The sequence below is a fragment of the Eublepharis macularius genome, chromosome 1 (genome assembly GCF_028583425.1).
Source record: "Eublepharis macularius isolate TG4126 chromosome 1, MPM_Emac_v1.0, whole genome shotgun sequence".
NCBI classification, from domain to species: domain Eukaryota; kingdom Metazoa; phylum Chordata; class Lepidosauria; order Squamata; family Eublepharidae; genus Eublepharis; species Eublepharis macularius.
The window spans coordinates 128460862-128605040 of record NC_072790.1 but is presented as its reverse complement, the minus strand read 5'-3'; the positions used below and the strand labels follow the sequence as shown (position 1 = coordinate 128605040).

General features: G+C 41.9%; 1 protein-coding gene and 1 pseudogene across 2 annotated transcripts; both read right to left on the bottom strand.

The window, feature by feature from the left end:
- Positions 1 to 43102: 43102 nt before the first annotated feature.
- On the bottom strand, positions 43103 to 119754 carry PPP1R14C (protein phosphatase 1 regulatory inhibitor subunit 14C). Of its 2 annotated transcripts, XM_054986009.1 has the most exons (4): positions 119390 to 119754; positions 50867 to 50950; positions 50185 to 50217; positions 43103 to 44321 (listed from the first exon to the last, which is right to left on the bottom strand). In XM_054986009.1, exons 1-4 carry the CDS (start codon positions 119675 to 119677, stop codon positions 44247 to 44249), a joined length of 480 nt encoding a protein of 159 aa, XP_054841984.1. In that variant the 5' UTR covers positions 119678 to 119754; the 3' UTR covers positions 43103 to 44246. The 2 variants fall into 2 exon arrangements, with proteins under 2 accessions (XP_054841984.1, XP_054841991.1); XM_054986016.1 differs by lacking the exon at positions 50185 to 50217.
- Positions 86010 to 86154, bottom strand: LOC129345830 (U2 spliceosomal RNA; annotated as a pseudogene).
- Positions 119755 to 144179: the final 24425 nt, after the last annotated feature.

Here is a 144179-nt window from a genome sequence, read left to right as displayed (position 1 = left end):
ATAACAATCCAAGGACACCGGTCTTCTACATCTTGCCTAAAATTCATAAAGGAGGTAATCCCCCGCCGGGTCGTCTGATTATTTCTGGCAGTAATTCTGTTTTGGAACCGTTTTCCATTTTCCTTGATTCTTTCTTACAGCCATTGGTAGTACAGACTAGTAGTTATCTCAAGGACACGATGACACTAATAAATCTGGTTGAATCATTGTCTGTCCCAGATGAAGCCTACTTGATGTCTCTAGATGTCAAATCTCTGTACACCTCAATACCACACGAGGGAGCTAGAGCCACAGTGGAAAGAGCGTTACTCAATAGGGAATCCCAGGTGCCATCAACCATGTTCTTATTGAACGTATTAGACATTGTATTAGAACACAATTATTTCAAGTTTGCAGAACAATATTACTATCAAACAAAAGGGGTAGCGATGGGGTGTGCGGCTGCACCAAGCATCGCTAACCTCTACATGGCGGATATGGAGGCCAAGTGGATTTTCAATAATAGCAACCCCTACTTAGAACAGATAGTAATATTCAGACGCTACATAGATGACGTCATCGTCATTCTACGAACAGCTGATGTTGCTGAAGCCTTTGAGACCTGGATAAATACTTTGGATCCCAATATAGAGTTCTCCTGGGTGGGAAGCAATACATGTATTAACTTCTTGGATGTTAACATTTACAAACGTAGTGCCAATTCCCTAGGGGTGCGACCCTACAAGAAAGCCACAGACCGCAATTCCTACTTGCACTTCACGTCATTCCACTCAGGGCATTTAAAGAGAAATATCCCTTTGGGTCAGTTTCTCAGGTGTAAAAGGAATTCCACCAGCCAAAGGGACTTCTGGCTAAGTAGTGGGGAGTTGTGTGCAGCCTTCTCGTCGAGAGGCTATCCCCAAGATTTGATTGCATCGGCGAGAACTGTAGCCCTCGGTAAACCGCGAGCAGCATTATTACAGCCCAGAGAACGGGCTGGAGATCGCACGCTCAAATGGGCGCTGGATTTTACCAGCCTTGCGACTCCAATAATGAAGATAGTCAGATCACATTGGCACCTACTTAGTAATATTCCAGGTTGCCAAGACCCACCGAAAGTGGGACTGTGGCGGACGCGATCACTTAAGGACTATCTGACCCATTCGGAGTTTAAAATAGACGTGAATAGAAGAACTATGCCGCAAGGTCATTTCCCTTGTGGGGAATGTAACGTTTGTGGGCTAATGGATAAAGTAGAGAACTTAGGCATTCGAGCTATGAGAACACTGGCTTTTTCTACATGCAAAACCAGCAACGTAGTGTATGTAATACAGTGCCCGTGCCAAAAATATTATATGGGAAGTACCAAACGACAACTTAGAGTGAGAATTCAGGAACACCTTTCGAGGCTCAGGAATAAGATCCAAGAAGCCCCCCTAGTCTCCCACTTTACCACAATACATCGTGGTGTAGATGATCTGAGGATATCAGTATTGGAAGTGATTCAGTATTCTCCAAATCGAGACCACTCTAGAAAATTGCTACAAATGGAAAGCAAATGGATTTTCCGATTGGGCTCTTTAAGCCCACAGGGACTCAATAATGAAATGGATTTGTCCTGCTTTATTGGTTAATTACGAATGGCTGGAGTAGTTTCTGTGATCATGTGCCTCAAACAGATTTGTATTTGTTGAAGGGGTTTTGGCTTGCCTGTAACTGTATCTGTATCTGGACCATTACTGATTGCATGGCTGTATAAGCGCAGGTGGCTTCGAGAGTGAGTACTTGCATTGGTATTTGTAAATTATGTAGCTGTTGAATTATAGAATGGGGTAATTAATGTATGTACTCCTTTAGTTCACCAGACGACTGCCCAGGAGGAAGAAATACGAAACGGGTACTGGATAAAGTTGCTCCGCAGCATCCCGTCGGCAATTATGCCCATTGGCTTTATTATTCCCTATATGGGATTGGACTGGTGACTACTCTAGATTCTTACCTGGCTGCGCTATCATGCAAATTTATGTATTAACTCATGTGAGCTTTGAAAACTCTTATATTTAGATAGGCACCGATACAGTGTATATATAATGTACAGTGTGTATTGTATTACAATGGTTATATGAATTTCTTATTGTATTGTTATTTATTGCACTTGAGCACTTTGCACTTTTGAACAATATAAATTGACTTTGTATATATTCCTCTCCCAGTTGTGTTTTTTGTGCTTGCTCATGCAGGCCACAGCCAGGTCTGTCATGGCCTGTGTGGGTGTCCATGGCCAAGGGTGGTGGCAGGAAATCCATTGCCAGAGTTGCAGCTGGCAACCAGATGATGAGTGCCCCTCGAGCAAGAAAGTGCTCCTTGTCTGCATCTGGATGTTCCACTGCTGTGTGGTTGCTTGGAGCTCTGATCCTGTGAATGAGACAGTCATGGGGTTGCAAGCCTGCCATCTCAGGGAACATACTAGAGCAAGTAACCAATCACCCTGCCCCGCAACTATGCTCTCGCCTCTGGCCAAAGGGGGCCTGGCTGAGGGTGTTTGAACGGAGCCTTGACATGGGCTGCTGTAAGTCTTTCCAACACAGCTGTGTTAAGTGTGGCACCCTAGATGATTGCCTCTGTTGCAGGCATGGGCCATGCTGGCTCACAGGCATAGGCTGTGCACCCTGGTCTGCCTCAACCATAGAGGCCAGCATTGGAGGGTAGCAGGTGGGGGAAAGGGAAGGCTGGTGTGAATGAGTGAGCCAGGGTAACTATTTCCCCAGCTTCTTACCTGTCAATGTGCCCTCGCCCCTGCCGAAGCCAGACTCAAGAGATGTGTAACCTGCAAAGGAACTTGGGTGGTAATTATCAGTCAGACATTCTGAACATGGCTCTACTCCCACATGTGAGTGCAAGATCTGCTCCGAATTTAACTAGGTTTCACCTGCTCACTCTTGTCCTGCCACTGAGACACCCTCTCCCATCCCACGTCTAAGTCCTCACAGCAGGGGGCTCTTAGGCAGAGCTTCCAGCCACCTCTTCACTTACCTGGGTTCATTGTCGCCCTGGCTAGAAGTTATGTAGGTGCCTGGGAAGCTGATTGGGCATGGTGGAGGGCGCTCAGCCGCCATGGGGGCATGAGTGGATTGGTCCTCATGGTAGTCAGCATCCGGTGCTTTGCCAGGCCACTTGGGTGGGGCCGGACATGGTTGGGGGATCGATATTTCCCACACAATGAGTGCCTATGGGCTACACCATCATTTTTTGTGGTGTAATTTTCCGCCACTGCTAGGGGCATTCCCGTGCACAGAATGGCTTAGGGAGCTGACTAACTTGCCCCCCCCCAGCCTGCCCCCCAGCCTGCCTGTGCAGGGACTTACACCCACACCCAGTTGCAATGACTGAGCACTGGCAGGGATGTGGGCAGAGCAGTGCCTAGCTGCTGCACCATCATAGAGGGGGTTACGTTGGCATAAGCCTGGGATATGCCAGAGTAACTCCTAGTTAGTTTCCAGGGCACTTTTGCCCCCCACCCTCACAATTGCACTTAAAATGCTTTTTCCAGCATCAAATACAGGCTTCATGCCTGCCTCATTCTGATGACCAAAACATCTTATCTTCTTAAGTGCCTTGATGTTTTCCAGGACTTCACTGTTTAGTCCTCTTGATATTTCACAGCACTGAAAAGTGTACATTATCAGACTATGCTTGCCTAGGAAAACAGTGCATCAGGATGGGGAAAGTAAACACAGAGTTAAACAACAAGCTTATCCTCTGCTGGAATATGGCCATTGTTTATAGTGGACTACAGTTAGACAAGTGCAGAGAAATAAAGACTGTGAAATCATTTTAACTCATGGTTGTTGTGGGTTTTCCGGGCTGTATTGCCATGGTCTTGGCATTGTAGTTCCTGACGTTTCGCCAGCAGCTGTGGCTGGCATCTTCAGAGGTGTAGCACCAAAAGACGGAGATCTCTCAGTGTCACAGTGTGGAAAAGATGTTGGCAGGTCATTTATATCTACTCAGGAGGGGTGGGGTTGAGCTGAGTCATCCTGTAAGAGTTTCCCAGGGCATGGAATGCTAATGGCGGGAGGCTTCACTGTATCCTGAGGAGGTTCTTTTGCATATGGATTGGTGCTTGATGTGCTAATCTTCTCTGCAGGGCTATTGTCGGGTGTAGAGTGTTTTGTTAGCCTGGTGTTTTTCAGAACTGGAAACCATGCTCTGTTCATTCTTAAGGTTTCTTCTTTCCTGTTGAAGTTTTGCTTATGCTTGTGAATTTCAATGGCTTCCCTGTGCAGTCTGACAAAGTAGTTGGAAGTGTTGTCCAGTATTTTGGTGTCCTGGAATAAGATACTGTGCCCTGTTTGAGTTAGGCTATGTTCAGCCACTGCTGATTTTTCAGGTTGTCCAAGTCTGCAGTGTCTTTCATGTTCTTTTCTTCTTGTCTGGATGCTACGCTTTGTGGTCCCAATGTACACTTGTCCACAGCTGCAGGGTATACGGTATACTCCTGCAGAGGTGAGGGGGTCTCTACTGTCTTTTGCTGATCGTAGCATCTGTTTTATTTTTGGGTGGGTCTGAATACTGCTTGAAGGTTATGTTTTTTCATAAGCATTTTAACTCACTTGTTCATGTTAGTATTTTCCATGCAACCATACTCCCTTCATTTTTTCCCATAATAAAATTTAACACATCTCCCAAAATAATATAAAGAAGTACTAGTTCACTTGAAATAAATGTCACAAGGCTTAACCAGTTTTGCAGATATGAATAAAAGGCAAGAAAACGAACTTTTCCAACTCTATCATATTTTATCACCTATAAACACTGATCATACAATGGAGGCGTGCCACTCCTCACCCCCCAATCTGCTATAAACTATTTCTCAACTAACAAGGCTTTATCACTTGGCAAAGGGTGGGGGGTATTAGTATTTATTTATATACTTCATTTATAGCTCACATTTCTCACTGATACTCAAGGCAGATTACAAAATATAAAAACAATGCAATCAAGATGTATTGTCGAAAGCTTTCACGGCCGGAGAACGATGGTTGTTGTGGGTTTTCCGGGCTGTATTGCCGTGGTCTTGGCATTGTAGTTCCTGACGTTTCGCCAGCAGCTGTGGCTGGCATCTTCAGAGGTGTAGCACCAAAAGACAGAGATCTCTCAGTGACACTGAGAGATCTCTGCTGGCGAAACGTCAGGAACTACAATGCCAAGACCACGGCAATACAGCCCGGAAAACCTACAACAACCAATGCAATCAAGCATCATAAAATATTCAGTAAACCATGCAATAAGATTAGGATTATCAAATTAGAAAACACTGCAAGCAAAAATACTATAAGATAGTATAAGAATAGTATACTATAAGATATAAGGTATTATAGTATCATAAGCAATGGAGATAATTGATTACAAAAGACAGTGTAGTAAGAATAGGGTTACCAGCCTCCAAGTGCAGCCTGGAGACCTCTTGGAATTACAACTGATCTCTAGACTACAGAGATCACTTCCTCTGGAGAAAATGGTTACTATGGAGAGCAGACTCCATGGCATTATACCCAGCTGAGGTTCCTCCCCCATCCAAGTCCCACCCTCCCCAGGCTCCACCCCCAAATCTCAAGGAATTCTCCAACCAGGAGTTGGCAAGTCTAAGTAAGAGAAAGATCATAATACAATAAAGAGTGCAATAGCACACAATCTTATTCTCTTTATAAGTATTTATGAATATTATCATTCACATTTCAATCCTGTAAAGATTATCTGCACTGGTAAATGGCACAAGATCAAGCAATGAACTTCATGGGTGGATTTGAAACCAGCTCTTCACCTGTTCACAGTATAATCTGCACGGCATTCAACTCTGTGTCCACATTTCCTCTTTCCTTCCAAGCTAATTTGTTGGAGGGTTTTGCACGATAAGATTTAATTTTTGGACAATGCCCAATGATATGCTTCAAAAAGTCTTCCTGCTCATATCTCCCAAAAGCAATCTCCATTATTCACCAGCTTCACTGACCAGAGTCTGGAAGGTGAATTATTGGTTCTGTAAAGAAAGTTATATAAAATATACCTCAGTTAAAATTACCAGCTACTTCAGAACTTCTGGCACAGCCAAACATATCTTTCTAATCATTCTGTGTACTCATCTGGCCACAACTTTTCAATGTTACTTTATTAGTACCTCATAAGTTTTGAATACATCTTTCCTGTAATTCTTTTCCACTTGAAATGACTGCTGTCTACATCATATAAAGTTGATTCCAGGTCATGTTTCTCCCCAGAAAGCCTTATGTAACATCTCTATACAATGCAAAATTTCTTTCGATCAAAAGAATTGGTTGTACAGAAACACTAAATTCTGGATACATGTATCCACTGGAAGCAGAGGAATATATACGTTTTAAATGCAGATTTCCTTTCCAATAGCCTTGAAGATAAAAAGCATTGTGACCAACAACTAAAGATCTTTTTAGAAAAGCTTTGCATAATAGACATGATGAATGGAGGTACTTAATATAGTTTGGGTTTTGATACGAACCACTAGCCTTATATATGTAAAACTTTTAAGTACAGTTAGATTCAAACCACAAAGAGGTGATAGTGGGTTTAAAGCATGCCTTTTGCTTCATGGAAATTATTTTTGCCATGCAGCCAAACAGCAGTTACTGCAGGCTTGCTGACACTGTATCAATGAGCAGGTTCGAAGGATCCATATTCTACATATGACTGCAAGCACAGGTGCAACTTCAGACCACTCCGGGTTCCTAGAGCCAATTTCAGGCACACGGGTCTGTCCCACCATCACTGAAGTTGAGATAGTGTTCCCCTTCCCACCAGTTCAGTTTGACCACTTCAGAAATGGATAGATTTAATTCTTCCATGTATTTATTTATTTAAAACATTCCTATGCTGCCTTTTTACCTAACTCCAACCAAGGTGGTAAAGATTTCAAACATTAAAACAGAGCATAAATTACAAATATTTAGAACATTTAAATAAAATAGATACGCTCACACACTTTCTGCCCAAGGTCAATGCTTTTGGGAAACAGGCTTTTTTCCTGCTTCCCCACAGCATTGTGGTGGTGCATTTATGCACCTCCGTAAGTTTCCCTGTCTTTTATCTTTCTCAAAACTGATTTGCTTTGAAGTTTTGGAAACTATTGCACCAAAACCTGAATGGCGCGTGAGTGGATAAGTTTGCATATTCTGTCCCACATGGCAGCCATTTTCCCTGCCCCTGCCCCCATGGCAGACATTCCTCCTTCCCACTACAGGGTTAATTGTTTAAAAAAACAGTGCTGGAATATTGTTATAACAATATACTGAATTCTCAGATTTCATTTTTTAAAAAGTAAGTCTATAGCCCCTTCCCTTGAGGAGATATATGGAAAAAGATATGTCTTCTCAAGAGACGGGGCTAGAGACTGGGAAGAGGCTAGGAATTAAGAGAATCTGCTACACCTATAGCTACAACAGTACACCAATATATCAATATTCTTGTGCCTTTTCTAAGGGATTGGGGCAGTAAAACTGTGGGATAACCTGCCATGTGGAAGCCCCTTTGCTGCTGTGCTTAATTTGCAGCTGTACTGGCAACGGGGAAACCACAAAATCCCATCCCTATGGGGAAGACACCTGTATCAATTTTCACTTTTATGAAGAACAGCATGTTCTCAGTATGTGCGCCATCTGCTTCCATCAGAGCTCCCATTTCATACATGAATAGAGCTGACTAGCCCAAATCCTTGGTAGTATCAGTCTCTGTTCTTGTGACTGTTCCTTTTCTAGCACTCATCGACACTTTCTCTACATCAAAATACACTTGGTTTCATGTTGTGAAATTAATTACAGGAAACCAAAACTCCATGTCAGTTTCTTCAGACTGTAACCATTTATTTTCTGGAGCTGCAAGTCATTATCTGTGGACATTTTGGAATACTCCAAAAAGATGCACCATACTCTAAATGTTTCAAGGAAACACAGGTCTGCCACCAGACATGTGAAGTTTCCTCCTCTGTACCTTTTAGTTGTCCCATGATCAAAACTGCATTATCCTGTGTGTTTCTCCACTGCTTCCAGCAGAAGCCAATGATAGGAAAAGACACGGGGAGGGAAACAAATGGAGCAATGATGGCGGTGGGAAGTGCCTTGACACTAGGCTGCCATTTTTGGCACAGTCCCATTTTTCTTGTATTATTTTTTAGTTCCAAACACTGAACTCATTTAAAGAGCAGAACCACCATAGCTGCAAGTCTCATTATAGGATTGTAAGCAGCTGCAAAATGCTTCCACACACAAAGACTGCCACTGCCATTTCCAACCACTGTTCACTACCACAGAGAAGTGTATTCAATAGCATGACCACAGAACAGCGCACTGCAGTGACAGCACACTAAATCCATATTAGACCTCTTCCTTATTGTGAAACAAACCAGTCAAGGAGTCTTGCTCTGACTGTGGATTTTCTAGTGCAAAGGCAAACCCTTATCTAATAAGATCAAGGTGGGTAGCTGTGTAGCAGTAGAAGGGCAAGAGTCCAGTAGCACCTATAAGACTAACAAAAGTTGAGGTAGAATGTGAGCTTTCATGAGTCACAGCCCACTTCTTCAGATCAGCTAGAAACATCTATCTAATACTTGGCAATTTACAGGAATGGGATTATTAAATAAAGGAGCAGCAGAAAGAGTAATGTTTGAGTACCACAGTACCAGGATTTTTGTAACTCAGGGTGATGGCCATTCAAGGGGGAAACTTCAGGTTCAAATCCAATGGAGATTGAGGAAGGGTTTTTTTAAAAGTTACCAGCTTGTGACTTGTCACAGACCCACATAAACCTGAATGGAGATGTTAAAACAGCGAGGTTGTTTGTGCAGACTTTGCCTTGCATTACAATTGGGACTGTCTGCAGCAAGAACAATTCCAGCTGTCAACATGCTTGCTAACATATGCCTGCTAATAGTTTCTTCTCTTTTTTAAACATATAGCCTCTAGCTTCTCTCATCATCATAGCAGAGCTTCTACTGCTAATAAGGAAGACTTGGCCAAAAATGATAGTTACATGCCCCTAATTTTCTGTTTCCTAGCCTCTGTCTGTGGGTAGGTAGATCTCTTTTGCTATGGTGAAACATCAGACACAGCCACCTCTGTGCTTAGCAAAGAACTAAACCACATTTTCAGTGCAAAACTGAGATTGATTCTGTCTATAGCAAACACTTGGCTCCACCACTGGATCAAAAGCTGCAACTGGCTGCTTCTGAAAGCTGAGCCACAAAAATGCAAAACTGTCATAAATAAAAAATAGTACACTGATTTGGGATTGAATCTTATCAAACTCAATGGGCTATATTTCAGAGTAGACCTGTTTAGGATTGTTTCCTTAGTATTGCAGTTCCTTTTTTAAAAAAATCATCCTCAGCTACATATTACTGAGGCTTTACAAATCAGAGATTGTGAGCATAATCCTATGCAGAGTTGTGTGTTATGTGCTGTCAAGTTGCCTCCGACCTATGGCAACCCTATGAATGGAAGACCTTCAAAACATCCTATCATTAACAGACTTGCTCAGATCTTGCAAACTGGAGGACGGTTCTTTTACTGAGTCAAGCCATCTCATCTTAGGTCTTCCTCTTTTTCTACTGCCTTCTACTTTTCTTTGCATTATTGACTTTTCCAGAGAATCTTGTCTTCTCATAATATGACCAAAGTACGATAGCTTCAGTTTTTTCACTGCAATCTATAAAACACAGGTACTCCTTTCTAAGTCCAATGAAATTAGTAACACACTTAGGCTGGAGCAGGGCCGGCACATCCATTGAGGCAGGTCTGGCAACTGCCTCAAGCGCTGAGGCACCAGAGGGGGCGCCAGGGGCGGGCGCAGCGGAGCTGGCAGTGGCAGTGCTGGTGGCTGAGTGGGGGGGGGATTGGAAGCTGCCTGCACACCACCCCGGTCGCCTGCCGTGCCTGGCCCACAGTTGCTGCAGCCTCCTAGGCCTCCTGCTCCACGCTGCCGCCATCGCCAACACATGCTCCTGGCTGGGCGCAGCAGCCATGGGCCAGGCGCAGCAGGAATCTGGGGTGGCATGCGGAGCAACAGAGCGGGAGGGCTGGGAGGACGCATGCGCCCATCCCCAGCCATCCATTGTGCCTGGTTGGGAGCGCACGCCAGCAGCGGCACTGCATGGCAGTCTGAACAGGCAGCCTCCCAGCCCTCCCACCCAGCGTCGCAGTCAGTACACAGGTGCAGGCCAGGTGCAGCAGGCATGCCGGGGCAGCATGGGGCAACCAAGTGGGAGGGCTGGGAGGCCACCCGCGTGCTGTCCCAGCCACCCGCCGTGCCAATCGGGCCAGCTGGCAGTGGCATGCTGTGTGATGATGTCACACACAGTGACATCATCACTGCATGCACGTGTGGGGGCAGCAACAGACCTGAAGCCCTTGGGCACCAGAAACCCTGGTGCTGGCCCTGGTAGGAAGTCTCAACAATAGGGCATCCTTATGAGAGTATTCATAGATCATCTACTAAATGGTAGGGAGGGAAGAGATGTGAAATGCACCATCCTAACAGTAAGGAAGTCCCTGGTTAAGGCCCACTCACACAGTGTATGGGCCCCATTTAGTTCACCTAATACCCTCTCTTGCTAGGCTCACCATGACAGTTTTGCTCATCCGAGCAGAGCCTTCTGTGGTTACCACCTGACAAATAGGCAAGATCAACAACTGTACATACACACATTCTCTGTTGTGGTTGTGGCCCCCACCTTGAGGAATGGCCTATCTGAGAAGATCAGGAAGGCTCACATACTTCTGACATTCTGCAAACTGTGTAAAACAGAATTGTTCAATAGGACATTTTAATAAAGGAAACGGCAATATTATAACAAAATGGGACACAAAGGTGCTTTTATAAAGGGGAAAGGATTGTGAACTATAGTATGTATTATCGGTTTCCTTGTATTAACTATTCTCACTGCATTGTTTTTATACTTATATAACACTGTTTTCTGCATTGCTTAACATATCATTTCTAATACTTTATGCTTTGTTTCAGATTGCTGTAATACTGCTGCTATTATATTGTTTATCAGAAGTCATCTCCTATTGATTGCATTTCCTTACACTGCGTGTTCCACTTTGAGTCATGCACGTTGAATAATTCACTTTCAATCCATTTTCAAGGCACTTAAGTGGTTGCTAGCAGGTGGATTTTTCAAATTTTACTAAGTAAAATCCAGTTCCAAAGTTCATTGAATATGAATTGAATGGCCCAGGGTCTCTCCATGACTGAGTAAGGAGGGGAACCTCCAGTTCTCTTGGATCCCACTTTCCTAGGGATTGAAAGCAATGAGGAATCAAAAATTAATGCAATGCCCAATTCTGAAAAAGGGAAGCTGTGTGTGAAAGTGATAAATAGCAAATAATGGTGACTTGCAAAAAGACAGCAGTTCTTTAAATTAGGAAGCCTTTGAAGCAGCTGATGTTTTCCGAAAGAAAATACCATTCAGTTATGAAACTCATTATCTCAGATTGCTGTCTAGAGAAAAACCTGGACATTTGCAAATGAAAATAAATTAATATGCAACACAAGATTATTTTTATCTAATAAAATTAACTAATCAATAAATTTAACTAATTAGTAATACAAAGCAGTTTGCTTCATTACTTCCCAAGTGCAGAAGATAGAATGGATTTTCAAGAGGACTACCAGTGTGAGTTAAAGATGATCTCTTAATGAGGTTCAGCTTGGTTATTGGTGGTGCTTTTGTTACCACAGGGACTTGCCACTGGTGGTGAGATAATAGGTGAACTGTGGTTCTGAAATATCACCACTAGGAGAATGTGTTGTGTGCCCAATAATTCTTCCCCAGGGAGTGTCATTGAGGAATGCCCTGCACTTCACTGTAAACTTTTATTTCCAGATACTTCAAAGGTTATGAATTACACACTTTAATAGATGGGATGGTGCTGGGATTCTTAATTTTAGGAGATAATAAAAAGTACGTATGTACTGGGGGCATCATAAGAATTCTGATTAAAATAAGACAAACATTCACCACATATTCTGTACTGGGTAAGGAAAGCCTAAAAAACGCACCCCAGAAAACACATTTCCACATATTCAACATGCTAGTGGTCACAGAAAACCCAAACAACAGACAAGGGCTGCAGTCATGATAATGGGGCAGAATTCTGGCTGCACTTTCTTAGTTATAATCTAAGCAGAAGGATCAAAGACATATGTACATAATTTTTTTTGGTATCAACCTGGAGATTCAAAAAATGTGCTGGAAGTATCGGACTTCCTGAGGCTACAGCCCTGCTCTATGGTAAATAAGGTTGCCATGTCCCCCTGGCCTCCCAGCAGGAAGTGGAGGCCCTGGCATCTACTTACTTTGTTGTCTGTCACACACGCAAATCGCGTGCATGCTCCTGGGCTGGCACGATGACATCACTTCCGGGAAGTGATGTCATTGTGCAGGCTGTGGCCTCCTGGGAACGCTCCCACACTCCATGGGGGGCCGAATTGGGCCTAATTTGAGCCTAATTTGAGCCAATCTGGGCTGATTTGGGCCCAAATTGACTTGGATTAGGCTCGAAATTGGGTCCAAATTGGCCTGGATCAGGCCCAAATCAGCCTGGAACAGGCCACTGCAAAGCATGGAAATGCTCCCACGCTCTTCAGTGGCCGGATCTAGCCCAATTTGGGCCCAAACTGGCCCATTTTGGGCCTGAATCTGCCCAGATCAGGCCCGAATCAGCCTAGAATGGGCTGCTGCGGAGCCTGAGAGTGATCCTGCGCTCCACAGTGGCCCAATTTGGGCCCAATCCAGGCCAAATCAGGCCTGGATTGGGCCCACAGGAACATGCCGTGCTCCCCAGGAGCATGCCCGTGCCTCCCCTGCAAGCCAGGTAACTGATGGCGAGGGTGGAGTGTGGGAGCAGGGGATCCCCCCACCCCCAGTGGGGAACTGGCAACCCTAATGGTAAAGGAAACAAATTACATTCATAGGAAAAAATATACTACTCAAATGGTGCAGTTTTATCACACTATCTGTTGCTGCATTTCCTAGAGCTGTAGAATAATATCTTTTATTGGACTCTTCTTAGACCAGCCCCCACCCCCACCCCAATCCAGAAAAAGAAGGGTCTGTGCTGCTATTGTACAAACATATTTTGTAGAAACCACTATTAAAAGCTGGCAGATACAATGTGGTACAAAAATACTTAAGCAAAGAGTGCAGAATACCAACTTAAAGATATTTTTAGATATAAGTAATGATCTTGCCATAGAAGTAGCTGTCATCTTACCAGAAAAATTATAGCTGCATGAATACAGTAAGACAAGCAGAAGATATATGGGGAAAGAATAAAAGGAAGCCCTTTTTGAATCAGAAAGTAATGTCGAGAGGACAGAAAGTCACAGGAGGTGCATTTGGAATTCATGGAGTCACCTGGGAAAGGATATTAAGGAGGCTCTTTAAAGGGTCTTATCAACATTTTTCTGAGAAATTAAACTACTGCATAATTTAGTTAGCATAAATTTTTCAATTTGATATACTGCAGAAAGCAGGCAAATATATATACTAGTCAGGAAGTGCTCAGCTGAGACAAGTCAAAGCTGAGACAAGTCAAAGAATGCATGCTACAGGAATTGAAATTAAGCTATAGAAACTTTTTCTGCAACCCATTCCACATAACATATGGATAATCAGTCCAATTCCATTGAATTGATGATGACTGATTATACATATCTGTATAATCAGTCATTATCAATTCAATGGAATAGTAGAAGTAATCATCCTAGATGTGCCAAGTTCAGGAATGCTGGATCATGAAACACAGACATGAGCCTATGATCAGGAAAAGATTTAATCACAGCTACATTTTGTTATCAGAAATGAGATCTGGATGGTTGAGCTTGCAAAAAACAGGTGAGTTTATGCTGATGTTGGATTAACTTTCCTATACATCCAAATCTCGTTATTTTCTGATCAAATCACTAAACCCTTGTTCAGCCAAACACTGGGACAATTAAATGAGCTGTTCTCTCCTAGGCTCTTGCTTTATGATGCATGCTAGAATCATCTCTGGATTTCTTAGTGACCTGCAAATCAGGTACTCTCATCCCACTCTACTGGCTCCAACAGGCTGCTCATCAAACCTAATGCTTTGTCCTGCATTGACACAGCTCTGGTTTGGGCTTCAACACTGTCCCCATTTGGGACAATGGGGTGGTCAGGAAATGACTTTGTGCCCGGCATCCATGTGATTTACCTGGTTTGTGTCCAGTTACAAAGAATGGCTACTGTGACTTATTTCCACACAGGGGGTTAAACCCTCTGAACTCTTAGGGGAGAAACAGAATACAATAGGGAAAATAAAACACCATACTAACAGTGCCAGCCTAAGTGGAGTTACACTTCTAAGTCTGTTGAAATCAACAGGATTACAAGGTGTAACTCCACTTAGGCTGATGATGTTATTGTATTCATAATGTAACACTGTGGACCCAAATCAGGGCAAATATATTTAATTATAGCCAGCCACTTTTTCTAGGTATGAAAAACTGTTACGTGCTTTGAAGCAGACTTAAGATGCTCTTCCAAATCTATTTATATCTGATGAAGGAAGCTTGACTCTTAAAGCTTATGCCCTGGTAAATTCTGTCGGTATTTAAGGTGCTACTGGACTCAAATATTGTTCTTCTACTGTTGACCAAGATGGCTCTTCACCTGAAACTATTTTCTAAACCAAAGGCCTTTCTGTTTGCCCTTAGTTACCCACTAGGGGGCAGAATAAGACACTGCAGCCATACGTGTTAATAAAGCACCATTGAGTAGAGCAACATATAAATTTAATCATATTAACAATTATAGAACAATAAAATTAAGAGAAAGGATAGTGAAAACTATGCAGTGGAGCAATTTCCTTTTAAAACACAAAATGCATATATTGATGGAATTCTTTGTTCACTTGGCCTGTCCCTAAATTCCCAGATGATAACCGGGCAAGTTGCCGTTTATATAACATGTATTACAAAGCCACTTCATCGCTCTAGTCTTTATTTTGAACTACTGCAGTACTTCTGAACTAGCGCTTACAACAAACAAACACAGAAAGCAACGTTTCCTCTACCCTGTGAACACATTCCATTAAGAGGCTCAGTTGCAAACAGTAATGCAGATGAATGTAACTAACCCAGGCATCTTTTTAGCCAAATTCAGGGGTTCAGTGAGTTTGGTCCATTTTCAGACATTGTGGTTGGCAAGAGAGGTTGGAGACAGATCCATGCTGGAAAGGAGCTGAGAAGTTCCTGTGCCTGAGAGCACACAGGGGACTGGAGGTCTCCGAGTCACATGACCTAATGTACACTTAACCTGGTTCCCCCAGATTAAGAACAGAACCACGGGGTTGTACAGGGAAGAGGAGGTTCATTCACTCTGTAAGTACAATATTATGGGATCCTTGTTCTGGAGTTTCAACACTGTGATCCTTAGGAAAAAGGATACTGAACTAGGTGGGTCTTTGACCTGATTCAGCCGGTCTCTTCCTCTTCTCTTACATTATTCCTCTGCAAATCTCTAGAAGGTTTGTTTTTTCATGTTGCCAGAATGAACAAAAGATGTTCATGATGCATGAGATAAATTGTATTTTAAAGGGTAAATGACTGAACTCTGTAAGTTGCAGGAATCATGGTTTAATACAAATAAATGCACAGAAATTACAAGAACGTCAAAATTTCACTAGTCTGCCCATTCCAATATACACGTCAGATGTTTGTTATAGATTGAAGGCTTGAAAAACCTGGAAGGCCCAACCCATTTTGATTTTGCAAAACCTGTGGTGCTTATATGAACACCATGCTGCCCACCAGAACTCTCCCTGATGTTAGCAGAGCTTTTCAGAAAGTGGGCAGGGTCATTGTAAGGCAGAGCTTGTTTTCAGCTGCCCTAATTCAAAGGAAAGAGTTTTCTACAGCTGCAATAGCAGCCGCTGGAGGACAACATATGGTTCCATTCCCTCTTCAGGCTTTAGTTTTTTTTATTCTCCCTACTTCCTTTCTTTCTCCCTCCCTTCCTCCAGCATTTCTTCTTATCTTTTTATTACTCTTCTGCAATTCTTTTCGAAATTTAAGAGGGAGGTACTGTGTTTGGCTCTACTTCCTGTGGCAGCCATTTTAGGGGACAGCCAGCAGCTCCTCTCAGAATTCCAAAGAGAATGTTGACTGTTTCTGTATGAAACAGAAATAGGCATGTTATTATGTCATGTCTGGGAAACAAGCGTAAATTAAAAACTTAAAAACAGTCAGATGAGAGGCTCATCTCATAGAAACATAGAAACACAGAGCCAGAGGTCATCTAGTGCACTCTCCTGCACAATGCAGGAAAATCACAGCTACCTCTCCCTCCCCCCCCTCCCCAGCAATTACTGCTGTATGCTCAGAGGAAGGCAAAAAACCTCCAAGATCCCCAGCCATCTGACCCAGAGGCAAATTCCATCTTGACACCAATGTAGAGATCGGCATTACCCTGGGCATATAAGAAGTGGCCATGCCCTCCCTCTCCTTATTCATATCAATTCAGATGTTATAGATTTTATGACCTGTGACATTTTTAAACCTGTTCTTTATATCTCTTTTGATTCTGTTTTGTCATGTACTGAGAATTTAAAAAAGAAATAGGAAAAGTGCAGATTGAGGCCGTTTCTGCATGACCTTATTGCTGTGGCTCTCCCTCTGAACTGTGTTGGCTTTTCCCGATGCTTGCACGCATGATTGTTAGCAAGCCATTTGTATTGCAATTTTTTTGCTGCCTCTTTTACCCATTTACTGGAAACTTATTTGCTCTAATATTGTTTTTTGTTGTGGCTTCGTGCCACATTTCTTTGCATTGTTGGTAGTGTGTAACATTTGCAGCTTTTAAAAGTAACCAGCCACTTCCCTCCCTCTGCTCCGCCCACTCCTTTTTTTCCTCAATGGGAGTCGTAGCATTTTTTTTAGTTCACTAGCAAGAAAATGTACTCTCATCATATAGTTTCTGTCACAAAAATTCTTTTTATTAGTTTATAGCGTTATTGTGTTATAAAAACACTACATATACATCAGATTGCTATCGCAGTGGTTTGGGCCGATATGCAGGACACTGTTTGCCAACTGGATGCCAATCCACTTATGTCCTTTTTCTTCTTTTTTTTAATAATAAATTTATTACACATTAACTTAAAACATAACCATATAAAAACCAAAATATAACAATTCCTAAGGAGTTCCATGCATCTAGAAATTCAATAGTTCTTGACAATGAATGTTAGAAGAAACAATTTCTTTTTCCTGCAAAAATTGCACAATAGGAAACCATATTGCTTGGAAATTTTTTCGATAGGCTTCCAAATTCTGAATGCCTGTAGAGCAATCCAGTTTACCCAATATAAAATGGTTCCAGATGGAATCGTACCAATTTTGTAGTGAGGGCCCTTTCTTACTTCCCCATTTCTTGGCAATCTCTGTCCTAGCAATTGCTAACAAAGTTGTTATTGTAACCAGTTTGTTTTTATCTACTTGTTTTAACAAATCTATTTCTAGAAAAATATTTTCTGGATTTCTTGGAATCTGTTGGCCCACTATACTTTCTATTTGCAATAATACTTTATTCCAGAACCTTTTAATGGTGGGGCAAAGCCAAAAACAATGTAAAAAGTCTCCTGTCTGTCTACAACCTTTCCAACCTTTTCATTTTTTAAAAAATTTAGCAATTCTCATTGGAGTTAAATAGCTTCTATGTAATATCTTAAATGAGTTAAGGTGAATTGTTAAAATTTTAGAATTAAAACTTGGAGCCTTCCATGTTTTTTCAAACGCTTCTTTAGAAATTCTACCTTCACAATCTGCAATCCAAGCTCTTTCAGCTGTTATAATAGGTTTATTACATGTTGATAATAGTACTTTATAGATCTTAGAAAGGAGACCTTTATGGCCTTTATTACTTTGCTTAAATAGTGCTTCTAGAGCAGTTAAAGGCATTGCCCAATTTCGCATTATACCTAGGGTTTCTAGACTATGTCTAATCTGATAATAATTGAACCAAGATATACTTTCTTGAATCGCAGCCTCTATATCTGCTTTGGAAAGGATTTGACCATTCGAAATATAATCCACCAATCTAACAAAGCCTTTAAGGTACGATGGTTGTTGGGGGTTTTCCGGGCTGTATTGCCGTGGTCTTGGCATTGTAGTTCCTGACGTTTCGCCAGCAGCTGTGGCTGGCATCTTCAGAGAACCGCCTCAGGATACAGTGAAGCCTCCCGCCATTAGCATTCCACACCCTGGGAAACTCTTACAGAATGACTCAGCTCAACCCCACCCCTCCTGAGTAGATACAAATGACCTACATCTTTTCCACACTGTGACACTGAGAGATCTCTGACTTTTGGTGCTACACCTCTGAAGATGCCAGCCACAGCTGCTGGCGAAACGTCAGGAACTACAATGCCAAGACCACGGCAATACAGCCCGGAAAACCCCCAACAACCATCGTTCTCCGGCCGTGAAAGCCTTCGACAATACACCTTTAAGGTACCATTGTCTAAAAGGAGAATTCCCTTGAGCAGGAGGGAACCAAGATTGATTAGTATAAGAGGCATATCTGGAGGTTAAGGGAAGAAGTTCACTTCTATATTTATCCCAAATTTTCAAAGATATCCTTAAAAATTTATTTTTTTGGACTAGGGGCGTTCTATTCATTGGTAAATTCCAAAAAATTTCTAGAATTGTACGTTTGTCACAAAATGCCTCATCAATATGTTGCCAGCTTGTTTGTTCATCTGGATTGAGCATAATTACTCTAAGCAGTGCCGTTAATATGGCAGCTTCATAATAAAGTTGCAAATTTGGAAAATTTAGGCCGCCTTTAGAGTTAGAAATCACACTGAATTTAATTCTCGGGGGGTTGTAAGACCAAAAAAATTCTGTCATTGAAGATTGCCATTTAGATATAGATTTTTTAGGAATAGGTATAGGTAAAGCCCGAAATAAAAACAAATATTTAGGTAATATAAAACTCTTAATTATTTGCAATCTATCAGTTTGTGAAATGCCCTGTTTATGCAACTTTTTCAGTTGTCTTTTAGTTTCCTTATGTATCGTTTCAAAATTAACAGAAATTAAATCATTAAGATCTAATCTTGCTGGAATTTGAACCCCGAGATATTTCCATTTGGTATCCTTCCAAGAAAAAGGAATCTGGGGACCTAGTTGATCTTTCGTTTCTCTACAGATGTTAATAGGTCCTAGGAATGACTTGCTAAAATTAATCTTCAGATGAGAAAGAAACTGAAATTGAGTGAAAATATCCATTAAAGTTGGAATAGAGTTCTCTAAATCTGATATATATAGTATTAAATCATCTGCATATAGACTAATTTTTATTCTCTACCCCTCTTATTCTAATACCGTCAACCTTTTTGTGATTCCTAATTAAAATGGCTAATGGTTCAATCACTAAAGCAAAAAGAAAGGGGGACAGAGGGCAGCCTTGCCTTGTTCCTTTCGTTAAGGGGAAAAGGTCACTCAAAAAATTATTAATCTGTAGTTTTGAGGTTGGAGATGCATATAAGACACTGACCGAATTCCTAAACCTTGGGCCAAAATCCATAACCTCTAGAACAGTGTGAAGAAATGGGAATTCAACAATATCAAAAGCTTTTTCCAGGTCAATTGATATAAGTGCGATTCCTGTGCCTGGGATTGGGAAAAAGCTATAACACCCTGTCTACTGTTACGTGTTGCTTTTGACCTTGATGATAGTATGGTAATACAGGTTCATAGAGTTTGCTCAACCCAGTTTCTTAGTATCTTCCCACCTCAGTCCTTACCATCCTATGTAAGATATTTAACAGTTTTTCATTAAGTTCAGACATTTGCCCTAGCTCGATCGAATACTAACCCTTCTGAAGTACTGAATGGCAGGTTTTATCATATTCCATACTCAAATAGCCTTTGTTCTTGTGGTCAGGGAAAAATTGACACTTTGTCTCATAAAATATTGGAATGTTCTCTTTTTACTGTTTTTAAAAATCACTGGATTTTACCTTTGTTGGTTGCTAAATTTCTGTCTGGCATATTTTCCTTTAGAAATTAATTTATTACTCTATTAGTCATTGCTCAAGATCATATGATCATAGGAGAAAGGTTTGAGGTTTGGATGTGTGTTTGTCTTATTTCCCCAGAATAAGTTTTATTTACAACATAGAATACTGGAGTCAATTACTGTAAAACTCATAGATATATTATAACCATTCCCTGTTTAACAATTATTTGTCAGAAAAAGTTTTAACAGCCAGCAATATCTCTGCTGCCTCTCCCTCTGCTGCCACTCCCTCAGTAACTGCCTTCCAATGGGCTCCAACTGTCACTTGCCCTGCATTATGCCAACTCTCATTGGTTGTTTCTGAGGAGAGGTGGAGTGGGAACCAGTCCTGCCCATCATACCTCCATATTAAAGAAAACTCTCAATTGTCCCACATATTGTAATTAACTTGCTGGAAATCAAGACACATTCAGTTTGTTGTCCTGTTTTCAGCAGGCCACATGTCTTCAATGTTGAAAACAGGTTACATTGTATCAGAAAGAAAGTAAATATTTCTAGTTTTCAGTTGGAAATTCTCAGTGGTATGTGTAACTCCTTGGGACTGTGGCCTTGGCAATATTCACATTTTCTAATACGTGCTCTATTAACATTTTTCTGAACAGGCACAGTAAGAATCTCAAGAGTGAGGGATTACTGCAATAAAGGCAAGATTTGGGATATTTCAAATTAGGATGGGGTGCCTATAGCAGGAAAGACAAACTAAATCAAATACATTTACAATATCAAAAGTGACTAAAAACAGAATTCTGCAATTGCCTGGGAAAAGGAGTGAAAAGGTTCTTTTCTCATTTCCCCATTTAAAAAAGAATATTTGTATTAGACTTTTCCATTATAGTTCAAGACAGCTCACAGTCAAAACATTAACAATGAAATGCTGTTAAAAATACAGAAAAATTAAAACCTCAAAGAAAAAATAAATCGGCAGATCCAATAGCAGGAAACAATATCAAAGTCAGAAAATAGCATCAAAACAAATCAATAAAGACCCATCAAATGAACCATAAGTATCTTTTCCTGACATAAACACGCTGAAACAGGCTGCATAAAAATCAATGATTTTTTTTAAAAAAAATTAAAAATGGATTTTTTAAAAGTTAAATTGGATTTTTAAAAATTAAATTGGATTTTTAAAATAATTTTTTTGAGGAAAAATCTATCTAAAGATAGTTTTCTATTTAAGATACATTATAGTCCAAAGGTTATCATCATGAAATAAAGATTAGTTTTTAATTATGTAGCACGAGGCTGTATATTCATTCAATGTTTAAATTTTTTGGTAAACGAATTCCATTAATCCATTCACAATGTCATGCTCTTCTGTAAGATTATTGAGCAATCTTTCTATCTAGAAGATATCACAGATGCTTGGTTTTACAGTTCTCAAAACTGAATTTGTGTCTGCAGAGATCACGTCTCTTCTTCACAACAAATAAGCATATATAGTTGAGAAAAATACTTTAATCCCATTGTTCCTTTGCAAATCTTTGTACACAGAACCAACCCCCTTATCTCTTAAATGCTAAGTTTAAAAAAATTCAATGAATGGTTGAGAGTAGAATAGATCTGTACATGAAGCTAAGTGTGGGATTGAATCTTTATGTAGAAAACCATGATTTAAATCTAGTCTTACCGACTAGTGATTTAAATCATGATTTAAATCGATTTGAGATACCACAAAAGAAACATCACCCTTTCCCCAGTTGTCATCCCACCTCAGCTCTGTTGATAGAAGCTCCTACAGCTGGGCCTCAGGAAAAGGAAAAAGAAGAAATTTTAACCTGATCCCACCCACCTCCCACTGATGCAGAACCCCATACTTGCTTCCTGAGGCATTCCTTACTCTCTGAGGGGATTTTCAGAGCAAACAGAAGGGAGGTTTGGGAAGGGGAGGCAGGGAAATATCTTCTCTCTCAGTCTCAGCTCCTTCCCTGAACTTTTCTACTAGATCCAATTCATTGTCTTGATCTGAAAATTATGATGTCCCTACATATCAGGGTCCGATGGCTAGATTAGCAATATGGGAGGAAATGGCAGGAGCTTGCTTCCACTATCCAGGAAGAAATGTTTCTGGGTAGATAGGAAACGAAAAACTATTTTTGTACAACCCTGTAAAATAGACTTTGATGATCCAAAACCATGCAAGGCAGCCCACTGATCCCAAGAAAAACACATGATGAAATAATGCGACTTTGTAATGTTGCAGCTGCACCTAGATTTAAAAAAATGAATGGACATTTGCCTTGTATTCAAAGAAAGAAGCAAAAATTATTTAAAACAGATGGAAATAGCTGCAGAGCTCTGGGTCTAGAAATCCAAGAAGTTTTCCAGTTCCAGGATATTTAGCATCATTACAGTGGCATTTAGCCCTCATTGTGCCGAACACTGGAATATGTTCTAAATAGTTGGTTTTCCATGCTGTTCAGGCATTGCTTTCTTGTATCTGCAAGCCTTTTAAAGAGACCAAACACTGGTACCAGGAGGCAGTTTTCAAGTGGATCAGGTAATAAACTGAAGTTTAATCATGACAAGATGGAAGTACTGCTAGTGAGCAGAAAGTATGATCCTTGACTGCAGTTGCCACCTGTTCTGGATTGGGAGCAGTAACAGCTGCAAATAACTGTTCCACTTGAAGGAACAGGTCAGTAGTTTGGGGATGCTCTTGGACCCAGGTCTATTGCTGGATAAGCAGGTGGCTGCTGTAGCCAGGAGTGCCTTTTTCTAGTTTCATTTGGTTAGCCAGCTGAGACCTTTCCTGAACAGAGAAGATCTAGCCACTTTTGGTGCATGCCACAGTTGCATCTAGATTAGATTACTGCAATGCACTCTATGTGGGGCTGCCCTTGAAAAATATTCAGAAAGTTTGATTAGTGAGGAATGCTGCATCCAGGATGATGACTTGGGTGGGTCATAGGGACCATAACACTGCAGTCTTGACCCATCTAAACTCCCTGTCACAAACCCTCCCTGTCACAAACCCTGGTCCAGGCCTTTCACTTTATAGAGTATATTTGTTATTATACCATACAAGCCCCTAAAATTGGAGGGCCATGAACCATCTCATCACCTATATTCTCCCTTTTTACCAAAAGGTCAACCCTCAATGGTAGGAGTGTAAGGGCTTTGCCTATTTTCACCCTTCTTTTTACACACAAGTTTCCTTAATTTTTAACCAAAGATCACAGAGACACCAATCAGGACCCCTCTTCCTCAGATCCCACTGAGTTTGCCATGGGTTATATGGGTTGATGAGAACACCAGAGTCAAGGGTAATGAACACAATTTTATTTAATAGGTTAGCCAGACATTTAATGCCTTCCCACTCTATATGATAGATGACATAAGATAGCAGAGCTGGGAGGTGCTCTGCACTTAGTGGTTACAAAGCACTTGTTTTAAGAGTCTGCGAATTAGAAACTATAACCAGATGAGCCTTAATATTTGACTTTTTAAAAATAGGAATAGCACCTAAACCCTGCATGTCTCTCAACAATTGAACTCCCTGCCTGTTCCAGGATACCTCCTATCCCTTCTCCCTCCAAAACCCTTTTTCAGTTGATTGTTGGCTGTTAAATTGCCTCAGGTTTACGCCCACTCCAACATTCCATTTAGCCTTACAAATCTGATTGGTCAGAACAGAACAGAACAGAACAGAGGGGAAAAAGAGGGTGTAATCTTCTCTCTATCACACTCCCAATCTGTTTCAAGGCCCAATTCAAGATGTTGGTGTTCCTCTTTAAAGCCCTATATGATTTAGGACCAGCATACCTGAAGGACTGCCTACTTCCTTATAAGCTTACCTGACCACTATGGTCACCTTTCAAGGCCCTGCTTCAGGTGGCCATGCCGTCTGAAATTAGGCAAGTGGCAACCCAGGAGAGGGTCATCTTAGTCATGGCACCAATACTTGTCTGTCCCCTTCTGTTGCCATCTTCCAGCAGTTGGAGTTTCCTCAATCATCCCTCCTTCTTGCCCTATGTCTTAATTGTTGTTTTTACGTTTCTGTATGTGTATTTTAGCTTAAGTCTTAATACAATGTGCTTTTGTTTTAGCTTTAATGGTATTTAAGACATGCTTTTATTATGTATGTTTTTAATCTGTTAGCTGCCTTGGAGGCCTTGATGAGGACAGAGAGGCAGGGTGTAAGTAAACAAATAAACTACCTGAGGACCCCCACAGCACTGCTATTTCCCATTGCCTCCAGGTTCATATTAGTGCCCCACTCAGGACTGCAAGGGTGCATGGAGAAGGATTCTTGGTAGCTTTTACCCAGTTAAGAAATTCTTGCCCCTTCATGACTTGCTCAAGCTCAAGCTTAAGCATCTTCTGGAGGTGTTTATTTTAAATTGTTTTATATAAATAGATACATTGGGGACACAGTTGACTGCTCCTAGCTTTTTGAGGTGGAGTCAGGACAGAAAGTCTATCAATTAAAAGAAATACCATGTAGGATCCATAATAACAAACCAAAGCAAGCTAAACAAAAACACCGCAGATTTCTAACTGAGGAAGAAAGTGTTGTGTGATCACACTGTAAAAAGGTGATAGTGGGAGGAATTTTCACAGACCAACATTGCTTAATGCATGTAGGTGTGAGTAAGCAAGACGGGAACAACAGTGATCTATTAAATACGCTCAGCATCTTAAAATAGAAACAGCAGGATTAGCACAGTAGCTTGTTATTCCGGTTTAGCTCAGTAACTTGAGCTCTTCTACTGATGCAGAAAATGTAAAGCATCTCCTGCATCGGTAAGATTCGCCTTACATGTTCAGCACCCACAGTCAAAAATAACCCAGGCCATTTCTTTACATATGATCAAAGTTTGGATTCCTTTTGTTTTATATTGGGAACAAATGGGTTTCATTCAGGCCATTTCTTAGAATTTTGCAGCAGTGTCAAAAGAGGCGAGTATGTGGAAAGGAATCTTAGAAGGTTCTTTGGTGTTTTTTGAATTCGTATGTGGTTGAATGAAGGGTATTCCATTCAGCCCGCTGTTATGCAGCTTGCTTGTTTTTCAGAAAATGCCCAAGAAAACAATGCCGTTCAAAGCCATGATGACTAATAACTAATTAGCTGTTTGCCTTTCAAAATGTGAATAAGTTGTCCTCAGGCTGCAGAAAAGTATAAGGGTACCAATACTGGGAAAGAGGGAGGGAGCTGGAGAAGGTAGAAACTCAAAACAGGCTCTAAACAGCAGGATTTTGTTTGGAAAACTAGGCATGTAGTTGCATTTTACTTCCATAAATACTGAGAACATAGAAGTTGGGCTAACTCAGAAATAAAGTACTTAATTCCAAGGAATGCAAAAGTTCAAAAAAGAATGGAGAAAGCCAGAATAAAAAAGATATGACATTCTTTCAAGACTTAAAAAGGGGTTAGAAGTACCCATTTCCTATCAAACATCTAGATGCAGTGACAGGCAATCAACTGCATGATTCCAGGGAGGGACTGTGGTTCAATGCAGAACATCAGCTTTGTATGAAGCATATTCTCTGGCATCTTCCGTTGAAAAGGATCAGGTAGCAAGTAATGTGAAAGATCACCATCTGAGACCCTAAAGAGCCACGACCAGTCAAACTAAAGCGCAAGTTATAACCCAAATAAGTTCCTATAGTCTATTAGCCATGACAGCTACATAACACTTCAATGAAGGCAGTAGCTCTCTGAGGACAGGATTGGGGAAGGGCTCTCGCCTTCACGGACTGTTTGGGCTTCCAGGAGGCACTGGGTTGGCCATTGGGGGAAAGAGGATGCTGGACCAGGTGAGCTAATGGTCTGATTCAGCATTTTTCTTTGTATACTTTCATATGATATCTATTGCTAGCCTAGTTTGATGAAGTATCATCAAATGAGGACATTGTGTACAAGAGTCAGAGGATAAGAAGAAACAAGAAAGTGTTTGACAGGTGTGTGAAGCAGCAGAGGGCTGAAGGAATAGGGTGGATAGATTTTGAGATTGGCAGGTAAGAGGAGAGCTAACAGATTTAGGAGGTGGGGATGATTCACAGTGAGAAATATTGCCTTAGGAGTGGTATAACTTTGTCTGGTTACACAGTTCCCCACTCTTCCTAGTTCCCAGTAGGAAATATTATTTGATTCATTCACAATATGTGACTTCAAATTGCATAGATCCTGTATTTGCACATATAATTCATGTCAGATAATGAGATGAGTTATACTGCTCATCTAAAGGGTCACACAACCATAGTCTGACTAGTTCAAAGCAGGTAAATGAAGTCCTGCACACTAGGCTTTCCAGCCGCTCCCACACATCTAAGGAAGAAGATTCAAACAAGACTGTCAATCAGTAAGATAAAACAGCCTGGTCAAATTTTGGGAACAATTGACAGAATTGTATGCAAAAGCCTGAGTTCTGGTTGCCAGAATTTTGCTAAACAGGAGTCAGAAGAAGCATCATTTTCCATTTGTACAAATACTTCAACTGTGTATTCTATACAGTTCCCTAGCTCACCATTGTATATTGCTCCTCTCAACAAGAAACTGAAATTGAAATTATATACTGCCTTTGTAGTTCTTCTTGCTCCCCAAAACACAGTAGCCCTGTTTACAGGTTAACAGTAAACACATGTATATGTGTATATTCTGTTTGTAGTGGTGAGTGGGTGTTCACTTTGCAATTGAAACCAGGGACCAGTTCCTGGATAAATTTGGGGGTTGTATCACATGTCCAGCTGTACATAGGTTGAGTGTAATATGAGAATTACTCAACACACATATTTTAAAACAATCACATGTACATTATACATGGGTTGTATGTGCATTTACTGTAACTTGTGGACAGGGCTACAGAGAGACGCTGCTGAGCCTATACAGACAGGGGGGATCAGTAGCAGACTAACATGCAGGGCTGCAGAGAGATAATCTATAGTGAGGCTGAGGCACAAAACTGAATCTCTCCTCTTGCATCCCTCTAAATGGTGACAGCAGATAATATTACATATTTAAATATGAGGAACTTCAACCTATTAAGTTCATTCATTTGGTATGTAGTATTTAATGATCATAAACAAATGGGCTCCTAATTGACTCTCTGAGCCATTACCCTGGAGGTCAAAGACTGGATGGGTGCAACCTATCCACTATCAGGCACAGCCCATACAATCAATACACTGAGGGCCCTCAGCCTTATAGAACCCTGGGGCACCAACCCTTCTCAGCAACCTGATAGTAACAATTCTAAGATTTGCCTTCATGCACAGTTACCTTCATCCTGCTATAGAACACAAGCACAAGCTCAGCACACCATATCTGCTAGCACTACTTGTTGGTACGTTTTTTTAAAAGCCTGATAAATAAGATCAAATATAGTTTACTGGCATCAAAAAAAAATCTGGAAAGTTAGGAGAGAGGCATGGCACTTGTTTGGATATCTGAATGAAAATATTCTTTTAAGAATGAATCATTAACTTGCCTTCTAACCAGAACCCATAGGCATCCAATATCTAGCACGTTTCAATTTTTGGTCATCTTTGTACTCTTGCTCTCTCCTCATTATTAAAACCCTTTTCTTTATCACACATAGAAGGCTCAAGTGTTCAGAAGGTGGCATTTTGTGTTTCCCTGGGCTTTCTCTTCCTTCATTTAGGCCTTCAGGCATGTTCTCCTATCCATATTCCACTGTGCTATTGCCTCTCACCTATTTATACTCCTGTTACCACTGTTTGTCACCCTAAAATTCTCAGAATTTTGATTCAAAACATGAACTTTGATAAAGCTGGCACAAAATCAGACTATTTGCATGTCAGTCATTGACTGGCATAGTTTGACTATTACAGTCAGTTATATTGATTTAACTTTGGATTTTTAATGCATAGATTGTCAACAACCTGCTTATAAGATGCGGCTTTTTTATTTTCAATACATCTGAAATACGTACTAAACACACATTCTGCTGGCAGTGAAAATTGAGGCCAGAGATTCAAAAGGCATTGATTCCAGAGAAGTAGCCATGCTATAATTTGTTGCAGCAAAAAAATAAAAAAGAGACTACCAAGTGAGAGCTGTTCCTCAATGGAACCAGGCAGTTACCTAAAGAGTGGCAAGCTCTCCCTCACTGGTGGATGGACACTAGGAAATACTTCTTTACGCAACAAGTAATTAACTTGTAAAATTAACTGCCAGAGGACATAGTGACGGTCAGGAGCATAGATGGCTTTAAAAAGGGAGATAGACAGGTTCATAGAGGATAGGTCTACCGGTGGCTGCTATTCACTACTAGAGGGAACCTCCATATTCAGAGGTAACAAATGTTTGAATACCAGTGCTAGGAGGCAGCTTCAAAAGAAGGCCTGGGCCTCTATGGTCTGTTTGTTGGCCCTCCGGGGCAGCTGATTGGCTGCTCTGCTGGACTAGATGGACCATCATATGAGCCAGCAGGACTGCTCTTATGTTCTTAGGAGAGCTTCAAACAGATACTGGACAATCAACTTTTGGGAATGCTCTAGTTCTGAATTTCCTTCATTGATCTGGAGTTGGACAAGAAGGCCTATACAGTCCCTTCCAGCTCTAAGAGCCCTCATGTTTTTATTCTAGCATAAATCAAGAGTGAATGTAATATAAATCTCTTAACAAAAATGTGTCTTGTGGTGGTGGGTCTCAAAGCAGAATATGAAAGGCACAACTTCAGCCACTTTCTTACTGGACCACACTTACTTTCATGCTTGGCATAAGCTTTCCTTTACTAGCGTGATTCTTTTACTATTGATGGTTTGGAGGAGCAAGGGGGAAGTGGACGTGATTTATATCACAAAGGTGGCTATACTGAGAGGTGTTGTTGCTGAAGCCACTGCTTAAAGAAGTTCACTTTGGAAAACTGCTCTGTTCCCAGGAGAGAAGTTCTATCTAACTGGAAAGCAGCTGACAGCAGGGAGGAGGAAGGTGTCAGAAAGCAGTATTAGCCAACAGTTCCCTCAGGCGGTGCTTCATTGTTCCAAATCACTGCCAACTTTCTATGACTCTTTCTAGACACTCTACATATCAGCTACTGACACTGGTACTTCTTTCCCTTTTCCCCAATAAAATCATCTCCTACTGAGGGCAAAAAGTACAAGTAATCGTTGTGAAGCTGAAAATTTACATATATGTCAGAGTGAGTGCCCTTAACATCACAAACAATAAATAGCCCACCAAATCAGAATGGAACTCTGAAGAAAATGGTCACCATTTTGCATTGGTATCGTGTGCATGTGTGTGTGTGTGTAAATCATTTCTGTGATAGCACTACTTGTTCAAAAATGTGGCTTTTACATTTTTCCCAGTTACGTAGTACATAATCTAAACCTAAATCTGACAGCATCATCTATGAGGAAGACTGTAGTCAGAGAAACCTTTATTAAATAAACAAAATCTTCAGATGTCACTGGCTTAAACAATTATTGGTCAGCATCAAATCTGCCATTTGGGGCATACAGTTGTTGAGAGAGATAGTAAAGTAATCCCAGGTGTTCTTAGATAATGCCAATCTGAATATTTCTCAATCTGGATTCCAAACTGGTATTATGATAAATTGTCATGGTCACCTTGATGGATGCCAGCATTCCTGAGATTTCATTAAGCTGATAATGTCATTTTGATTTAAAGTCTTTCACAGACCCCTCCCCATAGCTTACCCTCCTCCCTCACTGGCACTCACCATGCAGAGATAGACCCTTTTCAAAGTGCACCCAGTTAGACGCACGTGCCATGGAGTGCTCTGTCTCTTTGTGACTCAAGATATAAAAAGCTAACTTTTGGAAATTCTGTTACCAGAAGGTAGTGTTAAAAACACCTCCCCATCCTCTCAAAGAGATCAAAAAGTCTGCATTCAAAACAAGTTGATTGTCAAACATCCTGATACAAAGAAACTTCACACAGGAGAGTGAAGTCATTCCTTTGACTCTATCAGCTGCCAACTGCAGCCTTGACACAGCAACAAAGAAGCAGTAGAGCAAATTGCTTAAGAAGATCTAAGACAAAGAATTCAGGCTTACAACTTCTTACAACTTTTGAAAAGCAAGTGGGAAGCAAAAAATAAAGATATGCCTGTTACTTAACCCTAACTCTATACAGCCATTAGATAGTATATCTACTTTTACAAATCCCAGAATTCCATACACTTCAGAAGTGAATAATCTGGATTTAAAAAACAACTCTTCCTCATATAAATAGTAGAAGACCTAGCCCCGAAACAGGAGAGACTGAGAACTAAGCCCTTTGCCCCATCACCACCAAGGTAAAGAACCATACAACTGGCTGATTCAGGTTGATGCCAAAAAGGCATAGCAAAAGATAAAAAGAAAACTGGACAGTAGACATACAAAGACTTGAGTTCTGAAGATTTTTTCATTATAGCATTCCCTAGTCTTGTAAACTGTTACTAGGAAAACAAGAGGAAAGTCTTATTTAGAAATGCAAGAGAAGAATCTTGGAAGGTTACACAAACTTGCTTCTTTTTAATCCAATGTATAACATAGTTACAAACAGAAAATAGTAAGCAACAGCGTAAATCTTGGTTTAAGCTTTCTTAGAAATTTGTCATGAGGGAATGCTGTATGGATCCTTGAACGTGGTATACTGACTTTCTGGCTTGCTATACTAGAATTCAGCCTCTTAGGAGGGGGAGTTCCACTTTAATAAAACAGAGTTGCACTTACCGTAACTGCTGTTCATTGACGTCTTCTGTGCAGTCCCACATGGGACTGCGCCTGCGCAGGCCTGCCAACCGGATTTTTCTTTTCTAGCAAACGTCCACTAGGGGGCGCCCGTCTGTCCAATGTGCCTGCGCGGCTTTTCCCGCCCAAGCGACATTGGGCGATGTCGCCCCCTTCACCCTCAGTTTCTCCTTTGCCGCCGAATGCCTTCACATTAACTGGAAGAACACAGCAGGGCAGGAGGGAGGGTTTGTGTGCCTGCACAGAAGACGTCAATGAACAGCAGTTACGGTAAGCGCAACTCTGTTTTCACTGTCCGTCTTCTGTGCAGTTCCACATGGGAGACTCACAAGCCACTTACCCAGGAGGCGGGCATGTGTTCTCATGGAAAAAGAGACTGTAGCACTGCTTGACCAACAGCAGCCTCTTTCCTTTCCCACAAATCTAAAGCATAATGCCTAGCGAACGTGTCAGAAGACGACCACGTAGCAGCCCTGCAGATGTCTTGCAACGGGACTCCCCTAAGGAAGGCCGCAGAAGATGCTTGTGCCCTAGTGGAATGAGCTTTTACTTCTAAAGGACATGGTAAGTTAGCATGTAAGTAGCAAGCTTTAACCGTCTGAGTAACCCAGCGAGAAATTGACTGAGCAGTAGCAGCTTTTCCCTTCCTGGGCCAATAGTAGCAAACGAATAGTTGTTTGGCACATCTAAACTGCGAGGTACATTGAAGGTAAAATAAAATAGCCCTTCTCACATCTAAGGAATGTAAGGCCCTTTCAGAATTATTAGTAGGGTCAGGAAAAAATATAGGTAGGACAATGTCTTGTGAGGTATGAAATTGAGTAGAGACTTTGGGTCTAAAACGGAGGTCAGGTCTCAGAACTACTTTATTTTGATGGACCTTCAAAAAGGGAGGATCCGATCGTAGAGCAGCCAACTCGCTAACTCTCCGTGCAGAGGTAATAGCGATCAAGAAAACCACTTTACAGAACAACCATTTTAATTCACAAGTAGCCAGTGGCTCAAAGGGTGATTTCATAAGCCCCGCTAACACTACTTGCAACAACCATTGAGGAACAATTTCCTTGACTTGCGGAAACATGTTATACAACCCCTTTAAAAAAGATTTCGACAGGCTATGGGAGAAAACCGTTTTCCCATCTATCTTAGGGTGGAAGGCCCTTTCAGAATTATTAGTAGGGTCAGGAAAAAATATAGGTAGGACAATGTCTTGTGAGGCATGAAATTGAGTAGAGACTTTGGGTCTAAAACGGAGGTCAGGTCTCAGAACTACTTTATTTTGATGGACCTTCAAAAAGGGAGGATCCGATCGTAAAGCTGCCAACTCGCTAACTCTCCATGCAGAGGTAATAGCGATCAAGAAAACCACTTTACAGAACAACCATTTTAATTCACAAGTAGCCAGTGGCTCAAAGGGTGATTTCATAAGCCCCGCTAACACTACTTGCAACAACCATTGAGGAACAATTTCCTTGACTTGCGGAAACATGTTATACAACCCCTTTAAAAAAGATTTCGACAGGCTATGGGAGAAAACCGTTTTCCCATCTATCTTAGGGTGGAAGGCCGAAATGGCTGCTAGATAAACTTTATCAGAGGAATTAGAGAGTCCCTCATCCTTTAGAGACAGTAGGAACTCAAACACAGATGACAAATGGCAATCCCAAACATTCACTCCTTTGTCACTAGCCCAGGACTCAAAACGCTTCCATTTAGCAGAGTATGATCTGCGAGTAGTGTCCCTACGGGCATTCAGCAAAACCTCAGCTACTCTGTCAGACATTCCTTCCAACCCAGGATGTGCCAAGCAGTGAGGCTCAGTTTGGGTAGGTCGTGATACCAAACCCCTTTGTCGGACAGAAGGTCCGGGTTCAGAGTGAACCGATAACATGACCCCTGAGAAAGCTGCATGACATGCTGGAACCATGCTTGTCTGGGCCAAAAAGCCACTAGAATTATGTGAGGCCCATCTCTCTGAATTTTGTTGACGATTCGAGATAACAGTGGGAACGGAGGGAAGGCATAAAATAGGTGCCCTGTCCAGCGAATTTGAAAAGCGTCTCCTAGGAAATGGTGACCTAGGCCTCCCCTGGAGCAAAATTGTGGAGCCTTCTTGTTGTCCTCTGAAGCAAAGAGGTCTATGTCTGGGAACCCCCAGTCCAAAAAGATGGCGTTCAGGTAGTTGTCTGCTATGGTTCACTCGTAACTGTCGGACCGCATACGACTCAGTTTGTCTGCGATCACATTTGTGGTGCCGGGAACGTGGACAGCATGAATGAACACGTCTCTGTCCATGGCCCATTCCCAAATCCGAATGGCCTCGTCGCAGAGTGCCTTGGAGGTAGTGCCCCCTTGCTTGTTCAGGTAGAACATCGTGGTGCAATTGTCTGTGAGCACTTGAACGGATTTCTGCTGCAGCGTATCTGCGAACACGATAAGGGCATAATGGACTGCTCCCAATTCTAGCAGGTTAATGTGATCTTCCCTTTCCTGCTCTGACCAAACCCCATGTGCCCTAAGGGCCCCACATTGGGCTCCCCATCCTGTAGTGGAGGCATCAGTCCAGATTGTGATCTCGGTTTGGATGGACCCAAATGAAATACCTCCAAGGAGATTAATTTCACTAAGCCACCAGCGTAAGGAATGAAGAACCCCTCTATGAATGGAATATCTCTTGTTCTGAGATTCATGTTCAAAATCATGAACTGAGAGGAACCACAGTTGGAGAGGTTGCATGTGCAACCGGGCCATAGGGGTAACTGCTGTAGAAGAGGCCATAAGGCCAAGCGGTCTCTGGATAGCAGTCACCGACTAGAACCTACATCTTGAAAAGAGATTCACCATCCTGTCAATTTTCAATGCACGTTCCCGGGGCAGAAAACCTCTATTTACAGCACCATCCAGTTCCATACCGATAAACAGTATTCTCCTGGAAGGGGTAAGATTAGATTTTTTGAGGTTAACCAAGAGTCCTAACTGGGAGCAGGTAAGCATCATCTTATTAATTTGGACCAAAAGTGCATCAGCAGAGGGTGCTGCCAAAAGCCAATCATCAAGATAGGGATAGATTGTGCAACCATGTTCTCTCAAATATGCAACTACAACAGCCATACATTTAGAAAAAACTCGGGGGGCTGTTGACAGTCCAAAAGGGAGTACCTGATAATGGTAGGCCTTACTCTTACAAAGGAACCTAAGGTACTTCCTATGGTCAGGATGGATGGCAATATGGAAGTATGCATCCTTGAGATCCAGGATGGCGAACCACATGTCCTCGGGCATTAGCTGGAGGACTGTATTCAAGGTAAGCATTCTGAACCGTTTAACGAGAACAAATTTATTCAATTCTCTCAGGTCTAAAATAGGTTGTACACCGCCATCCTTTTTGTCTACAAGGAACATCCTAGAGTAAAAACCCAGGGGGAGGTCCTGAGGGAGAACCTCCTGTACCACTCTCTTCTGCAGAAGCGTTATAACCTCTGCCTGCAACCTATCAGAAGAGGATTGCAATGCATAATCAGGAAGAGACAACACCGGGTAAACATCAAATTGAATTTTATAACCAACAGTAACAATGTTGAGCACCCAACTATCATGGGTAACCTCTGCCCATGCAGAGGCAAACTGAGCCAATCTGTTTCCAAAAACGACAGATTGTTCAAATTCTAGTCAGAACTGTTTAGGTTGAGTTGCTGACTCTTTGGCATCGGGGCCTTGTTGAGTGCGCTGTGGGCGGTAACTAGGTCTCCTGCACTGGAAAGAATTCGCAGGGAGCTGGAATTGCCTGTAAGAACCATAACGTGGATACGGTTGATATCTTTGCTGCCAACCACGATAGCCCTGAGACAAACGATATTGATACCGATTGTCGGTGAACTGCCTGGATGGGAGAATCCCGTAGGAGCGGGCTGTCAGCCGATCTTTATGCTTTTGCTAGAGGTACTCATCCGTTCTGGTTGAAAATAGAGATTGACCCTCAAAAGGTAGGTTCTCTACCTTGTTTCGTGTCTTGACCGGCAATGCAGTTGTGCGGAGCCAGGAGTGCCTGCGAAGCACGATAGAAGATGCTAATGCTCTTGCAGAGGTGTCAACTATGTCGCGACCCGCATTTATCTGTTGCCGTGAGAGTCGTAAGGCCTCATCGAGTATTACTTTAGCCAAACTTTCTGGTCAGCAGGAAGGTTCTCCATGAAGACCGCCATATGATTCCACAGAAAAATTTGATAGGCTCCCATGATCGCTGAGTAGTTTGATATTTTGAGCGTTAGGGCAGCAGATGAATATAACTTCTTGCCCAGTGAATCCAACTTCCTGCTTTCCTTGTTGACAGGCACGGCATGGGATCCCTGGCGCTGACGTGCCTGCATCTCCGAGCCTCCAGTTTGCGAGATGTAGGGTAAACGGCTGCCGGCTTTTCACAGATCGAGGTAATGATTTCCACCAATCCCTCGGTGAACGGGAATGCAATGGTGGGAGGATTCCCAGACTGGACATATTGTAGTATTTGATCCTTTGGTTTCGGGTCTACGGCCGAAATCTCAATCTCCAAGGAACGGGCCATTCGAAGCATCTGTTCAGTGTAGAGCCGATAGTCTTCCGTTGGGGAGATACGACCAGTCCCAATAATGATGTCCTCAGGTGATGGATCAGAAGGAGGACTAGGGCTCGGATCTTGGAGAGGGACAGGTTGAAGGTAAGCTGAACCTCATCCGGGAGAACCATAGTGGGAGAACTCACTCCTAGTGTCACCCCAATACTCTCTGCCAAGAGACGGGGAATAGGATTGGTGAGACCTGGCGTAGAAGGAGCGTTCACCTTCATAATCTCTCCTTGATAATTGATAAGGTAGATTCTCTCTACCAGCATAGTCACCAGCAGACCACCTATGGGTCACAAGAGGTGGAGCATCGGGCAGGTCACCGTCATCAGCAGAGGAATGGCATGATGGAGAAGACAAGTGAGGAGAAGGAGCCTTGGGTTTCTCCCAGACCACCTCATCAGTTTGGACCGAAGTGGATTGTCTGTGCTTCGACTTCTTTAGCCTTCTTCCCACTATGGGTGGCTAAGTCATGGTCGGTGCCCCGACTCTCATCCACCGGATCCGGTGTTGCTAGTTTAGGCATAGGATCCGAAGCTTTAGACTCCGACACGGCACTATTCTTTGAGCCGAGGTTAGGGCGAGTTGACTCCACCGATTTCGGAACCAACGATGTCGGGTCCGATGTCAGATCCGATGACTTCAGAACCGAGCCTGTCAGGATGCTCGGATCTGACGAAGTTCTCTTCACCTTTGGAGTCGGCGTCGAGGGTGGTTCCAACCTTGTTGGAGACTTGGAACAGTGCTGTCGCTTCCGAGTCGGATCCGACGTTGGAGGATTTTTGCGATCCGAAGTGGAGCCCAAGGCGTCTTTTGGATCCAAGGACGGAGTCAGAGTTCGCCGGAACCGACCCGGGGAGCGGGACCGAGGGGTGGAACCGGAGCTACGAACAGACTTTTCGCCCACCGAGGGAGGTTCAATCTTCCCGCTCACTGGTGGTGGTCCCTGAGGGGCATCTGTGGCTCCCGAAGCCCGCATAGCCCTTCTCCAAAGCTGGGCATTCAATCTATTCGCCCTCTCAGCCCTGGCCTTAGGCGTGAAGCGTTGACAATGCTCACATTTTTCGGCGACGTGTCCTTCACCCAAGCACTCGAGACAGACGGAATGGCCATCTGTTCTCGTCATCTTTGTCAAACAGGTCGAACAGCGCTTAAACAGCGCTTTCTCAGCCATCTTCGGAAAAAAACGATCTCTTCACAAAATGGCGTTTCTTCACAGCGGACAGCTAGATCTTCACTGGTCAGCGGCAAAGAAGAAACTGAGGGTGAAGGGGACAACGTTGCCCAATGTTGCTCGGGCGGGAAAAGCCACGCAGGCCATTGGACACACGGGCGCCCCCTAGTGGACATTTGCTAGAAAAGAAAAATCAGGTCGGCAGGCCTGCGCAGGCGCAGTCCCATGTGGGACTGCACAGAAGACGGACAGTGAACATAAGATTTGATTTATATACTACCCTTCAAGACAACTTAACGCCCACTCAGAGCAGTTTACAAAGTATGTTATTATCCTCAGAACAATCATCCTGTGAGGTGGGTGGGGCTGAGAAAGCACCGGGAATCTTGGACTGACCCAAGGCTTCAAGTGGAGGAATGGGGAATCAAATCAGGTTCTCCAGATTAGAGTCCTGCCACTCTTAACCACTACACCAAACTGGCTCTCCAAGGATTCTTCTTGATGAGTTTATAGTGTTACAATCAAGATACCAGTTATTCCTGTACCTTCTATGTGACCTCTTCATGACAGTTAATAGTTCAGTGTTGAATTCCATATTTACTGCTATAATTCAGTGTCTTCATTTTAATAAGAATTGTCTCCTTGACAGGCATAGGGGATGGCATTCTACTCCACAATTGGGCCCAGTCTATAGTTTCTCTCACTGAAGAAGCTGCCAATAGTCTCCAAAATACTGCTTTTCCATTATATGCTCCTTCCCTAGTATGCAGAAAGCATGTTTTGAATACAAGTACAATCAGAAGTTGAAATCTGTAAGGGTAGAGGTTATGGTGAGGAAAAGGCACCCTTTGTGAACAGACTAGGACTTCAGGCCACGTGTTCATCTTGATCAATAAAGAAAACAAACTCGGTTTGAATTTTTTTTAAAAAAAAAAACTAGTTGATCAAATACCTTTTGCACAAAATGGAACACATGGGTCCCTTAGAAGATAAAGGGGTAGACAGAGAGTCATAAAGGAATGATAAACCTTGGATTAACAATCTTTGAGAATAAACTATGTTGCAGTCATCCTGGTTTTCTCAAAGTAGGCAAACTTCTCCTCCAGTATCAGTAGAGTTGTATTTTCCAACAGGATGGTCGTGAAAATTGCATTGCAGAAATCAGCATCCTCAAAACTCATCTTCTGTTTTTAAAAGTTCCTTGACCTCACATACGGCTGCCACAAATAAACATATCCCAATTTGATTGGTCTGCTGTTCTAAGTAATGAATTTCGCATTCCTAAGTATTAGGAATGCGAAATTCGGGTTCCGTATTCCTTTTACTAAAGTAAAATACTGAATCAGATTCGATATTCCCAAACTTAAGTTTACCAAATTAATTTGGGTTAATTTGGTAAACTTTGGTCATTGTGGCTAGGCTGTTCCTTTGCTAAGGAATAGCAAAGAAACACTATTTCCTGTCTTTTTTCACAGATGAGAGGGGGAGAAGGGAGGGGTCAGTGTTAAAAAACTACAAATCAATTAAAAATGGCATCAGTAGATATGGGTATAAACCCGTGCCAGGCGTCAGGTCTAGCTTAGCCCTTTGTAAACAGATACTCAAGACACCAGAAGTCTATTTTATTCACAGAAAACTAAGCTCTGTATTATTGCACCCTAGCAGTTCACTGCTCAGAAAAGTGAGAAGTACTTAATACATATCTGATTGCAAAATTCAATTTTCTTAATATGATTACCAGAGTTTGATTGATAAGTATGTACAGCCCTGCAACTTGGCAGTGATCATTTTCATAGCTCTTCTGCAGAGCAAAAGAAGACTAGCACAGTTCACTGCATAGTCTGCTTTAAGTTTAAACCTTCTCATAACAAGGAAGGGCTCCCAGTTAAGTACAGGTCTCATGGATCACCTAGAAAAGGTAAGTATGCCTTCTAAGACTGCTAAATGGGATACCCAGAGGTATAGCATTAGCCTCTCGTCATTACAAAGGCTTGTAATCAGACATCTGGATCATATGTTTAGTTATTTTCATCTATAATCTACTAAGTAGCATGAACTGAATAAGTTATTCAAATTAATATAAACAGAAGGGCTAAAATAGAAGTGGTAAAAATAATACATAGTTTTGTGCACTTAGAAGAGGGCACCCATTGAGAGAGCAAGCAACAAAACACTACCTGAGACTGTTTGCCATACAAAGTTGATCCTACAATGGTAGAGAAGAGGGCACGGGCCTGCCAGAATTATGTTTGTGAAAAGGTGGCCTGTAGATGCAGATGGCTTAAATTAATTTCTCAGACTTTTCAGACTCAGGTCCTATTCTAAACTTACCTTCCTGTCCTCCAACACACCAACCTCGGCACTGAGTTACATATATATGCAATTCACTGGTTAATACATAAGAGTTTAGGGACCGGAGAACTAACCCAATGCTGGCCTTCAAAGAGTCTCTTCAAACCACTTCAAGCCAGTCAGAAAGATGAAAAACCTATTGTGGCAGAGTGAACATGTCCATTTCCTCTCTGCAAGTGCCTCTCTGCAAGTGCCATCATAAGCACAGCAATTTCAGTAGCCACATTAAACTTTTGCTGCTGGGAGAAAAGTGCCAATGGCTCTGCTGCAAAACCCTCTCCCTTCCTAGAACTCTTGTATCAGCCTCCAAATATTAAGACATCCAGGGGCCCGTCTTATACTTAAAGAACCAATGATAAACTCACACCACACATCTTAACATTAGGTCTGCTTACTTGTGTCTCCTTCAGGGGCAGAGAGCCAAATAGATAGGAACAGAAACGTAAGGGGTAGTTCCTAGACTTGGCTGGCCAAAATGTTGACATTCTACCCTCTAGAACTAAAAAGTAGTTATTTGGGATGAGCTACCAAGAATGTGAATTTGAATTCACACAGAAAATGACAGGTGTGAATTACTGAAAGCAAACTGAGGAAACCACGAACACTTCCATTTCCTCTTTAGACCACCCATCTAGCCACAGACCTACAGGTTCAATGTGTGAAATTCTACAGCAGCATATTCCTAACTCTTCTGCCTGCCATCCTTTCTTTCCTGCTTTAAAAAGAAAATGAGAAACAGGCTTCAGAGCATATTCGTTGCTAGCCAGATTAATGGCACTCCCTTTTTCTAAATGCAAACAAAGTTATTCCAAATATGACTCTGTTCATGCAAGTTTTGCTATCTAAAGTGGCTCTGGTTTCGTGCTGGTTTAGTTAACTGTGTACTATTGAAATGCCACTCCTCTGCTAGAACACCCACACAGCATAAAGAGGTGAATCACAATGAGATCTCAGTTCCATGGATTCAACTCTCATCTTACAATACATCAGAAGTAATTCTGTTAGATCACTGAAGTTACACTGCTGCTGAAGAGAAGAATCTATCCCTTTCAAGTCCACAAGTAGAACGAGCCAAGAAATTAAAATTCAGTTCCGCTCTCCCATACATTGTGAATTTTCATCATGTGTAATCTGTAGGAGTGCAAGCCACAACACTGTTTTATGCTCACAGAAGTCTAAAGGCAAAAACCCAGAATCTGCTTTTTAGTTCAGACTTTGCAAGTTGTGGAAGGAGGAGCATGGAAACCTTGCCATAAAGGAGTTCCAATGGCATTTTCAGAAGCTACTTTGCTGAGCAACTTAGTGTGTACCAGAAATCTATTTACCTTCTGGAAAATTAATGAGGCATCATTTATGACTTTTAGGTACATTTTTTAAGTTGCACTAGTTCAAACACTGAGAGCATTAAAGGTCAACTCACTCGTCTATTTGGAAATTTGTTCAGACAACATATACTTTCTAATTATTCTGACTCTTGGAGGCTTGCTGTATTTTAACATGATGAACCTGACTTCTAGTTCCATGCGTGACCTTATGGCTTTTATTTTTAAAAACTCCATCTTAAAGAGTAGGAAACCTCACTTAACCATGACAATAAATATCTAGTTCTTGTTTCTTATCTCGATTACATATTTTAGCTGCTGAAGGAATTTCCCAAATCTTGGCCAGACTGATCCAGTGAAGATAGTTCAAAACTTCTTACTTCCTTCGTTACAATGAGAAACATAAAACACTATTAGAATGAGTCTCCACAATTACCTTTTCACAAACGCCAACTCATATTGATTGAACCCTATCACAAGGGTGAGTAATCCTTTTCTTCCTTATTCTAGTTTTAAAAGACATAGGATTAGAGCCCCACCAGTTTTTTCTGTTCCTTCCTAATGCCAGAGAGAGAGACTGACCGAACAGGGACCCCACGAAGCAGTCTCTTACAACACGTAAATTCAGCTTTACATCCTGCTTAGCAACCTTACTTTAGTCAGTGTGGGAGGTTCTGCATTTTTAGCTTACTTGCATTCTATAAGGAGCTATACTGATGTTAATAAATTATATCTATGCCCCATTTTAAACAAAACAGCAGGTCCATAGATTATGGCTAAATATGTTCTTCAAAAGTAATTATTTAGATTATTACAGTCAATTTAAATCCAACCATATAGGTTGATTTGGGGTCTGTAAGATGCTGCTCTGCACAAGATTACTTTGGGACATCCAAGTAAACTCTAAGGGATTTGGTGGTAGTTAATATAAATTAGTCAAAATAAAGTTGGCACATTTTAATTTACTGGCAAGGACTGCAAGTCAACTTATACATACGCATATATATTTTTATGGATCAGTTCATTTTTATTAGGAAAGGTTGTCTGTAGATGAGATTTTGTAAATGTGGTTGAGATACCCACAAAGCTCTGCCCATCTATCTGAAATAGCCTAATGGGAACAGGATGTATAGTATAGAAGGCATCTATTCTACATATGCATACTGACATTTTTATCTATTTACTGTAGTAACTGTTGTTGCATGTGTTTTACCCAAAGGATTATCATTGTGAGGATACATGTTTTTTGATGTTCCCTTCTGGTATTGAACTTGCAGTTGGTAACAATAAATTCTAGCAATGAATAGGGCTACAGTCACCACTACATATTTTACTCCCCTCCTCATAGGACTTGCGTTTAGGAAAAGAAAAGAAAAAGCTGTTCCAGAGCCTTTTCTGCTCACATTGCTGTTGCCTCTGATCATTTCTGCAGTGGAAAAAAGCTACTAGACAACTGCTGAGTGATTGCTGCAGATTTTGTGTAAAACCATCACAAATCAGTGGGGCTATAGCAGGATTGCAACAGCAGATGACACAACTAGCATACTACAGGCAAAGTCAAAAGCAAATCTGAGGGGGCCTGGACAAAAGGAAGTGGCAACAGACCAAAGCTAATGATTAATAGATAGGGAAACTGAATGATTTGACAATCAGAACGTAACACATAAATACATAGCCATCTGAGATGTGGCCATGGGTAATTTATAACACAGCTTACTAACCATGAAATAAGAGATTATGTATTGTCAAGTGAAGGCTTTATTCCTCACAGAGGCAGTAAGTGGTTTAAAGGGAGTCAAAAACATTTGCATTTAGGCATGGACACAGATATGACAAACTAGGAATTGTTAGTACATGTACAAGCCTGGGGATTTTCAAGCTGGCACGTGGCTTGACAGTTAAAGATTTCTGTTTCGGCTGCTGCAAATTATGATTTGGAATGCTGGTTTGCAGGGATGTGCAAATCATAATTTAGTTTGGATTACAATGATAAATGATGGCTTGCCGCAAAAACCAAAGTCTTTCATTAAACTGAGATTCATTCATGGTTATGGCTATATTGGAATCATGCTAGAGTCTCTAGGATCCAGCAGTGGAAAAACTGGTCATATGACAAGAAAGAAATTTACGCTTGCATCCCAAAGTAGAACAGTGGCCTAGATATACCAAAGTATTTTAGTCCTATTAATGCACATGAGCAAAACACCACGAGGTCTTTCAAGGAACTTAGGAATTCACAAAAACATACTTAAACATCGCTAAATATACAAAAGCTAGTGGAGGTTACTGGAAGAAAAATCAAACTTGCTCCTTCGGTACTTGCCAGCATGTTTCATTCTCTCTCAGCTACTTTAAAAAACAGTATGCATAAAACTGAATGCTAGAAAAATGGGCGTCAACAGAACTAACGGTCCCCTAAATGCAGGGAAATTAAAGGACCAAAGTGACACTGGTTAGAGAATAAGTTTTACATGTTTTGGAATCATCATGGGGATCAGTTATGGCCTGAAGATCTATTTATATTGCACTTCTGTTGTACAAGATGTTATGGCATATATTCCTTCTCAGCATTTCTTATTATTCAAGTAGTTCTAGAATTAAAAAAAATACATTGAACACAAAAGATTTTAGACAAAATAACTATACTGAATGGTAACAATAGTGGAATGCATCAATATACATGTTTTGAGGAGTCATTTTTTTTAACTAGAAGACCTGTTGAGAGACCCATGAGCAAGTTTTCAAGAAACAGGAATTGAACTGGATCAGGTTGGTTGTTGCTTGTCATCCTATAATTTTGTTGAACAATACAGCAGTCACCTCTAATTTCCAACTGTGCACTGACATGTAAATACATATAAAAACAAAGCCACAAGTGGTTGCATTTATTTGAGTAAATATCTGGTAAATAAAGTCATTGATAAAACATTACAAAATTAAATACATTTTAAAAAGCTTGCCAGTATACACAACATTCACAAACATGTATTTTGTCTTTTAAAAAATAAAATTATGTTCAGAGCACCCTTGATATAAAATGCCAGACTAGCATCTCCCTGCAGATGGTAGCCTGTGAAATGTTTTCCTGAAGAGTGAGGGATCCCTGCTTTCACAACTGAGAACCTCCCCCCACCAGGCTGATGTCAAATGATCTAGTATTTGTGGCTACCTATTTTCTAAGAGGAGTAATGAGGAACTGCAGTGGGCCCAGCACACAGCTGGTTTGATTGCACTTGCATTTCCCCCTGCAAGAAACTCCTTTAAACAGCATCAACCCTTCACGGTTGCATCAGACCTGTAGGCAGTCAATTAATACAATCCTCACAGACCATGAGGTGAAGAGGAGATGATCTGGCTAAGCATCAAAGTCAATAAAGTAAGTTCAAAGCCTACAAAATTAAGCCCTTAAAATCCCCCAGCTTGCTCATATGTTACTTTGTGAATGAAAGTATTCACCCAATGCTTTAAATGCATTTAGAAACAGTGGTACCATTTACTTTAACAAATTGCATCCCTCCCCCATCCCCAACACCACAGCTGCTACAAACTTCCATTTAAATGGTTGACTAGACCACATTTCCCTTCCACCCATGTGAAGCATTGGTAACTCACTCAATAATTTATGTACACAAGCACAAGAATCTTGATATCCGTAAGTCTGATGTACAACTTAAGTTATCCAAGTAGTTGTAAAAAAAAAAAATCCCCCAATAGTTCTACATACGATCCACCAAATTGGATTACTGACTGAAACAATTAAATTGTCTCTAATGTGGCAGTCCCCCCATTACTTTAATAAATTTCAAGTAGTAAAAGCAGCATCCATGAAGTTGATAATCCATGATAAAAAATGACACTTAAAAAAATCTTTAAAGACACAGAGTCAAAATTCATTAAATGCCAGAAATGAAACAAAAAATAAAAATAAATTGCTTATAAAGACCAAGCTAGAATGTATTCTATTCAAAAGTTCCAGTTTCATGGTCACGTCTCTCAGGATGGCTCCCACTCCAGTTATATACTCTTCTTTTGAGGAGGGCTCAGTTTCCTCATTCCTCTTATCCGAGTTAGCAGTTCTTTGATAAAATCCTACAACACACAAGGTGCAGAAAGAAACTTATCAACAGAAGCAACGCTATGAGCAAGCACTCCCCCACATACACACCATTTTTAACATTCAGGCTTGGAGCCCATACCTTCTTTCTGCAAGTGCTCTCCTTTGTCCATTGCAGAGGCTGTCCTCCACTGTGGAGCATATTTTCCCCACACTAGGCACTTGGGGGCTCCTTGAAAGACATTCCCGCAGTGGGGACTGCCCCACAACAGATGAAGAGAAGCACGTGCAGAACTAAGCTATAATCTCAAAGCCTAACTCAAAGACTCCCCAGTTCTTCAATGAATGCTAGTCCTATTAACACACTGCATTCACACGTTTCTTTTTCTTAGCAGTCTCAATGAAATGCAGTTGCTGATAAAACTCTACAAGTCTGAAGCCCAAAAAGATTGTAGGTGGCCACAGAGAGAAGCCTTCTCACCTCCTCACTGCAATTGCCTTGGGGCAGAAGATGCACAAACTGAAGAAAAAGACCAGGGAATGCAGTTAGAAGTGATGAATAATCAATCTATATAGTGCAAAGTGCAAAGTGCAATATTAATTATAAATATTCCATACAATAAATAAATCCAATAAATATATTCAAAACTTGCAATACATATTCCGTCTCCAGTATCCGTCTATCTCATTTCCAAAGTTCAAGGGCTCTAATGAGCAGTCCATTTTCCTGACTGTCCTTTTGGGTACATTGGTGTTGGGAGTGCGGATGACCAGTGATCCACTAGAACTACTGCCTAGGAAGAAGACGTACGAAACGGGAATTGGAAAACTTTGCTTGCATCATCCCGTCGGCAGATTGCCCCTTGGCACCCTTTTTCCAGACTTGGACTGGGGATCACTTAGCACAGAGTCATCCTTATCCATCTTCCATGTGCCCTCCTGTACTCTGTTTGATTGGACTGCTAATTAGAGCCCTTGAACTTTGGAAATGAGATAGACGGATACTGGAGACGGAATATGTATTGCAAGTTTTGAATATATTTATTGGATTTATTTATTGTATGGAATATTTATAATTAATATTGCACTTTGCGCTTTGCACAATATAGATTGATTATTCATTACTTCTAACTGCATTCCCCGGTCTTCTTCTTCAGTTTGTGCTTCCTTGTTAACCAGGGGAACTCCCGCTGTTGTTTTTGGGGCAGAAGATGGGCAACATCAAGTCAGCCTTCTCACTGTCCCACGGGAGTTTCCAGAGCTGGGCACTGGGATTGGGCAAATGCCCTTCTTTGACCACCCTCCCATCCCTTTGGCAGGAAATCCTATCCACGTTCCTGAAGGGACAAGGGAGAGGAGCCTGGATCAGGTATGGGCCAAACTCCCTATGGGTTCTTTTCAGAAGCAAAGTGTCAACTTGTATGCATCTGCAAATTCTCTCAGGTGGCAGCACTTTGTGTTGGATGAACACAATCTACCCACCCATCTACCAGGGATATTCTCCAGCAGCATGTAGGAGGTATTGATATGGGACTCCTTATGGAAATGGGTCTGTAAGGAAGCTGGGGGTCATTTCAACACTCATATTTTACTGCAAGAGCGGGTGAGTCTCTGCTTTATGTATGTGGAGTTCAACACAGTCAGCATCACATTTAAAACAAACCACTGGTGCCAATACATACAGACAAACCAGCACTGCGTGTTCTTGGACCACAGATCCTTGGTAGATCAGCAATGCACATGTAAAAGCCAATAATTTGATTTTAAAACAGGCTGCATGGAATCAGTGGGTGTTCCTGTTACTTCACATGGGTAGCTGGCCACCCTGCCCCATGGATTTGTTTAATGTCTGGTGGATGGGCAATATGTGCACGTTTGTCTTATATAGATTTTACTGACTGAAGTTTTAATTTACACTACTGTGTTTTTACTGTATTTATTGCATTTTGTGATCCGCTCTGGAATATAAATAAAATAAAAATCAATAGAAGGCAATGGGGTCCAGCAACTCATTTAAACAGAAGTTGTAGCACATGTGGTGATGGGGACTAATACAATTTGTCCAAAGGGGGAGAAACCATGACCAACTCTGCAAGATCGCCTTGGTTTTTGCTGGTGGTTGTAATAGAAATTATTGCATTTTAGAGGATTTTTTAAAAAATTAATTAAAAGGTTCAAGTAATTCATAGTAAAAATCCTGCAAACAAAAGTGAAACTGAGCTACTGACATTCTGCAATCTGTCAAAGAAAACTGAAAATCAGGGCTGTCACTGAATTTCCAGCAGAATTCATTGAATGGAGACCTCAAGAGGCAACTTCCACCCCCATTTTGGGCTTTTATCTGAATGACCACCATTATCCCACACATATTTCCAGCTCCAATATTAAAGCCTCTGTCACCTTCATCTGTTCAATGCTATCTGCTTTGCTGTGAAGTTTCAGCTGGTTCTATTTTTAGCCTGCTTACTGGAATGGAACAGAGAGCTTATTAATAGCAGTAGGCATTAGTCACTATTTACAATCCCCAAACATTTCCTAGAGGTTTGTAGAGTCAGGAATTCTCTTTCTAGGCAATCCGTTCACGCAGCTTCCATCTGCATGCATCTCAGAAACTCCCACAAGAATATATTTTAAGGTTATTTTAAAATGCCGGTATTTACCATTACCTTCTGAATCAGCAGCTCGCCCACAGTGACAACCCATAATGACATAAATAAAACTACAACTAGCACTGCAGTTATGTTAAGCCCAAAACTTTGCAAATAGTTTGCAAGATGGCCTGCTTCAGCCAAAATTGAACATGCCTACAGAGGTTCAGCTATTCTATTTGCCTTTTCCTCTACTGCTCCTTTATTCAGCCTTCATTCTTCCTGTGCTATCTGGAAGATAATGATGAAACCTGATGCAGGCTTATGCAAAGCAGCCATATATTATATTCAAAATAACAAAGCAGGAATCAAGGCAATAGTGGGCAATGATGGAAGTGAAGTATGAGGGGGTGGCAAGCAACCACATACTGAAGACAAATGAAGACCTATGAATCCCCAACTGCTGTGTACCCCTGTAAGCATGCCTGCTAATGGCTCGTGCTGTCTCCATTCGCCACAGGGAAGGAAAAGAGCGTTTAACTCTTCAGTCTCTGCAGGTTCACTAATTAAAATCAAGACCTCCACTTTGTTACTAGCATTTTAATGGGGAGAAAGTTTAAGGAAATGTTTTTACCCTTTAAAATACTACGGGAATGGAAGAGCTGGTATGGATTACTAAACCAAGCACAGCCTGAAGGGTTAAACCTCCCCTTCCTTCCCTACATGGCCCTGAAGCAAAATTAGGAAGCACAATCCAGCAATTGGCATTTTATAGATTGATAGCCTACATCTGAGTCTTAATTGTTCTAGACAAGCTTGGGAGTTCCACTGCACTAGTTATTCTATTTCAGCACTATCAACATGATGCAAATGGACAACTCCTGAAAACAGAATGTACAGCAAATCTGAACAGCCAGAATGAAGCAGATCTAGGGTAATTTTAATTCAATTTAACATTGCATTTTAAGATGCATTTTTGTATCGTTTAAGATGTTCTTAACTGCACAAAACTTTGGAATGGAGTAAGTTAGAGATAAAGATGAGGATATCATCCTCATGAGGAAACATATTTCTGCACACCGAAGAGCTATTTTCCTTGCACTAGTGGAAAGTGCAAGATCTACATACAATGAAAACGAACCAGAATGCAGAGAGCATGTTCTACATGCACAAGTTATTTTCTATAATTTGTATATAAGCACACCGTTGATATTAGTATGGTTAGTAGTTTTCTTATGCATTTGGCATTCCACAATTGCTTTTATATGGGCCAACATACCCCATGAACCTAGCACAAGCTATTTCATAGACTTGACCCAGAGTGACCATATTCTCTTCCCATGCGGGGGGGGGGGGTGTGCAGTGGAGATGCAACAGACCTTTTCTTAGTGCTTTGCATCTGAGGTCACTTTATGAGTATTTGTGTGAACCTTCCAGCCACCAACCAAAGGACTTCATATGTTATTGGTAGACTGGGAAACTGCCTCTCTTGAATGGTGAAAGTAACATTACAATACTGTTAAGTTCCACCTGTTACCAAAAAATCTGAATCGTGACCATGGACTTCCCCTAACTGCTCTCCCACTGCTCCATGATCCCAATCCAAACCAGGGGCCTGATTTAAAAAACAAAATTCACATGAGGGCTTATTCACTGAACTCCCAGCATCTCATGCTATTTGGTCCCGGTTGCTTATCTTCTCTGTATACATCAACAGATTAACAAAAGAGAAAGCCTCAAGGGGATATTTCAAGTCAGTCAGTGCCGCCTGAGTGCATTAGGAAGCCGAATGTGCTGTTTATTCTCCAAGTGCTCCCTGGCTTCTAAAGTATGCCTCTTCCCAAAGTTGGCAGCACATTTGGGACATATTTTTAGCTGCTGGCACAGAACCAGTCAAGCTTAATTTCAAGATTATGTGAGGATATCAGAAACTTGGTTTCATTCCTTGATAGCCACAAACACATTCATGTAGATTAACAAACAAGAGACACTTTTTTCAGCCATAGGAAAAGCAGCTTTTTTGCTTTAAGTGGGGCCTGCCAAAATCCCATGTCCTGAAAGCTGTATGATTAAACCCAACAGAGGTAGAAGACTGTCATGCAACAACCTGACTCATCATTCAAGGTTTTAAAATGGAAGTAATTGTAAATATTACATTCTTACTGCTGAAGCCATATTACCTAGAAATAGTTCTCAATATGCAGATCTACACTACAGCCACTGGCTTGTTACATCTTACAAACTGCCAGTACCATGACCCCAACTTCCTCTGCTTCCATGACAGCTTCTGAAACCTCTGAAAAGTTGATGCCACAAGAACCTTGTAGACAAAATGCCATGGGCCACATCAGAATGGTAGTGAGAAGGGATAAATTGAGAGACACCACCTCTGCTTGACCCTCTGACAGTGACATTTCCACTGACGCAAGTTGCTGTCAACAAGTAGGGGTGATGCTGTCCAGTTCTCATCCTCCAGTGCAGCCTCCATTGCCTTGTGACATTTTGATCATATGCTCACATAACTCCTAGCATCAACTATTTGGAGGTCTCAAGGACTTGATGGGGATGAACTCCCAGCATCAGTTATAATAAGGACTCAAGAATTGTGAGAGGCAAGCCTGAAAGACTACTCAAGCATAAAATCAGACAGCTATGACATGGATAGCCCAGGTGAGCCTGATCTCGTAAGATCTCAGAAGCAAAGCAGGGTCAGCCTTGATTAGTAATTGGATGGGAGACCTCCAACAAAGACCAGGGTTACAGAGCCAGGCAATGGCAAACCACCTCTGTTAGTCTCTTGCCATGAAAACTCTGCTGGGGTCACCACCTTTGACTTGAGGACACTCTCCACCATCAACTTAAATATGGTTTTATCCATTTGCAGCAGGTTTTGAGTTAGAATAATGGTGCAAATTGTCCCTAAAAACTGATGCCCAACTAAGGTGCATTTCTGTTCATGTCACTGAATGAAAATACGTTATACAAGAACAACCCTTTAACTTCTCCCATTTTAATTTTTTTTAAATGAACAGTAAGTACATTATACAATGTACAGAACTTTATATCACAGTATAACATACATATATCTAAATATAGAAGAACTTCCTTTTTGAACTAGCATGTTAAAATTCAGCATATGACAAATCATTGATTATTAAAATACATGCATCAGATTATTTAAGTATTTTTATTCTTTCAGGGCATTTGGGTCAGCAAGTTTGTTTTGTTATGCATTCACACACACACACAATCCCCACTACAGCCTGACATCATCAAGCTTCTATGTTTAAAATAGGAAAATGTATTTTACCTCTGTAGGTTTGTAGCAATCTACAAGCGCTTCCTGGAAGTCAAACAATAAAAGCATCAGTTGGGCACAAAAAGAGGAGGAAGGACAACTGTTTTATCTAGCAACTGAACTTCTAGGATTGCTCTTAAACCTCCTGACAAATAAACATCCTCTGAATTTTTTGTTACTGTTTCACATCATGGGACTTTCTAGGACACACATACAACAGGCTCAACAGGCATCAGAGGTGAAAACTGCAGTCAGTATCTACAGTCATGGTTCTTCAAATTTTAGAGGAAGTTCAATGGTTAATTCTTCAAAGTGCCTGAGAGGAAGTGGAGCCATCGCTTCATCTGTCAGGGAAGCAGGAGGTAACAAGTGGATAAGTAACACATTGGGCAGTTCAGAATATTTTGGAAATTGAACTGTTTGTTTTATGAACACAGATGGTGCAGCCTTCTATTGGACTGCTGCACCATTATCTGTTTCAGACTTAGAAGAAATAACCAACTACTGGCTTCCGGTCAAGAAACTCTAGACTTGCATAACAAAAAGTGTGCAAGCATGCACACACAAAGCCTGAAATGTTTTGTATAAACACAGCATTGTGTATATATGTGGCTTGTAAGCTACTAGATAGTGCAATCAGAAATAAATTACCCAGATAATGCTTTCTCAAATTTGAACATAGAGTCAAACTAACTTGCAATTTGAGTGCTCTCTCTTCTTCATTAGCAGCATCAAGAAGATCATCAATGTCAATTTCTACATCTGGCATCTCTTCTTCCTGGGAAAGAAACAAGTTGAAATATTAGTTCACTTCATTTTAGCCAGGTTCAAAAGCAGAAGAGGTCGATTTCTCTTTTTTTCTCAAACACCCCCTTCTTCTGGCTTAGATCCAGTTCAGATTTAGCTCATCTTTGTGCACAGTTCAGAACCAACTCTTCCCTTCCATCACACACTTCAAGTAATGTGCTACAATACATGTGCCCCTCCCCCTCCACAGAGTACACTGGGCCTCTATCTTCCCTGCTTCTTCATGTGAACAAACTCTGAAGAATTAACTTAGTCATTCCATTCTGGCCTGTTAAAAGTGAAATTACACTTTGCCACATTACAGATTGAAATCTCTCTTCTTGTAACCCTTCTAAAAAGCCAAGACCAGTACTATCTGGCTGCCACGGTACAGACAAAGTAGCTTCTAGATTCAATTCTGTAGGTAGGACAACAAACATCAAAAAATAAAGAAAACGACAGCAAGATACTCAAGAGAACCTTATGCTTTTTCTGTTGCATTTCAATGACATAAAATCTAGATTCCTCTCAACAACATTACATCAGAAATTGATCAGCAAATCTAATTTTATCCATTTGGTTATTCCTTATACAACACTGGTAAATCAAGTGTTCGACACACTGCTTCAGATCCTGAAAGGAAAAGTTTAAGCCTAGTGAGAGACCATAGCAGCTAATTTTGTTGTCAATGATGCATTAAATGCAGTCAATTTTAAAGCTCTGAAGCACAAATTAAGAGACTAGTGAACATAAACATTCATTGCTTATGTATATGATGCTTCACAGAATAAGCAGCAACATACAATTGTTATTACCCTGAGGAGTTCTTCCACATTTTGGCACTGGAGGAGACAAAGGGAGAGGCAATATTGACAATGGAGCTACTATGTATGGCCACAGCGCACTCCAAGGCATAAGCCAACTGAACATCACTGAAGGATCCAGGCATGGGCTAGAAGTGATCTTCTGAAGTCTGTAGGGCAAAACAAACCCAACTCCTTTGCTTTCCTCCCAGCTTTATGAGTGAGTGACATAAGTTACTCAGCCATGTTCAACCTTGTGGGCATCTCTGGAAGTTTGAAAAATGTTATGTGGTCACCACCACAAAACCAGCTGCCAGGGAGGGCGGCATTAGTCATCTGGAGATGACTAATCATCAGTCATCAGGAGATTTCAGGCTATGTATCATTCTATGATAAAGGCAACTGCTTCCAAACTGTGTTGTCCCTGAAAATGCCTCTACTTCAAGGAGGTGAAGTATTGCCAGAATCAGCTCTTTGCTTCAGGGAAGAATGTGGCACTCCCCGGCCACAGCAATAGCCGCTTTGCTGGGGGGGCAGAATGTGCCCCCCCCAAAGGAGAGGGAGGCAGATGGGGCTTTCCTGGGCATCTGGGAATGCTGGGGGCGGGGAGGTGGAGACAGAGGCCTTATAAGGCCACTCCGCCCCCCAGTGAGCCAATTGCACCTCATGATCATCTCACTCAGCTCACTCTCTTTCAATGCAAGTTAGCTGGTTGCTGTTTATCAGGGCCAGGGAGGAATTTTCTCCCTTCCTGTGACTGGCCTTTTGAGGAAAGAGTTTTTCTCCTGCCTTGCACTGTTGATATGGGGGGGGGGGGTTTGGCTTCAGGTGGGTTGTTTGGTCACTCCCAGGCAGGTTGCTTCAGGGAAGAAAAGATGTTTCACTGCCATTTTCGAAGAAAGGCAAGGATGCCAAACTCAGAAAATCTGTCTATAGCCAAGCCCTATTTTTTCCTGTGCTCTTCAAGACCTTTCGATTTTACCCCCTAGCAGCAAGCAAACACCACATTGGGGATTGCTATTTTAGATGATAAGACTTATTTGTTCTTCTCTCCCCTTTGTATATCCTGGCTCTTGTGAAAGCTAGAGAAGCCACTGCATTTACAAGATCAAGAGATTACTCACAAATCTAACCAGCTTCTGATATGGAATGTCTAACAGTCAATTTAAAGTAGTAGAATGTCCATAAACTAGGCAACTGTGAAACCCACACTAATTGAGCTCTTGTTCACTTTTTAAGGAAACTTGCATACCAGCTGTTAATGAGCATAGCCTTTGTCAATCTCTTGTTAAGCAACACAACCATTTCCCTGTGCAATAAGCCATTAATGTTTTGTTTTTATTATTTTTATTTTGTAAGCTATCTCAGGCAGGTTCATGGGGAGGAGATATAAAAATGTACAAAATAAATATATAATATATCCTCTTGTGAACTGGAAAACTGTAATAGAAATACAGCAACTTCCTAATCTCTACAACATAATATTAATTCTGCAACAACAACTGCATGTCTGTTGCAGAAAACCCAACAGTCTCAACATGTGAAATAAATTTATTCAGTATAAGACTACTTTGACAGATGTACAATCTGGACAGTGAACATGTACACACATTTTTTTTTAAGTTTCAATCAAGGATGGGGTTGCTTTTACAAAATGAAACTTAAAAAAGTAGGGAGCACTCTAAAATGAATCAGAGCTATCATATATAAATTGACTAACATTAAAAAAAATACCAGAGTTCAACGAGTGCTTAGATAGGGTTCAGGTACACCCAAATATTGCAGGATGCAGCTTTATTTGGGTGACATATTAGACGGTCAGGTCCCTGCCAACATTACCTATTAAATCCACTGATATTTCAAGTTGATTTTACACAAATATTCTAGAGCAGCCACAATTGGTTGGTACCATTTAACCAAGAGTGCTCTCAACAGGACAGAAATGTCCTTCTTGCATCCAAAAAGAAGCACATTACATTTGTCTATATTAACATGTGCCCCAAGCATAGTCAGGCCTGCCTAAATGTACCTTAAAAAAAGGCAGGGTGATTCAGCAGACTTTCCCTCTACCCTCAGGAGATTCACATGCTATTTCTTGCTTTTAAAGGGAGTGTAGACTCATAAAATGCCCATTAAAGTTATTTGTATAAGCAGAGAAAGAGAGAGTCTCTTGGATGTAATCCAGCTACTGCTGCCAAGCAAACTCCATTTCAGTAAAACTTCATATAAATTAGTTGCATTCGGTGGTCTACAACCTGCTCTGCAGAGCAAAATTATACTGTATAGCAAAAGTGCTCACATTGCTCTTGAACTAGCTTATCTTGCCCCATATTTAAGCTGTGCTTGTACACCTGCCTTGTAACCATAAGCACTTGTCCAAGAGAGCACCTTGGCAACACTGGTGTTTGTTTGCAGGCCAGGCCAGCTTGCTTGGCATTTGATGGAAGGATGCCATTCATTGTAACACTCATGTCAATAGTATTAGAGCCAAGCTACAAGTGACGCCTGACACAGGTTGGACACTTGTCAGCTTCCCTCAAGTTTTGATGGGAAATGTAGGCGTCCTGGTTTTACAGCTTGGCTCTCCATTACAGCTGCAAGACCAGGATGCCTACATTTCCCATCAAAACTTGAGGGAAGCTGACAAGTGTCAACCTGTGTCAGGCATCACTTGTAGCTTTGTTAGCCATTTCAAACTCGTTCAGGACAAGTGGCCTAGCAGAACTTCATTCCTTTTGCGATCAACTGCATTTCAGACCACTGATTCCAGCATATCTAGGCAGGAACAATTCCTGGGGCTACTACCAACTTCTTGCAGTTTCCCAGATGGCTGCAAACATCCTGAGCTCAACAGCCTCTCAGAAACATTTACAGTAATTTCATGTTGGTGTTTAGGTGCCTGCCTCAAGTCACCTCAACACAATGTGATTCAAATGTATATCAAGACAAAGATTTTGAGGAAGGCATTAATGAAGGTCAGTGGGGTGATTTAGAAGGAGGCCAGAACCTGAAATTCTTGACAGTGAAAGAGTTCATAACTTTTAATGCATGATAAGTTGATGGTTTTTCATCATAAAAATGATACTTGGAATAGATTGATTTTCCATCTTTCAGCACCATGCCCCTGAATCAGACCACTCTCTCTCTCTCTCTCATACACACACACACGACAGTGAATGTTAATTGTGTGTGTGTGTGTGTGTGTGTGTGTGTGTACATTCACCATCAAACACTCACAGATGTGTAAAATCTCAGCTGCTACAGAAAGTTAGCAATTTCTGCATATTTGGAGACCTTCTCCATGCAGTTGCATGCATGCATGCATGATGTTAAACTGAAGCTGCCGTACATTGCACAGGTTCCAAAGACCTTTACTGCAAGTAAAGGGCACTTCTGTTTGCACAAAAGTGTGTGTAGGGAGCTGCTCCTTCCATTCCAGAACCAGCTCCTAAGTTTTACTTTCCACTGCACCATGAGTGCCCTCTGAACCCTCCATGAGCCACTGTTGGGGGAAAGCAAACAAAGGAATTCAAGACCACCTAACGACAACCACTTCAATTGTAAACATTCATATAATCAATACAGAAATGACAAATTGCCAATATATGTGCAGTTCATACAATATTCAATATCCATTCATAATTCAATGTTGTATCAATACATTTATACAGTCTTCATTGCAAGACCCATAAAGTGCTCAGTGCTAGTAAAACAACTAGTTAATCGTCCACAGCCATATAGCTTCCAATCATAAGTCCGTAAGCAGGATGATTCAATCTGATACAATTCAATACATCAATATGAATGGCCAGGGAAGCACTATAGGTCATGAATCATGTAGAAAACAATATCCATCTGATGGGAAAACCGGTGAAGAATCCCATTTCTGGAATCCCTTTCTCAAAGATGGTATATATACACTCCAATGTTTCCTTCATCCACTTCAGACCTTGTGCAAAATTACAAACAATTAAACTTAGTAAGCATACATGTCAATTTATAACAAAATAACCATTGCACAAGCCCCATAATTATTCACTTGCACTTAAACCATCAATTGCATAACATCAGATGCTGAATCGAGTGACGGCTGCATAACAATGCAGTTACAAGCAGTCAATATGTACTCAATTGCAATTTACAATCAGTTACAGCTGGCAATCACACAAGGGAAAAACCCTTAAAGGGAAATTGACCCAGGATGCAATCATTACAGAAAACATGAGAAATCAGAGGCGGTATTTAAGCCATTTGGTATAACAGTATTTAGTTTTTAAATCCAAAAGGTCTCCCTCCTGAGTAAATCCACATTAATGGCATCAGGGAAATGTTGCAGCAAAACATAAAGGATCGTATATTTGAGATCCACTTCCTTATGTCCCCTTTCCAAATAATGATCAACCATGTGAGCTTCTAACGTTTTATTTCTCAATTGTGAGAGATGCTCCAATAAATGTAGTTTGATGGACCTATTAGTTTTGCCAATATAAAGCATAGGACATGGACACTGGACCAAATAAACCACATTCTGGGTGTTGCAGTTCGTAAACCTATTGAGGGGAGGTAGTCCCAAGCTCAATCTTTCATTAGACTTCAACGTCAGTTGGCACAACTGGCAATTGCTGCAACTAAAATGTCCAACAGGTAAGGTATTAACCGATGCTACAGGGCTTTCCAAAAATTCTGAGCGTATTAGCATGCTCTTAATATTCTTCATCCTATGAAAAGCTATAATGGGTGGACTATCACAGCCCAGAATACCCTCCAAAAGGTCCCAATGCCTTAAAATTAGTTTTTTAATTGTTTGTGCCAGAGGCATATAGTCCAAGGCAACAACCACTCTAGATTGCGTTTTATTGTCTGCATTATCCAGTAGCTGTTCCCTGGGGTATTCCTGCACTCTCTGCCATGCCATTTGTACAACATGTGCTGGATAGCCTCTTTCTAAAAACTCCTCCCTCAATCATCTCCCATGCGTCTCAAAATCAGGTTGCATAGTAGAATTCCTTTTTATGCGCAGGAATTGACCAAAGGGGATGTTATTCCTAATATGCGGAGGAGGGTACGACTGATAATGCAGATAAGAGTTTCTATCCGTCCCCTTCCTAAAGGGGCGTACGGTCAGAGGCTCACTGGGTTCACGCAAAATAATTAGATCTAAAAAGTTGATGGCACCCCCATTAATCTGCCATGTGAACTTAATATTTGGATGGACACTGTTCATCCATTGGCAGAATTCCTCTGCCCCATTAATGTTATCATAAATGATGACCAAATCATCTATGTAGCGAAAAAAACTTAAGTATGTGGGGAAAGAATGGATTTGTTGCCGCGTTGCAGTAAGCATCCCGTTCCAGTCTACTCATGAACAAGTTAGCTACTGATGGTGCCACTGTGCAACCCATCACTACTCCTCTAACTTGCATATAATAGTTGCCATTAAACTTATAATTCTTTTCTAGCACAATATCCAGTAATGAGACCAAAAAATGTGTGGGAGAGTATTTCTCAGCTCGGGCATTTAATGTCTCCACCACTACATCCCGTGCTTCTTCATGGGGTATATTGGTATACAGCGAAGAAACGTCCATCATTATTAGGGCAGCCTCAGGTGGAGGACGGAAGCCCTCAATTTTATTAATTATATCCCTAGTGTCCTGGATATATGTTGGCATAAGCTTAACAAATGGCCACAGAAAACTGTCAACAGACTTAGAAAGTGGTTCCAATATAGAGTTTGTACCCGACACTATCGGACGACCAGGTGGTGGTGAGCCATGTTTATGAATTTTCGGTAGCAGGTACAGAACTGGTATTCTAGGAGAGGTATTAATCAGAGCCCTATGTAGTTGATCATTAATAAATCCTAACATTAGCCCTTCATTCACCGTTGTTTTGATCAGAGAGGCAATGTGCTCAGTCGGATCCCCCCGAAGGGGAACATAACTATCCACATCTGCCAGTTGTCTCATGGCCTCTTTTTTATAATCAGTTGTATTTAGGGCAACGATGCCCACCCCCATCCGCTTCTTTAAAAATGATATCGGGGTCCCTGGCCAAAGCTTGAAACGCCGTTCTCTCCTGCATAGTCAAATTAGACCCACCACGCTGTCCTGTTGCTTCCAATTTTTAAATCTCCTTTTCCAGGATACATTCAAAGGCAGTAATATTGGGACACTTTACATAAGGTACAAAAGTAGAGCATGCCTGTAACGGGGGAACAGGGTTAGTCATGGGGGAATCCCCAAAAAATCTCCGTAACTTTAATTGCCTGATTAATTTAAAGACGTCAACATGTGTTTGGAAAGCATTACATCTTGGCTTGGGAACAAACCTGAGCCCTTTACTTAAAGCTCTCAATTCCACATCCGTAAAGGTCCTGGATGATAAATTAACCACTAAGTCCATTTGCCCCTGCGTCCCTGGCCTCTCAGAAAAAAATTACTATTTGCTGTGCTGCGTTGTGCCACAGCCCGAGAACTACTTGGGTGTTGTGACCCACCCCTATTTTCCTCCTCAACTGAGGATTCCTCAGTGGTTTCTAATTCCAAGGATGATTCTGACTGGTTTGAGTTGGGCGTTTTTTTCTTCCTATTAAAGGACTCTAATTGCCAATAATAGACTTTACCTAAGGAATAGTCCTTACAATCCTGATGGTACTTCTTAATTTTAATTTCCCTTATTTTACTCTCAAAATCCTTAACCTGTACATCCAACTCATCCAGTCGTTCCTGATAGGCTTCAAGACTAATATTATCCTGCTGGGACTCTTCCATCTCATCTATTTCACACTCCATCTTAGTGGTTTCTTTCCTTGCTGTATCAATAATCAATAACATAAGATCATTTGAACATTTGTTCAATATGGAAGCCCACTTCTTTTTAAACTCCTCATTGTCCCGAAACAGCCCTGGTGGCTTATTAACACGGAGACCCCGCGGAATCCTGTTGTCCTTACAATAATCTGTCAATGAAATACCATGTAACAATATTCTTGCTCTCTTTTTCTTAAGGAATAACAAATTACTCCGCTTGTTATCAACTGGTTTCTTCATGTTACCCAGCATAGATGGCATCCCGGCCAAAATCCTATTTTTATCCTCCTCCGAAAAGGCAAATAATTCATTAGCAGTGAATTCAAGACCACCTAACGACAACCACTTCAATTGTAAACATTCATATAATCAATACAGAAATGACAAATTGCCAATATATGTGCAGTTCATACAATATTCAATATCCATTCATAATTCAATGTTGTATCAATACATTTATACAGTCTTCGTTGCAAGACCCATGAAGTGCTCAGTGCTAGTAAAACAACTAGTTAATCGTCCACAGCCATATAGCTTCCAATCATAAGTCCGTAAGCAGGATGATTCAATCTGATACAATTCAATACATCAATATGAAATTCTTATTTCACATAGGGAACTGGCAGCTCCTCTGTGGTAATTCCAAACACCTATTACATTTTAAAACGGTTCCACAGAGTGACAACTCTTGCCTCAACTGGTGTGGCATGCTTGCAAGCATTCATAATAGCACACTTCCCAAATAATATGTTGTTTTTTACAGTTTGTAAAACAAGTATCTACATTTGTGTCTGGCAGAAAAAGATTACTTTCAGTTACTGATGATGATGATTTCAGTTACTTTCATCATCTGATGAAAAATGAGTATCTTCCTTCTCAAAGGCCAATTAACTTTCCTTAGGCTGCTTTGGGGCAAGAATTCACCTCACAGACTCATTTGCAGAACATTAATTATGCTTTTTGTGGCATAGGTTTTGGACATATGTTGAGTATGAGTCTCTTAAATGAACTTGAATAAAATAAAATGCACACAGTGACAGTTGTGACATTGATTACTTTCATATTTAAGTGTAATGTGTGCCTTCTTTGGAGATAATTTGGAAGTTTTGCAAGGCCATTCCATTTAAGCAAGATTTTAGTTGAATTCTCTGAGCCTGCTGCTTCTGTGCTCATTTCTGACAATGCACCACTGGATAATGTTCTTGCTGTAGCACCAGTCAGTTCTACTGAGCTTGAATGTTTTTACGGGCAATGGCTGATCTTGATGAAATGCAAGTTTGGTTTTGGTCTATATTGAAATTTTATCTGATGTCAATTGATTGTCAGCTGAGCCATGACAGAAGCAGGATACACATTTATAAAATGTAAGTAAAGAATAGCTTGGATACCACCAAAATTTACTGCAGACAGCTTTACACATGGACACCATGACTTTCTCATCTCCCCCCTCCCACCGCAGTCCCAAATGCCCCCTAATGCAGCTCCTGGAGTTGGAGAACCCAAGAAAACAGCATGAGGGGGGAATTGTGGGGCTGTCACAATAGGCAGAAATCTCCTCCACCTCCTCGTGGATGTGTTCAACTGGATCCAGCCATACCAACCCACAATATGAGGAAATTATATGTTTGAGACTCAAAACATAAGGCCATTGGACAAAGAAATTAAATTACTTTCCTTCAGAGCAAGAAAGTTTTATGTGACATCCAGCAGTAGACACAGGGCTACATCCAGACATTATGAATAAGCCTCTCTTTTGATAAGAACAAGCCAGTAAGTCTGTGGGCTCCACACACCCCTCCACCAACTGCATAAATCCAGAAGTATTCCTTATTTAATATTATGCAGGAAAAAGACAATCTATACATTTGCTGAAATAAGCCTTATCTGCCTCTTTTTGTCACTGCAGCAGAGCCTTGCATGTGTGCGTTTTAAGGCACTAAAGAACAGCTACGGGCAAAGTAAAAAGGAAGGAACATAGAAAGCTGTGACCAAGGAAATACTAGCACAAGCATATCCCTGAGTTACCTGGGGGGGGAAAGGAAATCAGCAGAGCATTAGCCAACCTTTACAACAGCCTTTCCTCTATGTTAACATTATGGTTAGTCTTTTGGTGGAAGATTAAGGAGTGTGATTTCCTCAAAGTGAGAAGATAACAAGTATTTTCCCTTCCTGCGTCAGTGAATGCAACCCTTACAGGCAAAATCAGGCTGCTTACTCCAACTCACCGCACAGAGGAGCAGCTTCTTCTCTTCAGCCAAAAGCTATAAAAGAGAAATGGTACAAGAGACCATTCTGTCTCCTCCGCTCCTACCAATGGATTTATCAAAAATACCAAATGTAAGACTCAAGTCTTAGAGCATTTTCAAATAAGGCTTAAGTCATCTTTGAATGCTTCTGGCTGTGTGTGTGTGTGTGTGTGTTACTGTGGCATATTGAGATGTGGGGAGAGGGAGATTAAGTCTTGCCTCCCCCACTTGAAATGGCCCTGAGGAACCACCGTGTGTCCTATTGGGAAGCTTACTGTAGTTATCAGTACATGTACATTTTCTCTACAAAGCAAACAGTGGCTCCCTGGGGTTTTGTCAAGTCAGGAAATTGGTACTGAAGGGCACAGAGGCTTAAGCCTGCTCACCCCACACACCACAGTCCCAATTTGAATTGTGTCTGAACATGCCTGGAAATTAAGTCCTGAGCACAATCGCACACCTGATCACCCTGTGGGGGGCACAAGGACTTGAACACATGCACTGACCCCAAGAGAAGCTGCTGACTTCTCTCTCTGCTAGCTTCCCCTGATAAGTGAGAAGCATGGAAGGATAAAAACACCAACAGCACATCCTATCTCAGCATCCAGGTAAAACCCTCCTAAACTGTACATTGTCTTAAGAACTTTCCCTCAGAGTTTGGCTATTTTTGCTTAAAATGAAATAGGCAGCCGGGCTTTAACTTTAGGTGAAGTAGTTTCTAGTAAGAGGTGCATCAAACTTTATATCATGTTTTGTGGCCAAGAAGTCCTGGAGCAATGGAATTTCTCTAAATGCTTACAATATATATTAGTAGTACACTTTTTAAAAAAATTCTGAGCAAGGCATGGTAGCTAAGTGAGTTGATTAACTAATCCACATTACATTACCTTGAATACACTAGAAAATGTACTACATAAGTAAGGAAAAAACTATTCTGGCTTCAAGATATGCTATGACTTACCTTTCAAGTAGATTTCCTTAGCTGTCTAGAAATGCAATTCAGGACATACTTACATAAAAGAACAAAAGCTTGAAAAGCTGCACTTTCACTTAAATCAATTAGCAGTGACATTCCCTTCCATTATTGTAGGCATGTAACAAGAAGCTAATGATTTCTGGATTATGGAGCTTATTTTTAAAAAAGAACCAAACCCAGCGGTTCTCTAAAAATTTGGCTGCTACTCAATAGAGACATTTCTAAAGAGAGACAAACACGCATATAGTCAAATACTTGCCATCTAGACTCATGAAAAAAATGCCAAGAAGTCTCAGGCTGATCTGCTTACAGCATTGCAAGTACAAGTGGACATGGAATAGTGGCCCTGGCAAACAAGTTACAATAGGATTGCCAGCTTCCAGGTAGTGGCTGGAGATCTCCCAGAATTATAACTGATCTCCAGACAACGAAGATCAGTTCCCCTGGAGAAGATGGCAGCTTTGGAGGGTGGACTCTATTAACATTATACCCTGCTGAGGCTCCTCCCCTCCCTCAACCCTGGCCTCTCCAAGCTCCACCCCCCCCCCCAAATCTCCAGCAATTTCCCAACCCAGAGCTGGCAGCCCTGGGTTACAACTTTATACAACATTATGCCTAAAGAGGCATAATGAAAACATTAGTGGATCGTGCAAGACGGATATGTGAGCCGCACTTTCTCAATGAGGAAATTAATCATCTAAACCACGCACTTCAGGCAAATGGCTACTCCAGAAATGAAATCCAAAGAGCAATCAAACCCAGGATGAATCAAACAACCAAGGAAAAACAGTCTCCTACAGGAAAAGTGTTTTTGCCATATATCAAAGGAATTACTGATCAGATGGGAAAAGATATGAAAAAGCATAACCTTCAAGCAGTATTCAGACCCACCTGAAAAATACAACAGATGCTACGATCAGCAAAAGACAGTAGAGACCCCCTCACCTCTGCAGGAGTATACCGTATACCCTGCAGCTGTGGACAAGTTTACATCGGGACCACAAAGCGTAGCATCCAGAGAAGAATAAAAGAACATGAAAGACACTGCAGACTTGGACAACCTGAAAAATCAGCAGTGGCTGAACATAGCCTAACTCAAACAGGGCACAGTATCTTATTCCAGGACACCAAAATACTGGACAACACTTCCAACTACTTTGTCAGACTGCACAGGGAAGCCACTGAAATTCACAAGCATAAGCAAAACTTCAACAGGAAAGAAGAAACCTTAAGAATGAACAGAGCATGGTTTCCAGTTCTGAAAAACACCAGGCTAACAAAACACTCTATACTTGACAATAGCCCTGCAGAGAAGATTAGCACATCAAGCACCAATCCATATGCAAAAGAACCTCCTCAGGGTACAGTGAAGCCTCCCTCCATTAGCATTCCACACCCTGGGAAACTCTTACAGGATGACTCAGCTCAACCCCACCCCTCCTGAGTAGATACAAATGACCTGCCAACATCTTTTCCACACTGTGACACTGGGAGATCTCTGTCTTTTGGTGCTACACCTCTGAAGATGCCAGCCACAGCTGCTGGCGAAACGTCAGGAACTACAATGCCAAGACCACGGCAATACAGCCTGGAAAACCCACATCAACCAGTTACCTATGTTGTTTCCAAGGCAATGCTATGACTAAGCCATTATGCTTAGTTTGCTTTACAACTGGCCATGTCTTACCAGCAGAACATTTTCCACTTCCTACCTTTTCCAACCTGCCTATCCAGGACTTCAGATTTAAGTTAATCCAGCTTCTGCTAAATCCCTGTACATCTTGTGGTCTGACTAGTGCTCTCACATATGGTTCTACAAAGATCCTGAATTCAAACTGAGAGCGGAACCACAAGTGACAAAAGGCACAGGTTGGACACTTGCCAGCTTCCCTCAAGTTTTGATGAGAAATGTAGGCAGCTTGGCGGAATGTTGGACAAGTGACAGTTGAAAAGTCCATTGGAAAGCAGTCAGAGAGCCAAGCTGCAAGACTTCTTTGATCGAGTGACCAGCTTACTGGATCGGGGGAACTCTGTTGACGTGATTTATCTGGATTTCAGTAAAGCTTTTGATAAGGTCCCCCATGACATTCTGATGGGCAAACTGGAAGACTGTGAAGTAGACTATAGGACAGTTCGGTGGATAGGGAACTGGTTGGAGGACCGCACTCAAAGAGTGGTGGTCAACGACGTTTCATCAGATTGGAGGGAGGTGTCCAGTGGGGTGCCGCAGGGCTCGGTTTTGGGCCCGGTACTTTTCAATATTTTTATCAATGATCTGGATGAAGGAGTGGAAGGGCTGCTCATTAAATTTGCTGATGATACCAAATTGGGAGGGGTAGCAAACACCCAAGAAGATAGAATTAAAATTCAACAAGACCTGAATACTCTGGAGAAGTGGGCAGCTGTGAATAGGATGCAATTCAACAAAGACAAGTGCACAGTATTACATCTGGGCCACAAAAATGAGAAGCACAAATACTGGATGGGGATACACTTCTGGGCAGTAGTATATGTGAAAGGGATCTTGGGGTAAGAGTGGACTGTAAACTGAGTATGAGCAGTCAGTGTGATGCGGTGGCAAAAAAGGCTAATTCAATCCTGGGTTGTATCAAAGGGGCCATAGCATCGAAATCGCAGGAGGTCATAGCCCCTCTCTATACTGCCTTGGTCAGGCCACACCTGGAGTATTGTGTGCAGTTCTGGAGACCTCACTTCAAAAAGGATGTGGACAAAATCGAGAGGGTGCAGAGGAGAGCAACGAGGATGATCAGGGGTCTGGAGACTGAGCCCTACGAGGAAAGGCTGAGGGCCTTGGGAATGTTTAGTTTGGAGAAGAGGAGGTTGAGGGGGGACATGATTGCTCTCTTTAAATATTTGAAAGGCTGTCATTTGGAGGAGGGCAGGGAGCTGTTCCAGTTGGCAGCAGAGGGTAGGACGCGAAGCAATGGGCTAAAACTACATGCACAAAGGTACCGACTGGCTATTAGGAAAAACTTTTTCACCGTCAGAGTAGTTCAAAAGTGGAATCAGCTGCCTAGGGAGGTGGTGAGCTCCCCCTCACTGGCAGTTTTCAAGAAGATGAATACTTGTCAGAGATGCTTTAGGCTGATCCAGCACTGGGCAGGGGGTTGGACTAGATGGTCTGTTTGGCCCCTTCCAACTCTATGATTCTATGATTCTATGACTAGGATGCCTACATTTCCCATCAAAACTTGAGGGAAGCTGACGAGTGTCCAACCTGTGCCTTTTGTCACTTGTGGTTCCACTCTCAGATCTCACCCAGTTCCAAAAACCAATTCTAATTCCTTGCTTGTCTCTCCCCATTTGACTTCCTCATTCTAACCTTATTATGGACCTGTAGAATTAATCTAGCTGCTCCCTGCAATTATAAGTAATACTTTATTTGGACTGGGCTGACAGGTTCCATCTTATTACTATTGTTGCTTTATGTAACGTAAAACTTCACAGGCTGAGGCTGTTGCTCATACTGGAAACGAAGTCTAGTCTGTCATTATATATAGCAAGGAGGCTTCTCTCAACAACCTCAGAGGCCCACTGAATTTGCAACCTTTAGAACAGATACATTTTGAAAGGTGAAAAGTTCTACAAGTAAGGCTTGTGTTGTTCTTTTAAAGCTGAGGTTGAGGATCACAGCAGCAGTGTTGAAGGAGCTTCTCCTCTGCAAAGCCTGCCTACTTCAGACGTGATGGGACTTCAGAATGATGTGCGTTAGCTAGCTTAGGCAGCCAAGCAGCAAAGAGAGAGAAAAGGCAGTTCTATTACTGGGGGCAGGAGCATCCTGACCTCTTCCCTAAAGCTCTGCCATAATCTTATGGATTGTTATTTTAATTCTCTGGAGCAAGAGAATCTCTGGAGCATCAAGAGGACTGGAAGCACCAACTTCTAAGAACTCAGTTTCAAAGGGGGGAGAGGGGAGAGTTTTGAGCCTCAGAGTTGGGTTACATTCCTTTCACACTATTGCCTCCTTCATACAGCAAATGGACAAATTAAAGGACAGATGGTGGTGCTATTTAGTAAGTCAGCAGGATGCAACAGCAATGAGAAGTCTAGTCAAGAGGTTATAATTGGCTTGGGTGCCCACCCGTCGAGAAGAGGGTTGCTGGACTGAAACAAAGCCAGCTAGGGAATCTACCTTAATTCTAGCATGCTCCTTCTGATTCCCTTTACTCCCAAGTACATGTATGAGATGTGATTAATAAACCCTTACTAATAACCCCTTTCTAATCTACTCAGAAGAAAACTCATTCTAATATACAAGAGCAAGTTGTTTTGCTACATGCTGTTCTGTTGGTGTTTTGGCTCAGTGCAACTTTACCATGTGATGAACTAGACAGAACAGATGGCCAATAAGCTCTATTAAACTGCCAAGGCCAACTACTTAAAAAAACCTTATCCAGATCTAAATTTTACATTCAGAAATCCCAGAAGAAAGCAGTACCCTTCTAGTCTAGAATCAGTACTATTAAGGCAGCAGCAGTGGCTCTTGTCTGAAGGCTCTCAAGTTCAGTAAGCGACAGCAGTGTTCTCTGTTTCAAATTCTCAACATGTAATACAAGTAACTAAAAAAGGGTCTCCTCCCACCCATTGCATGTTCAGAACACCAAGGAACCAACTAACATTCACATTGCTTGTAAGTCTGATAAATATTTACACATTCATCTTGTATCACAACTTTTACTATCAGAGGAGAAGCAAGAAAAGCACAAATATGTTCCAAGTTCACATTACAGAAAAGTTTCTTTATATGGAGGCAAGATCTGTCTTTCTGCAGCCTTGTACACTCCTTTAAAAATCCTGTATCAGATACACACAAGACAGCAAAAGTTCAGATTTTCAACATAACATGATTTGAGCTAATCAAAACAGCACACCAGAATTTTAACAAGCAATCATAACTAGGAGAAGCGAGGACACAGGTTTACAGCAATTACTCTAGAGCATCAGTATTCAACAAGAATGGCACACTAGTAGCACCACCACTTTGTCATTGTCTGTTAAGTGAAAGATGTGTACTTTTTTTTTTTTACTTAACATCCACCAGCAACATCACTGCTTCTTCTAGTCATCCATAAGGGCATCAGAAATGTACTCATCACTTATTAGTCTATCAAGTTATATAGTATTGATAGAGAAGTTTTAGTCTGAAGGCATATAAGAGTATATACTAGGAAGATGCTTTCATAAAGGGAACAGGACTGTAGTCTATGCCACTACGTATGATACGTATTATCCATCCATCCATATCCAAGCCTTTAGTGACATAAATATTATACAATGAACAGTCATCCAATTTAAGGGTTGAAGGTGCAGGATGCAATCCATACAAAATAAGATTAAAATTACAAATAAGAGGAAGAGAGTAATGTAGCAAAATCAGAAATAAAATATTACTTGTCAAGGCGTATAGTCATAGCACTATAGAGAAACTTTGCTACTATTTCAGTTATTTCTACATCTGAATCAAAAAGAGTCCAGTAGCACCTTTAAGACTAACCAATTTTATTATAGCATAAGCTTTCGAGAATCAAGTTCTCTTCGTCAGATGCCTGATCAAAACTGGGCAGATACAGAAGAGGAGGGGGAAAGAGAGAGAAAAAAGGGAGGGGGCATAAATCACAAGAAGGCAGAATGCAATTAGCATGGAGGCTATCAAAACATTCCTTTGCTTGGAAATGTAAACATTTCCTTTTGGTGTGCAGTCAGTTTGTAGCAGTGAAGGTATCCAATTCCTATGTAGTATAAGCCTTCGATGACCACAGCTCTCCCTGCCAGCTGCATCTGACAAAGAGAACTGTGGTCCCCGAAAGCCCACACCAGGCGTCACTGGGCTCCCCCAGATCACGCCTCTGTAAAGAGAATCTGTTACCTGTGGTAATGTGATAACCATTCATAGTCTCTATTCAGTCCCCGCTTGACAGAGTCAAATTTGCATATGAATTCCAATTCAGCAGCCTCCCGTTGGATTTTGTTTTTGAAAGGTTTCTGTTGAACCACAGCGACCTTTAAGTCTTTGGTGGAATGTCCTGGTAGATTGAAGTGTTCTCCCACTGGTTTCTGGACGTTTCCATTTCTAATGTCAGATTTGTGTCCATTTATTCTTTTGCGTAGAGGTTGGCTGGTTTGTCCAATGTACAGAGCAGAGGGACATTGTTGGCACATGAGGGCATATATCAGGTTGGAGGATGAGCAGCTGTAAGAGCCAGAGACAGTGTAGTTGATGCCATTGGGTCCTGTAATTGTATTCCCTGGGTAGATATAGGGGCAGAGCTGGCATCTGGGTCTGTTGCAGGGCTTGGTACCTGTGCTGGTGACTCTGCTGGCCGATTCATGATTGTAAGTGAGAAGTCGTTTAAGATTGGGGGGCTGTCTGTAGGCAAGGAAAGGTCTTCCACCCAGGGCTTCTGAGAGAGAGGTATCATTTTCCAGGATGGGTTGTAGCTCACTGATGATACGTTGGATCGGTTTGAGCTGGGAGCTATAGGTGACAACCAGTGGTGTTCTGTTGTTAGTTCCTTTAGGTTTGTCCTGGAGCAGACTGTTTCTGGGTACTAGTCTGGCCCTGTTAATTTGTTTCTTCACTTCATTTGGTGGGTACTGTAGTCCCAAAAATGCTTGTTGTAAATCTCTTAAGTGTGAGTCTCGGTCGAGAGCATTGGAGCAGATACGGTTGTAACGTAAGGCTTGGCTGTAGACAATAGACCGAGTGGTATGTTTAGGGTGGAAGCTGGAGGCATGTAGATATGAGTATCGGTCTGTTGGTTTCCGGTATAAGGTGGTATTTATTCGTCCATTATGTAGTTGTACAGTGGTGTCCAGGAAGTGTACCTGTTGTGTAGAGTGGTCCAGGCTTAAGTTGATAGTAGGGTGAAAGTTATTGAAGTCCTGATGAAATCTCTCAAGGGCTTCCTTCCCATGGGTCCAAATGATGAAGATGTCATCCAGGAATCTTAAGTATAGTAGTGGTTCCAGTGGATGGGAGCTGAGGAAGCGTTGCTCTAAGTCCGCCATGAATATGTTAGCATATTGTGGTGCCATGCGTGTGCCCATGGCTGTGCCATTAACCTGTAGATATAAGTTGTCACCAAATTCGAAGTAATTGTGAGTGAGCACGAAGTGACAAAGTTCAGTGGCGAGGTTTGCTGTGGTTTTGTCCGGGATAATATTCCGTATGGCTTGCAATCCATCTGCATGTGGGATATTGGTGTACAAGGCCTCCACATCCATGGTTGCTAGGATGGTGTCATCTGGTAGGTTGTCAATGGATTGTATTTTCCTGAGGAAGTCAGTGGTGTCCCGTAAATAGCTGGGTGTGCTGGTGGCATAGGGCCTGAGGATAGAGTCCATGTATCCCGAGACTCCTACTGTGATGGTGCATTTTCCTGCAACAATTGGGCGTCCTGGGTTACCCGCTTTGTGGATTTTGGGTAGTAGGTAGAATCTTCCTGGTCGTGGTTCCTGGGGTGTGTCTGTATGGATGCATTCTTGTATGTCCATGGGGAGTGTTTTTAATATTTTATTGAGTTCCCTTTTGTATTGTTCAGTGGGGTCAGAAGGTAGTATTTTATAGAATGTTGTGTTGGAGAGTTGTCTTTCTGCTTCTTGTATATAATTTTGTTTATCCATGAATGCTTCCGTAGACGGGCTCAGGCTGAGGTAATTGACAAACAACAACACCTAAAGCAGAACCTCAGCCGTGGAGAAAGAGAGGCCATAAACAGCGTCCAAAATAATTCTGGCATCGTAATCAAGGAAGCTGACAAAGGCGGAGCAGTTGTCATCATGGATAAACAAAATTATATACAAGAAGCAGAAAGACAACTCTCCAACACAACATTCTATAAAATACTACCTTCTGACCCCACTGAACAATACAAAAGGGAACTCAATAAAATATTAAAAACACTCCCCATGGACATACAAGAATGCATCCATACAGACACACCCCAGGAACCACGACCAGGAAGATTCTACCTACTACCCAAAATCCACAAAGCGGGTAACCCAGGACGCCCAATTGTTGCAGGAAAATGCACCATCACAGTAGGAGTCTCGGGATACATGGACTCTATCCTCAGGCCCTATGCCACCAGCACACCCAGCTATTTACGGGACACCACTGACTTCCTCAGGAAAATACAATCCATTGACAACCTACCAGATGACACCATCCTAGCAACCATGGATGTGGAGGCCTTGTACACCAATATCCCACATGCAGATGGATTGCAAGCCATACGGAATATTATCCCGGACAAAACCACAGCAAACCTCGCCACTGAACTTTGTCACTTCGTGCTCACTCACAATTACTTCGAATTTGGTGACAACTTATATCTACAGGTTAATGGCACAGCCATGGGCACACGCATGGCACCACAATATGCTAACATATTCATGGCGGACTTAGAGCAACGCTTCCTCAGCTCCCATCCACTGGAACCACTACTATACTTAAGATTCCTGGATGACATCTTCATCATTTGGACCCATGGGAAGGAAGCCCTTGAGAGATTTCATCAGGACTTCAATAACTTTCACCCTACTATCAACTTAAGCCTGGACCACTCTACACAACAGGTACACTTCCTGGACACCACTGTACAACTACATAATGGACGAATAAATACCACCTTATACCGGAAACCAACAGACCGATACTCATATCTACATGCCTCCAGCTTCCACCCTAAACATACCACTCGGTCTATTGTCTACAGCCAAGCCTTACGTTACAACCGTATCTGCTCCAATGCTCTCGACCGAGACTCACACTTAAGAGATTTACAACAAGCATTTTTGGGACTACAGTACCCACCAAATGAAGTGAAGAAACAAATTAACAGGGCCAGACTAGTACCCAGAAACAGTCTGCTCCAGGACAAACCTAAAGGAACTAACAACAGAACACCACTGGTTGTCACCTATAGCTCCCAGCTCAAACCGATCCAACGTATCATCAGTGAGCTACAACCCATCCTGGAAAATGATACCTCTCTCTCAGAAGCCCTGGGTGGAAGACCTTTCCTTGCCTACAGACAGCCCCCCAATCTTAAACGACTTCTCACTTACAATCATGAATCGGCCAGCAGAGTCACCAGCACAGGTACCAAGCCCTGCAACAGACCCAGATGCCAGCTCTGCCCCTATATCTACCCAGGGAATACAATTACAGGACCCAATGGCATCAACTACACTGTCTCTGGCTCTTACAGCTGCTCATCCTCCAACCTGATATATGCCCTCATGTGCCAACAATGTCCCTCTGCTCTGTACATTGGACAAACCAGCCAACCTCTACGCAAAAGAATAAATGGACACAAATCTGACATTAGAAATGGAAACGTCCAGAAACCAGTGGGAGAACACTTCAATCTACCAGGACATTCCACCAAAGACTTAAAGGTCGCTGTGGTTCAACAGAAACCTTTCAAAAACAAAATCCAACGGGAGGCTGCTGAATTGGAATTCATATGCAAATTTGACTCTGTCAAGCGGGGACTGAATAGAGACTATGAATGGTTATCACATTACCACAGGTAACAGATTCTCTTTACAGAGGCGTGATCTGGGGGAGCCCAGTGACGCCTGGTGTGGGCTTTCGGGGACCACAGTTCTCTTTGTCAGATGCAGCTGGCAGGGAGAGCTGTGGTCATCGAAGGCTTATACTACATAGGAATTGGATACCTTCACTGCTACAAACTGACTGCACACCAAAAGGAAATGTTTACATTTCCAAGCAAAGGAATGTTTTGATAGCCTCCATGCTAATTGCATTCTGCCTTCTTGTGATTTATGCCCCCTCCCTTTTTTCTCTCTCTTTCCCCCTCCTCTTCTGTATCTGCCCAGTTTTGATCAGGCATCTGACGAAGAGAACTTGATTCTCGAAAGCTTATGCTATAATAAAATTGGTTAGTCTTAAAGGTGCTACTGGACTCTTTTTGATTTTGCTACTACAGACTAACACGGCTAACTCCTCTGGTTCTACATCTGAGTTATCAAGCAAAAAGTGAACCTTAAAATCATCAGAAAACTCAGAGTTGGACTATGGGATATAATATAATATATAATATATATGGGATATATATTATCCTGTTCTTACTGCATTGTCTTCTACTGTTATAATTCTGTCTTCTGTGCTGTCTGAAATATCATAACTGATTATTTTTTATATTATTTCTAATTCTATTCTGATTGCATTGCTTAACAGATCTCATGCTATTTGGTTGCATTGTTTTATCCATAGTCTGATATTTGCCATTCCTACTAAAGCTACTAATCTCACAAGTAGGCTAGTAATCTCACCAGCAACCCCTGGTTTTTGGCAGTTTTTACAGCCCCTCGATCTTAAAAATGAACTACAATTAAAGCAGCTATACATGTCTCCAACAGGCTCCAGGCTATATGATACATCTGTACCAAAACACAGAAATTTAAAGTGCATCTTAATTATCTGCAATGGAGTATAAAGCTGATCCACTGGACTGATTCCCTGCAGGAAACAGACCAGAACAAATATTTAGAGCAACAGCTACAGAAGTTGGAATGCTTTCCTTTTTGACAAAGTTCCTACGCCCTTAACAAACCCAGATCGCAATAGTCCTGGCACTGAGATGGGATGTTTCACCTGCTAAGTTCCTGCATGTCGGGCAACCCTTGAGGCACAGGAGTTCCACCAAAGCACATACAGATAACCTAGTGAGAATAATAAGAGACCAGTGTCCCTGTCTTCTTAAGACTAGCACAAACTCACCTTCTAGCACAAGGCCAGAGATCTAACAATGAGAGGTGTCATTTAGCAAGACCAGCAGAACATCTGTCAACCTTTTGTTACTGGGAAATGGGATCCTGCGCAAGGGGAAAAAATGCTTGGTAGGAAATAAACTGGGCAGGAGAGCTACTCTGCACACTGGCTGGCTGCCCTCTCCCATCTCCTCAGGCAAAAGCACAACCCAGAATCTCCAGTGGGATTTTTAGGGGCTCGGCTGTAATCTCACTTCAGGTAGGAATGGGCCTGGCAGGCCAAATCATAACTGCATGCTTTCTCTGAGTTGAGCCCATCTTATTTCCTGATGCTTCAGCAAGTAGTTACCCTATCAGAGAACACCTAACAGAAGCAAAAGCTACAACAGTGGTTCTAATGTTAAAAATGGAAAGGAGACTCCTGGGGTCAGTAATTAAGCTAACCAGCTTTTATTAGGCTCCTCTGAATTTAAGAACTTGGCACTATAGCACAGCCATAGATTGCTAAGGCTGTGCAGAATGAATGCCAACAGAACACTATACAGGCACAAGAGACTGTGGAGGCAGCAGGCACCATTTGCAGAATAAACTAGAAAGGCTGCATGCAACTGTCTTGGGGTTTCAGACGCTGTGTAGGCAAACCAACCAGCCCAGAGCAAAACCCTGCCTTCTTTCCTTCAGTCAGCAGGCTGCCTGGAGCTATAAGGGCAGTTTACTTGGGAGAAACCTAGACAAGAAGTTGCAGAGTCATGATCAGTCTTCTTAGCTAGCAGTCATTCACCCACCTGCAGTTCCAAATCTCCTGACTAAGGCCCTGTGACTGCCAGCTCCTGGCACCTACAGCAGGAGTGGCAGGCAGCAAGACAGAACAGCAGCAGTCACACCAGGAGAAACTGAGTGTGCACAGTCTTTGAAGGAACAAGAAATTTAAATATGTTATATAAATTGTTTGTTTTACTTAATCATATAAAATTATACTGCTTGGTGTATTTATGGAATTTAAGAGTATGACATGCCTTAGGCTGCTCTAAGCAAAAATTGTGAATATACCCAATTCCTGAGACGGAGTGGAGTGCTACATACTGCTGCACTCTATGCTACATTAGCAAGTGCATCTTAGCTTTCATTTAGCTTTTCCCCAGCTAAGTATGGAAGTTAAAAACGGAAAAGCAATTTTGTAGTAAGCTCAGAAAGCAATCCTAAGCAGGTCTACTCAAAAGTCAGTCTCAAATTATTATATGACAATTGTCCTTGGACAGTAGCCAAAATATGTTATTTTGGTAGCAATGTCTCATAGAGTTACAGCAGGAATAGGAGCCAATTTGGACACTGAGTTAAATTTTATAACACTGAACACTTCAATAGTATATCATACATATTATAATGTATTAAATGTGGACATTTACATTATAAACATGTACTTGAAATATGTTGTACATGACTACAGTATTCACAGAAGTTATTATCCAAACCTGTAGACTGTCTTACACAACAATCTTCATGTTACGTACTCTTGAGTCAAATCTTGTCTTGAAGTATTTCATTCATGCTTCCCAGAACTTCTACTTTTTCCATTGAAAAAAGTTGAAACAGTGCTCAGGGAAAAAAATAAAAACTTTTTTGGGGAGGGGGGGGTCATTCACCAGGCCTTCACATCTTGGCCTCAAACAGTGCTCCCTTCCCCTAACAAGTGGGCTATGTTGTGGCAGTTTACTCTTAGGGACCATACTATGACACACTGCCCTTAAGAAGACCTGAAGTTCTATACAAGCAGCACCCAAAATTGGCATCAAGAAAGGCTAAGTTCAAGCATTCTATCAATTAGATAAATTAACCTGTTCCCATAATTCTACTAATCATTAAGCCCTTATTCCTAACCACTTGGACTCCAGTGCTGATATCAGCAATGTGCCAGGCCCACCCCTGCTGTGAAATAATTGTGTTTCTTTTCTCACATTGCAAACTTCACACCACAGTCAAGAGGGAAAGGGCAACTTTATTAGTTTATGGTGATAGATGCTATGCTCTCACCAATGTACCAAGGGACAATTTGCCCACTCCGTTCATACACATTCCCCCTCTCTTTGTTAACAGCAAATCAACATACATCAAGGATAGTTTTTTGGAATTTCACATACAAACAGGAAAAGATCTTGCAAATACTATGTTGGGCAGGATAACAAAGGTAGGGCTCACTGGTATCTAATATTTGTAGCCAATGCTATGATAATCAAAAAGAGTCCAGTAGCACCTTTAAGACTAACCAACTTTATTGTAGCATAAGCTTTCGAGAATCACAGTTCTCTCCGTCAGATGCATGGAGGGCAAGAAGAAACTGGTCAGATATATAGGTGGAGAGGGGAGGGCGGAGTAGATGCAAACAGTAGCTTCTGATATGGAGATCAGTTTGCTTCTGTTAAGGAAGTCAGTTACTTCTGATAATGAGATAACCATTCATAGTCTCTATTCAATCCCAGTTTGACTGAGTCAAATTTAGATATGAATTCCAATTCAGCAGCTTCCTGCTGGATTTTGTTTTTGAAAGGTTTCTGTTGAACTACAGTGACCTTTAAGTCCTTGATGGAATGTCCTGGTAGATTGAAGTGTTCTCCCACTGGTCACTGTAGTTCAACAGAAACCTTTCAAAAACAAAATCCAGCAGGAAGCTGCTGAATTGGAATTCATATCTAAATTTGACTCAATCAAGCTGAGATTGAATAGAGACTATGAATGGTTATCTCATTATCAGAAGTAACTGACTTCCTTAACAGAAGCAAACTGATCTCCATATCAGAAGCTACTGTTTGCATCTACTCCGCCCTCCCCTCTCCACCTATATATCTGACCAGTTTCTTCTTGCCCTCCATGCATCTGACGAAGAGAACTGTAATTCTCGAAAGCTTATGCTACAATAAAGTTGATTAGTCTTAAAGGTGCTACTGGACTCTTTTTGATTTTGCTACTACAGACTAACATGGCTAACTCCTCTGCATGCTATGATAATAGTGCTGAAGGAGTGAAAGCCATTATTCAAGAAAAAACCCTCAGGGGGTTGTTTGTACCTTTGCTCTCTCCTCAACTGATGTCCTGTGTTGATGCATGCTGCAGACAATTTTGTTCAAGCAAAGAAATTTTTTGGAATATCACATCACATTTATTCCTGGAGCAAGAGAACTCAAGAAAGTGTCCTTTGCAGAATTTGCCACAACTGACTGTGAAAGTACTGTCTCAGACATACTGGGTACTCACCTAGATGCTGTCAAATTTGTTTTGCTGAAGTAGCCAAAACTAGTTGATGTATTAGAGGAGCATTTTCATGGTACATATCTTGTTCATGATTGGCAAGAACATATATAATTTAATTAGGGTGCTCAAGTTGGGAAATAGATAAAAATGATAATACAAATCAATTTTACAGACAGTACATATGTATAAGCCCTGACCTAGATAGCCCAGGTGAGCCTGATTGCGTCAGATCTCAGAAGCTAAGCAGGGTCAGTCTTGGCTAGTAATTGAATGGAAGACCTCCAACGAAGACCAGAGTTGCAGAGGCAGGCAACGGAAAACCACATCTGTTAGTCTCTTGCCATGAAAACCTCACAGGGGTCACCATATGTCAACTCTGACTTGAGGGCATTCTCCACTTCCACAAATGTATAAACCAATGATTAAAGATTTGGGTTGTGATATTTGTTGTAGAATTAAATTCACTGCATCAAAGATATAACTCTTGGTTTAACAAGTGAGTGATGCATTTTTCATTATTAAAAATTGGGGGGGGGGGGGTGTTCCTTGTAAGTTATGGCTTCTTTGATCCAACATTGAGTGATAAAAGTTCTTTCTTTCTACTGGATGGTTCCCCATGAAAACCTTTAGTGTGTTGGGACTGTTCAGCTGCTTATGAGTGGAGAAACTTTTCTGTAGACCTTGATACCAAATCTCCTCCAGAACAAATTTGTGTAGCTTTTATATGTGATGACAATTTTTTGAAAAGCACCCAATAAAGTCAAGGAAGGCATCTTTCCTCTCTAGTTTTATACAAAGGCATAAAAGGCAAACAAGAAAGCAAATTTTGTATTTCTCTTTACCAGAAGCTGTAATGGAAAGAAAAGTGGACACAGAAGAAAGGAGAGGGGCTAAATGGAAGGGGTGTGGTTAAAGGAGAACAGGGCTGTATTAGAGGGGAAGGGGCTCTGGTTGTTGCCAAAGGCCCAGTAATCTAGAACCAGCTCTGTTGGAATCCTACCTGGACTTCAGAGATTTCATCTACACTTCTCAAATCTCTCAACATTGAGGATCAGAGAAAGTTTAATATATCAAGATATACAACATGCCATATTCTGCACAGTCTGTCTATGATGCTATGTGTGAAAAACTAATCTAATTGTTCAGAAATCTGGAAATGGTACAGAATTTTTAATTTAGAGTAAAATATAAATTACCTGTTCAGAGGCAATGTGCAGTTGTTAAATGCCACCAATTTACATAGCACATTGAGTTTAAATTTCAAACAGTTCTACAGAAACCTAAAAATTGTTTAATAATTATTCTTATGATATAATCAACTACTCAGAAGAAAGGATATGTATCTTCTTTTGTTTTAGAATTAGTTTTAAGTTTGCTAACTGCAGCAAAAATGGCAACTACTGCTAATTGGAAGAAACAACCTCCATCTAAGACTGAATGGTTCAATTGTGTTAGGCATACTGTCTTAAAGACAAAATTAACATATCAGAGATCGATATGATCTAGATGGCTCATATCAGATAAATTAACTGAATGTTGATCATTATTTATTATGTTTTGAAACAATAAAATTCATGATAGAACTCTTCATTTTGCCTTTTATGAGTTGCTATAATTGGGAAGTAAAATACTGTATATATGTTCAAACATAAAATATTTAAATATAACTCACTAATTATGGTGATGCAATTATTTATTTACAGTCTGAATTGCTCTTTGGTGTAGTGCTTATCCTTCTATAGCTTATACTTCTGTTTGTTTGTTTATTTAATTTATATGGAAAAATGGATAAAATATATATGGAAAAAATAATTATATTTAAGACATAATAAACTATTCAGAGGAAAGTTTCTAGGCATGATTCAGACCATGCATATTGAGGCCCAAAGGAGGTAATGTGGCTTGGCAAGAAAGCAAGATCAAGTTTTCAACACCATAAGGTACAGTTGCTGCCAGATCATTATTAAGCACATGCTTGGGAAGTAAACAGCAGATGCTTCACAGTTACACAGTAACACAGAAGGTAAAATGTAAGCATTTTACATATTTGGGGGGGAGAACATTAATACATGAGTGCTGTCTGCCACTGTGAAGAACTGTGAATTTGGAGGGAAGATGCTGACCATAGTTTGCTTTCTATCATGGTAAATTATGGTTGGTGGAAAACAGGAAGTAGAGGAGGGCTGTGGTTTTAAGTTGCAACTCAGTATTACAGTTACAGATTCCAAAAGGAGTGACCGCCATTTTGTTGTTATGGAACATAAACATAATCTGCTAGCAAAGGTCAGATTTTGCTTTCCAAGTTATCCAATAACTTTCAACCAATCTATAATTTTTGGCATAGCTGTTGATTTACAGTTTAGCACCAAAGTAGGATCACTTTTGCTGTGGACTGGAGACTAAGAAAGCTTCATAAAATCAATGCAGGATTAAGTCTCACTCTGTATACTATCAGTCCTTCAAGAACTTCCTTTCCAACAATGTTCATTAGGAATATAACCAAATAATGTAGGAAGTCAGTATTCACGTATTTTTCATTATTTGTGTTTTTATTGCGTACTGTTATAGTCTTTTTTATGTATATGCAGCTTTCTGTTGCCACCTGGGATCTGTGGAGATAAATATTTTAAATAAAATCAAACATTACTTCTGTTTTACTTGATTTAACTCAATCCTTGATTGTGAATTAGACCACTCACAAAACTGGAGCAACACAAATCTACCTCCCTGTACCTGGTTATTTCCTATAACTATCTTTCTACTGATCATTTTATCCTGCAAATGTAATACATTTCTAAAATGAAATTGTGCTAGGAGAATATAACAACGACAAACTGTCAAGGACCAGAGAACAACAGATGTTTGAAAACAAAAAAAACATCCTATTCACATTACTTATAGTCCACCTTTCACACTGAGTCTCAAAGCAAATTACACACTGAAGGTCAAATACAAACAACAGGATGGGACACTGAATAAACAAAGCAATAAGGTTTGGATTGCAGAAATCTGAAAATGGATGATGTAAGTATAATTTTACCATGTAATTTCTGCATTGTTTAACAAAGCACTAACATGTTAAACAATGCAGAAATTACATAGTAAGATTATATTTACATCAGACAGTATGTACTATACACAGCAGTGTAATCCACACCGGTATAGTTAATGTTAAAACATGTGTTATGTGCCGTCAAGTTGCCTCCAATCTATGGCGACCCTATGAACAAAAGGCCTCCAAAACGTCAGATCATTAACAGACTTGCTTAGATCTTGCAAACTGGAGGATGTGGCTTCTTCTATTTAGTTGAACCATCTTGTTCTAGGTCTTCTTCTTTTCCTACTGCCTTCTACTTTTCCTGGCATTATTGACTTTTCCAGAGTCTTTGTCTTCTCATGATATGACCAAAGTGGAATAGCCTTAGTTTTGTCATTTTATCTTCTAGGAAGAATTCAGGCTTGAAGTGATCTAGAATCCACTTATTTGTGCTTTTGGCCATTCATGATATCTGCAAAACTCTCCTCCAGCACCACATTTCAAATGAATCAATTTTCTTCCTGTCAGCTTTCTTCATTGTCCAAAATTCACATCCATGCAAAGGGGGAATACCATAGTTTGGATTATCTTGATCTTGGTCCCCAGAGAGACATCTTTACCTTTAAGGATATTTTCTAGTTCCCTCACAGCTGCTCTTCCAAGTCTCAATCTTCTTCTGATTTCTTGCTGCAGTCTCCTTTTTGGTTGATGACTGAGCTAAGGAATAGACAATCTTGGACAATTTCAATTTCCTCACTGTCAACATTAAAATGTGTAATTCCTCAGTTGTCATTACTTTTGTCTTCTTGATGTTCAGCTGTAATTCTGCTTTGGCACTTCCTCCTTTAATCTTCCTCAGTAGTCATTTCAAGACTTTGCTATTTTCTACCAGTAACGTGGTATCATTTGCATATCTCAAATTGTTGATGTTCCTTCCACCAATTTTCATTTTCTTCTAAATCTAATCCAGTTTTCCTTATGATAAACTCTGCATAGAAGTTGAACAATACATCCTTGTCTGACACCTTTGCCAATTGGAAACCATTCTATTTCCCCATATTCTGTCCTAACAGTAACTCTTGTCCAGAATAACAGGGTTGCACATCAAAACAGGCAGATGTTATGGCACCTCCATTTCTTTTAACACCATCCATAGCTTTTCATGATCCACACAGTCAAAAGCTTTGTTGTAATCTATAAAAAACAGGCTGATTTTCTTCTGAAATTCCTTGGTATGTTCCATTAGCCATCATAAATTTGCAATGTGATCTCTAGTGCCTCTTCCTTTTCTAAATCCAGCTTGAACATCTGGAATTTCTCATTCCATATATGGTAAGAGTCTTTGCTGTAGAATTCTGAGTGCCATTTTGCTTGCATGAGAAAATTAACTTGATAGTCCAATAGTTGCTGCACTCTTTGGCAGTCCCTTTTTTGGAACTGGAATGTAGACTGAGTGTTTCTAGTCTGTGGGCTATTGTTTTGTTTTCCATATTTGTTAACAGATTCTTGCTAAGATTTTGATGGACGATTTCTATAGCTTGAAATAGCTCTACTGGTTTCCCATCTACTAGAGATGCTTTGTTTCTTTCAATTGCTTTGAGTGCTGCTTTCACTTCACTTTCTAAAACTTCTAGTTCTTCATCAAAAGATTCTTCTCTGAAGGAATATGTCATCCTTCCATCTCTTCTGTATAGGTCTTCAGTGTATCATCTCCATTGTTCCTTTATTTCATCCTGATTGGATACTGTATTTCCGTGTTGATTTTTCGGCATCCCGAGCCATGCTTTGAATTTGATTTCCTGGATCTTGTGGAACAGATCTTTTGGTTCTTTCTTTTTTGTTCTTCTATTCTATTTCTTTGCACTGGTTATTATAATATATTACTTTATCTCTGCGTGCAAGTAGCAGAAAAGCTACATTTAGAATTCTGACTCTATTTCCATCACCTTTTGTTTCTGCCTCTCATCTGTGTTTAGCAATTTTAAGATTTTCCTCAGTCATCCATTTAGGCTTCTCCTTTCTTTGGCTACAGGAATAGTCTTTGCATTCTTCCTTAATAATATCTCTGGTTTCAGCCCATAGTTCTTCAGATTCATGATCAATTAAACTTAGCATTGCAAATCTATTCTTTACATGGTCTCTAAATTCTTGAAGAACATTATTTAGATCATATTTCAGCACTATGAATCTTTTAGTGTTTCTCTTCAGCTTTATTCTAATTTTTGACATCAGCAACTCATGATCTGTTATCACAAGCAGCTCCTGGTCCTGTTAATGTTCAAATAAAAAATGGTTTAACTGATAATAACTTGTCCTGTGATCACTATAGTTCAGCCCACCTTACTTGACAAAGAGAGTGGTGATATGCCTTAATGACTACAGACTGGCCTCAAGGGTCAGGAAGTGGCTTTGTTAACTTTCCTATCAGGACCAGAAGAGGGAAACTTTATACCAGCCTGAGAGAAGCAACAGGTGGGTATTTGTATAAGAAGGAACCCAGGAGATGACAAAGAGATGTCAAAGATGACGAAGCAATTACCTCTATCTAAAAGAGGCAATTACCTTATCTAAAATAGAGACAGTTTGTCTCTCTTTAAGATAAAACGTGTTGAAAATGATTTATGTGGCATTCAACCCCTCTAAGGTTAGCAAAGATGTATACGACCAATACAAGCTCATGCTCGTTCTGTGATGATGACAAAGCAGATTTCTTTCATATGTGGTGGACATGTATACGGGCTGCCAACTTTTGGCAGCAAGTAGTAAAAATTATATCAATTGGCTTGGAAGTACAAATCCCTCAGAAACCAGAGATATTACTCCTGAATGATTTACCTAATTTACTTAGAGACCAGCAAATAATTGCCCTACATTTGATTATAGCTGTCAGACTGGTTTTTGCCAAACAATGGAAACAGAAAAACACCCCTAAACTACAAGATTGGCTGTTGAAAATGAAAGAGATCTATACTTTAGTGAAATTAACTGCATATCAGAAAAATAAGAGATACTGATAACATAGACCTTTTATGGTCAAAGAATGGAACCTCTAATTATTTAACTAGAGGAGGTATTGCTATTATGAGCTGATGATGAGTAAATTTGCATATTGGTGGTGGTGGGATAGGAGGTGTTTGATTAGTAACATGGTCGGTAGAAACCAGTGTTTTTGTTTGTATCCCGTATTCAGTTAGCTGAATCATCTGGAGGGTGCAGGAACTCTTCCTCTGGGATCTGATATAGGTAGCAGATATGCTACCTTCAAAAGTAACTGGGTGCCTTTATTTACTGATTTCATTTATATCTCACCTTTCCCCCCCATGGGTACTCAAAGTGGCTTACAATATTCTCCCCTTTATCCTTCTTATCCTTACAACAACCCCTTGAGGTAGGTTAGGCTGAGAGTGCGCGAGTGGCCTAAGATCACCCAAAAAGCTTCCATGGCCCAGTAGGTCTCTGGATCTCCCAGAGCCTAGTCTGACACTGCCCTGCTTGAATTGAGTCACTCAAGCAGGGCCAAGACAGTATTAAACCTCTGATGTTGTTCCAGCAAAGGATGAGATGCAAGTTCTGCCCCTCCAGGAACAGGCTGCTAATTCTTAAAGGTGCTGTACCTGATTATGGCAGCCAGTACTCCGACAGGGTTAGGGAAGTTCAGGGCTCTCAACGGGGGACAGGCTTCAGGTGCCACAGATGCCATCAGGTGCCACAGGTGCCATCTTCTGGGCTTCACTCCCATATCTCCAGGAATTTCCCACCCCAAAGTTGACAAGCCAAGCTGCATTCCAGATGAATGTGTTGGCTCAGACTCCTGTGGTTTTTCTTAAGACATTAAAGGAGCTCTCTCAACTGTCTCCTTCCTTCTGTGCTGTGGTGGAGTCAGGTATTCAGTTCCTTGTCCTTCATTCTCTGTGTCTGACAAGGAGGACTCTTGTACTCTGCTTCAGGACAAACACTACCCAGACCACCACATTGGAGGTCTTTACATGTGTTCCACACATATTTATAAATACAGCAAATACCCCAAGACCTCCATAAGAGTCCTGTGCTCTCTCCTCCAAGGAGAAACAAGCTGGGTAAGCATTACTCCCTGGAGTATCTCAAGCCTCAGAGAAATGGGGCAAGTGTAACAATAGCTCCAGCTACAAACGCACAAGCCAAAGCATTTCCTTTCCACAGCATCTGAACAGGGTTTTACTTTTTAATACAGATATGTAACCTCAGACTTGAGTCTGCACACCATTGATATTTTCCAAGGGTAGGTGTTGGAAACATATTACAGAATCAAGACAGCAGAAAAGTTGTATACCAGCATATTAAGTAGATTATTCATCCCTTTTCCAAGAGGCTTGAAATCACTGGATTTGGACATGGTTTCCTGAGATGATATTTTTTAAAACTTGGTTAGTGATTTACCTATTGTTGTGAACTGTGTGGCCCTTTTATGTACATGAAATGGATAAGGCCTCCCACATATATCCAGGAATCAGAGTAGCTGAATGCAGTCTATGGTCTTTTCCCTAAGGGTCAAGACTTGCCTGCTGTTTGTTATGCCCACAAGATACATCTGTGCAATCCATATCATATTCCATTCAGATTCATTCACAGCAAAAACAAGAATGTTAATGCTGCTAGCCTTATAGGAAAAAATAAAGCCCAAGGACCAGCAGTTAAGCTTGTTGTTTGAAGCCTACACAGAAGCAGGTTTAAAATACAAAGGAGGCTGAATCCATTTCTCTGATACCCTCTTAACATTTAAGGCAAAAGTTTACCACAAATGGAATCCTGTTGAGACAATCTAAGAAGATTTTTCAGTAGGCTGTGCTGATTGTGCTGTCATTCTTTAAAATGCTATGCACAATGTTAAAAATTTAACACTCACATTAGCAATGCACTTAGGACTTCAATGAATTTTATACTTGACCATAAACTGCAGTCCAGGAATGTCAGCAAAGAAAAGAGAACCAGTTTGGTGTAGTGGGTAAAAGCACAGGACTCTAATCTGGAGAACTGGGTTTGATTCCCACTCCTCCACTTGAAGCCAGCTGGGTAACCTTGAGTCAGTCACAGCTTCTAGTAGCTCTCTCAGCCCCACCCACCTCAGAGGCGTTTTGTTGTGGGGATAATAATATACTTTGTAAACCACTCAGAGTGGGCATTAAGTTGTCCTGAAGGGCAGTATATAAAGAGAATGTTATTACTATTATTTTAAAAAGCAGTCCAGCTTTGTATATTCAATGTGATACAACTGAGAATGGATGCTATCCAGATTTTGTAAACCAGTAATGATTAGTTCTCCAAATTACCTTAGACTTTAACAATAAGTACTAGGAAGTAAAAGTGTATGTGGACTTTAGAGAACACCACACTGACCCTCATGCTGGATGCCATTTCAATGACATAACATTTCTAGCAACTTTAAATAGCCGGAGGCTTATGGATGTTGTCCAAGATGTCTTCTAGGGTACATCCTGCCTGTCAACTTACCCACCACCATAACTGTTTGGCAGATATTTCACTAACATTTACAGAAGTTCTGCAGTGTATTGCAATGCATGGGGAAAGCCAATACAAAAAGGTCAAACCTTCCAAGTGCACAGTATTCAGTAAACTAGTTAACCACTAGGGCACAGATCAGAAGTTATGGGACTTGATTACGTAAGATTTCTAGAAAATTTTGCCACCATAGCTAGTCTATTGTTTTAACAGAATCTGAGTGAAGAAAAGAATGTGATTAGTCCACTTAGACACTCAAAAGGAATCTTTTATTAGCTTTCTATTTGGCATACTCTAAGAGCAGAACCACAAGTGACAAAAGACACAGGTTGGACACTTGTCAGCTTCCCTCAAGTTTTGATGGGAAATGTAGGCAGCTTGGCGGAATGTTGGACAAGTGACAGTTGAAAAGTCCATTGGACAGCAGTCAGAGAGCCAAGCTGCAAGACTAGGATGCCTACATTTCCCATCAAAACTTGAGGGAAGCTGACAAGTGTCCAACCTGTGCCTTTTGTCACTTGTGGTTCTGCTCTGAGACAGCACAGAGACTATGGAATTCTGTCCCTAATAAGACATGCTGCCATTAGTGGGTTATAGGATGGCTGAAACAAGATTGGTTTCGAATGCTCCTTTTGTAAAGTGATATTGCGTCCTTGACAGTTTCTGGTGGGAACCTGTGACAAAGGGAGCTTTGACTCTCAAAAGCTTATACTCTGAAAATCTTGTTGGTCTTCAAAGTGCTACTGGACTTGAACAATGGTTCTGTCAAATTGTTTGCTATTTTATTTTAGTTTTTATTTCCACTGATCTATTTCTCTGCTGGCTATTTCCATATTGTTTCATTTTATGATATATGGAATTTTAAAAATTATTTTATGCCACTTCTTAGGCTACTGAAAGGCAGTCGAATTAGTTCCAATGGTCATAGGAAAAGAGAGCCCTAAACTGTGAGAAGAGATCCTGTCATACAGCATTTAAAGACAAATAAGAAGCGGTTACAGAAGCTGTTCTCGTCCAATGAGTGGAGGCTAAGCAACAACAGGCTGGGGGGGGGGGGGAGGACGATGAACCGGAGGGCACATTTAACCCGCGCCCTTTCAGATCAGATCCAGCTTGCACATTCCCTATAACAATACAGCCTACAATAAGAAAAAGTTACCAACCCTTGCATCTCAGAGGCATGCCACTGTAATGGTGCCCCTCATATATAATCCTAAACATCTCCTTGGGTGGCACGGGGGGGTAGCTCTCCACAGCCCCGGCAAAGCCACTTCTACCACCTTTTAGGAAGGTAGGCTAGGAAAGTAGGAAAAGTAATTCTCTAATTGGACTTCAAGGAGTTGGGAGACTGGCTATGATGGGATGATGGTAGTTTCAGATTCTGTTGGGCCTTCGGTTTTACTGCTGGCCTTCCAAGGGGTTTGAGCATAATGATAGTTTTGATTCTGTTACATAATTCTAAAAAAAATAAAGTAACTCTTTACAGTTTTACTGCAAGCTGCTTTGGAAGTACCAATGAGATAGAAATCTTTTCTTAAATAAAATGCTACCTGAAGAACATAAGCAGATTATAAAAGTAAATGTTTCATAAGAAGAATGCATTCATGCCAAAATGTCCAGAATCTGAACTGAGATCAGTGCTATAAACTTGAGGCCGAAGGCAAATCATGTAATGGGTAAGTTTGAAGTAGGTACTAAAATTTCCAAAAGAGATTACAGAAATCCATCAAAACAACGTCAAATTACATAACTGGATAATAGAAGAGCAGAATAGATTACACTACACTTGATCTTAGCCAAAAGGCTGAGAAGCGATAGCAGAATAGATTCAAAATAACACACACCGGAACAGAAAGATCTTAGGGTTAATCTTGTCTTACAGCCGTTCATAATTCTATACCCACCTGGCAAAGCTGAAGCCATTAAGAGTAAATATCATTTTTGGATTGTAAGAATATTACAGTGGAAAAGAGCAACAGTCCAATAGCACCTATAAGACTAACAAAATTAGTGGCAGGGTATGAGCTTTTGTGAGCCACAGCTAACTTCTTCAGACACCGCTAGAATATGAGTCCATCCTTCCTTATATCTTGGACAGGGAAGTGATTACCTAAGCCAAATGATAATAGGTGGTGAATGACAAAGGCAGGCATGATGGAATAGGGTGGGATACGCAGAGGGGTAGTGGGTGTGGAGAAATTAGCATTGGTAATGAGAAAGGAAGTCTTTGTCTCGTTTCAGTCCAGGTGGATGCGTTGTCTTGAGCTTCATTATCAGTTGCAATTCAGCAGCCTCTCTTTCTAATCCCCCTTTGAAATTCCTCTGCAGAACTGCTACTTTTAGGTCTGCAACTGAATGTCCTGGAAGAATATTACAAGTTTCCTAAAACGCATCCAAATTGCTAGCTGCCAGGCAGCTGCATTGGTCTTCCTGTAAATGCCCCAAAAGGTGTCAACCACCACTTTGTTTGCTGATTCTGTAACATAACATTAATAACATTTGATTTATATACCACCCTTCAGGACCACTTAATGTCCACTCAGAGCGGACTATGTTATCATTATCCCCACAACAATCATCCTGTAAGGTGGGTGAGACTGAGAGTCAAAACACACGAGATGAAAAACCTAGATTCAACTCGTGTTTCTCTTACCTAAAGGTTTGTCAGGAACTGTAGGCATCCTTGCAGCTTAAAGTTTAGCATTTACAGAGCAGCAGGGAGAGACGTGCAGGTGTCCTTGCAGCTTAAAGTTTAGCATTTACAGAGCAGCAGAGAGGGAAGTGTGGGGGTCCTTGCAGCTTAAAGTCTCCCGGTGCAGCCAGGCGTCGCTCTGCAGGGCCAGGTCGGGTGAGGGGAAGGGAAAATGCTGTGATGCACCTTGAGAGTGGGAGGAAAGGCACCCCACACCTGCACTTCCCTCCCTGCTGCTCTGTAAATGCTAAAGCTGCAAGGACGCCTGCACTGTAAATGCTAAACTTTAAGCTGCAAGGACACCTGCACGTCTCTCCCTGCTGCTCTGTAAATACTAAACTTTAAGCTGCAAGGATGCCTACAGTTCCCGACAAACCTTTAGGTAAGAGAACACGAGTTGAATCTAGGTTTTTCGTCTCGTGTGTTTTGAGTCTTAGAGAACTCCAAGAAGCTGTGACTGACCCAAGGTCACCCAGCTAGCTTCAAGTGGAGGAGTGGGGAATCAAACCCGGTTCTCCAGATTAGAGTCCCGCGCTCTTAACCACTACACCAAACTGGCTCTGTGCATAACACCCTTTCTCTGTTATGCAATGCAACTGAAAGAACTATTTCTCCCTCTAACAGGATGGGGATTCTATCTAAATGTAAGTGGCAGAACAGGAACTAGCTAGATAAAGTTACCCCCCATAGCAGATAGTGAACCTGATATTTTTGTTAAGAATTCTTGTCATCTCCTTCCAATATATATTAACATAGCTTTATAACATCCAAGCCAACCTTATTTTATCTGTCCGTCACTTTCACTGTTTTCTTTGATTGTGGTTATTTAATAATTTTCTCAATTTTCTGTTATTGTATTAAAAATATACCACTTTCAAATTTTATGCAGTTATACATTTGCTAACTGTGCCTCCTACTTTGATGACACACTGTTCATGCCTTGGAATATAGAATATTTTGCCATCCAAGTGACTTTTTTTCCCTAAGAGATGAGACTGAAGTGTGTCATTTATTTTTCATAGCTTTGAGTGCATTTAGTTATGAATGAATGGTTGACCCCATCTTTAAGTGTCTGAGATTATCTTAACCAGTTTAGAATGTTAAACAGGTCAAAGCTCAGTCTGAAGATTTGTTTACTTCTAGTTAACAATTAAAGGATAAAAACTTACCGGAGTTTTAAAAATTACATGGTATAATATATTTCTAACAACCCTGACCATTAACCAGAATAATCTCTTATTGCTAACAGATGGTAATTTAAATTGCCACAATAATGTTGTCATTGTTTACCTATGTTTTGTTGGAAGCATGGATCAGCACAGAATAACTTACTATTGGTCTGACTGGCTCTGCAAAGGTCTGAATATTGCCACAGTTAAGAGTGCAATTTCGCCTAGAATACTGTGCCTATTTTTGAAGCACTGCAATCCATAAAGTACCATAATTATCTGGCTTATATTTCAGGTGTGTGTCACTAGCAAAGCTAACAAAAGTGGTGTAGACCCAAGAGCCAAACTACACCAGGATGAAAAAAACAGCCCTGGAAAGGGCACTGCTTGTTCGGGCTAGAAGTCACCCCTGCTGAGTTGGGCACCGCTCGCCCATGCTGAGTGGCTCTCGTCCCTGGCTGGACTGGCCCAAATGGGTTTGGCTGATCGATGATCATAAAAAATATTCATGTGGGAGAGCAGGCCACTGGCCCACTGGGAAATTCCCTAGTGACATAATGACCATTTTGCACTGTTAGGGGTAGTTTACTATGTGATCACTGGGTGAGTGTGAAGGACCTGAACAAGCAACCCCCAGGAAAAGAACAACAAGAACTCGTCACAAGTGGTAGTTAAAGGGTGCATTTTGTAATGCTCCAGAGCATGTTCTTTGAATCCTCACTCAATAGGTGTGCAGTATGTGTGGGGGGCGGGGGGCGGTTAACGTGTAGGTTGTAGCCAGTAACTGGAGGAAGCAGGAGCCACAGAACAGCACAAACCAAAAAACAGTCTCACACATTTAAATTATTTAATGTGTTAATTATAATTTTTTTGCTATTATCAAAAGAATCCAGTACCCAAGCATTTCTCAAGTATCTTGGTTCCTAGCATTCACTGGTGAAAACACTGGGAGCAAACAGCAAGATTATTCTTAGTAGAATTGGTAGAATTTGCATGCTTTTTTAAATTTTTGCTTAAGTAGGAGAGCTAGAGGCTTATTTTTAAAAACAAATGAAAGTTGTACATTTAAGGAAGGAGCATAAAATGTTGCCGGGATTTTTTGTGGCTGTGGTCCTGGGAATGTTGGGAATTAACCTCTTAAAATTAATTCTATACTCCCTTTCAGTCACCACTTACAAGACTTTATTCCTATGCCAGGGATGCTTTAGAAATGCATTATTATAATGTTTTGGGGCTGCCTTTTAAATATCTACCCACAAGACAAATACCAAATAAAACTGCCTCAAGTGCTTCAATAGAAGTACAAGGGCTCATTGGTTGTGAGTTCAACTCACGCTGTTGCTCTGTTTTAAGACCCACATGGGCAGGGTCAAACCTTCCATGCTGATACTGCCCCAGTGCCAATGAGTGTTGCCCATATAGTGGGAGTCCTTTACTGCTGGAACATCTGAAGAGTGCTAGCATAAAAGGATAGAATTCTGAAAGTGCGGGGGGGGGTGCATTTGAAAACATGTAGGACACATTGCATCAAGTCATTATAAAGAAAAGAGTTTGGTGTTGTCTTCTCCATGAAGTTCTAGTTTGACTACATGCAAGTAATTTTGTGTCTGGAATCATCACATCGTAATACTACTCATGGGATACTACTCTGTTGCTATTCTAAATAATTCCTATATTCTACAAATGATACACAGAAAGTGAAGGGGGAGTTCAAATCCATACCAATGGATGTTCAATGGTCAGTAAGTCTGTGCCATGTAAGTCAATAGTCATGAAATCTGTGTGATTGACAGCATTGTCAAATGTAAGTACCAAGAGTTGAGTTACACATTGTCTAGATCCTGCAATTTTAAAAAACAACAAAATTTAAGTTCTTTTTACTGAACTGAGTTGGGTGCTTAATGAAGTTGCCCGCTATAATGAGTAAACGAAAGCACCTTATCATGATTACCTTCCCACTGCTATTAAAAAAGTTTTTTTTTACTTAAGTGACTCATCTTCAGTTTGTGAAAAGGGTACCACACCCTACACAATGGCAAAAAGGGAGTTCCTAGAAATATAAGCAGAACAGATTTAAAAGGCAACATGATCTTAATACCTCTGTAACAAAATACTAAGACATTGTTCCTCCCCTGTGCAGCCAGATTAAAAAGTTCCAGCAACCCCTGAAAAAAGGAATCAAGTGTTCCTTTGTGTTCTAGATCAGGTTGAAGGATGGAACTTTCCAGGTCAAAGGGCACAGAACTATGCAAGATGCCTTACCACTAGGAATCCTGCCTAACCCCATCGCTCCAGTCTCAGATTTCCTAAAGCAATGCCCTGCAAGATTTCATGGAGTTGGAGGCGAGTTGTAGCAAAAATGAATATTTTGCCCATGTCTTCTCAACAAGTCTTCTCAAGGCAAGATGGAATAAAAAATAAGTTAAACTAATCTGAACAAGTTCGAACATATACAATAGATACTCAGAATAAGAAAAAATCTCCTTTCCTCCTTGCTGTGCTTTTCCTCTCACTTTAATTCTGCCACCTCCTGCTCTACCTCCACATGGCCACTTTCCCATCCCAGTCCCCTTTCTCCACACACCTCACCCACTACTCCATTATCATTGTTCTTCCCACCTCTTACAACAGCTCCTTCTTCCCCAATTTATCTCCTCCTCCTCAATTCCTTGGTTTTCCTTCCACTGCCCATTACCCTTCCCCCTCTTCCCTTTTTCCAGAGCTGTTCTCTGCAGCCCTCTATGTACTTCACTCTCACATCCCTTCCTATCACCACTTGCCTTTCCTACTCACTCCACAGCACCCGTTCCTTCCCTTCCCTACGCAAGCTCCCCCTCCCTTTAATCCTCACTTTCACATTCTGTATGTAGAACATCCACTTCATTCCTCCACACCTATTGCCTCCACTGCCACCCCATTGCACTTCTTTCTCCTCTATCCTTCCCAACTCCTCTGCCCTCCTTCCAGCTTATATTAGCCTCCCCCGCCACACACACACACACACTTTCACTTCCCTCTTTGCCAAACCCTACAGTCTGTGCAATCTTAGACTCCAAAGCATCATTCTCAAGTTCTGCCGTTGGCTGTCCACAGAGCAGTCTTGTTCCCTTGCTACCAAGGTCCAGTGCAGCTTCTGAAGTAGCTGGTGACTATTTAGTTGTCTGAGCAGAGCTCAGTAATTCTTCTAAGGGATCTTTTGCCCCAAAATGTGTCTGATTTTTTTTTTTACATTCCTAGAAGTAGTAGCCAACATACAGAAACTTCTTGCATTTTCATACAATCTCGCTCTACAGCTTTCATTATGTACACAGGTGTCAGGATTTCCATACCCTACTAAATAAAAGGCAATCCGTATTGGTAACGACTCACTTTTTATCCTTGCACAGGCGCATTGCCAATGACAGTGGCCTCAAGGCCACTGCAAAGTGCCCACTTGCCACCAGGAGGGGGCCCACCAAATCAGTTTTCTTGACCCTGTTGTATTTTTTCACACAGCAGGCATTGTTGCTAGTTAGATATAATGATGTCACTGGACTGCAGACAGCAGTGCACAACCTATGAGGCCATCTCCCAAGAAGTTGAAAGTCTAATCAGAGCCTGCTCTAATGCTCTAAAAGATATTAAACTCACTCCAATCCTATCTGGCTAAACATATTTCTTTGCAAAGGAAAGCTGAGTATGCATCCCAAGCTCAGTCCTGGAGAGACAGTCCTACAGGATTCAGGAGGGAGGACTAAGAACTTCATACTGCTCCAATTTACAGCTCCTCCTGAGATCTATCAGTCAGCTAGTCATTATAAATACAGTTGACACAGACACATTTGATTAACACTATGCCACATTTAAAATGTGGTGCTTAAGATCTCAAGAATCCAAACGTAAGTATGATGATGCTAAAAACAAATTCAGTATTTTAATTATGTTACTACAATTATTTAAGTATCTTTAGAATTAATATAGGTAAGTAATTACTTATACAACAAATATTTACCTTTTCTGGATACTGTGCAAAAGATGCTTCCAGTGCTAGACCTCCATTCTTCAAGCTACTGCCTAGTTCATCATTACTACAGAAATCTGAGCAATGGTTACAGTTCTATCAAGTGAGGAAATCCATGGTTTTAACGGGATGGAATCTGCACATTCTTTGACATGCTGTATCCAGCTGTTGCTTTATGTATAGTACTGTGATGAGCATATATTACTACAAGGTGCAGGCATGGATTATAACCAATGCATTATAAAGATGCTTTATGGTGTCATGTGACCTGCCCTCAGCATTACATTGTGATGCAAGCAGATGCATGAATCAGTTCATGTAATCAAGTATCTTTATACATCTGCAACAATACCAAGATATGCAGAGCCAGAATGAGCAGTTCAACATACCCCAGAACTTCACAGTACCACATAGAGGGTAAAGTTAATCGTGCATGTCAACTGAACATGCAAATCCTCTCTAAATACTGCAAAGCCTACTGTTTCTACAGCATCTGAACCAGGCCTGTAAGTAACCATGGCAACCAACTCAATTCTGAGGTCTCCTGTGCACAGTACATAGTCACATGGCAGCATTCATTGAAGCGGGTGGACATACATCTTTACTCATGCTAGCCAAGGGCCTATGTATTAACATTTATGATATCTAAGGGACAAATAAATTGTTCCAAGCCAAATTTTAGGTGCATCATAATATATGCAAAATGGTATTCAGGTATATTTAAGCCCATTAATGTTTAACCATATGAATTACACTGTCACCTATTAGCAATGTCAATACATCCCAGCACTAGGAAGGAAAAAGGCTATGCTTATTTTGCACTAGTACAGCAAGCCTAAACCCTTCACTTAGAATCCCCATTGACTGAATCCATCTACATGAATCCTTAACAATAAATACATTCTACATATATATCAGTGATGAGCAAACAATCCTCTGTTCAAATTGCAATTAGACTGCAAATTGTCACCAACACCCTTAAGTTGATATTGTTCTAAACTTTATTGCAAAGTTTTGTGTCCAAGGGATCTTGCCCTGCTTTCCATCTGGCCCCCCAAAAAGAAGGGGAGGAATTAATTTCCCCAGGTGCTGCTTGCCTGTTGGGGCATGCAGGGGAGACAAGAACAGCTTCACGGCTTGTCTTTTTAGTACTCCAGCCTTGCCCATTTTGCCATCTTGAATCCTGAAGTGGAATGTTTTATACAATGAACTGAAAACAGCTTGCTTATTCTCACACTGTTGCTTAGAAAGAGTAGGTTAATCCAGTAAATACTGAACATGTGCCAATGTAATGAATGTCACCAACTGTGCAGGTGCACAAGAAGCTCATACCCTCAAAACGTGGCCAATTTAAAATGACACATGACTTGTCTATGATGTCCCGGGAGCATATGCAGGCCCAACAACTGCAAGCTTACTGAAAATGTGCCAACAGCAGATATTTAGCCAAGCACCATTCTGAATGCCACAAACTGCAGACACAAAGCCAAAGCTCGTTTTAAACTGAATTGGATGGGGTATTGGCTTGAAACAAAATGGGCATTGTGAGAAGGGCAAATTCAGTTTTGCATTAGTACATATAACCCAATGGGCTTGGGCTCAGAGGATGCAGATGATTCCTTAATTTTATCTAAGATATCAACTGAATGAAATGCATGGCAGTAGTACAGATGTGCTGCATGCATGGTCAGGGAGGTAGAATGAACTGACTGCCCACTACCCAGTGCCTGTAGGGGAGTAATCAGGGGCCGCAGAAGTCTGTATGTCAAACTGAAAGCTCTGCAACAGATTTCACTCAGAATGCAGGTACAATTTTTAGTGCGGTGTAATTATTATACCTATTAAGCACACGTAGAAAACATCAGCACCAATCTTCAGAATGTAAATCACTTATCAGATCTGATCTCCTAATTAATGTGCACAGGTTGCTGATCTGCTTCTTTTCAGCATGACAGGCAAGCTTTGTAGCTAGCAAGGCTTGCTTTCATTATGACTATGGGAATATCCTGCAGAAATGTATCTGCTTTGGAGAAGGTTCACCCCAAATTCTCAGTTGTGAGCTACATCAGTCAGCTAAGGATGCATGCTGTTGCTGCTTCAGCAGGCTGCCAAGAAATGCGCCTGACCAAGAACACAAAAAGGAGGGAAAGTCTTCAACTAGTGAAGGGATCAGAGGCATTCTCAATGCTCCTCTATTTCAGCGCTGATACATACACACCAGATCCCTCCATGGAGGCAAACATTTGATAAAAACTCTCTATTTCTTTATGGAAAATGGACCTTTGAATACCTGTTGACAGAAATATTTTACCACAAAACCTATTTACTCTTCCATATCTCCAAAGTGAGGGCCAACCACAAGCTTTAGAAAGAAATCCAAAACCCAGTTAAGCCTTGTCCGCTTCCCTCCCCCTGCTCCACACATACTAAAAACTGTTCTATAACTGAGAAAACATTCCAGCACTATGCTGGCTGCCTGACCACCCAAGTATATGTCACAACACTTTCTTTCAGTATGCAAGGAGTTTGGAAAGTGAATGTTAGTCAAGTCACATTTTATTTATTATTAAAATCAAGTAGAAAATCAAGTAGACTCTTATAAATATTTCATTCCCCGCTCCTGAAAAAAGTGATGCTCCTCCATTATTTCAAAAGTCTTGGAATATTACTGTCATGAGTAGAGCTAACATCTCCCCTAATGTACTAGCTTTCCATATGCAGAGAAACACTTTAAAGAGTTATTTTTCCTCTAGCTTTAAAAGGCATAATCCAGGAAGGATTCTGCTATGTGATTAGTTAGCTCATGAAAACAGCAACCAAAAACAGTAGGTGAGCAGAAGTCTAAAGGGACAATTACTGAATAGCACTTGTATATTTTCTGCTGCATCATAACAAACAGGCCTGATAGCAATAAAAACAGTTGATGAACAAAGCCTGAATTACAACCAATGAGAAGGGCTGCAAATCCCTAATGGCTATGGACAGAGCACAAGTAACAAAGAAGTGGGAAACTCACTAAATATTAGTTTAACATTCTGCTCATTTGTAGAGAGCAACAGAATCTAAAATATTTCTCTGATTTACTGGACAACTACAATTGTTCAAACTTTTGTCACAAAGCAGCATTTCATGTCCTTGCATGACATGTTCCGTATGTATGATTTAACCAGATGTAGAATCTGATCCAGTATTAATCATGAAGCTAAAGTTCTTCAGACTAAGAGGCTGTCAGTGTATCAGGTCATGCTTCTTGAAGGAGGCCTACATACACACAGAAAATCTCACAGCAATCCATATCAGTGGTGAACAGTTTGTTCAGCACAGAGCACCATATGGATTACAGTACAAGTAGGAAGGTGGTTGCTAATTTGTCTATTTTAGCGGTGGGTTGTTTACATGATTTCCAACACAGCAGATGCCAAACTTCAGTTGGTAGACATGTTGATTTCACTCCACTGTATTCTTTGGCTGTAGAAGTGATCCTCAAATGCTGCATGGACTGGGAAACGGAACTTTGCCCTCTACAAGCATGCAGTTCTCAAGCATAGCATGGCATCCCTGAAGTACTGATTATATAATTAGTGGAAAGCAGGTCTCCAGGCTTCCCTCACAAACTAGGATCACATCAAAATATGGTTGACAGTTGGGGATGTTTAGCTGAAGAAGTTATGCACAACTGCCTCAGCTCTTAGCTGCTTCCACTAAACAAGTAACCAAGATTTAATGCGGAACCCAGGTGATAAAGGAAGAAAATCTCAGCACAGACACCGTGGCAACCAGGACGAGTTAAATGTTGGGACCTCATTCAAATGGGAACCACCACTTTCTATCTGTTTTTACCAAAACAACAGCTGCCATTCACTTCTATGAGGGAGGGAGGGAGGGTGATGGTAGCTAAGTACTATCAAGAGGAAGTAGGGGTTGGTGTCAGAAACTAAGCCATATACTATTTTTTAAAAATTTTTATTTTGGCTAATTTATACCCTGCCTTTCTCCACAATGAGGACCCAAAGAGGCTTACATCATTCTCCTCTCCTCCATTTCCCCCCCTCACAACAAACCCTGTGAGGTAGAACAGCAGGATTCCAGTGGCACCACAGAGATCAACAAGATTTTCACAGTGTAAGCATTCAATAGTCAAAGCTCCCGTCTTCAGATACAGAGAGGAGTGGAGGAGTCCTGACTCTCCTGAGCCTTATATCCCAGTCAGGAGGTGGATGGGGTGAGGTAAAGAAGGGAGTCAAATCCTGCTGTTCTTCTGCAGACCAACAAAACTACCCATGCAAAACTACTAGTGACTGGCCCAAGGTTACACAGTGAACTTCCATGACAAGAGTGGGAAATCAAAACTGGGTCACCCAGATCCTAGTCCATTGTTCTAGCCACTACACCACACTGGCTCTCAATTTACTATACCATTACTAAGCCAGTATACTTTGCACTAAACTTGGTGGCAACATCTGTTCACTATGCCAACATCATGCCTGGCCTCTGCAAACACAGATCCCATGACTGAAAGGGGAGGATACACTGGGCTTCTGGATATATCCCTGTCAAAGACCCCTGGAATTTGCACAACCTCCTTTTATACTATAAAAACTTTTTTAAAGTAGCAGCAGCAAAATAAGGATAAGCTGGATTTTACAAACTTCTAAAAAAGAAACCGATGAGCCACATGAAAGTATTGATAACTGGCTCCGCCTTGAGTTCCACTGGAGGTGTGATTATATTTATTTATTTATCTGTTTGTTAGATTTATATACCACCCTCCCCACAAGCAGGCTCGGGATGGATCACAATAACATGAAGAACAATAAATACAATAATAGATAAAACACAACAAGGATAAAATAAAGAATAAAACAGTATGAAACAAAACATAAGTCTGACAAGGACCTCCAAGATGCAGCAAACCAACAGCTTCAAACTCACAGTACTGCAGGCAAGTATGGGTGATCTGATCAAACAGCGAAAACAGAAGCAGACCAGGCAAGAGACCAGTGGGATAATTCGCCAGCTCCTCAACCACAATCATAGGCCTGGCGGAACATCTCCGTTTTACCGGCCTGGCAGAACTGTAGTAAGTCCTGCAGGGCCCAGATCTCAATTGGGAGAGTGTTCCACCAGGCCAGTGCCAGAGCTGAAAAGACTCTGGCCTTGGCTGAGGCCAGGCGAATATCCTTAGAGCCAGGGATCACCAGCAAACGTTGGTCTGCCAAGTGTAACACTCTCCAGGGAACATAAAGGGGAGAGACGGTCTCATAGATATGAAGGTCCACTGGAGTTTGATATGCAGACTGCCACTGTAGTATGGCTCCTTACTTCTGCCAGCGTAACAAACCCCAGCCCATGTGGGAAGAAACTATGACAACATTGACACGGGGGAAAGGCATACCGTAGGATCATCCAATATGGTCTGGGGCTCTCCGAGTTATTCTAGTGGCATCTCCCAGGTAATGGGAGAGAGGAGTCATACTCTAGAATAGGATTCATTTTCTACTTTAAATAGTAGACAAATTGCATAAAGATGTGCAATTTGGTTCAGTAATCCCTTTAAAACACCAAATTCCACTTGACTTGGTGAAATTTGGGATCACCAAACTGAAAAGGTAATACTAAATCAGATTCAGTATTCTCAAACGGAAGCTTACCAAATTAATTCAGTTTAATGGGGTAAACTTCACTAACCACGGCTGGCCTATTCCTTTGCCACTCCTTCTCCCTGATGGGAAGGGGGGAAAGGGAGAGGGAGTGAGGAAGAAAAGGGGGAGTGAGTGGCCAACCTTTGCAAGAGCTCTCTGTCTCTGGCTGATGAGATTCTCTAGAAGGAGAGTGCCTTTGTTAAACTTCCCTGAAAGGAGTTAAATAGGGAGGCTTGTCTGAGAGTGTGTGAGGTGTTTGGTCTGGCCTTTGAGATCAAGACACTGCCTGCCGGCTGCTAGCTCTTTCTGGCCTGCTTTGGAGTGGATTCTTGATCCTGCTACCCAGTGGATTCCTATCTGCTGCCTGCCCTGTGCCTGCTGAGGAAGAAGGGATACTGCTACACCCAGAGGGCTTCTGCCATCTGCCCAGTTTGAGAGTCACAGACTCGCTGGGTTTTTTCCTGTCTTAGGGGGAAAGGGGGTTAACCTGATGTCTGGGAGGGTTTCCCTGTTGTGGGTGTTTCCTTTTCATTAGCTGCTGTAAAGGTTTGATGGTTGTTCTTGCGGTAGGGGCTGTTTTCCCCTGTTATTGGGGTTTGGGGTGCTGTTATTTGGGGTGCTGCTTTCTTTATAGGAGTTTGGTTGGTGTTTTTTGCTGGGTTCTGTTTCCATTTGCATAGAAGTTTGGTTTGGTGTTCACTGTAAATTTTTGTTGGTTGTTCTTCTGGTGGGGGAGTATGTTAAGTGTTAATTTAAATTAACTAGTGGTGTTTGGTTATTCAGAGAGGGTTGTGAACTTTTAAACTTTTAAGAAGTATTTTAAAATAGGATAATTGTAGGTACAAGCATAATTTGTAGCTTTTAGGGACAAAGAGTTTCTTTCCTTTTAATACGCTTGCGTAGAAATTAAGAAGGGTTCAGGTGTGTTCTAGCCAAATTATTTAGATAAATAGACCGCCCATGGTGACATTTAACTAGGTTTTCCCTGCCCACCTTTCTCCCTTGGAGCCAGGCCAGGCCTATTAGAAATAGTTTTTGGGAGTTTGTCACAGGCTCACATGCAGAGACTGGGTTCAGGGGTAGTGCTTTATGCATGAAGAATAATTAAGCTGTTCCTTGCTACTTAGTGTAGATGTCACCTTCCATCTCCCACATATTTTTCTGGTAAAAACGCTTTGGAGACGGTGAAAAGATGATCGTCTAAATTATGTGCTGCTATGTTTCTTGTTTCTATATTTATATAGATGCGGTATTTTAAACTGTGGCATGTAGTATTTTATGTTTTTAATGGTAATAACGGTTTGAACTGTGTAATGTGTTTTAAGCCTTGTTGTGATCTGCCCTGAGCCCGCTGGTGTAGGGAGGGCAGAGTATAAATTGAAAAAATTAAATAAAATAGTGCCACATACCTAAATAAGCCCTTTTAAAAGAGATTTGCATGTCCATCTCCAGGTTTAGACCACAACCACTAGCAAGTTTTCAGAGTAGGGGTAAGTAAGTTTTTTAAAACCCTGATTTTTAGGTAGGTGCTTTGGTTGGGTTGGTATTGGTAATTAAACTGTTTAATAAGGATAGTTAGTGTAGATTACAGGCTGCAGAAAATGAGTGAAAGGAGACCAGAGAGGGACCCTGGAGGAAAGGAGAGGGCTAAGATCAGAGAGGTCAAGAAGAAGGGGAGGTCTCTGGCTCTTCCCTCACTTGTGCAGAGGAGGCTCACCCCAACACAGCTGCCACTCACCAGCCTGGCTTCTGGTGACAGCGAGAGAGTTCGCACAGCCCTCTTCATTGAAGCAGCTGCAGGAACACCACCTCTACAGGTGCCTGAGGCAGGAGCTGGCACTAGGCAGGGGCCTGTTGCTGAGACTCTCCAACTCTAGCTGTTCAGACCTAGCAGCAGGAGAAGGGGGAGCAGCATGAAGTATCTTTTGGGGTGGGCTTTCTGAGTTTTCTGTCACCTGAGCTCACCCCAAGGACCTGGAGGATGTTGGAGGAACTGGCAGAAGGCCCCACCATCGGTGAGCTTTCCCCAGTTTCTTCTGAGTTCAGCAGCATGCCTTTCAGGCTGAGGCAGGAGGAGAAGATGAAGCAGAGGTGCAGACTGTGGAAGCGGTGACACTCACATCTCAGCCCCTTTGACCTCAGCCATCTTCTTCTGCCCACCCTAGACACATGTGTCTAGCCCAAGCACCTCATAGGAGGTGCTTCCTGGGGTGCTCACAGTTGTTGGGCAGCACGGGCACCCCATCTCCTCCAATGTCTGCATTTCCAAAAGAAGGTGGACCCCCCCCCCATGCAAAGTGCCAACACTGTAGGGTTGGGACAATCAAGGGAAATATGTGGCTCATCTCACATGAAGAAGCACCACTAGGAAGTGCTTCTTTGGGGAGAAAGACTGGCACCACGTAGCTGCCAGCGGGGGGGGGGGATCATCCCGCAACTACCTCTGGGGCTCTTCCCCCCAGGTCTCTTGTAGGGAAAGGATGTCAAACATCTCTGTCAGAGACATTTGGTGTACGTGGCACTAATGTGCCAAGAGGGGAGATCCACAGGGTATTGAGTCTTGTCACTTGGAAGGCTGCCAAGATGACAGCCACAAATGGGCAGTCTTTTTCCACAGTTGAGGATTTGGGCTTCTGAGGGCTGCTCCAAGTAGTCTGTCCTTAGTACACATCCCCTATTTACCCCATGCTGAGGAGGACCCTGGTGCCTGTTGGAAAGACAATGTCTTGTGTACAGAGAAGGCAGAAGACACAGAATACCTGCATGGGGCAGCAATTCTGACACTTAGATAGCAGGATAGGATCCTTCTTTCCTCCTCTCTTCTGTCCTTCTTGCATGTCTCCAGATTGGTATTCTTAGTCTGCTTCCTGCTGCTTCCTGGAAGTCCCTCCTCCAGTTTAGTAAGGTAGTTAGTATCTATTCTGTTTCTCTGCTTTCTATCAAAATTGTAGTTCCTGAATAAACTCTCTTCTCCTTAATCAGACTCGAGATCATTCCTAAGATATACTAGAGCCTACAGTGCCATCCCTTTACAGGGCTGCCAAGGAGCATGTGAAAGCACAGTTGTCTCGTGCTGCTGGGAGAACTGTGCACTTCATGTCGGACATTTGGACCTGCTCTCAGTCACAGCATAGCTCTCACTTACTGCACACTGCTGGAAACCAGATGATCATCAGGGTGGGGGTGGGACAGCCAGCATCAGGCAGGACCAGATGAGGGATCGCTGGGCCAGCTACTGCAAGGCTTTGTTCTACATCAAGATTCTCGAAGTGGTGTACACGGCCAAGAACACTGCTGTCACCATCAAGAGGGAGTTACTGGACCTGCTCTCAGTCCATAAGTAACTCTTGCTTACTATGCACTGGTAGAAAAGGAGCGAGAGAAGAAGTCCCGCCCAGGGGAGAGTAATAATAGCTGATAGTCAGAAAGACCAAAGAATCATATATTGAAATAAATCATACACTAACAATACAATGTTCAATGTGTAAGCAACAAGCTTATTTCCTTTAACAGTGTATAATTCTAACAACATTAATAAATGTATTTACAACTGACTGTCTATCAATTCATAAGTATAATCAACAAACAAGAGTCCCACTCTTGAAGTACCAGGGGTGCAAATGCAAATAGTAGCCAAGTAAGTCTCTGAAGTTATATCACTTTAAATGGTCGCGTCTTCTCTTGTCTTTTTAGCTGGAGGTGCGGAGAAGATGGAAATGCAACAAAGGGAAGATGGAAATCCCAAGAAGATGCCCAGAACTAGGGCAGGCAGATTTTCACTCAGCTCTTCGTCATCAAAGACTTCATCAGGGGCAATCAATGTTTTCTCCGTGAAGATCCTTATTCAGTGCAAGCCGTTTACAACACCCAAAAATGACGTGGAGCTTGCTTGTAAACGGCTTGCACTGAATAAGGATCAGTGCAAATTTGGTGTATTTTGGTCCCCAGCAAATTTGGTGTATTTTGCTTGCAAAATGCCACCCCCAGCTCCCTGAATAGCCAGAAGTTTTACCCATAGGGAATAATGGACAGTGGCTGTATGAAATTTGAGGGTTCTTTAGAGGACACTTAGAAGAGTAGGTTCCCTGCAAATGACACCAGTACCACCACGCCAAGGCCACTGGACAGCTCTGAATTGAGTTTCCCCATAAGAAACAATGGATGAATTTTACCAAACTAAACTAGAGAACTGATTTTTTTTCTCTAGTTCAGTATTACTGAATTTTTTGCATACCCTTAAAACTGCAAGCCATGTAGTAAATATGCATATGTTGTCATACAACAATCCCTTTTCTACTTTAAGAGTGCTATATAGAAATGTCTCCTAATGTAGCAAGATGTAGTGTAGAGGTGTAACATTTTCAGAAATGTTGAGGTCATGGGAAAAATGGACACAGAGAAATGGAAATACATGTAATATTTAATTTCCTATGAAAACTAAAATCTTTTACTGATTTAACAACATGAAATGCATTATTTATAACTTAAGTCAACATATAAAGTTGTACTATTTGGCATATTTATATTTATAGAATTTAAAAAAATAAATACTAACATTTTATATAAGTATATGCAATTCTTGAGAAAGATTTGCAGACCACTGTACCCTATGCTACTATAGCATACACATCTTTAATTTTTGCCATTTGAGAAGAAGGAAAAATAAAAGCTGAAGGCAGAAAACAAAAGAAAGTATTAATTGAACAGAAATTCCTCATAGAGTCACAATAGGTAGAAGTGATAGCATGTCTAGATAATAAGCTAAACTTTATAACACTGAAAATACTGAACTCTTTACTAATGTACTGTCATTAAATACATTATAGCATACTAATTGTTGCCAAACTTATTTCCATTTAAACAAAAAACCCTTGGAAATATAGTATATGTCTACAGAGTTCCGTCCCCCACTCACCCCCTGTAGTTCCTCAAAACTCCCAATTTTTCTATTGGAAAAATTGAGAAAGTCCTCAGACTTTTTCCATTCTGTACATTTTGGAAGAGTGACATGCTCATTATGACAAGGTTTTTCTCAGTCAAGAAGGGGGAGGGGAATCGTGTTTCCTCACGAGCTCTCCCTTCCTCACCCCAGGCCCTCACTCTTTAGTGTAGCAGTTAGAGTGTAACCGAAGTAACCAGATTCAACCCCCCTCTGTGCTATGGAAGCTTGCCAGGTGCTACCTCACAAGGTTGTGTAAAGAAAAAATGGAGGGGTTTTGTGATCCACTTTGGATCCCCATGAGGAGAAAGTGGGATATAAATACAGTTAACAAGCAAACAAGTGATCACAAAACAATCTCAAAGCACAAGCATGGCAGAGTAGATTCATGAATAGTATATGAGTTAAATGAGAGAAAAGTTTGGTGCTTAAGTCCAGAAGAGTGCATACATTTGACAAAAAAATCGAGATGATGGCAATCCCATTGCCATAGCCATGCCACTGATCCAGAACGCATTATTTCAATCCAAAGAGCAAGGAACTTCAGTTGGTACAACTAAATCATTTGGCTTGTTGAAGCAGGTAGAAAATCATTATTCCTTCCTGAGTTGGCAGGAAGGTGTAAAGAGCTGCTGATTTTGGCTTAGAGATCAAAGGGAATCATGCATAAAATTTGCTTAAAAGCTATAAAACCTCCACATCTGTTCTGAAAAACCATACTGCGCTGGATAAAACCAGCAAATTAAACTTTTCTGAAGCTCTTTCACCATCATATCTTAAAAACAGAGGGTAAATATGTTCTAAAAGCCCAAGTCAAACAAAGTAAAACACTTTTAAGCTCCATGATTTCTATGGAAGACCATCATGTATATGTTTAACTTTGGTTGGATCCTGCCCATTAGTTTTAAAATGTCTGCACTTTATGGTTGATGGGGAGGGAGTTAAGTAACCTGAGTGCATCATAACCACTGCATATGCAAACAAGAAGCAGGAGCAAGCACACTTTTTGATCCTGCTGGGTAAGCCTGGCTTCCTTCCACCTCTGCTCATCAGTTCAATGGAAAGACATACTCTTCCACTGTCACCTACCACAACGCATGAAAGCAATTGCTCTGAAAGAGTGAGAAGCTAAGCAGTGTCAGTGTTCTATTTACCATTCAGTTAATTCATCCTGATGTGGTGTAGCGGTTGAAATGCTGGACTAAGACCTGGGAGACCTAGGTTCAAATCCCAACTCTGCTATGGAAGCTCAATGAACGACCTTCGGCCAGTCACACTTTCAGCCTTGCTGGAAAAGCAACAGGCTGCTAAGAGTCTAGTTCAGCGATGGCAAACGTATGGCACACGTGCCACAGCTGGCACGCATAGCCCTCTCTGTGGGCATGCGAGCCAAGTCGCCGGATCGCTAGGTCCAGGGCTCATTTGGAGGGGAAACGCCTGCAACGGCGTTCCAGTAGCTCTGAGCAGAGATCACATGGGTTTTGGCCCTGCCCACGTGATTCCTTTTCCTCAATGCTGCCTCCCTGTTGCCTGTCTCTTTAGCAGCAGGAAGCGGAGGCAGCAGCCGGGCTGCTGGGGCTGGCTTTCTAAAGGAGAGTAAGCTGCTTTGATTTAACTTGCTTTACTTTCATTTGTGACTCCTGAGTGAGTGAGTGAGTGAGTGAGTGAGTGAGTGAGTGAGTGAGTGAGTGAGTGAGTGAGTGAGTGAGTGAGTGAGTGAGTGAGTGAGTGAGTGAGTGAGTCTGTCTGTCTGTCTGTCTGACTGCAAGCCAGGCTGCTGGTGTAAAGAAGGGCAAACTGCTTTGATTTCACTTGCTTTATTTTCATTCGTGGCTCCTGAGAGAGTGAGAGAGAGAGTGAGAGTGAGAGAGATGTTAATTAGTTCGGACAACTGTATGAGTTGTTTTTTCTTAACTAAAACCTCAGTATTCAGGTTTAATTGCAGTGTTGGCACTTTGAAATAAATAAGTTGGTTTTGTGTTGCAGTTTGGGCACTCGGGCTCAAAAAGATTTGCCATCACTGGTCTAGTTACTGTAAATGCTGCTGAAAAAGTAGTTTAATCCACTTGTACCCTAGGGGGAGCTGTGGAGCATTCTCTAGCCTTAAGGTTTATTGAATGTTTTCTCTTGCAGTTCAACTCAGTTCTCAACCTACCTCTTGTTGTTTTTCTCTCTCTGCTGTGTGTCAGTATGTGTTAGTGCTTGTGCTCTGAAGGCCTCTCTGTTGTATTAATGGCCTGCAATCAGTTATTGTCTTTTACAAAAATCCTGTTGCAATGAATACATTGAAAGCAAATTCCAGTGTGGATTGAATTATTTCCTGAACTCTGCCAACAAGCCTAACCCACTTCACATGGTTGTTGTGAAAATAAATTGGAGAGAAGAATTTTGTAAACTGCTTTGGGTCCATACCCAAAGGCAAGGGAACAAATGAAGTAAATAAATAAATGTTCCAAAGGGGCAGCATGGTTTGCCTGGATTATGAATGGCATCATGCTGTGAGGGACTCCTTCCAATACCCCATTACCAGCAGCTAAAATGTTAATGCTTTCTTATTCTCTGTCAATCACACACTATAAAACTACATTTGGTTTTATATTTTGACTTCTATTTGATGTCGTTTAACAATACAGAAAGCATTTTAGTGCATTTGGGACTAAAAAATCAGCTGTGATTTCAGATTAGCATCTCTTTTCAGCATATACTGTATACATATTCATCTACCTGCCCCCCTTTTGCAGTAATTAAGTTGCATTCTTACTGTAGGAACTAATCATCCAGAAATCACTTTCTTCTGCTTTATCATATCCATTACTTTTGTTAAAAATACTGAAGAGTTCCCTGAATACTGAATAATTTATGTCCAAATATAGAAGCTCTGTCATCCCACACACATCAGGTTTCAAGGTTTTTGAAGTAACATACACTATGAAGAATGTTTTTCAACACTTTCTAGATACAATTTTTTCTCTGAAGACTGTATTTATAGTTTTAACCCATCTATCTCATTTCTTTGTTTATAAGCTTTATTGTCAACTACCGTAAAGTTGGCCCATTGCAATCAGAGTGTCCAGGAATAAGACATGCTGTCAATTATGTGCTGAGACCTACTAAGTACTTCATAAAACTCCTATTTTGCCAATCACTCATTTCATAGAGCTGTTACAAGCCAATTAGACATGTCTAAACTGAGATTCAGGAGGGCAATTACAATATTAGCAGTCAATTTTGCTTTGCAGCATGCATTTACCTTCCCAACAGGGCCACCAGGAATCACTGATGCACCTACAAAGATACTGATCCCTCAGTTCTCAAGCCCTGAAATTCAATCCAAAGAGTGTAACTGGACAAGATACTTCATGCCACCCATATAATCTAACTGTCCATAATGCTGAGCTCATCTGCAGCAGATACTACTTTGTTACAGTCCACCTTTTTCCCCAATGGGGACTCAAAGCAGCTTACATAATTCTCCTATCCTTCACTTTATCCTCACAACAGCCCTGCGAAGAAGATTAGACAGAGAAATGGTTACCAGCCCAATGGCACCAAGTGATCTTCCATGGCCGAGGGGGAATTCAAACTTGGGTCTCCCAGAACCTAGTCTGACACTCTAGCTACTACACAATCTTGCTCTAAGATATGTCTCAGCTATATGCCCTTAGCTTAGTTCTAAACACACTTATGTCTTGGGACTTGGAAACTTGTCTCTATAGCTGTGTAAAGTGCTAACTCTCTCCTTTCTTTAGGTATCAAAGCCAAGAAACATCTCCCAAAAACAGAGAGACAAATCTGGCTTTCCTTTACTTCCCCTGTATAGGAAGTGCTTCAAAAGAGTCCAAGAGGCATTGCCCATTTGAAAGCAGCTGCCTCAAGTGGCAGGTCTTGGAGCCTTCCAACATTGCACAACTGGGCCCGCCCTCATGGCAGCCAGGTTGTTGTAATATCCACTACCATCTAAAATTCCCAAGAGCACTGCAGCTGTACAAGGCTGAGGATCCCTGCTCTATACTGTAATATACAGTGTTAGCTGTCAACCATTTTGATCTTCCAGAAATTGAGTTATTCATTACCGGAAGCTGCAAAGAGAATGGAGAGAAACACTACCATGGATTTCTTATTCTAATATAGTACACAAGCTTGTGACAAAGCCAAGTCATGCATGACCCACAATGACTTGCAACTTACTTTCTGCAGATATTATCAATCATGTGGATTAGGACTGGCAGTTACTTCTAAAATCAACATCACTGGCTTTCAAAACTCAGCAATACATACACAGAAAGTAACTGCATTCACTGCACAGCTATGTAATCGTTTTTATCCAAACACTGTAGAAACCATCATGCTGAAGTTTTTCCATACCTGTAAGGTGCCCAGTTCCCAAGCAACCCTGAGAGCTGTTAGTATCTATTTGTCAGACAGTGGCTTGCTAAAAGTTGCAATCCAGACTACCTCTTGCAATCAGACATGAGTCCATTGGTTTCAAAAGATTTACTGAATATAAGCAACCATTATAGTCCACTATCCAAGATGCAATATCTTGGCTGGTACACGAGTATTGTTACGAATGACAGGCAAAGGTTAAGGTACAGAATAGCATAACCCGGCAAGTCCCATCCTCCCCCCATAGTTCTCAAAACAAACGGCTTGAGGCTGAGAAAGTGAAAGGTTCCCAACGCTGGAAAGGTTGTAGTCATAACATTCCTCTTCACTAAGATAACTGCTACTGAACTGCTTGCCACCTGCAAAAGAAGTCTCTTTGGTTTGAACACACAAGAAACATAGTCAGAACATGACATTCTGCCCCCTCTAAAATGCTCCCCCCCCAGGTTTGAGAGGGTAGAGAGTGTGAAAAGTTTTTAATAATCTAGGAGCATGAACATGAATAGACTCCACCCACTCATCATACCCAGAGTCAAAGTCCTTCCATCTGATGAGGTAAAATAGCTTATTATGTTTGATTTTAGAGTCCAAAATTTGCTGTACTTCGTAATGGATCTGATCATCAATCAAGGTTCGTATGGGAGGAGTATGGGTGTGCCATTGGTTTGCTGGGGGAACTTTTTTTAATAAGCTGATGTGAAAAGTAGGATGTACGTGGCGTAGATTCTTTGGTAAATCAAGTGCTACAGTTACTTTGTTGATTATTTTACTAACTGGAAAAGGTCCCAAAAACTTCAATGCCAATTTACGGCTGGTTTGTGCAACTTTCAAATTCTTTGTGGATAAATAAACAAGATCCCCAGGATGCAATTCCCATTCAGCCACACGATGGCGATCAGCGTATTTCTTATAGTCCTGTTTAGTCTTGTCGAGATGCTTTTGAATAAGAGTCCATTGTTGAGCCGCCTCCCCCCACCACTCTGAAACGTCTTTAGAAGCTGTCGTGGGGGGGAGAGCTTCAAAAGGGAATGGTTTAAAGTGATAGCCATAAACTATTTTGAAAGGTGTTTCTCCAGTAGAAGCATGCACACTACTGTTGTAAGAAAATTCCGCTAAAGGCAATAAATCAATCCAATTGTCTTGTTGGAAATTAATGTAGCAGCGGAGAAATTGTTCTAATATTTGATTAGTTTTTTCTGATTGCCCGTCGGTTTGCGGATGGTGGGTGGAGCTTAAGCCTTGTTCAATGCCCATAAGTTGCAGAAGCTCCCGCCAGAAGTTGGCAACGAACTGTCCGCCGCGGTCAGATATCACCTTCGATGGAAAAGAATGGAGTTTTACAATATATTTCAGAAAAATATCCGCCAATCTTTTTGCTGAAGGCATAGTGGTGCAGGGAATGAAGTGGGCTTGTTTTGAAAATAGATCCACTACAACCAAAATGCAGGTGTGATTCTTGGAGGGGGGAAGATCTGTGATGAAATCCATAGAAATGATTTCCCATGGTCTACTTGGGGTTTCAAGGGGTTGTAAGAGTCCAGGAGGCTTGCCCTTTCGCGTTTTGGCGCTGAGGCAAATGGGGCATGAAGCCACATACTGTGAAACATCTTTGTGCATGCCTGGCCACCAAAATTGCCTTTGGACCAGATGGAGCATTTTTAAGTATCCGTAATGGCCAGCGGTTGGGGCATCGTGACAGCATTGCAATACTTCTTTTCTCAAACTAGCTGGTACATAAAATCGATCACCCCAAAGCCATTCCCCTTGTTCAGATTGAATTAGTTTTTCTTTGGGTACACTCTCCCCCTCCTTTTCCACTTCGCTTTTCAGTTTTTGTCTCCACCCCTGATCTGACTGAGGAGGTTGTGTTGCACGGCTGTGCATTGTGACCGCTCCTCCTAATTGCGTAGGCGAAAACACTGTATCCACTGTCTCCTCCCTCCTGCTTTTGTGTTGGGGCATGCGCGATAGGGCATCCGCAAGAAAATTTGTTTTGCTGGGCAAGAATTTGAGTGTGAAATTGAATTTTGAAAAGTATTCCGCCCATCTCAACTGCTTGGCATTTAGTCTCCTAAGACTACGTAAAGCTTCTAAATTTTTGTGATCTGTCCAGACTTCAAAAGGATGGCGGGCCCCTTCTAACCAATGTCTCCAAGAGGAGAGTGCCGCTTTTACAGCAAAAGCTTCCTTTTCCCAAACATTCCAATTTCTCTCTGGTTCAGAAAATTTTCGAGAAGGATAAGCGCAAGGTTTAAGAACACTGTCCTCCCCACGCTGTAGAAGGACACCCCCAATCGCAGTATCGCTGGCGTCCACCTGTACTATGAATGGGCGATTTTCATCGGGTTGTTGCAGCACAGGCTCGGATATAAATTGTTGCTTTAGAAGATCAAAAGCTAATTGGCATTGTGATGTCCACAATAGTTTAGTGTTTGGTTTTTGGGCTTGCTCCCCTTTGTCTTTGGTTTTTAATAGTTCAGTGAGGGGGAGAGTTATTTTGGCAAAGTTTTGTATAAATTCTCTGTAGAAGTTGGCAAACCCCAGAAAGGATTGCAGTTCTTTACGGGTTGTGGGGGTTTGCCATTCCTGGACTGCTTTCACTTTGCCTGGATCCATTTTTAGCCCATCTTTGGAAATGCAGTATCCTAAATAACTGAGTTCAGTTTTGTGGAACTCACATTTAGATAATTTGATGGGCAATTTGTTGCACATTATAGCTAATACTTTTTGTACTAAGTCTATGTGTTCTTCTGTTTCAGAGTAAATTAGGACATCATCTAAGTAAACAACTACTCCTTTATATAAAAATTCGTGCAATACTTCATTGATCATGGACATGAAAACCGAAGGGGTCCCAGACAGGCCAAAAGGCATGACCAAATATTTGTACTGCCCTAAGGGCGTATTGAACGCGGTTTTCCATTCATCCCCCTCCCTTATACAAACGTGGAAGTAGGCATCTTTTAAGTCCAGTTTTGTGAAGATCTTACCTTGTGCCACGACGTTGAGTAGATCTCTGATGAGGGGTATAGGATAAGCGTTTGTGGAGGAGACTGCATTAAGTCCTCTGAAGTCAGTGCACAGTCTTAATCCTCCATCTTTCTTTTTAACAAACAGTACCGGAGCAGCATGACGACTGTTTGCTGGTCGGATGAACCCTCTTTGAAGATTAGTGTCAATGAACTTGCAGAGCTCCTCTCTTTCGTTTGGGCTCATGGGATATAGTCTGCCTTTGGGTAAGGCGGCTCCTGGGATGATTTCTACTGCACAATCTGTCCTTCTATGTGGAGGCAAGGTGTTAGCTTCTTCTTCTGTGAAGGCTTGCAAATAAGCTCTGTATTCTTTAGGTATTTGTTTGATTTCTTCTTGGGTTAATAGTGCTTGCTCCATGAGGGTAGGATTGTTACCCCAATTTTGGTTCCAACGATGATTTTTGCAGCTATCGTGTTTAAAGCTAATGCTGCCAACTGTCCAGTCTATGTCTGGGTTGTGGTCCCACAACCATCTGCTTCCCAAAATCAGAGGGTATTTGGCTGTAGAGCTAATGATAAAGGATCTTGTTTCCCAATGCTGACCCATGCCTGTGATTACAGGTATTGTTTCAGTGGTGACTGGGTTCATATTTGTACCATCCATTTGTTCAAAAATAACTGGAGTTTCGAGTTCTTTCATTGGGAGTACTAGTCCATTCACTAGAGCAGGTGCAATGATGTCTCTGGAGCAACCGGAATTGATTAGGGCTTGTACACGAATACGAGTCTGTCTTTCAGGATTAACCAATGTAACAGGCATGAATAATATGGACCCTCGAGGTCTTTCCACTACAGGAGTCGACTGGGATTTGATCTGCCGTTTGGGCCCCTTTACGACAGATCCATCTCGTTTCCCGAATTGGGGCTTTCGGGTCCTTCCTCGCTGGTTAGAGCGGTTGGATCTAGGTCCATAATTTCTTCTAGCTCTAACCCTCTTTCAGGAGGATTTCTACGCCCTAGCACCTCGCCCTCTTGTTGCTCGTGGAGTTGGCGTTGGGCGGTATGGTGGGGGAGGGGTGGTAGAGACTGTTCACCGTGGTGGGAACGGAGTTCTTTGCACAGGCCTGAGTGGACATTGTGCCGCGAAGTGACCGCTTTGGCCACAGTGTAGGCATAGTTCTTGCTGCCATCTAGCATCTCTCGCTCCTCTGGCTGCGTATCCTGTTCCCCTTCCCCCTCTTACAATTATTGAAGTCCGCCGGTGCCCTGTTGCTTGCTGTTGCTCTACAAGCCGTACTTCCTGCATGCAGTTTTCTACTTCACATGCTAATTGAATCCAACCCAAGAGTGTGGGGGGATTATCTTGCATGAGGGCTCGATCCAGCAATCTGGGATTCATGCCTTGTTTAAACAAAATTATTTTGGTGGATTCCTCACACCTTGGACATTTGGCAGCTAGTTGTCAGAATTTAGTAACATAGTCTCTGGCCGACATACTGCCTTGTCTAATGGTTTGTAACTCTGTTCGGGCTCTACTCTCCTCCAAAGGATCTTCATATTGGGCTCGGAGTGCCGCTACTAACCCCTGCAAGGAGTCTAATTCCGGGGGCCCCAATTCATACAACGCTACATACCATTCGGCTGCTTTTCCTTGTAGCCGGGATCCCAGGTGTTCGATTTGACTGGCCTCATCTTCGAACAAATGTCCCCAATGGTTAAAAAAATTGCAGCGCTTATACTAAAATAAATCCCAGTTTTGCGGGATCCCCGTCGAATGTAGCTTCCAGCTTCACCCATCCCATCAGTAGCTCCTGAGGTCTGGCAACCGGTGATGGTAGCGGGTAGTACTGTAAAGGCTCTGTTCCGGCCGCGCATCAGGTCGTCGTGGGATAGGTTGCAAAGGGGGTTGTTGGGGTCTTGGTTGTGAGGAGGAAGACCCGGCGGCCTCTGTGGCAGGCCTTGTGGTCTTGGAGCCGGAGGACCCAGAGGACGTGGAGGGGGACCCCGTGGTCTCAAAGGTGGAGGACCTTGCGGTGCTGGACCCCGTGGAAGAGGCTGAAGAGGCGGCTGCTCTTGCGGGGGCAGGAGTCCCGGAGGAAGCTCTTGCGGATGCAGAGGTTGTTCTCCTGGGAGGATTGGCAGCTCCTGCGGCTGGAGGGGAGGTTGCTCTAGTGGCCCTTCTCCCCCTTCGTCTCCTGGAGGCCCCAGCGGCGCGTCTAGGGAGGGTCCTTCTGGGATCTCGTCCGGTGGCCCTTGAGGTTGATCAGGCGGTGGCATCACTGGCTCCTGCTGATCATCAGCCGGCAAAAGCGGTTGCTCATCCTGAGGGGGTACCTGATCCGCTGCTGGCCATACTCCGGGTAAGATCCTCTGGAGGGCTGCCTCCTACCACCAATACTGACAGCAAGTGCACTGCATGTGCTAAACTCTCCTCCATGCTGCTGATTCTCTCCTCCATCCGTTGTACATGTCTTGGGGCTGAGGTATCGACCTCCTCCTCAGGTAATTCCTGGACCGGTTCAGTTGGAAATTGTGTAGTTTCTATATATTCCGGATAGGAGGCGGCTGCTCGTGGCCAAGGTCGAATCTCTCCCATTCCGGTGGCCCCGGTACCTTCTCCTTCCTCCAATATGCCCGCCAGGATTTCTTTCGTTAGCCCCATTATTGCCGAAATTCCAGCATCCACCGCTAAAGTTCGGCTTTGTAATTGCTGCCAACTTTGATCACTCGACTCGCGTTGCCCCGTCCACAGGGTGACTTCCGCGTAGTCCCAACTCATCAGATCGCGGCGGGAAGTTTCCCACACCTGGGTACTTTCAGAACCTCTTAGGTCCCACTCTGTTTGGTCGGATTCTCTATTCCAGTAATACCATGGTTGACTACTGGATCTCTCTACGGATGCACCGACAACTCTTTTCCCATCCATTTGCGATCTGGAAAACACCATACTCGCTCTTCTCTCCCTCGTCTCTCTCGGCCTCAAACCCCACTGCCTCGGTGTAGGCAGCGATATCAGGGGTTCCGCCGCCGCCCTTGGTCGAGCTCCCGCTCTGTCAGGTACGAGGGTATACACCGTAGTACGGCTTGACTCCGTTCCCCCCCGAACGGGTTGATGCGTGGGTTCCAGTCCTTCCGAGTAAGGAGCATAAGGATCAAACAAAGGGTCCCTGTTGGACGCGGCCTTGGTATCCGTCTCCTCCGGCTTAGGCATTGGAACAGATGTGATTCGTAACAAAATGTCAGACAGTGGCTTGCTAAAAGTTGCAATCCAGACTACCTCTTGCAATCAGACATGAGTCCATTGGTTTCAAAAGATTTACTGAATATAAGCAACCATTATAGTCCACTATCCAAGATGCAATATCTTGGCTGGTACACGAGTATTGTTACGAATGACAGGCAAAGGTTAAGGTACAGAATAGCATAACCCGGCAAGTCCCATCCTCCCCCCATAGTTCTCAAAACAAACGGCTTGAGGCTGAGAAAGTGAAAGTTTCCCAAGGCTGGAAAGGTTGTAGTCATAACATTCCTCTTCACTAAGATAACTGCTACTGAACTGCTACTGAACTGCTTGCCACCTGCAAAAGAAGCACTTAAAACACTGACAGGATTAAAATGGAGTCTCTTTGGTTTGAACACACAAGAAACATAGTCAGAACATGACACTATTCATGCAACAGCCCTAACTGTATAGCAAGCCACCATGGATCAGCCATCAGCTGTAGTCTTCCCATTGTACACAGGGTTACAATTTAACAGTGAATACAACCCATCTGCTTCACACTTAGTGGTGTCTAGCTTGGCCCATGATGAGCCATTCACCCATCAGAATGTTCTCACATTCCTGTATTTGGCTAAGAGGCAGATGAAGGTTCGGGGATACCATAAAAGATGTGTAGGGCCAATACCACCTGCCCACACATAGCTCCAAAGAGAAGCAGCTGCACCTGGCCAGACCAGCTCCAGAGGCTCATTTCATGAGCAAGAAGAATTGCTGGCTTGGGTCAAAACTGAATTCAAGTGCAGCTTTTACAAAGAGAACCAGCCTGTTCAAGTTGTACTAATTTTACATACATCAACAAGGTTTTTTCAAGGGTACTTTACCAGCTTTGACATCTCCTTTAATTAGAAGGGGTGACAACAGAGCTAGCTTATGAATTTCTGCACTTCTCTATCACATTGCAAAGCTGGTTATTTTGTGTACCAACAGACTGGAATATACAAGGTAACTGGAACAGGTACTAACAGTCTTTGCAAGCTGTCAATGGCTACAGGGTTTTTTTCTTGGTGTAAAGATCTTGAAACCTCACTCACCATTTATTTAGAAATAGAGAAATATTCTACCAAACTACACACACACATTCCTCTGCTCTTTAGGAAATGGCAGGCTTTAATATCATACATTTGCGTGTTATAGAACAGTTTTAACTGCTTAGAATTTAACACTAGGTGGGTGAACTCCTCATATTGTTAAAAAATACTTCACTTCTCTGTATAGACTGCAACCTGCCAGTGTGTTACTCCATAGAAGCGGAGTACTCATACAAACCTACAGCAAAGGTACTTTGGAAAAAATGGGATGGGGGGTGGGGAGGGGAGAAAAGAACAATCTACATACTATTCTGGACAAGAAGTTCTAAATAATTTATAGTTTAGAAAGCTAGCTATAGAATGTCTTCAAGCTATAAAACATAAGAAATCTTCGCTTTTGCTCTTCCATTTACCTCTGTGAAAATTCACATTACCCACAAATTTCATTCTCACAACCACAGGAAGCCTTAATACAGTTAGAACCAAGATGCAGTGAAATCAAAAGATAAATTCACTGGTGTTTTTCACTGATGTAACAAAGGTGAATTTGCCGAACATACAAAATTCCATTACGCAGATTAATTTTCCTCATTGTTCAGAAACAGGGAAAGTGAATTCTGACTGCAGGTTTTGTACATCCCTGATCTACACACCACATTTATGACTCACAAATGACAACAGCATTTATATAGTGATGTTTGAGTGTTTGTTATCTTAGTTAAAATAGATTTGAAGTACACAATTGTTCCCTTAAAAATCCTTAAGTGAACAGATTTCAGTTTAATATTCCATGCTTTAATAGCCCCATGCATCATTCTCTCCTGTCCGACCCCCCCCCCCAGTTTTTTTTAAAGTCCTTTGTTTTGTACAGGTTTGAAATCCACCCATGCATTTACATGAATGATTTCTAAATTCAAAATGAATGAATCCCAACAGGACAGCAGCCAAAGACGCTCACAAGCAGCAATGTTTATAAAAGCCAATTCCCAACATTCTACTCATATCACACAAAGTTATTAAAAAAAACACATAACAGGAACAAGATAGGAAACGGAAGTAATGTGTAAAGGATATACTGACTCTATCCCACAAGCCACCCCAATATAGAATCAAAGCTCAAGGGGGCCAAAATGGACATAACACCACAGATACATACTTCTTTTCACTCATCCATCAATTTCATCTTTTCATCCTCTCCCACAATTGTGTGGGAAGCTTAGAGGAGAAAAGCCGCTTAACCCTTTCAACTCCAGCCATTTCCATTCAGTTGTTTACAGTTACATCAGTTGCATCCATTCATATTCTCCCAGCATGCAAGAACACTGGTTGGAACAAAGTAATGATTCTGAACATTAAAATGGAGGGAAAGGGCTAAACAACCCTTTCCTATGCTCAGCTTTCAGCTTGTCATGTTTTCTCTTCTACTCTAGAAGATCACCTCTAGACACACATGCATGCACCTAACATTAACACCCAACCAAGTGAGTTGTCGACCACAACCCAGAAGAGGGGAGGGAGAAGCAACTCCACCCACACTCGTGCTTCATATCCTGTTTGTGATCAATATGAGGGAGAAAAATGCCCCAAATTATTAAAAACTTGTGAAGTTTTGCAATGGTGACCTCAACTGTTGATCTCTCTTTGCCCCCTCCCATTCTTCTCCTCTCCCTGCTCCCTTGATTTCCCTCATCTCACCCTCATTCTCTGGCTCCTCTTATCCCAACCTTCCTCTAATGCAGCACTACAGCCACTCCCTGGCATGCAAAAACAACAGAAGGGGCAGGGGAAAATACAGGGAAGACACCTCCAACCCTTCCCAATCAAGTTTTTATGGGATACAATGTTGAACATCTTTGCCTCCCCAAAGGAAATTCCTGGATTACAAAGGTCCAGGAATGTTTAGAAGTGAAGCTCCAATCAGAAGAAGCAGGAAGCCCCACTTTCCTTTCTCCCCAACCCATTTCATCAAACTAGCCCCAGATTGGGAAGACAGCTGAAGCGTTGGCAATACAGTATCTTTGTCTATAGCCCTAAAGCTGTCTGAGAATACTTGAGATTCACAGAAGGGGGGGGGGCGTGGAGAACAGCTGGAGCTGCCTGCACAGTCAAAACCATCAAGATTCACAGGTAACTTACTAATTTGTATATCCCAACATATATCTCATTTGCAGATAAGGAAAACTAACATACAGACTTCATACTATTGTCTTGCAGGATTAAAAAATATAAGTGCAACAGGGCCATTTAGAGGGAGAGGAGTTGTACAGCTATCCACACACACACAAACAGACACGAGGTTCACTATGCCATTTTTATCTTCATAGCCATCTTGTGAAGTAAGTTAGTCTGAAAGAAAATGACAGGCCCAAGGTCACCCAGTGAACTTTATAGCTGAGTATTTGAATCCACCATTTTATCACACTGGAAACTCCATATAAAATGACAACATTAACAAGATCAAATCTAGATTTGCTTCCTCCATTTTTAACACTGACGTTTAATGCAACTACAGGAACCTCTAATGGAACAGACCATCAGACCTTTCATTGTCTTTTGATTTCCAGTTAGGCGGCAAGTCATTGAGATGTCACACTCACAGAGTCAGTGGAAGTATATTGTCCAGCCTAGGACTGAAAGATCTGAAGGGCAGGCATGTTTTTTTTTATTCACACATCTGCCAGAGTGAGCATCTTACTTCAGGTGCAGGGAGCTCTGTTGCTTCAGTGACTTCTCTCCCCAAGCCAGTTCAGATATTCAGTGTGAAGGGCTAGGGGAAAGAGTGTGAAGCAACGTATGAAAAGTCAAGAGGCAGAAAGGTTTGTTTTCTGTTGCCCACACCCTGCTTTGTGTATATACAGCAGATATAAAACAAAACTGTCCTCTTCAAGTCTAGTACAGCCCTCACTAAAATGGTAAATCTGTGCTTGGAATATACCAGTTGAGATTGCATTGCAGGCCTCACATGCTAGAATACTCCCTCCCTCCCCAAAAAAGGATTCCCTCATTTAGAACACTACTGGAGCCAGGAAGAAAGATTCTTGCCATCTAGGCAGAAATCTGCAGGGATTGTGGGGGGGGGGGTGAAAGAACATTCAGTTACAGGAGCCTCCACTTTCAGTTTTAATGGCTGCTGCAATCCAAGCACAGGTTAATCACCTCAGTGAGAAGCAGGCCTCTGTCAGTCACTATTCAGCTGCTGCTAGGACTAAATAATCTTGGGTTTATAACACACAAAAGCTGTTTCTCTAGCTTGCTATTTAAAGAAAAGCTACCTACCATAGCAGACAAAGTCACAAGAACAGAAGTCCCCAAGGGCACATTTAGAACCTGTTTAATGCAGCAGAAATCAAGCATTTGTGCTTCCAATCACTCTTTTTTTTATCAAGAGGGGGTGCACACTGTTTGCAAACCTGATGAGCATTTGAATGATTCCCTTCGGTTCCAGCTCTTCGACCTCCACTGAAGTTGACTCTTATTTTGAGCATTGTTCCCATGCAACAGCCCCTGCTCTTTCAACAGAAAGGTTCCCAGCATGGGAGAAAAGAAACCAGATTCGTATTTGACTTGCCTGTGCCACAAGCCTGGACACATTCCACCCCAACAGTCTCTTTAGAAACACTAAAATCAACCCCCTCTCCAAAAGCTCTAATCTCTTTTCTTCCAAGTTGGCTACACAGAAGTTTAGGATAGGCAACACTTAGATTTAAAAATATATCTAATCACTCCAAGCCAACGCTATCTGGTTATTGAAGGATTCGCCCACATGGGCTCAAATTACACCACAAAGCAAGATTCGGGTCCAGTAGCACCTTAAAGACCCAACTAGATTTCCATACTATGAGCTTTCGAGAGTCAGAGCTTCATACCCTGGAAATCTAGTTGGTCTTTAAGATGCTACTGGACCCAAACGCTGCTCTTCTGCTATAGACCAACAAGGCTACCCATTTGAAATTACACCACAAAGGTTACAGAAACTGGAAAATGACAACTACCGTCTTCCCCTCTTCCACAATATCATGAAGTCAAGACACTCTACTTAGCCTAACAAACCATGGATTTTAAGCCAATTAAATTTGTTTGCTCCCTAAACCTGTGATTGCCATCACACAGAGAGATTACCAACCAGAGAGAGCAGCTTACAAGATGTCTATAATTATCAGCAGTATGCAACATCATAAGCAGGAGTTGTCAAACCCAGAAAGAACAGCAAACAGTCATTACCCTCACAAATCTGATCTTCTCATGCAGGCTAAGGAGTTCAGCTAAGCTGCTGTAGGCAGAATCACTACTGTGTAATATGCAATCACATAATACAGAGAAGACCCTGCATTTAGGGACACTGAAATCCCTCTTCCACAAAACATACAGAGACCACTGGAGGACTGACAGCTTGCCCTTTAAAGGGTACTTTGTAGTCTGAAGTGAGACTCATCCACTCTAGGAGATTCCCCGTTTCTTCCCTCCAAAAAAAAAGAAAGAAAATGCAAGGCACACACAGCTGGAGCAAAAACAAGGGGAGAGGAACCTAAATACTGGGAATGAGACGGCCAGGCAGCTGTCCCTCCCACTCAACCCAGGAGATCTTCAATCAGTTAAAGCAATTTCAAAACAGCGAGGATTGAAGCCATTCCTTATATTCTGATTCCTTAGCGGGTAATTACTATTTCAAAGCAAAAATATTATGTAGAAACATAGCGTTTTGCTAAAAGGTACTAAAGAGGATGCTTCAAATATAGCCAAGGTTAATTAAACTAGTGTGTCGAGAACACTCCGCGCTGCCTGGATAACTGTGCGGTGAGGGGTGTGGTGCGTCTCTGCGCCTCCATAGGGCGTCTTCTCTTTATTTTGGAGCCGCTCAATGTGACCCCCGGGAGATCTGGGGCGAAAAAGAGCTTCCCAGGAACCGACTCCCACCCCCACTGAATAACAACAGCGGGTACCTCACAGCCGTAGAGCTGCCCGAGTTGTTCCACGATCCACTCCTCCAGCACCAGCCTTTTCCGCAGCTCTTTGCGATCGTATTTGACTGTCACTTTCCCCTGCTGATGGCGCCGTTGCTGCTGCTGAACTTGTACCACCGCCGCCGCCGGGGCGACCGAATCCTCTCGGGACGAGCCGCCGCCCCCGCGGGGACTCTGGAAGAAAACCCGATTGCCGCCACCGCCGCCGCCGCCGCCTCCAGTGTTGGCGGCGGCCCCTGGCTCGCTCCCTCCGGTAGCCACCGACATACTCCACTCCAAGTTCCTCGTGGGGAAAGCCTCCGGCGGTCCCTTGCTGCTCACGCTAACGAGACGCCCTCCCTACGCCCGCCACACCGCCGCAACCTCCGCGCAAGAGCCGAGGCGCCAGAGCGATTCAAGCCTTGCTTGCACCTGCGGCTCGCGATGTCTCATTGCATTACACTCTCTGCCGGCTCGGTGGAGAGAAGGAGGAGCCTCGGTCCCAAGCCTGGAAAGGGGGCGGAGATGGCGCCTTAAAGGCACGGCTCTGAACCTGCAGAACGCCTCTTTCCCAGGGAAGGGGTAAAAGCTGGAGCAGCCTGGAAAGGGCTGGGACGGGCATTAAACAAATAGTGGTACCACAAAAAACAGTAGGAGGTGTTAAAGACGGTGGAGAACAATATTTTAGAAATGAAAACATGGAAATAGCATCCTTTTATTAACTCTTTCCCTGACAAAATGCCGCCCCCAACACCACCGGATAGGCCAGAACAGGCATTAAATAAAGGCTAGTACAGCAAAAAAACAGTGGGGAGTATTAAAGGCGCTGCGGAAGAAGATTTTAGAAATAAAACATGGAAGTATCATGCTTTTATTAACCCTTTCTCTGCCAAATGTTTCCAAAACAGAACTAAAGAAATGCTATTACCACAAAAAGATCTAGGAAGAATTAAAAACAAAGAGGTCTGGAGAAGGGTTACAAACAGTTCGTTGTTGTCCTTCTGTGCAGTCCCACACTGGAGAGATTTTTCTAGCTTTAAAATGTTTGGAGGGGGGGGCTCAGCCTTGCTGTGTGTTCACAGAGAGCTTCCCGCCAAAATCGGGATGATGTGGCTGAGCGCCCCAAATTCTCTCAGTTCTTCTTTCGCCCACTGTTGAGAGAGGTTCTTCTAGTGAGTTCTCCATTATTAGCTGTTAGGATGTCTTCGTCTTTGTCAAAGTCGTTATTTTAAAAACACCAGTTCCAACATAAGCACCTTTTGCTTCTGTTCCTATGAGATCTTCGGATCCAGCTGCAAGAGTACCAGCGGTTGATAAAGATCGGCCTTCTTCAGTTCCGCGCCATTGGATTCAGCACAAGATTGCAGAATTTTCCGATTCAGATATAGTTTCAGATCTTGCTTCTGACCCATCTGCAGAGGAGGTTATGTTAAAGATAAAAGAAAAAGAAACTGGAAACTCACTGGCACATGTGTACAGGCTGCTGTGCTGTTTAACAGAAGGTGAGTCAGCAGTTTTTCTGACAGGTCTGCACCTGGATGATCATCTAGCTGGGTTGTAGCTAGATTGCATCAGCCCTGCGCTGATTGGCTGACTCTACCTCTCTCTATTGGCTGGTGGACAGTTAAAGGTCCAGCCACAATTCTGCACTTCGCTGATCTGCTCAGCTTGGTGCCTGGCGCAAGCCTTTGTTGCTCTAAACAAGAAACTTTGGTGCTTGTGGAATTAACCTTAGGACTGGACTCTGGACTATCGCTCTATCATTCTGTCAGGCTGTGGCTCTGCTGGTTACTGCAGTCTGCGTTTTGTATGCTGAGCATTTTTTGCGCTTGTATATATGGACTTGTAAATACACCATCTGCATTATTTCTCACAACGTTTTTGGCTCCAGTGTTTTTGTTGTTGGGCGGGGCGCTTGGAAGCACTAATTAGAGATGGATTTTCCGTCAGGCTATGGGTGATGTGGGTTCCAGTTCACCTAATGATGATTATTGGCTCTTCTCTGAGCAGATGCTCCATATAGCTAGGGCCTTAGAACTCGATGTTTCCTCTTCAGCTTCATGGCTGAAAAGCAAGGTATTGCAAGCATTATACTCCAATGCTCCAGCTTCAATAGCATTTCCCCCATGGAAGACTTGCTCAGCATTGCCCACACTGTTTGGCAGACACCAGTGTCGGTTCCACTGACTTCCAGAAAGATAGAGAAATATTATAAACTAAGCCAATAAGACTGCCCTTTTTTGTTTAACCATTCTCATCCATCATCCTTGGTTGCTGAGGAAGTTCAAGCTCGGTACCGACACTGCTCCTTCTCAGCTCCTGCTGATAGAGAAGATCGAAAGTTGGATGCTGTCGGTAGGAAAGTTTATTCATCTGCTGCACTTAACTTTAGAATAGCACACTATCAAACCATTATGGGGTCTTACAACCTCTATTTATGGAAGAAACTTTCTTCTTTCATACAAGATCTTCCAGAAGATCATCGTGCATTCGTGAAACTAGTACAAGAAGAAGCCACATGCCTCGCCAAGCAACAGATGACTGCTGGCAAGCACGCTACAGATTCTTCAGTGAGGTCTATGGCATCTGCCATAGTTATGAGACGCCGTGCATGGCTGAGATCTACAGCACTCCCATTTGATAAGAAAAATCGCATAGAGGATTTTCCCTTTGAAGGAACACTTCTGTTTGCTGAAAAGACAGATGAATCACTTACTCAAATGAAAAAGAATCACAAACGGCCAAATCGTTTGGTGTGATTGTTCCTCAACAGTTTCAACCATCTAGATCCCATTTCCCGGGAACACAGCCATGTTATCAACGTCATGGAAGGTATTAGCATCACCAACCATATGGGCAAAGATCATATACCCCTTCTTACCATCAGCTAGCTAAGAGGGCACCAAGACCTAGAGGGAAGCAGAGCCAACCTCATTCTCCCAAAGCATCTGCGTAGGAACAAAAATCATTGTTCTGACTAGGACAGTCTAATGTTTCTGCTTTGTTCCTGGACAGATTGTGTCCTTTTCTCTCTTCTTGGGAACTTGTTACTACAGACACATGGGTTTTGTCAATTGTTGAGTTTGGTTATAAACTGTTGTTTTCTGAGCCTCCTGTTTTATCACTTCCACCCTTGGGTTCAGGGTCATGTTCACTTGAATTGCAGGAGACTGTTTTGCACTTGTTAAAGAAAGGAGCTGTTAGAAAAGTTGATGCTGTATCTGATCCTTACGGATTTTATTCCAGGTATTTCCTAGTTAGTAAAAAAGATGGTGCCATTCGTCCCATCCTTGATCATTGGGGTCTCAATAAGTTCAGTATGCTCGGGCATCTTTCAAATGCTGTTCCCACTTTGAGAGGTGTAAAATAGGGCTGCATTTTAGCACCAGCTTTCTTCAACTTCTATATAAATGACTTGGTCAAGTCCCTAAGTAACCACGCCTTTCATCCTCCGAAATTACAGCAGCGTCAGATCTCTATTTTATTATGTGCAGATGATACAGCCATTTTTTCAAGGACCCTAGTTGGGCTCAAAAGAGCCCTAAAGGCTTACGTTATCAACTATGACAGATTTAGGGCTGTTGGTCAACTAGGAAAAATCTATTCTGATTCCATCTAGGACTATACAATTTATTGGAGCTGTTCTGGATGCTGTATATGGTAGAGCGTATTTACTGGCTGACAGGATCAGACGGATTCAGACATTGGCAAAATTCTTTATCTTCAACAGATAACAAATTCTTTATCTACCAGTCAGCCTTGTTGATCCAGACGCTTCTAGGCCTCATGGCATCAACCACTTCTGTGGTATTTTTTCTAGAATGAAGCCACAGCAAAACTGGTTCGTACAGCATTACAACCCTGCGGTAACTAACCAGCAGATTAAATTGTCCATCCCTAGATCTGTCCTTAAATCTTTGATCTGGTGGACTTTACCACAGAATTGGACACAAGGTTGCCAATTTGGGAGAACATGTGCAGAGGTCATCGTTTCTACTGATGCCTCAAATTTAAGTCGGGGAGGACACTGCGGTGATTCATCTGTTCAGGGTACATGGTCATTAGCTGAATCTAAGTTGCATATCAACGTTTTAAAGCTTAGAGTGATTTGTTACTCCCTTGCTTCTTTTGCAGGTATACTGCGAAACAGATGAGTTCAAATTCACACCAACAATACAACGGCGCTATATTATTTAAACAAGCAAGGTTGGGGAGGCATCACTCAAGCTCTCAGCCAAAGCAACAGCTCTGTGAGAATGGGACATAGAAAACAACGTGCTTCCACATGCTATCCATATAGCCAATTCAGCAAACAGCAGAACAGGCACGCTCAGCAGAGTATTCCATATGCACCATGAGTGGTCGATACAAATTAAGTATCTTCTTCCTGTTTTTTGAATGTGGGGGTATCCCAAGGTGGATTTGTTTGCCACACGAACCAATGCAAAGGCCAAGAAGTTCTGTTCATTAGCAAGCCTGGATCCCACAGACATAGGGGATGCATTTCAAATTCCGTGGACACGGGGTCTTTTCTACGCATTCCCACCGACGCTGTTGATAACCAGGGTCCTGCGCAGGATCCATTATTATTGCATTCATTGTATTCTGGTCACCCCATTCTGGCCCCAATAGGAATGGTTTTCCACCCTCCATTTCATAGGACATGGTCAATATATTCATTTTCCAATGGCACTGGACCTTTTATACAGAAATCAAGTATGGCATCACAGTGTCAATACCCTGAAATTAACAGTATGGTTATTAAATCCACCCAGCAAAAATTTTCAAAGGATGTAATTCAAATTATTTTGAATGCTAGAAAAATATCAACCAAACTTTCTTATAATTCTAAATGGAATCGTTTCCAAGCATGGTTGATACCAATAAACCTTTCCCCTTTTACTTGCTCATTGGCATGTATTTTCAGCTCTTTGTTGTAGTTACAGTGGCAAGGTTTGTCAGTGTCCTCTATCAACATTCATATGGCTGCAATGTCAGCATTTCATGAAAGAGTAGATGGGAAAACTGTTGTCTCCAGTCACTTGTCTAAACAATTCCTTAAGGGTATGTTCAAGACTTTTCCTCCTAAGGCTCCTCCTGTGCCTCAAAGGAGTCTTCTTTTGGTTCTGTCACAGTTGATGTTATCCCCATTTGAACCTATGGCTTTATGCAGGCTATCTTTGCTCACATGGAAGGTTGCATTTCTAGTAGCTGTTACTTCAGCCAGATGTGTGGGGGAAATTACCGCCTTTAGAGCTGATCCTCCTTTTCTCCAATTTTTTCCTGAGAGGGTAGACCTGCATACGAGCATTGAATTCTTGCCTAAAGTGGTATCTAAGTTTCATTGACAGCAAAAGGTGGTACACCCTGTATTTTTTGCCACACGTATTTTTTCTGTCTCCTTCATCTAAAGCAGAGTTTACACTACACAAATTCAATCTGAAAAGAGCTTTATTGTACTATTTACCCAGAACAAAGAACATTCACAAAACTAAATCTTTGTTTGTATAGTATTCTGATCATCGTTCTGGTCATTCTGCCTCATCACAAACTTTATCTAGGTGGATTGTTTCCACGATCAAACTCTGTTATCAGAAAATCAGGGTTCAGTGCCCCTTCTCAGTTAAGGCACATTCAACCAGAGCCCAAGCTGCATCTGCTGCGTTCCTCCGTGGGGTTCCCTTGAGAGACATCTGTCAAGCTGCCACATGATCTTCTGCCGATACATTTATAAGACATTATTGTATGGACTCAAATGCCAGAAAAGATTCAGTAGTGGGAACAGCTGTTCTGCAATCATTATTCAGCTGACCACTCACACCCTCCTCCATTGGTGAGTAGCTCGTTATAGTCCCAATGTGGCACTGCACAGAAGGACGATGATGAAAACAGGGTTGCACCTACCTGTAACTGTTGTTTTTCGAATTCTATTGATATAATAGAATGTCTTCTATTGATATAATTAATCAACTTTGCCATGACCACATATTCTGACATTTTATCCTTCCAGATTTCTGTAAGATATTTAGATTAATTATATTAACAAGTTAATATTAATTTCCACTAAGCTATTTTCTTTCTCTCCTTTTTTCTTTCTCTATTACTTTTTTCTTTTTTATTATTTCTTCTACTACTTTCTACTTGTCCTTATGTTATATTATTATTTTCTTATTTCATCTGCAGCTAATACTTTATTCTTTGTAGTTTATTTTTATTTTTAAAATCTTCAAAGATCAACTGAGACAAGACCATAACTCTCATAGCAAAGTGCCTTTTTAGACTGAATGAGAAATTTACATGAGATATTCATAGAGAGAAGATTACACAGGCTTCATAAAATGACCACAAGGAAGAAGAACAAGAAAAAAGATGACTCCGATGAAGAGTTTGATTCTCAAGACTTTATGGAAAAAATTCAACAGAATTTAGCAGTACATTCTAAAACTATCACAACCCAAATAGAAGATCTGCTTAAGAAATCAGAAGAACATACCCAACAAAATATTAAATTAGAAGGTCAGAATACTTAATGATAAGATAAAGAAGGACATCTTCGATCAGCTACTAAGAACTTGCTGATGGTCCCTGGCTCCAGGGAGGTCCGCCTGGCCTGTACCAGAGCCAGGGCCTTCTCAGTTCTGGCTCCGACCTGGTGGAACTCTCTGTCTGAGGAAACTAGGTCCCAGCAGGATTTATCTTTCCGCCGGGCCTGCAAGACAGAGATGTTCCACCAGGCATTTGGTGGGGGCTAGGCTGTCCTCTCGCCGGCCATACCACTGAAGACCTTCCACCACCCATGCAGGACAATGCTGTATTTTAATATTTTATACCCGCCAATTTTAATTGTTTGATATGATGTTTTAATGTTTTTATAATGTTTTTATTGTTTTAAGCTGTTGTTAAACTGCCCTGAGCCTGTCTGACAGGGAGGGCGGTCTAGAAATGTGATTAAATAAATAAATAAATCTCAGCTTTGAAGCAAGAATTTGCTGCAGGACTGGGTGAAGTTCAAAAAACAGCACAGAATAATACTCAGGAAATCGAGACAGTCAAGAAACAATATAAAGATCTTAAACAGCATCAAGAAGTCCTAGCTTAACTATTAGAATTAGCAGATCAAAAAACAGAAACCCTGGAAGTACAAAATAGAAACTCCAATTTATGATTTCAGTTTATTCCAGAACATTTGGCAAGACATTTGTGATGAAGGAAAGAAAATACAATGGTTGATATACCTTCAGGCAGTCTCTGGAGTAAAAGAAGTCCTTAAGGATTACAGAGGCCAACTGAGGGATTTTACTGATTTTGAGAGGATAATCATGCAGAAAAGGAATCATATACTGGGTCAAATGTACAAACTTTTACTTCAATATGCTACAGAATCAAAACAAAATTTGTATGATAAAATAGATGCAAAATTTTGGAGAAGATATAACATTTCAACAATGGGAAAATTTATGGACTAAGGGTATAAAATTTACTGCATGCCAATCAGTTAGAAAAAATTGGTATGTTTTTTAGATGGTATATTATGTCAGGGGTCTGGGGAACATCTTCCAGACTTACCAGGAGGAGGGGACGGGAACCAGCCGGGAGACAGCTGCCCAGTCACCCCAGCAGGCAACCTCGGCCGGAACCTACCTGCACAGGAGGGAGGGAAAATAACACCCAAGATGCAGAGGATTCGAAGGGGCAGGTGGAAGCCAGCTAGTCCCACCCTCCAGTGGGAGTCCAGGGTGCCAGACAGGGAGAGGGAGGGCAAAGAGAATGGGGACAGGCAACCAGCAGCCGGGCAAACTGAAGCCTTACCAGCCAGGGAGGAGAAACAGCCTCAGCAACTCAGTGGGGACAGGCAACCAGCAGCCGGGCAAACTGAAACCTTACCAGCCAGGGAGGAGAAGCAGCCTCAGCAACCCAGAGCCATGCCCCAGCCTGCAGCCCAGCTTGAAAGCAATAACCTAGCCCAGGGAGTGCCAGGAGCGAAGCAACACCAGGTGGAGCTGCCTGAGGCAATCTGGGGGAGAAGATGGGCAGTCAGCCAAGGAGGCTCAGCTGGGCCTGACTTCAGCCGTCAGCCCAGCCGGAGAGGCTGGATAGCCAGCCAACAAGTCACAGGTGGCCCAGCCCAGTGCTTCCAGCCAAAGGAGCACAGGTGCAGCTGCCTAGGCCAGCTAGGGCCATGGTTAGAAGGCAGCAGGAGGGTGTGGTTGGCAGGTGGAGCATGGCAAGGCTGAGGGGATAAAAGGGAAGCCCCCCCCCACAGGGCATGGTGGGTTGAGTAGGAGTGATGGAGCAGAGTTGGAGTGAGAGAATGAGAAGAGGCAAGAGGCAAGGAGGAAGGTGGATGAAGGAGATCGAGGAGGAGGAGGAGGAGGAGGAGGAGGAGGAGGAGGAGGAGGAGGAGGAGGACTGGATCAGGTTAAGCAGGCCAGCGAGGGGACTGAGAGGGAGTCTGGGTGATGTATACCACCCCTTCTTCCACAGAGCAGGGTTCTGCAGTATCCCTGACACCTCTTTGACGTCAGGGCTAGGCACGCCGGCGCCCTGCCCAGCGGCAGCCGCAGCAAGCCCTGACATATTACACCAAAAGACATTGAAAAAATTGACAAGAAATATGTAGGATTGTGAGGAAAGAGTAAAGAAGCAGATGGCTCCTTCTTTCATATGTGGTAGACATGCAAAAAAAGTAAAAAAAATTCCAAAGATATACATGCTGAGATTCAGAAGATTTTAACAATTAATTTTGCCATGAAACCCCAGATCTTGCTGTTGGGAATAATACCACATGACATCGATAGAACATTACATGAACTACTTTGGTATTTGCTGACAGCAGCTAGTAATGGCAAGCAAATGGAAAGAAGAAGAATGCCCCACTAAAGAAATTTAGAAACATCTGATTGTTTTGATGCACAAGTTGTACTCTGGACAAGAGGCTACTATTAGGACAGAATATGGGGGAACAGATTGGTTTCCAATTGGCAAAGGTATCAGACAAAGATGTATATTGTCTCCCTACCTGTTCAACCTCTATGCAGAACATATCATAAGGAAAGCTGGATTAGATCTAGAAGAAGGTGGCATGAAAATTAGTGGAAGGAAAATTAACAATTTGAGATATGCAGATGACACCATGTTACTGGCAGAAAATAGTGAAGACTTGAAATTACTACTGATGAAGGTTAAAGGAGAAAGCACTAAAGCAGGATTAAATCTTGACATCAAGAAGACAAAAGAAATGGCTGCTGAGGAATTACACGATTTTAAAGATGACAATGAGGAAATTGAAATTGTCCAAAATTTTCTATTCCTTGGCTCAGCCATCAACCAACAGGGAGACTGCAATGAGGAAATCAGAATGAGATTGAGACTTGGAAGTGCAGCTGTGAGGGAGCTAGAGAAGATCCTTAAAGATAAAGATGTCTCTCTGGGAACCAAGATCAAGATAATCCAAATAGTATTCCTCATTACAATGTATAGATGTGAAAGTTGGACAATGAAGAAAGCTGACAGGAAGAAAATTGATTCATTTGAAATGTGGTGCTAGAGGAGAGTTTTGATGACCAAAAAGACAAATAAGTGGGTACTAGATCAAATCAAGCCTGAATTCTCCTTAGAAGCTAAAATGACAAAACTGAGGCTATCGTACTTTGGTCACATTATGAGAAGACAAGAGTCTCTGGAAAAGTCAATAATGCTAGGAAAAGTAGAAGGCAGTAGAAAAAGAGGAAGACCTAAAACGAGATGGCTTGACTCAGTAAAAGAAACGATGTCCTCCAGTTTGCAAGATCTGAGCAAATCTGTTAATGATAGGATGTTTTGGAGGTCTTTCATTCATAGGGTCACCATAGGTCAGAGGCGACTTGTCAGCACATAACACGCACACAGTCATTAAGATAAGAGGAGGAACTAGCTGGGGTCAGTCCATTGCTCATTGTCTTGGAGACCTGGTAATTCATTAGGGTCAAATTATTCAGGGAGTAGGCTCCAAAGTCCTTGGGGAGAATGACCCTCTGATTGTATCAGCTTGAGGTTGGCTTTAGGAAGGAGCGGATCAGCATTCCATTGTTCCTTAATGACTCATCACCTTGCCCTCAGCATGGCTCACTGCTTACTGAGTCAATACCGTTAGCTTAACTTTAGCAGGATACAAACTCCATTGTCAAGCCCTAAGCCCGTGTTAGAACCAAAGTGGAGGCTCAAAAACACCCCCCTTAAGAAAGGGATCCAGGGGCTACAAAACCATCAACTTTCATCCAATATTTTTTTAATTAACCAATGAAATTTTATTTAAATAATCATCTTAATATGACAATCCTAAAAATAGACAGTGCAGAAGATAGTAGTTTCTTCTTACCTAAGCATGCTACCTGGTGAAATAGCCTGGGCTCCCACAATGGTTACCTGTCTTCTTCTAAATAGGCTATGGACAAAATATCCCTTCCTTCCATTCCATGTATATAGTAATTAATTGCGATTATTTAATGGTGAGGAGAAAATAACTCTGAGCATCCTCAAAATTGAACCCCTATTACTGAACCTCTATTTTCTGAATAGTGATGCCATTAGGGCCAAACTTTGAGGAAGAAGTCCACAGTCTCTGTTCATGGACTCAGGAGTGGAGAGACAGAAAGCTGTAATAAGGCCATTAAGTCTAGAGTCTAACCTCCCTAGAACCAATATACCTTCAATCGTTACTTCAACACATGGGTTTTGGAAACAAATTCCTCACAGCGATCAAATCAATCTACTCAAATTCTTCAGCTAATATTAAAGCCAATGGCCAGTTCTCAGAGGCAATCCCCATTATGAGAGGAACCAGACAAGGATGTCCCCTATCTCCTGCTCCATTTACACTAGCCATTGAACCATTAGCTATGGCAATTAGGAACCATCAATTTATACATGGGATCAATATAGAAAATAACTCATTTAAGATCAGCATGTTCGCTGATGACATGTTAATGTATCTCACCGACCCTCTCTCTTCTCTCAACCATCTACAACAGCTTTTAACAGATTTCGGGGACATTGCTGGACTAAAAGTTAATACCTCAAAATCTCATATCCTGCCAATTAATCTAGATAAAAAAACTTGTAAAAAACTCTCAAAGGACTACAATGATCAAATAGCTAAGCAGCAAATCCAATATTTGGGAGTAACAATCCCCATCAACATCAATTCTCTTATCAAATTAAACCACACAAAAATAATAGACCAAATCAAACTTCTTTTTAAAGATTGGGCTAGTATGCATCTCTCTTGGTATGACAGATTCCATCTAGTTAAATCGTTTGCCTTCCCTAAATTACTGTACTTACTTAGAGCCATACTAACTGATATACCACGCAAAATATTACATCAATGGCAAGGAGTACTGAATAAATTTTTATGGAAAAGCAAAAAAACTGAGAATAGCCTTTGACATCTTATGTCAAAAGAGACTGAAGGAAGGCCTCAACTATCTGGATCTTTATAATTATCACATAGCTGCAAGACTGGTCAATTTGACTCAACTTCTAAATCATTCGGAACCATCAATCTGGGCTACAATATTACACCTAAAACAATATACTATCGGCAACGTAATTTGGAATAGCGCAAAGGAACGACCTAAAACACTCCATCATAACATCTATATATCCTCCCTATTGAAAATATGGGACCAGAATAGGAAGAACTTGGTACCCAAGGTATCCAGATATTCTACCTTCACTTATCACTGGTCCCCATTAGAACAAGATAAATATTTTATTGAATTCTGGAATGGGATAAATTTAACCAGATTGATAGATATCACATCCCATAAAGGCCTACTAGAAAAATCAGAAATAGAAAAAATATCAAATCATGAAATCCACTGGTTTAGATATTTTCAGTTACAAAGTCTTGCTGACCGCATTAATCTACAGAAAATATTAGAATCTCCCAAATCTGACTTTGAGACCCTCCTTGACTCATCTTCAAATAACAGTAAAGGCTTAATATCAAAAATATATAACATAATACTATCCATCCAAAAAAATAGAACTTGGAAATATGAAGACCATTGGCTCCATGACTGTAAAATTGAAAAATCTACCGAAAGATGGAAACATATGTGGTCATCCAATATCTACAACTCAAAATCAATTGTTACCAAGTTGCAATCATATAAAATAATTAATAGATGGCACATAACACCAAAAAAGCTATCCCAAATCTCATCGTCATGCTCCCCAAATTGTTGGAATAATTGTGGGGAGGAAGGAAACTTTTCACATTGCTGGTGGGGGTGCCCTTTTATTGAAAATTTTTGGAAGAAGGTCCTAATAGAAATCAAGCATATAACAGGGTATGAGATTCCTCTTGCACCAGAGATTCTTTTCCTGGACCAATGGGACAAAATCCAGACCCTGATTCCCCAGATAAGAAAAGATCTTATAGGCACTTTGCTAGTAGCTGCGAAAAGTGCAATAGCTACATTATGGAAAACAAAATCTATCCCCTCAATTGATTTCCAAAAAACTATACGACAAAATATATCATATAGAGCATTTTCCGAACACCACGAACTTTATCGAGAAATTGAAAATCTTTTAACATGTATGTAAATATGTAAGTTTCATTTAGGCTTTTGATATATATATGCTTATACTTTGTGCTACCAAGTTGGATACTGCTAATATTCTCTCTGAACATGTATTTATACAACCAGCTGTATCTTCTTGTACTTCAGAAAGCTGTGTTGTATTGCTTGCTGTTTTACACTGTTATCTTACTGTATTTTCGTGGGTTTTACAGTTTTAATAAAAAATTTCAAAAAAAAAGTCTAGAGTCTAACCTTATTCATCTACATCACTGTTTCCAAATAAAAATAAATCTATGGTTTTAAACTAAGTCCTGCAGCTCTTTTTCATTTCTGCCTCATTTATTAAAGTGATCTAGACTCGGAGTAGGCTTTTGTGTAACTGTACTGGGCAAACCCCATCTTTTGACAGGTCTTCACCAACAGTAGTTTAACACTGTCTAGACCTTGAAACATGAGTGGGCAAGTGTGATTTCCTCTTCCTGTATTCAGTCTGAGTTTAGCACTCAGTGACAGTAAACAGAGATGCTACATATGAATTATTCATAATTTTAAAAGGAAAGAACAGCCAGTGAAATATGATACCAGCAAGAGTACCACTGAGCAGGAAAAGGAAAAAGCAAAGTGAACACATGAAGCTACGTTATATGGTGTTAAAACTTTGGTCCACCTACCCATTATGATGGACAATAGAAGGGTAACAGGTCAGCAGGCAGAACAGAGCTAGAGCTGTCCACAAACACAGGAATAATAAACAAGGACACATGGTAGAGCCTGAATAGCAGGAACCTACTCAGCAGAACATAATCTAGGCAGGTACACATACTGAATTTACACTGTGTTGAACCAGCACAGACGGGATTCCAACTGAAGACTTTTATATCTCCACTTCTTCAGCCACCAGAGTAGGAGCCCTGGTCCTGCCCAGACTGAAAGGGTTATGCTTTCCTCCCAAGTGCTCTCCCTCTTGAGGTATTTGGTGCCACAGGTGTAGTAGGAACTGTTGGGAATATCCTCCTTAATCTTCATGCAATGGCAAGACTGACCCAGCAGGGCAGGTTCTGACAGTAAATATGTGGAAGGCCTTTTCCAGTGTGGCCACATGCCTATAAAATGAACTCCCCAGAGTCTTCTACCTGATGCCAAATCTGATGTTATTTTGGTGACAGGTTAAGACCTTTTCTGGTTAGTTAGATGGGTGCATTTTTCATGGAGTTTGGTTCTTGCCCTGACCATATGTTTTTGTTTCTGGCCTGTTTGTGCAAAGTAATTTGTATCTGAGTCTCTTTCCTCTGTTTTAGCTATTAGATAATCCTTTTCAGAACAGTTGTAACAATTTTATCATGCTGCTGGTTTTGCCTATTTTTATACAGACTTTTTATTGTTGCAAAATACTTTATCAATTTTAAATTAAAAATTAAAATGAAAGAAGTAAATTAAATGAACACTATTAAATATATTAAAAGCAGCTTGTCTGCTATTGCCAACCTTCCTCTCCCTGTGTATGTCTGTCAAAGAGCAAAAATCACTGGGAAGGGATCTTGCATTCATCTTGAATTAATGTTGGTGGAGGTTTATGCAGGATAATTTCCTGGCATATTGTGCCTTACAGTACTAGAAAATCCCAAAAGGGAAACATTCAGTGCCAAGACAGTCTCTTCTTCCAATGACACTCACAAAGCAATAATGAAATGCCTGTAGATGGAGACGAGGAAACACAGTGAGAGATCATTTTGTCATTGTTAAATTAGATTCTAATGGATGAAATATTAAGACCAAGGTCCCAGATAAGGCACTGTACTTTGTTAACAGGAATGACATTTAATAATGAGGATACTACAAAGATAATTAAGCAGTTTTAAAAATGGTCTTACTTAAGGCCTCTTATTATTTTTGTGGGCATTTAGAACAAAACAAACCCTTCATGTAACATCATGTTTGTTAATCTTAAAAATATAAGCAATTCTGGCAATAGATGATTTTCAGACAGAGGGCAGACAGGGGTTTGCTGGAAAAACTGCAGCGTATCATAATTTGGCACTTGAACCTGAACGACTTACTGGTGTAATAGCTGGCATTGTTAATGTCCATGTCCCATTACATATATTCACTCAAACAGATGTAGTGAAATATCAGTCAGAGCTAATATAAAATCAATGATATCATTGTTATTCTCTTGCCACTCAGTAGTTTCACTAATTAATTTTATTTCAAAATACAGTAGTGAAAATTATTTTCTGCTGTTCTTTGAAGGGATTACAAAGTGAGCATTTGGAAGACTACAGGAAACAAGATTTGGGGGACATGTATGATAATAACAGGCCGGTGATGTCCTGGGACCAAAATCAGCCCCCAAACATTCCCTGTTTGGTCCCACTGTATAGCCTAGGGTTGGCAATCTCCAGCTGGGGGCTGGTGATCTCCCAGAATGATAACTGATCTCCAAAGAACAGAGGTCAGTTCCTCTGGAGAAAAAGGTAGCTTTCAAGGGTGGACTCTGTCATTATATTCCACTGAGGGCCCTCCCCACCACAACCCCACCCTTTCCCAGGCTGCATCCACACGTCTCCAGGAAGTTACCAACCTGGAGTGGGCAACGCTAGCACAGCCTCTGATCCTAGTCCTCCACTCTCCATTATTATCCATCACAGTCATTTTCTTCCAAGACACAAGCAAAGAGCTCTTTAAATCTTGTCCACCACGTGGACTTGTGAGGTAGCTAGGCAGTACTGGGGGGAAATAATAAGAGTAATGAGTGAAATTTTACAATTTCAAGTTAATAAGAACCCAGAACTCCTGCTACTGAACTTGGGAATGGAAGATATTCCAGCACAACATAGGACATTGTTATTCTACATGACAGCAGCAGCTAGACTCTTATATGCGCAGAAATGGAAAGTACAAGAAGTGCCAACTATTGAGGACTGGATTTACAAATTGCTGTACATGGCGGAGATGGATAAAATGACAAGAAAATTGAGAGACCTTGACCCGGGACAGTTTAACACGGACTGGGAGAGGCTGAAACGATATTTGGTGAAAAAATGGGAGGTGGGAGGACTGTGGCAGTTTGATAATTACTGAAATATAACAAAAGGAGAGGGGAGTGACTATACCGGGGGGAGAGAGTAAAGTGAAAAAATTCTAAGCAATTATTTTATTTGATTAGTATGAATAGTTGGGTATCAATAGTGTTACTATCATAAGGATTATAAGGATAGAATTTAATTTTTTTTTATGTCAGCAGATAACTGTACAATGGAGAATAAATATACATTAGCATACATAATATAGGTCTAATTGATAGACTTTTGCTGAATGTGTACATGAATTGTTTGTTGGATAGTTTTATAACGGAGAAATTAGTTAATCAAAAAGGACAAGACATGTAAAAGAAAGTAAAGAGTATCATATAGAGTATAAGTCAAATTGATTGATTTATAATAAATGTATGCAATGTTTATAGAAGCATTTGAAGTTATGCATAAAGAGGGACAAATTGTTTGTCCCATTTTGAAGTACTTAGAAAGAGTAAGATAGAGTACAGAATACCAAAATGATTATTATTATTATTATTGAAAAAGATAAGTTAAGATTGTCATATTTTTACCCATTTGGGAAGAAAATAGAGATAGCACTATGTTACCATTGATAAGCTTAGAAGAGTTTGAAAGTATATTATAATAAGTACAATAAGTTTGAAATGAGTAGAGGGAGAATAGACAAGGGGTTGGAAAACTGTTGGAAGTCAACAAAAGGGGGGGGAAGGGAGGGGGTTAGAATTGGAAAAATTAAGGGAATGATTGTAATAAATTCTATATGTGTCTAATCCAATAAAAATTTTTACAAAAAAAAATAAAGAAATCTTGTCCACCACATATTGAACAGAGGATTTGGCAGAGTACACCCCATATGCTTCTCAGATGGTCACTGCTGTGCACACCAACCAAGACATTGGCAAGTAGAGTGAGCTGCTAAAGCACATAAAGCCAAGGCTTTGCCTCTGTTGTTGTTCATGCTGGGGAAGAGGGAGTTAATGAGCCCTTTGTGGTATATTTATTGAATATATGCAATGGAACAGTCTGCTCCTCCCCTAATATCTATGTGATTTAGTTTGGTCCTATTGGGTGGAGCTTTTCAGTTTTCAGTTTTGTATGGGAGCAGTTAGTTGTTGGTTGCTGGAGTTGTCTCCTTGTAAATAAACGGTCAATCTTTTGAGCCAGCCTATCTCTGCTAAATGGACCTGAGGACGAGTGCCTGAGTGAGTACTTTAACCTGGGAACCCACAACCAAAGGAGACATTACATGGTGTCAGAAGTTGGCCTGTGTCTCCTTTGGTTCTCCAGTACTGAATAGGAAGGTTCTGGATTGCTTCCCTTGTAAAGCAATGGAGCATTTCAAGCTTCCATCAGACCTATCCCTTGTGGGGAATTTATGGGAGAACTGGAAGAGATGGGAACAGAAGTTGAAACCGTACCTTGAAGTCACCAAGGCTGATAAAGAGTCTGAAAATTGCAAAATTGCAGTCTTGCTTCACTGCATAGGAGACAAAGTCCTTGAAGTTTCCAATAATTTGCAATGTGTTTGCAGATCCTGACAACAAGACCCTGGCAGAGGTTTTAACAGTTTTCCAAACCTACTGTAAACACAGAAAGAACCCTGCATTTGAGAGATACCCGTTCTAGCAATTGCAATATAATGAGGCTGCTGGAATAGATGATTTTGTCACTGAGCTTAGATAAAAAGCACTGCTTTGTGAGTTTGGTACATCTCAGGATCTCATGTTAAGGGACAAGATTGTATTTTGTATAACTGATAGCAAACTCCTGGAGAAACTCCTAGAAAAACCTGATCTCACCGTTACTGAAATGGTTTCCTTGCAAGTTGGGGAGAAATTAGCAACAAGGAGAAGGTTATGTGAGAGGGGTAACAAGCGAGATTCTCCACCAATTTTTACAGGGTCCCCTCCCCAAGGAAACTGAAGAGATGGGTGTTTTCCAAAATAAAGAGTATTTTATTTAAAGTGGAAAACACACACACACAACAAGAGGTGAATCACAAACACGCAAGATTCCTAGGAAAGCAGTTGGGAAAGTGGGAAAAGGTTTCAGGGTTTTTCAGGTGATAATTACCTATCAGAGGAGTAGAGTAGTTCATGGAGGAAGAGGGCTTCATACAGCCAGCATTCTCAACCAGGAGAGGCTTAGAGATTCTAAGGGCACAGCGCTTGGATCCAAGTAAGCGTGTACAATTTGGCTGGGGCAAAGCCAGTATTCTTAGGCCTGGAGAGTGACTTCAGCCGGTGAGACAAAGGACCCTAATGGTCGTTTCCTGGGAAGGACAAAAGGTTTGAGTACCTTGATTGGTGCTGCCAATCACCAACTCACACTGATAGGTACTTACACAAAAACTCCAATCACCACCCCCGACAGAAAAGAGGCATAATGAAAACATTAGTGGATCGTGCAAGACGGATATGTGAGCCGCACTTTCTCAATGAGGAAATTAATCATCTAAACCACGCACTTCAGGCAAATGGCTACTCCAGAAATGAAATCCAAAGAGCAATCAAACCCAGGATGAATCAAACAACCAAGGAAAAACAGTCTCCTACAGGAAAAGTGTTTTTGCCATATATTAAAGGAATTACTGATCAGATGGGAAAGCTTATGAAAAAGCATAACCTTCAAGCAGTATTCAGACCCACCTGAAAAATACAACAGATGCTACGATCAGCAAAAGACAGTAGAGACCCCCTCACCTCTGCAGGAGTATACTGTATACCCTGCAGCTGTGGACAAGTTTACATCGGGACCACAAAGCGTAGCATCCAGACAAGAATAAAAGAACATGAAAGACACTGCAGACTTGGACAACCTGAAAAATCAGCAGTGGCTGAACATAGCCTAACTCAAACAGGGCACAGTATCTTATTCCAGGACACCAAAATACTGGACAACCCTTCCAACTACTTTGTCAGACTGCACAGGGAAGCCATTGAAATTCACAAGCAGAAGCAAAACTTCAACAGGAAAGAAGAAACCTTAAGAATGAACAGAGCATGGTTTCCAGTTCTGAAAAACACTAGGCTAACAAAACACTCTATACCCGACAATAGACCTGCAGAGAAGATGAGCACATCAAGCACCAATCCATATGCAAAAGAACCTCCTCAGGATACAGTGAAGCCTCCCGCCATTAGCATTCCACGCCCTGGGAAACTCTTACAGGATGACTCAGCTCAACCCCACCCCTCCTGAGTAGATATAAATGACCTGCCAACATCTTTTCCACACTGTGACACTGAGAGATCTCTGTCTTTTGGTGCTACACCTCTGAAGATGCCAGCCACAGCTGCTGGCGAAACGTCAGGAACTACAATGCCAAGACCACGGCAATACAGCCCGGAAAACCCACAACAACCATCGTTCTCTGGCCGTGAAAGCCTTCGACAATACATTAATTAAATATTCCTCCAGGACTGGCTGATGAGTTTAGAGTTTTAATTAAGTGTTCCCAGGAATTACTTAAACTTATCAGAGCTGATTGATGGTCCTAGATTGTGGGACAGGATTTAATGAATGGAAGGGGGGAGCTTGTAATGTCCAAGGGGAGGTGACTCACAAACATCTTTCTTGTAAAGGTTTTGGGAGGCAGGAGACAATGGCGTCTAATCACTCAGCATTTGATGTGCTTGAGATGGCCATTACATGTGCGTGCGCAAAGCATGCATGCACTCCTGGAACCCCGGGAAAGTGCTGTCATCGTGCACGGTGTGGCCAGCCCCGGGAGCTTGCCCATGATTCAGGCCTGCGTGCATGCTCACCTCTTACCTGGCAGCTGGGCCCTCCGCCGCAGGCCTGGCCAGCTGTCTCCCTGAGCAGCCTGGAACACTGAATGGGCTGGTACATTTGGTCCCCGCCAGGCCGGGGCCTGCCAACACGGTGCCTGGCCATGAGGGCCACAAAGCTGTTGAGCGTGGCCCCTACCACGCCTGACTGGCTTCCCACACCTCGCTTCCCAGGGAGGATGCGCAGTGCCCCCAGCCAAGCCATTGCTCCCGGCCTGGCCAGCTGCAGGGCGAGGCACTCCAGCTCAGCTGATCCAGCCAGGAGAGTTGCCAGGTGGGGAAAGGGGCTCTTTAACTTTTTAACCCCGAGCTTCAGCTGACCCGCAAGGACTTCTCCTTCCTCCTCCTCTTCCTCCCTCATCCCTCCCTCCCATCAAGTGAAAAAGCTGGCGGGAAGCTTTGGAAGCTAAAAGCTGAGCTTTCAAAAAGTGCAGGTTTGAGCTTTCAAAGCTTCCCTCTCCATCCTCCCCCTCCATCTCCTGATGGGAGGGGGAGGGAGAGGGAATCCCCTTCTCCCTCTTCCCATTGTGTGAAATAAGCAGCTGGAGCTTCCCCCCGCTTCAGCTGGGAGGGGGAAATCCCCCTCCTCTCAGCTGAAGTGTAAAGCCCATTTGGGGTTTCCCCAGCTTCAGTTGGCCCGTGGGGACTTCACCGCAGACCAGCTGAAGCAAGTCAGAGAGGGGTTGCAAAGGGTCCCTTTCCCGTGGCTTGCAAGCCTCAGGGAAAGGGGCTCTTTAAACCCCACAGCTTCAGCTGGCCTGTGGGGAAGTCTTGGGCTGCATTGGAGGAAACAGAATCAGGTGGGTGGAGTCACCTGACACTGATAACTTTGGAGACATGCCAGAACGCCATTCTACCGCGTTCCAGCTGGAAAAAAGCCCTGGTAATAACTGCTGTGCAGGTATCAGTACTAAATTTTCTATCTTGCTCATTAAATCAAAGGGTTTACACACGTCTTTGTAAAGAAAGTAGTGAGGCTCAAGGGCACACCAAAAATCAATATGGCCAGTGTCTTTCAGATTCTAATTGTCCATCACTGCTATGTTGTTTTTTAACCTTTTTGCATTATTGATTTCTTGCCTTCTCCCTGTAAAAAGAAAAGATTTCTACATCTTTATAAATGAAACAAAATATATTTGGATACATGCGTGCATACAGATGGCATCATCAGAGGAACTGGATTTTTTATGCATGCAAGAAGCAGGATAGTATGGGATACAGGTAGTATACTCTCAGATGAGAGGGGCCTGTGGCCAGAAAACTTCACAATAACACCCCCTGCTCCCTTTCTCAACTAGACCAGTACGCCATTCCTTCATGCACCAAACTTCTTCATGACAAGATTTTTTAAATAAAATACGCAATTATAGTTTGATGTAAATGTACTCATTGTCCATATTTGGGGGTTTAAATAGATTAAAGTCTAAGGCTTGTGCTAAGCTATGGTCTGAGTTTTATGCTTCTGATACACACATTCAACCCCCTCATCTTGTGCTCATAAAAACAGTTATTAAAAGTCACGGTAGAAATTCTTTTCCAATCTCAGTAACCTCGACCTAAGCTCAATACAAACCCTGTTAGAACTAATCATTGCCCAATGAATCCTAGAATTTCTGCACTCAGCATCATCTTCTTTTTCTGTGTAGCTGTTGTGAAGCTTGAAGCTCTGATCAGAACTGACCATTTTCTCACCCTTTTCTCACAGCAAGTCCTTGGTCCTGGAAAGACCTCTCTGTCATTCTCCCTTGCCTTTTCATAGTATTGGATCCTTTACTTCTCCTCCAGAGAAAGAGAAAGCTGTGCACTAAGGAGGCAATGGCAAATAATCCCATCCCACCTGCTGCTGCAGCTGAAGTGCCTCCACCCCAGAAAACACTGCCCTAGGTCAGACCTGTCTAAACCCTGTTGTGCCTTTCCATTCTGGGGCCTGTGCTGTGCAGAGCTAGTGCATGAGTCTAAAATGTTAGAAGTACATGCTTGCACTTCTGCAATAGATTCTGTGCAGCTGTAAAACTTTTATATCCGCATTCTTGGGCAGGTTGATGTGAACCTAGCAGATTGGAATAAGCATAATCAAGATTCTGGAAAAGTCATTTGACAACATGTATGTTCTTGTATGGCAAGAACATATATGTTTCGCTGGCTGAGAAGGTGCAGTTATATGAATAAATCATGAGCCTCTCTGGTTGGAGGGTGTGCCTTGTGGTGGAGCAAAGCAGGGGAGCCAGTCATGCACGTATGTGAGTCGGAGGCCATTAAGGGCTTTGTAGGTGATAGCCAGTGCCTTACATTGAACTGGGTAACTGTTGGTAGCCCATGGAGTGCCTGCAAGACTGGGTATGATATGCTGTGTTTTCCTTCTCATGTCCAATAAGTAACCTGGCTGCTGCATTGGGTACCAACTGGAGTCCCCAAGTTTTGAAGTACAAGCAGTCTGTTTCACAAGATCAAAGCAAAGTTTCTTTTTTAAATCTACAATTAAAATTTGAATCCATTAATTGTACCTTTTAATCATTTTAGGTTTCTAGCTCATATCCAATGAACAACATAGAAGGTTTTTTTAATTAGCATTTCCCTTGCTGAGAAAGTCCCTGTACACCTCTGGAAAATGGTAGGAAGCCAAGGAATGCAAAAGGAACAACAGAAGGAATGCCACCTCTTCATATTGATTATTTTGCTTTTACCAGAGTGGCATAGTTGTTAGAGTGTTGAACTAGGATCAAATGCCCACTCTGCTATGGAAGCTCACTGGGTGACTTTGGGCCAGTCACACACTGTCAGTCTAACTTACCACACAGAGTTGTGAGGATAAAATGGAGAAGTGAGAATGATGTAAGCCCATTTGGGTCCCCACTGCAGAGAAAGGAGGGATATAAATAAATACATAAATAAGTAAACCTCTGAGATTATTAGCAACTAGGCCATTATGCAGTTTCAGTAAGTCTAAAAATGTAGTAGAGAGGCATATTGCCTAGAATGCAATTACTACCAAAGGAAACCAGATGCCTCAGAGTCAAGCTACAAGTGACGCCTGACACGAGGTGGACATGAGTCAAGTTTCTGAAAGTTTTGATGGGAAGTGTAGGTGTTTTTTCTGACTACCGCAGCTCAGCTCCTTCCCAGCCATTGGGGGCTGGAGTTTACCAAAGGAATCAGTTAACAACATAAAACCCGTCCAACTCGCAGAGTTGGAGGGAGAGTGCCTGCATATAGATTGCTAGTATTTACAACAAACGTTTATTACAAGCAAAGCCCACCAGTGGTGGGGTGCAGGGAGCTCACCTTCTGCTGGCCCAAGGGAGCCCCTGGCAGTTGCCATCACTCCAAGCCCCCTTACGCCATTTCACCGGCAGCTGGCAAAGCTGCCAGCAGCCAGGACAGTTGGGAGCACTTCTGCCAGCAGCACCGCAGGAAGCCTCCCACACCTTGCATGCCCTGTGCCCACTGCCTGCTAGGGGGCATCCAGAGAGCCAGGCACCAGCATGGAGAGGCGGGCGGCAGGAGAGGTGCTGGGGAGACAAGGGAAAGAGCTGAGGGCATGCAAGGCTTGGGAAGAGAGCCAAGGGTGGGGAGAGAGCCAAGGGCGTGCAAGGTGCAGGAAGGTTCCTGACCCACCCCGCCTTCTGCTGGATCTCACACAGCTCTCCAGTCTGAAACAGGAGAGGAGAGGAGCCGCAGAGGCAAGAAGGGGTGCACTGCTGGTGGCCTGCCCGCCTCTCTCTGCTGTGAGGCGCAGGAAGCTTTCTGCGGTGCCACCAGGTGAGCAGTCCCAACTGTCCCAGCTGCTGACAGCCTTGCCAACCGGGAGAAAGGATCCTTATATGCAAAAGTGGCAAAAGAAGCAGGCAGAGGTGGAGTGTTGGGCACTGGCTAGGCCACAGGGGGTTATTATCTGCTGGAGCTGGCAATGGAAAAGAAACAAGCCATAAAAAGTGCAAACGTTGTTGTTTGTTGTGTGTTGCCTTGTCTCGAGTCTGACCCCATGGAGAAAAGATGGCCCCTTCCCAGAGAAACATGACCTTGGAGGCTTCACAGAAACATGTTCCTCATTATAACTTTTTTATTATCCACATCCAACTGTGATGACTTTATTCAGGATTGTACCCCTTACTCAAAGGATTCTTCCTTCCAAATATCAGTTAGATAGTAGAAAGGTTTTGCTACTACAGACCAGGGCTCATTTGGAGGCGGAACACACAGGAACGGCATTCCGGTAGATCTGAAAAGAGGTCACGTGGGTTTTGGCCCCACCCACGTGATTCCTTTTCCTCCGAATGCAAGCCGCGTGGTGCTGGGCTCCAAAAGAACATAAGATGCTTGGATTCATTCTGCTCTGCTGCTTTACTTTCATTTGTGACTCGTGGGTGGGGGAGAGAGAGAAAATGAGTGAATGAGTGCAAGCTGAGTGGTGCTGGGCTCCAAAGAAATGTAAGCTACTTCTGCTCTGCTGCTTTACTTTCATTTGTGACTCGTGAGGGCGGGGAGAGAGAAAATGAGTGAATGAGTGCAAGCCGAGTGGTGCTGGGCTCCAAAGGAACATAAGCTGCTTCTGCTCTGCTACTTTACTTTCATTTGTGACTCATGAGGGGTGGGGGGAGAGAGAAAAAATGAGTGAATGTGCAAGCCAAGTGGTGCTGGGCTCCAAAGGAACACAAGCTGCTTGGAATTCGTGCTGCTTTATTTTCATCTGTAACTTGTTTTTTTTATTTTTTTTTTAAAAAATTTATTTTTCAGTATACTACACAACACTACACAAGACTATCACAAGGAAAGGGAAAGGATGAAGAGAAAGGGAAGGGGCGGGGAAAAGGGGACATAAAGGGAAGGATAAACTACATTCAACACTACACTTCAATGTTTTCCCTTCATACTGCCATAATAGAAAAAAAAATAGCTCAATAAAATGATGATGGGGTGGTTAATCATACAGATTACACATTTCAAATTCTAATTAAACTTTCCTCCCCCTTCTGGGTCCCGGACGCAATTCTCTCTGTGCAACCGCAGCTGCGGTGCTCTCCTCCTCCCCCCCCCTCAGGCTTCTCCTTTTCTTCGTTCTTGGTACACTGGAATTCCGGGTTTTTATCCTCAAAATCCTTTAGTTGATCTTCTGATAGTATCTTATAGGCTTGATCTTTATGTCTAAACCATATTCCTTCCGGAAGTAACCATTTATACTTTATTCCATAGTCCCTCAGAAGAGCTACGAACTTTTTATACTTAAAACGTCTTTTCCGGACTAGAAATGGAACGTCCTTTAAAATCTTGACTTTAAGACCCATAAAGTCCAAATCCGCATTGTATGAGTTATATAGGATAGTGTCCCGAATCTTTTTAAATGAAAAGTCAATAATGATCTCGCGAGGCAGCT

Coding starts and splice junctions, on each gene's coding strand:
- PPP1R14C (XM_054986009.1), bottom strand. CDS start 119,677: ATGTCGGTGGCTACCGGAGGGAGCGAGCCAGGGGCCGCCGCCAACACT. Junction 50,951..119,389: donor GGCAGCTCTACGGCTGTGAG/GTACCCGCTGTT, acceptor TTTCTTTCCCAG/GAAGAAGAGATGCCAGATGT. Junction 44,322..50,184: donor ATTGCTACAAACCTACAGAG/GTAAAATACATT, acceptor TGTGTGTTGTAG/GATTTTATCAAAGAACTGCT.